General features: G+C 39.3%; 2 protein-coding genes and 1 pseudogene across 2 annotated transcripts; 2 read left to right on the top strand and 1 right to left on the bottom strand.

Annotated features, from left to right (window-relative positions):
- The first annotated feature begins 21,439 nt into the window (after positions 1-21,439).
- On the top strand, positions 21,440-22,252 carry LOC131681027 (uncharacterized). The gene has a single exon (XM_058961732.1). The coding sequence runs from the start codon at positions 21,440-21,442 to the stop codon at positions 22,250-22,252; it is 813 nt and encodes a 270-aa protein (XP_058817715.1).
- Positions 22,253-22,255: 3 nt separating this feature from the next.
- On the top strand, positions 22,256-25,105 carry LOC131681025 (uncharacterized). The gene has a single exon (XM_058961731.1). The coding sequence runs from the start codon at positions 22,256-22,258 to the stop codon at positions 25,103-25,105; it is 2,850 nt and encodes a 949-aa protein (XP_058817714.1).
- Positions 25,106-48,333: 23,228 nt separating this feature from the next.
- Positions 48,334-111,883, bottom strand: LOC131681024 (hydroxysteroid dehydrogenase-like protein 1; annotated as a pseudogene).
- Positions 111,884-144,179: the final 32,296 nt, after the last annotated feature.

Genomic DNA, 144,179 nt, shown 5'->3' with positions numbered 1-144,179 from the left:
CACATATATACAGGGGGCAGCAGGGACAGGAAGAGCAGGAGTCTAGTCCAGGGGCTTAATGAATCCACCCCTTCCGGCCCTACTGCGAGTTGCGGAGTTTTGCTAGGATATAGTGGGGTTTGGATTGGCCCCTGCTAAACCTTTAAAAAAAGCCACAACTCCGAAAGCAGCTCCGACGAAGCGAGTCTGTGCCGCTTCTGCTAAGATCTAAGATCTTAGCAATAAAAGCACTCTAGCCCAAACCAGAGTGCCAACCGGTACATCAGGATCGATGCTAGTAACATCCTGATTATGGCATACAGGCCTTGGCAAACGTCAACGGACAGGACACGGATTTCGAATTGGACGACGACCTCGGGCTGACAGGCGTGCTGTTCTACTCCCTGAGTTAGGAAGGATGACACCGACTTGAAATGGCGAGTGGGCTAACAGCACGTCTCCGTCCCAATAAAACCCTGGCAGGTCTCCGGGTACGTTCAAAACTCGTCACCATTTAGTTGGTGGTACTAGGTTCGGTTGGAGCATTCCCGATTTACGCCGATCCGAGCTCTGAGCACTACTCCCCATGAAGGATAGTGTCAACCCTTACATGAGCTCCCTGCTGCTTTGGTAGTATAGATAATCATGGGATCACGAGAGGCGACTATGTGCAACGAGTGGAGATAGCGGCCCGGAGTTTGCACCAAAAAAATGGAGCAAGAAACTTACATATACGAAGTAGACGCGGCGAATCCCTTCGCCAAAAGCGCTTCAACGAGGTCACCGCCTCGGCAAAGCCAACCAATGCAACAACAGCACGACCAGGAGAAACTGCTGCCGCAGCTTCAACACCAGGAGCAGCTTCAACAGCAACAGCAGCCGCAGCCGCAGCTCCAACAAAAGCAGCAAAAGCAGGAGGGGAACGCCTGGTTTAAAATACCAAGCATGCCGCGTAAAGCAGTAGCTAAAAAACTGGTGGACGAACTGCGTAACTTTGTTGACAAAAGGAGTAATGTGCACAAGGACATCAAGATACTGGTCCTGAAGATACAAGGAAACCTCGAATTGGCCATCAAGAAATGGAGAACCTTGGAGCAGAAAACGGAGGTAACCGGAAAGGAGCTGCTGATGGCCAAAAAGCCCTTGGAAATAAGGCAACCAGTGGTACCACCGAAAGTGAGGGAAACCTACGAGGCGAAAGACAAACATCAGGCAACGACTCTCTCTACACCGAAGAGACTAAGAGCTTCACCAGGCGATGCGAGACCAGGAGGTTCCAAGAAGCACAAGGAGACTCCCGGCGTAATGGTACGCGCAGCGAACGAAGCAACCACCAACGTGGTTAAAAACACCAAATGAGAAGTCGTCGGCAGCACCAAACGAAGGGCAAACAACAAGGATAGGTCCGAAAAGCGAAAGCTTTTCAAGGGCCGAAACAAAGGTGAAGCTCCCATAGTCAAAGCCAACGATGACTCATACGAGAAGGTACTGCGCGCAATGAGGACAAACCCGCCACTCAAGGAGCTGGGTTCAGACGTCAATAAAATCAGGCGCACCCGCACCGGAGAGATGATTCTGGAACTAAAAAAGGATCCGAAGTCAAGCAGCTCTACTTATAAGGAGCTTACCGAGAAAGCTATAGGTGAAGCGGTGAAAGTGAGAGCCCTGTGCCCGGAGGCAACCATCCAATGTAAGGACCTGGATGAGATATCTTCGGAAGAAGAGCTAAGAGAAGCTCTGGAAAAACAGTGCGAACTTGGAGAAGTGCAAATGATGATCCGAATGAGGAAGGGACCTTTCGGCACGCAAGCGGCTTCGGTTAGGCTTCCAGTCGAAGCAGCAAACAAGGCACTTAAAATTGGGAAGATCAAAGTTGTCCATGGAGCGTCTCCCAGCGACCGGAAGTGTGCTTCAAGTGTCAAGAGTTCGGCCACCTGGCGAGAAATTGCAGTGGACCTGACATGAGCAAATTATGCAGAAGGTGCGGGGAAGAAGGCCACATGGCAAATGACTGCCGGCAGGCTCCGAGATGTCTGATCTGTGCAACCGAAGAAGGTAACAACCACGTTACAGGAGGCCCACGGTGTCCGGCCTTCAAACAGGCGACTGCAACAAAATCACAGTGGAGATAACGCAAATCAACCTCAACCACTGCGACACAGCACAACACTTGCTTCGGCAATCTGTAGCGGAGTCTGAATGCGATATAGCTATCATTTCGGAGCCTTACCGTATCCCGGCCAGCGATGGAAACTGGATAGCAGATAACGCTAAATCAGCGACGATTTGGATGACGGAGAGATATCCATTTCAGGAAGTGGTCTATCGTGCAGATGAAGGTTTCGTAATCGCCAAAATCAATGGAGTCTTCTTCTGCAGCTGCTATGCACCCCCGTGATGGACGATCGATCGATTCACAGAAATGCTCGACAAGTAGACAGAGGAGCTCATCGATCGGAGAACTGTCATTATAACCGGCGACTTCAACGGTTGGGCAGTAGAATGGGGCAGCCGATTCACTAACTCTAGGAGGAGTAGTTGACTCGAGGCCTTTGCAAAGCTGAACATAGATGTTGCAAACGATGGTACAACCAGCACCTTCCGCCGCGACGGTCGACATTCAGTTATTGAGGTTACCTTCTGCAGCCCAGGGCTGGTTGGAAGTTTAAATTGGAGAGTGTGCGAGGGGTACACCCACAGCGACCACCAAGAGACCGGTACACTATCGGAAGCAGTAGACAGTCGGAAGCGCGTATGATCCAATCAAACGAGCGGAGGAGGAAAACAACGAAGTTCGACAAGGGAGTCTTCGTCAAGCGTTGAGGCGTGAGTGTAATCACATTGACTTCAGTGCAGATGAAGTGACAACGGCATTAGCAAGAGCGTGCGATGCAACCATGCCAAGAGAAGGTAAACCAAGGTACAGTCGCGCCCAGCCTTCTGATGGAATTCGGCGATTGCCGACCTACGTGCATGCTGCCGCCGAGCCCGAAAGAAGATGGAGAGAGCCCGAAACGTCGTGGAAAGAGATGCTCTAAGACCAGCGTATAAGGCGGCAAGAGCGGCACTTAACAAGGAAATCAAGCTCAGTAAGAAAGCCTGCCTAGAAGAGCTTTATCGCAACGCTAATTCAAACCCGTGGGGTGACGCCTATCGAGTTGCCATGGCGAAGATAAGAGGACCGGCAGTGCCACCGGAGAGGATGAGAGCCATCGGAGAAGCACTATTCCCGCAGCATGAACCGACAGCCTGGCCGCCCACGCCATACTGGACGCAGTATGACTACGAAGAAGAAGCTCAGGTAACCAACGAGGAGCTGATGGTGGTGGCAAAAGCCTTGAGAACCAAAAAGGCCCCGGGACCAGACGGTATCCCCAACGTGGCTGTGAAAACAGCAATGCTATCGAACCCGGATATGTTTAGGAGTGCGTTGCAAAAGTACATCGACGATGGTGACTTCCCCGACATCTGGAAGCGACAAAAGCTGGTGCTGTTGCCGCAGCCAGGCAAGCTCCCTGGAGATCCTTCAGCATACAGGCCGATATGCCAGTTAAAGACAGTCAGCAAAGTGCTTGAAAGAGTAATCCTTAACAGGCTTACAACATACACAGAGGGAGAGAATGAACTATCCAATATACAGTTCGGTTTCCGGAAAGGTAGATCCACTGTGGACGCCATACGAGCGGGCGTGGAAACTATGGAGGCTGCACAGAAGCAAAAGAGAAGAGGAAACCGCTACTGCGGAGTGGTTACACTGGACGTAAAAAATGCCTTCAACAGTGCTAGCTGGGCTGCAATCGCCGATTCGCTGCACAGACTGAAACTTCCCGAGTACCTCTGTAGGATCCTAAGAAGCTACTTGCGGAACCGGCAACTGATCTACGAAACTGAACAGCACGGAAAAACCGTAACAGCGGGCGTTCCACGGGGTTCCATTCTCAGCCCAACTCTCTGGAATGCTATGTACGACGGAGTGCTGAAGCTGATCCTCCCCAAGGGCGTGAAGATTGTCGGTTTTGCGGACGACGTGGTGCTGCTAGTGACTGGCGAATCACTAGAGGAAGTGGAAGTACTCGCAACGGAGGCGATAGACGTCTTGGAAGACTGGATGCGCGAGAAGAAGCTGACGTTAGCTCACCACAAAACTGAAATGGTTTGATAAGCAACCGAAAGGCAGTGCAGCAGTCAAGAATTTCGCTCGGAGATTGTATCATCGACTCAAAGCGGGAAGCTAAACAACTGGGAGTGATGATAGACGACCGGCTAAGCTTTAATAGCCACATCGACTATACATGCGGGAGGGCCGTAAAAGTGATTTCGGCACTATCTCGGATCATGCCCAACAATTCGGCGATCAGCAGCAGTAAAAAGCGACTACTGGCGAGTGTTTCCACATCGGTGCTCAGATATGCAGGACCTGCTTGGGTGACGGCACTGCAGACGAAGAGGAACACATCTCGGCTGAACAGCACGTTTAGGCTGATGGCCATGCGGGTGTCTAGCGCGTATCGAACTATCTCGTCAGAGGCAGCCTACGTGATAGGTGGAACGATTCCCCTTAACCTTCTACTCGAAGAAGATAGCGAGTGTTATAGGGATCGAGGCACGAGAGGAGTCCGTAAACGAGTCCGAGCTGACACCTTAATCAAGTGGCAGTATCAGTGGGATAACGCCGTTAACGGTAGATGGACTCATCGACTAATTCCACGCTTGTCGGTCTGGGTGAACAGAGTGCACGGGGAGGTGAACTTCCACATGACGTAGTTCTTGTCTGGTCACGGCTGTTTCAAAAAGTATTCGAACAGGTTCGGCCATGCGAGTTCGCCGTTCTGCATCGAGTGCGGTGATGCAGAGGAGACGCCTGAGCATGTGGTCCTCGAATGCCCGCGATTCGAGCACGAGCAAAACGAAATGAGAACCATGGTCGGTGAGGACGTTAACATGAACAATATTGTCCAAAGAATGTGCGCGGATAAAGAAAAATGGGACTCGATGAACAGAACAGTCGTTCAAATCATGTCAGCGTTGCAACGAAGCTGGCGAGAGGAGCAACGACCATCAACGTAGCAGTACACGGCTCCGAGCCATCGAAGCTCCGTTACACTCCAACTGGAATTGCCGGAACGACCATGGTGTAGACTAGGTCCACCAACGGGGACCAGTTGAGTAGTACGCGACGTAGCACCGGGTTCGGGTCGTCGGGGCGCCAGTGAACCGGACATCAGGCTTCACCGGAATCGCCGGACCGACCTCGACACCCTACCGGGTAACTCGTGAGTAGAATAGATCCACCGCCGGGGATTAGACCGAGTAGACCGCGTTGTACAGCTAGCAGTGGGTTGTTGGGGCGCCAGTGAACCGGAAGCTACGCTCCACCCGGAATTGCTGGATGGACCTCAGCACCTACTGGCTGGCCCATTGAGTACGCTAGATTCACCGCCGGAAACTAGATCGAGTAGATCGGGACGAAGCGGGGAGCTAAATGGCTCACGGAAACGAACAACCTCTCTCTCACCGGGGAATTCTCCGGATCCACTGTCGGAAACTAGACCGAGTAGTTCGCGAACAGCTAAGGGCGGGAGATGGAGGGCTCAGTGAGTTGCGGTGCTAAATTGCACCGTACAGGGAGCCAAAGGGCTCAAGAAATTGTGGTGCTAAAACAAAAGAAGAATCGGTATCGGGAGAGCTTCCTTCGCCGGGGAACTCTCCGTCGGCGTAAGCTAGATTCACCGCCGGGGACTGAGTAGACCGCGACGAGATACCACCAGTCGCGGGTCGTCGGGGTATCAGCGAACCCGGACGCCCTGTTCCACCGGAATCGCCGAACTGACCTCAACACTTGGTTGGTCGGCTCGGTTTCAAGAGAGCTTCTCTCGCCGGGGAATTCTCCGCCGGAGTAGTCTAGGTTCATCGTCGAGGACTAGACCGAGTAGTTCGCGAACAAGTCTGGTGTTCAACGAGTAAACGGCGCTGAATGGTGCGAGAAGGGAGTTGCGGTGCTAACTGGCACAAGGGAGCCGAAGGGCTCGGTGAATTAGACAGTCCAGATTGTCTTCGTAGGGAAGGAGCACTAAGTCTCGACTCACAGCCAGCTTTCCGACTGCCTTGCAGAAATTGCCAGTCTGTGTGGATGGTGGAGAATTGGTGGTGTGTCGAGGAGTGGCGTTGTAACCCTGCGGAAGAATCGAACTAGCAAGTAGTTGAATTAGAGTGTGTGCTATGCACATAAAAACCCCTCCCCGTAGTAATGCCGTAGCCAGGGAGGAATCATGCTCTGGGCAAGAGCAGTGGTTTTTTAGCGGGTCGGGTGATGGCAGCCCAAACCCGTTCCCTGAGATATTGGAGTTTTTATAAACTTTCCCTGTCTCAAGGTTTTCTTGATTTTTTTTACTGCTTTCTAAAAAACACACACAGACATTGTCTCAATTCGTCGAGCTGAGTCGATTGGTATATGAGACTCGGCCCTCCGGGCCTCAGACAGAGTTTACAAAGTTTGAGCGATTCATATATATTTCTTTTGTAAGAAATGTAAAAATTAAAGAAAAATGACGGTCCGAATTAATTTTTTCACATCTATCCACCTAAAAGGGTGATTTGCTTAAGTAGGTCCGAATTACCCCGGTTTCCCCTATATTTATTTTATACTTTTACTTTTTATACTTATTTTAACTTATATATTAAAAGGTCTGTTCCAGTACCAGGAGAAACTGGAAGTACTCCGGAGAAAATCGTTCCTGTACTCTCTTCTTCTCTTTTTTCTTCTTCTGGTACCAAACCGGAGTAAAAAGGAGCAAAGATTTTTACTCCTGTTTACTCCAGAGTGACTTCCGTGTACTGGAACAAACCTAATGTTAAACAAACAGTGAATTCTACTATGAACTTGAATTTTATTTAAAAAAATGTTAAATTATACAATATAACAATTTTAATTTTTGTTGGCGTTTTTCCTTCTTTATAACATGAGCTGTTCTTTATATGATGATTGATCTGCCAAATATATCCTTTCTCAATGATGATTTACGATTTGAGGTACAGCACATCATATTTGGATCGCTTGTCGCAATCAATTATGCAGAAAACAGTTGTGATATATCCAAAACTCCAATTTTTTCTTTGGAAATTTACCGGGCACAAAATATGTTCGTGTAAGACCACGCATTCTTGAAAAGGATCGTTGTATGTATAACATATACGTACATACACTAAGGTTTTTTTTACACGGTTTTTTTACACGGTTTTCGCAATTAGCACGGTTTTTTTTGCACGGTTTTCGCAATTAACACGGTTTTTCGCAAAAATATTCTAAGTCCTTTTAAAGGCAAAAGACTTGGACGATTTCTCAACAATTTTTTTGCACGGGTTTCGCAAAAATGTTCTAAGTCCTTTTGGAGGCAAAAAACTTAGACGATTTTTGATCAATTTTTTTTTGCGCGGATTTCGCAATTAACACGGTTTTAGCAAAAATCCTTATGAAGGCAAAAGACTTAGACGGTTTTTGACCAAGTTTTTTTTTGCACGGATTTTGAAATTTACACGGTTTCTGCTTTTCCATTTTGAATGCAAAGAATTTCGAAGATTTTTGGAAAAGTGGAAGTGATTGCTTTTGGAATAGCATTAACGAGTAGATGCCAAATGTTCATGTCTGAGACCATTTAGAAAACCAAGATGGCGACTTCCGGTCCAGTGGAAGTCTCTGAAACCCCATCAATATGGGTATTTTTGGAACGGGATTATTGAGTGGACGTCAGATATCGATGTTTAAGGCCATTTTAAAAACCAAGAAGGCGACTTCCGGTTCAGTGGAATTCTCTATAACCCAATCAGCATGCATATTTTCAGAGCGGGCCTAATAGAGCGCATGATAGAGATCAGTGTCAGAGGCCATTTGGAAAACCAAGATGGCGACTTCAGGTTGATTGGAATTCTCTAAAATCGAATCAATATGGGTATTTTTGGAATGGAATTGATGAATAGACGCTAGATATCGATGTCTGGTGCCATATTGAAATTCAAGATGGAGACTTCCGGTTCTGTGGAATTCTCCAAAGCCCAATCAATATGAGTATTTTTGGAACGGGATTGACGAGTAGGTGCCAAATATCAATGTATGAGACCATTTCGAAAATCAAGATGGCTACTTCGGTTTAGTAAAATTTTCAATTATCACAACAATGTGAGATTTTTTGTAATAGCGTTAATGAATAGATACCGGATGTCAATTCCGGAAGTAATGTTTTCATCTAAGATGGTGACTTCTATTTTAGTGCCAAGACAATGTTTTAAATATAAAGACACGCGGCGAGAAAAACAGTAAATTTGGCTGCACGGTTTTACAAATTATTTGTCTGCTAGTTTTGGCAACCAGGAATATTGTGTAAACAGCGAGTGACTTGTAGTTTTAATGAATGCTTGGCGAATTCCTTTTTTGAAATATTTCCCACAATACTCAATCATGTAACTTGGAAACGCATTGATTTACGTTACTGAGCCTGTCTACATGTTTTTCGTTGCATTAGAAAAAATGTATCGAGGATGCAGGATGCAGACATGCATTTCTTTTCATTTCAATCTCGATACTCCCCACGCATTACTTCCTAAATCCGCCATATTTGTTTACATTGCTAGTTTGGAACCGTTGTTTTGGGTTCGATTGGAACTTTTGGCATCAGTCTTCGCGCATCTCTATAAGCATCATCTCTGCTTTAGTGTACATCTCATTCATCTTAAGGGGGCGTCTGGTGTAGTGGGCAAAAAAATCGACTTCTTTTTTATCCGCTTAATTGTTAGTATTGAGCCTCTAGAATAGTCTCCCGCAATCTCGGTGACCACGCTGAACTTCTTTTGTTTTAAACAGCCATGCATTCCTCGCGCGTATTTGCTGTGACACACGCAGATTTCAATCTATCGGCAACAATTTTCTTAAGACTGACAGCGATAAAAATACAGTGTGAACAATACACTTTAAACTACTTCCACCCAAATTTTTAAGAGAAAATACCAAATGGATTGTTTTCCACGTCATTTTTTCCGTGATGCAATTTGATATGGAGTATCCTTTAATAGAATTTTTTTTCGAAACCGCGTTTTTCAAATTGGTGAACACGATAACTCAAAAACTAATCAAAGAATTGACTTGATTTTTTTATGAAAATGCACAATATGTGTAGCCTGTCGGTGAACCACAGAAAACAGAATGAAAAAATTGTTCTCTCTATTATTTTGAGGAAAGTGCACGAATTTTACAGAAAAATATGAGATTTTTCGGTTTACATGAAGCCATTTTCCTAAACTCGAACTTTGTTTTTTGGGTTCATCGAGTAACTACAAGTCTAAGCTTTACAAATTTTACTTAATTTCCTGTGTCAAACAATTTTATCAAGAGTCATCGTGTTAGCCGCGGCGCTCCTCGACGTGGAAATGGTTGGACGTCTACTCTTGGAACGCTCGTATGTGTGGCTCTGCGTGGCTGCCGACCCTATTCTGCGCGGCGTGTGACGTGAGACGACTAATCTCACCTCACTCTACGTGACTTCACCCAATTCTGAAGAGTCACTTCGGGTGACGTGAGACTCCCATTTAACCGCAATGAGGAATCTCACCTCACCCGAGTCGACTCTCAGAATCGGGTGAGAAAAGTCACGTAAAGTGAGGTGAGTTTCGTCGTCTCACGTCACACGCCGCGCAGAATAAGGCCGTGCAAATATTTTTTTCGTACAGAATAAACGTACAAATTTAAAGCTTAATATTACATAAAAGATGCATTGTTTCCTTGCCTTCAAAATCGTAAAACAAAATAACTTTCGGTTTGAGCACTTTACACCAGACGCCCCTCTTAATAATACAGCGAAGACCTGATTTTATTATTTCTCCCTGATTATGTCAGCTTTTTGATTCGACTTTGAGTCTCGCATGAAGATTCGCTCAATGAGCTCTAGCAGACGAACCAACTCAAATTCGAGTAAATCCATTCATGAGCACATTTTTCTTATCTTATAAATGAAAAATATACAAAAATAAATGTATCTTTTTGTTTTACGCTGGATATTTATACTAAATAATCAGAACCATCTTGGGTGTTACAATGACGTCAGACCTCTGGCAACTGCATATTTGTCAATCCAGTTCCAAAACACTCCATGTTGTGAGTTATACAGAATATCGCTAAGCCGATAGTCTCAATGTTGTATTTCAAAATGGCCTCAGACATTGATCTCTATCATGCGCTCATTAGGCCCGCTCGGAAAATATGCATACTGATTGGGTTATTGAAAATTCTGTTAGACCGGAAGTCGTCATCTTGGTATTCCAAATGGCCTCAGGCATCGATATTTGGTGCCTACTCGTTAACACTGTACCGAAAACAACCATATTGTTAAAGTGCGGGACAAAAGGAAACCTCAAGATCCGACGTTTCCACTTTTCCAAAAACCTAAGGAATTGGAAAAAGCAAAAACCGTGCTAGTTGCATAATCCGTGCAAAAAAAACCTGTTCAAAAATCGTCTAAGTCTTTTGCCTTCAAAAGGACTTAGAACATTTTTGATAAAACTCCGACCTCATCCCTTTTCCTAAAATCGTCTAAGTCTTTTGCATTGAATGTAACGAGGTTTTTTTGCACGATTTTCGGAATTAACGCGGTTTTTTTTGCACGGTTTTCTGAATTAACACGGTTTTTTTTACACGGATTTCGCAATTAACGCGGTTTTTTTTTTTGCACGGTTTTTTTTTACACGGTACGTATCCCCCGTGTAAAAAAAAACCTTAGTGTATATCAATAAATAGGTGTAGACAAGTTTCTTCCATAAAGTACTGCCGATTAGTGGGAGGTGAATTGCATATACACACACATGACAACAAATTTGACGTTATGTCAATTTCTCCCACTATACACAGCAGAATAAAATTCGACGTATCTAGCGCTGAAACTTCAATCCACAATGCCCCGCCGCACACAATAGATTACCACAATAGATCTAAATATTGGTCGCAGTGGTCCGTCTCCAACAAAAAAAAATGCCCCGCCGCAACGTCGAAACCAATCCCAGCTGGCCGCCAGGTTAAAGTGCTATCAATTTCACGTCTGCACACACTGTCAGGTCGAAACCATTTTTAATTGTCAGCCATCTCGGTGCGATGCATTATTCACCCTGGAGCTCAGCGGTCCGCGAAATTCCGACTAATTTAAAAATGTTTTAATGTTGTTTTAAGATCTCGGTTTCACCGCCGCACAGAGCCTGCTTTGATAAATGCTTGCACCTTTCCGGCAAAACCGAACTCGAATCCGAGGCCGAGGTTGCAACGCGCAGAGAAATATGCAAAAGCCTGCTTTGCTCACCGACTGGCGAGCAGGCCGCTGATAAGAGATTCATGAAATGCAAAATAAATCATTGGCGGGGGTCAGATGAGATGTTTGGGTCGTGCGGGGTCCTAAAATATGTGCAGCTCAGCGAGCTGTGCAAAGTGTATGAAATAATGGTTTAAAATGTGGACCCTTATCGCGACAGTATTATCAATGTTTAATTAGCGAGAGTGTTATCACTTGGCTTGCAGTTCGGGGAATGAAGGTTTCGTTCAGTCGAAAAAAAAATAAACTGACGGTGGTCAAACAAGCAGCCACCAACCTCGGACCGAGGCATTTTCGATAATCGATACTTTCGCACTCTTCCCGCGGTGATGCAGCAAAACCTACTAACACACATGTGATGTTTTTTCCCCCGTTTGGCTTGTAATCGGTTATTAAGTCATTAAACTGCCCCCTTCATGACCCTCATTTAGCGTAGAACCTACAAATTAAGGAACTGCTCTACTTGTGTAAACAGAAACTTGTGTAAACCTCACACAATCGGTTACGTGAAGAAAAAAGTTTATGGCGTCGTCATCGAAGTCCCCGGATCGTAGCGCTGATAATAGTGATGACGATAATGACGGGATGCTGCACCCTTAAAAACTCCGTCGCGGCTATAGCAGGTCGTGATTGCTCCCCTCCCCCAACCTAAACCCGCTGAAAGTGCCTCCGTCGTCGACCGGGAGAGTTGCGTCGGTTGTGGTTTTCGGTGGAATTGAATTTGAATCGCTGGTCGTTAGCTTAAGATAGTGGTTTGGAAACGGCGGAAAAATCTGTAATCAGACCAAGCACGCAAGTACTGTGATTAAGCAAACAACTGGCCCCCAAAAGCAAATATTTAAGCTTTCAGTTCAGAAAGGGGCCCCGTTTCAAGGATGATGTTTAGCTTTATGTGTTTGTTTTAATGTAAATTTAGTCGCTGTAACACTCGACAATAAATGGCTCAATCCGGGGATAGGCCGTGTAAAACATTTCATCCGAAAGTGAATCGCTCTAGGGTTAACTTTCTTTACCGATTTGACTTGTTCAGACCAACCCAGTCCAGTTGCTTAATGGCCATCAATTAGTTCACAAACTTGATAACTGAGCCTTTTTAAAAATTGAGCACTTTCGGGCTCTCAGCATGGTTGCTAATTACACATTTCCGACGACCTCTCGAACACTCTCAAATCCATCCAACCAGAGGTTGACACCGTGCACATTTTAACCAAATAAAACAAACATAGTCACGCATATGTAAAAAAGGCGTGCACCAAACAGGATTGAGAAAGTGCAAATTTATGACGCACTGCTATCTGTCATTAAATCGTAATTTCTTAATTTCAACCAAAGTAGGCCTGACCGGGTAGGATTGGGTCTGGTTGGAGGTGCATACTCTGATAAAACAAGCACTTGCATAGCATACTGAACCGAACTGAAAAGAAGCGATTGCGCTCTGTAACCAGCACCTAAAAACCAAAAAAAAACAAAAACAGAACCTGAGAACATGACCAACATGATTTATTTCGAAAATTGCTCAGGCGGTGGCTGCGGCAGCGGCGGCTGTGACGATGGCGAAAAAATTCGGACCTCTTGCCCAGGCTTCCGCAAGTCGCGAAGGGAAATTTCGGTGCGGATCAATCCACCGAATCCGGAGCGGAAAGCACAGGCTCCGGGAATTTATGCGAACATGGAAACGCTGTAATTACGCTTGCGGGGCATAAACCGTGGCCTACTCTAGCTTGTTCGGGCGTGCTTAGAGACGGGCAGCCTCCTGCCTGCGAGGATATATCGATAATAAAGACCTCATAATGTCAAATTTCGTTAAACAAAATGACGTTGAAAAATTAAATAATTGCATGATTTATTCGGAATTAATGTAGCGCGAGACGGAATAAATCTCGCCCGCAAAAACCGACCCGGGTATGATGGGTATCTTTGCGTGCTACGATGATAGGACCGAGACCGACACGGGGAGCCGAAATCCCGAAATGTGTTTTGCAGCTGGACGACCAGCACTCTGATTTGCATACTTGCTCGTCAAAAAATACCTGGAACCCGCACAATCGCACACTACCTTCCGGTTTTACACGGCGCGGGCTTTACGCTTGGCAGAACATTTTCGCAGTGAGTAAATTAAAAATTCGCCGTGATTTTTATCTTCATTGTTCACGGGGTCTCGGACTGTGGCTCTGATGGACGGGCTGAATTTTTTCGCAAAGATTGGAAGCGAAAGCGTGATAAGAGAGGGACAACATATTTTTCTGATCGTTCGAAATTTGAAAATGTTGAAAAAATATATACCATTGGGGAACAATATTCAGTGGATGGTAGATGGTTGACGTACAAAATTAATAGTTACTAGAATTACAACTATTTGATAGCTTAAAACGGAGAAGCCGTTAGGAAGAACCGGCCGAGCTTCTGAAAGTCGAGAGTGACAGATTGTACGAAGTAATCCACTGCATGAACGGCACGATCTGGGTGAAAGAAGAAATGTCTAAGGTTGTTGGATAGTTTCATATATCCTATTTACCATAAAGGATACAAACTCATCCAACCACCCATAGGCATTTTTTCTTCTAACCAATTCATCCCGCTGACGCAGTGGATTGCTTCGTAGAGCCAATTACTCCCGATTTTTAAAATCTCGTCGATTTCGGGGCAAATCTCGCACTCACTGGCTATATGCAATTGAGGAAGATACGCGTGCAGGAGACTGGGGCAAGGTGGCACAAGATCAAGTAATCTCCTGGACCTCCTGGAATATCCAGGGACTAAAGAATTGAAATTATAAAAAAATAATAGTCGCTGCCGTCAGCCACGGAAAAGACAACGAGGAAATTGACTCTCGCTTCGAAGCCATGTGCCATAAGTAGGTCAACCCTTGAGCTTAAGAATCAGAAATGTCTGCCTTCCAGCCAATGATGAAAGCAGGTCTGGTCATTTACGGTGAAATGGTTGACCAAATTTCACAGACTGAAACCCTTCTCCTAGTAGTCGAAGATTGAACATGAACACCTACCTATTTATTTGTAAATCTAGTAATAATATCAGTGCACGTGGACAGATCGTAATGAACTACTTAGAGCACCAGTGTACCCACTCACTTCAACCACGCTAAAGTACCCTATCGTCCTTTAATAATGTTTGCTTTTCAACGGATCTAGCAGAACTACTCGAATGGACAACATACCGTGACTCCCATATTAATGACCATCAATGATTATTACCATTCTTGGACAGCACCTGCGACAAAAAACCGAGAACTGAAAGGAAAATTGAAGAAATAAAACCACTACTGGAGCTAGCGTCAATCCGGCGCTAGCTTAGTCCTGTCACTAAGTTAGTGTCAGATACTGGTGAAACGAAGTCGAAAGGGTAATTCCATAACTAATACGCGTAAATGTGGTTTTATCTACTTTTCTCCTCAAAGAAGAAAACAAAATTAGTTTTCACCTAAATTGCTTTCGTTAGAGGGAAATATAGCATAGGGACCATTCATAAAATACGTAATGCAAAAATTGCCCAAAACTGACTCCCAAATATCTTTATCACCTCTCCCCTATTATGTAACAAATTCTTGAAACGAATATTTTTCTTCACTAAAAACATGTTACGATTTAAGTAAATACCACTTGGCCGTGTACGAAGAAGTATCTTGTCTATGTACCCACCAGGGAAGTAGAGATAGGTGAAGTAGTCTCCACCAGGGGCCTTAATTGCGAAGTATGGGGTTCGCTCCTTCAAGAACCCTTTACTTCGGCCAATGAAAATTATGGTTCGCAAGCAATTGCGTTCAGGAAAATTCAAGGAGTATATGAAAACAAACTTATTTTCCGTCAGCCTCATTTCGAACATTTCGCCGAATCTGCTCTTCCAAACTTTCATCTTTTGGACGGCGTTAGTCAACCTAAACTTACAGTGAATTCATCCATGAATATTTGGATCTAAAACTTATGCGTGAAGTTCAAGTACAGCCAAATGAGGTAGAGTCATCACCCTTTCCATACTACATGCCACATCATGCTGTTGTACGACCTGACAGCAGTACTACCAAACTTCGTGTAGTCTTTGACGCATCCTGTTCCACAATGTCAGGCGTGTCTCTCAATGATGCCTTAATGGTAGGACCAGTGGTTCAAGAAGACTTGCTTTCCACGGTAATCCGTTTCCGTATCCACAAGTTTGCCATCGTGGCTGACATAGCCAAAATGTATAGGATGGTCAACATCGCTTCGAATGATCATCGATTCCAAAGGATCGTCACCTACGGGACATCATCGGCACCATATCTGGCCACCAAGTGCCTCCAGCGCCTAGCAGAAAACGGAGCTGAACTACTACCGACAGCTTCGAAGATTTTGCTGAAGGATGTCTATGTTGACGATATGCTGTCTGGAGCAGATAGCGTAGAAGATGGAATCAAAATATACGGTGAAATGAATGAACTTCTGGATCCTGCGGGATTCACTCTCAGTAAATGGAGTTCGAACAACTCTGAAATATTGGCAGCCATTCCTGAAATTCTTAAGGACGATCGTACGTCCCTGGAACTGGACTCCTCGAAATCGACTATTAAAACCCTAGGCCTTTCATAGGAACCTAGCTCGGATTATTTTCGATTCTCTGTGCCTCAGTGGAACGATTCTACTGAGATCAACAAGCGCATCATTTTGTCCGATTTTGCCCGCCTTTTCGATCCTCTCGGACTGGTAGGGCCAGTAGTAGTCCAAGCCAGGATATTTCTTCAGGATCTCTGGAAACAGAAATGTTTCTTGACAGAAACACTCAGCGAGGAACTTCAGCACTGGTGGCTGGAATTTCGACGCAACTTGATTGGACTTTCCGCTCTCAAGGTACCTCGTTGGCTCGCTTTTGGAAATGATACGGTTTCAGCAGAAATTCATGGGTTTTGTGACGCGTCAGAAAAGGCTTACGGAGCATACATCTATCTTCGATGCACGACGTACGATGGTCATGTATCGGTTAGGCTAATCACCGCAAAGTCCAGAGTTGCTCCACTTGACGATGTTCAACGCACAAAAAAGAAGATGACTATTCCGCGTTTGGAGCTGTCATCTGCCCTTGTTCTAAGTCATCTATATGAAAAGGTGGTCAACAGTCTTGGCATCTCAGCTCAACCGTTCTTTTGGACAGACTCTACCATTGTCAAATGCTGGTTAGCCTCGTCGCCATCCCGATGGCAAGCGTTTGTGGCGAACAGAGTGTCGGAGATCCAACATTTGACTCGATCTGGTGTTTGGAACCACATTGCCGGATCCGAAAATCCCGCAGACGTCACACAGTGATCACCTTCCATACAAAAGTCGGACAAAACCTCAAAAGTGGCCCGAATTTGATGAAAACTTCACATTAGGGTAATTTTGTGACGCTGAATTCGTATTTGGTGTTTATTTTTTGTTTTTTATTTCCTCAAAATTTTGGCACTTAGGGTGGTTCGAAAATTCAACATTTACAAATATAAAGTGCACTATTTTCAAAAATTCATTTTCAAAAAATTAGGTGCGGTGAATTTTTTAGCAGAACACACATTTTTTCAATTGTTGATAATGATAAGACACATCTATAAATTATATTGCGAACCCTGGGTAGTCAACGGCTCCTTCAGACGTAACATGAAAAATCACCTTTTTTCATACCTCGGGGCAGAAAGGGGCAAAACAAGATATTCATTTTCGGAAAGTACACTAATTTTCAAGTATCATGAACAACAAGCGATCTTTCCGAACCGTTTCAAAAAAAAGTACAGCCACTTTGAACATTATAACTTTAAACTATTGTTCGATTTATTATTTGTTTTTCATGTCTGAGCGAGAAGAAAGACTTGTATCGACTAAATCGAATGGTTGCTATAAGTCCAGCGAATAACCTTTAACATGAAATCAGTTTGACCCCAATCGGAATCTTAACTAAAAAGATATATGCATTTGAATAACTTTTTACAAACTTCATTTAAAATGAAAGATATAATACTCCCATTGACTGCTATTGAATTTAACTCAGTTCTGACCTTTGGTTCCGGAGTTACAGGTTGGTTATTGCGGTCACATATAAATTTCCAATATAAACCGGTACATTCATAATACCTCATAGGTTAAAAATCTACTCAAATGAACATCAAACTACTTTGATTCGCTTAGCTAGATCACTGGCGGCGAATTCAAGGCTCTTGAAATATATTGTCCTCTCTCGATAATTTCGGAAGTAAGTTCCAGGTTCCTGGCATATTCCTGAACTTAAGCCGCTTCGTTGATGGTTGAACCAATTTTCACTAACCAGTTGGGTATTGCACACCCCATCTACCCTCCCCTTCCTTCCTTCTCACATCCCCCCCACCTCTCTCACCGCCACCCCTCTCAGACCAACCTCACACCCGCATTCAGAGCTGCAAATTTTCAACAGGTTATTTTGAACTTGAAGGAGAAACAAATCTCAAATCATGCCCTATTATGTTCAATTTGGAGTTGTTGGTTTACATCATTCATTCAAACAGCCGAGCTGGTCAATCATTTTCCATTTAATTTCAATTTCATTGACTCTATGAATATCCTTTTACTGGGGTATTGACTAAGTTTTTCAAACATAGCTACTCTGAACATACTTTTTAATGTTAATGTAAGCTTCAAAACGTAAAACTTGTTAACATTTGACTTAAACTGGCCTCTATAGAGCGGTTCGGTTTAGTTATGAAAATCCCGCAACCTGAAAGTGAATGAGTAAGGGAGGCTTTGAATTTGAATCATGGTTGGGTTTGATTGAACTGAAAGTTGGCATTTGAAAATGAAAATTTTCACCACTGCCCGCATTCCCTTCATCCACCTATACCAAAAAAAAAATAAGTCATCCTCCCCCTCCCACTAATCATACGCGCCCGTCCCCCACAACCCCGCATTTCAGAATGTGTTACCATAAAGCTAACAATGAACTCACGCTGACTAAGCTAATTAAATAATATATTTGTGTTTGTTTCACGTGTGTCAACATCGTCGTGTTGCTCATCAAGTTCGTGGCAGTCGTGACTTATATATACTTACCAAGGGTATTAAGAATGGGATAGATATTTACACAATGTTTTATTGAGCGGAACCAGCTATTAAATCATAGTTTGGATAAATGACAAAGGCTCAATTCCACCACTAGGTGGATTAAAACGAGTTTTTTCACTTGATCGCACACTACACTGTAGCGTAAGCATGGAGCAGCTGAATCATTTCATTCAAGGTAACCGAAGAAGATGCTTTGCATTAAATTGATCCCGTCCCATCGAAATGCTAGATGAAACGAATTCCAATTTTGGACACAGTAGCGTAGCCAGAAGTTTGGTTTGGGGGGGGGGGGGTGAAAATCATTTTTCGAAAATGCTTAAATTCAATGTAAATTTGATAAATTGTTGAAAGTTCAGAAACAAAAATAGTCTAACCTTTTATATTTTTTATAATATATCAATTGTTCATGCATTTCGTAGATTAGGGACGGCAATCTGCTCGAATCAGACACATACGGTTTACCCTTTCTTTTACCGTTTCCTTATCAGGCTATCTCAGCATCCGATCGAACAGACCGATCGGGTTTCTACCTATCTCTGATAAAACTTGCTAGAAGCGAAGCAAACGAGTCAGTCTCGAATAAAATACATATAGCATCACATCGAATATCGGTGTCGTATATTCAACGGAGCCAATAAATAGTTGTGTCGTTTCTTACTCCAAAATCAAGAGCACTGCTTCTTAATCCGAAGGACTTGATCGCGGCATCATAAATTGGTCCTTCGAACCGGATCAAGGACCGTTAAGAACAGTGTTCGCGATTTACGCGGGTCGGTGTGATTTTCGTGAGACTATTACTTGTGTTGGCCAATGCGCCAAATCTGAAATCTTCGAACGAACTCGTGGTGTGCAAAAGGTGCTAGATAATAAAAACTGGCAGTGAATAGATATGAGCAATTAAAGCCAGTTAAATAAAACCGATTGTGATATAATTAAATTGCAAATGTAAAGTGTGATTGTCATAAGCGGGATATATCGGCGTCATCGAAACGAGTGGCTACTGTTCCTTTTGTCAGCGCCCGCTATTGTTAGCCCAACGTGGCGTGGTTGAACGCGTGGTCCGAGCGTTGTAGCGTCGCAGCGTGGTGTGGCTTGGTTTCTCATTGTTCAGCGTAAAGACTGTAAGTACAAATGCATGCTTCTTCTAACCTGAATATACGGAGATATCAAAGATTAAATTCATCTGGCTTAATGGTGTTCCGCATTTCTGCGTGATAGAGTCGCTTGACGTAAGATATTTTTGGGTTGGTTGGCATATTGGCACACACGTGTGCGAGAACGAATCAAACGTATTATTTTAGTGCTGTCTTTTATCAGGATGGCGAAAAATCTCAAAAGGCTTTCTAAAAAGGAGCGTTACTGTACAGATTCTTTGAACATTATCGAGCACATGGTTGCAAACTATTCAGATGAAACAGACAGGGACAAATTGGACACTTGGATGGACAGGTTAGAATCGATATTTAGTCAGTATGAGGAAATTAGGCTTGAGATGGATTTATTAGACGATAGTGAGGTTGCGCTGAAACGCTCGGATAGTGTTAACGTGAATGATGTTACGATTGCCGGAGATCAAATTCAGATTTCTCGGGAGGAATTTGAAGTAGCCTATTTGAGATTAAAAGCTTTTCTCCAATCAGAAATGCGGAAACGCTCGTGTGCCTCCGACCAAGCAAATGTTAGCCATGCTGAGCAGGCACCCATATCCCAACCAGCTCAATTGCGAGTAAAACTGTCGGAGATTAGACTTCCTCTTTTCGATTGGTCTGTTAAGGAATGGCCAACTTTTAGAGATTCATTCAAGTCATTGATCGATTCCGCTCCTCAACTCAGCAGCATAGATAAATTTTCATATTTAATTTCGGCGCTTTCCAAGGAAGCTAAACGTGTGGTTGAGGTTATCGATGTGACGTCAGAAAATTATTATGTGGCTTGGGAGATGCTTCAAAGACGGTACGAGAACAAATATTTGATTGTTAAGTCCTACGTCGATTCCCTGTTTGCGGTAGAGCCTATGAAAAAAGAGTGTCACGAATCACTGAACCATCTTATCGACGAATATGAGAGAAATTTGATGATGCTAGAAAGGGTAGGAGAAGAAACGGAAAATTGGAGTACATTGCTAATTTTTATGTTGAGCTCACGACTCGATCCAGTTACCATGCGTCATTGGGAATCTCACCGCAAATCAACAAATGTCCCAACCTACTACGAACTGACTGATTTTTTGCGTAGTCATAGTCTTGTTCTACAATCTGTCGCGGCGTCCAAAACTCGCACGGTTGATACTCCTCGATCATTTTCCTCTTCACTTCGAAGCACATTTACTAAATTGAACTCCGCTCATCCTGCAATCTCGCCTCCTCAAAAGACCTGTCCATTCTGCAAACATTCTTTCCATTCTTCATTTAATTGTGAAGCATTTCGCAAGATGACGGCAATCCAACGATTCGAAGCTGCAAAAAAGAACGCATTATGCATAAACTGTCTTTCGCCGGCGCATCTAGTGAGAAACTGCACAAGTGGAGCCTGTCGTGTGTGCAACCAGAAACACCATACAATGCTGCATCAACGGACTAATTCGTCAAATAGCCAAATTAACCATACCCAGCCTAACAAACCCTCTTTGTCCGGAATGCAACCTTCTCCTTCGTCATCCACTCCGACCAAGCTCTCAATACCTTCGCAGTCACGCAACCTGCCACAATCTACTGAGAACCAAGTCCCCACAGTCTCCGCTCTCTCAACCAACCACTTGTCGTCACCTTCCGACATTATTCGTGGACAACTTCCTTCGACTGTGTTACTCTCGACGGCGCTCGTGAAAGTGTTTGACTCCTGCGGAAGGTTTATCTGGGCCCGTGCTCTTCTCGACTCAGGATCGCAACTAAACTCGTATCGGAGCAACTGATCCAGAAATTAGGACTCAAACGTGTACGAGAATTCGTTCCAATCAGCGGCGTTGGACTCTCGTCTACAGCATCCAAACATTCTACTATCGTTCACCTTCAGTCCCATCGCGCTGATTTCGAAGCATGCTGGAAATTCCACGTGCTTTCAAAAATTACAATGGAACTACCATCCCAAGCAGTTGACATGTCCCGACTGAACTGGCCACTTAACATCGTCTTAGCAGACCCAACTTTCCATCAACCCGGTCCTATCGATCTAATATTTGGAGTGGAAAATTTCTACGATCTGTTGCGGGAGGGACAGATCAAAAATAGTCATGAGGAACCTCTATTGCAGAGTACCGCTCTTGGGTGGGTGGTGTCAGGCCGAGTCAACGTAGTTGCTTTACCGTCGTTCACGAGCTTCGCACATATGTGTAGTACACCGTCATTAGAAGAACAATTAACACGCTTCTGGGAGATTGAAGCTTGTCATTCGAAAAGCACATTATCGTTAGAGGAGTCTGCTTGTGAAGAACATTTCGCAACCAATACTATTCGAAATTCTTCAGGTCGTTTCGTCGTCGCCTTGCCAAAGAGAAGTTCAGTGATCGCAGAGCTAGGAAACTCAAAGGCCATTGCTACTCGTCGCTTTCATTCCCTCGAACGACGCCTTACTGCAAATCCTGTACTGAAAGAAGCTTATTCTGAATTCATTCACGAGTACGCCCAGCTCGGGCATATGAAGCTGATTAATGATATTGCCGATTCTGATCGATCCTCTCCGTCCTATTATTTGCCTCACCATTGCGTCGTCCGACCAGATAGCATCACCACTAAACTCCGTGTGGTCTTCGATGCTTCGTGCTCCACAGACACAGGAGTGTCTTTAAACGACTTACTAATGGTCGGTCCACTCGTGCAGGATGACCTTCTTACCATTATCCTACGATTTCGGATGCCACAGTTTGCTATCATCTCTGACATCTAAAAGATGTATAGGCAAATTCTGGTCTGTGACAATGATCAGCCACTCCAACGAATATTATGGAGAGACTTACCATCACAACAGATTCTGAGCTACCAGCTAACAACGGTTACGTACGGTACATCATCAGCTCCTTACCTCGCAACAAAGAGTCTCCAGAGACTGGCTGAAGACAGTTCGGAAAAGTTTCCAGTAGCAGCAGAAGTCATCCGACGAGACTTTTACATGGACGATATGCTTAGTGGGGTCGAAAGCGTGGAAGAAGGCCAAGAACTCTGTAGGCAGTTGATTCATGTGATGAACTCTGCTGGATTTCAGCTCCGGAAATGGGCTTCAAATGAGCCCAAGGTTCTAGAAGGAATTCCACTCCCCCTAAGGGACGAACGAACTATTTTCGACCTCGACTCGTCGGTTTCGCCGATAAAGACACTGGGTTTGCAGTGGGATACATCGACAGATGCATTTCTTTTCGAAGCTCCGAAGCACAGTGAACAGATACCAATAACCAAACGCGTGGTTCTGTCGGATATCGCTCGGCTTTTTGACCCTCTGGGGTTAGTTGGGCCAATCGTCGTCTTAGCAAAACTGTTCATGCAAGAGCTTTGGCGAGAAGGAAAAAAATGGGATGATGCGCTTTGCGATTCTCATCAACGTTATTGGTCAGAATTTCGCGATGATCTTCACGCTCTTTCGTTAATGAAAATACCTCGATGGGTCGTGTCTACACCATCCGCTGTTTGTTTGGAGCTACATGGGTTTTGCGACGCTTCGGAGAAGGCGTACGGCGCTTGCATTTACGTCCGCGCAGTCTCTTCCAGCGGAAGCATCCACGTTAACTTGCTGACCGCCAAATCTAAGGTGGCACCGATTGGAAAAACGAAAAAAGATGGTACCGTCTGTTTGCCACGTCTGGAGCTCTCTGCAGCCCTCTTGCTAAGCCATCTCTTCGAAAAGGTTCAATCTAGCCTAAACCTTAAAGGTAGCAGTTTCTTCTGGACCGATTCAACTATAGTCCTTGCCTGGCTCTCCGCCAGTCCATCGCGCTGGAAAACTTTTGTGGCAAATCGGACCTCAGAAATCCAGCGAATCACAACCAAAGGCATCTGGGCACATGTTCCAGGTACAGAAAACCCAGCAGATGTCATTTCGAGAGGAATATCACCAACACAGCTACACGATTTCGTTCTGTGGTGGAGTGGGTCGCCATGGCTCTCGATGCCGTCTCGATTTTGGTCACCATTTCCACGCCCCTCCGCAGAAACATTCACTCCCGAACAACTAGAAGAACGAGTGATTGCCCTTCCAATTCAGGTTCAGCCTCCTAATGAGTTGTTTCTGCGTTATTCATCCTTCAACAAACTCATACGTGTTGTATCGTGGATCCAAAGATTCAGTTTTAACTCGAGGATTCAGAACCGTTACGGAAGGAAAACCGGGTTTCTTTCAGTAATTGAAATTAAACAGGCTACACACTGCCTGGTGAAACTCGCTCAGGATGAAAGATTCTCTCAGGATCTCGCGGAAGTAGCTCGAAATGGGCAAGTCAAACAGAATTCTCGATTGAAAACTCTTACTCCAATACTAACGAATGGCGTATTGCGTGTCGGTGGCCGGCTGCGCCATGCTCCCGTAAGCTACGACCAACGGCATCCGATGATCCTGCCGGACAAACATCCTTTCACTGAGCTACTAGTAGTTCACTACCACCGAAAGCTTTTACATGCTGGTCCGCAGTTGCTAATTGCCACCATTCGTGAAAGATTGTGGCCGCTGCGAATAAGAAACCTTGCCCGCCAAGCTGTTCACTCCTGCGTCAGCTGTTTTCGTTGCAAACCTAAGATCCTGCAACAGTTAATGGGTGAACTTCCACCGGAGCGCGTTACACCAGCATTCCCGTTTCTCCGCACGGGTTTGGATTACTGTGGACCTTTTTATTATCGTCAGTCTCGCCGAGCTGCCCCTGTTAAATGTTTTGTTTCCATTTTCGTATGCCTTGTAACGAAGGCGGTCCACATTGAGTGCGTTGGAGACCTATCGACCAACTCATTCCTAGCTGCTCTGAAACGGTTTGTCGCTCGCCGAGGGAAACCAGAGTTGATTGAGTGCGACAATGCAACCAACTTTAAAGGAGCTCAACGCGAACTGAACGATTTAGCCCAACTATTCGTATCTCAGCAGCACCAAGAACTGATCACTACCAACTGTACGGAAAATGGGATTACGTTCAAATTCATACCTCCTAGATCCCCAAATTTCGGCGGGCTCTGGGAAGCAGCCGTCAAGTCGCTGAAGAAACACTTGCGCAGCACGGTCGGCAATGTTGTACTGTATCAGGACGAATTTCTTACTATACTAACTCAAATTGAAAGTTGCCTGAATTCTCGTCCACTCACTCAGCTCAGTTCGGACCCTAACGATCTGGAAGTGCTTACTCCTGGGCATTTCTTGGTACATCGATCACTGGCCGCCATTCCAGAACCAAGTCTCGAAGATGTGCCTTCCAACCGCTTAGACCGATGGCAGCAAACACAGGAATACGTCCGGCGAATTTGGAAGCAGTGGCAGTCGGAATATTTGTCCGGGTGGCAGCCTCGTACTCAATGGACTCAACAACGAGACAACATTTCGGTGGGTACCATGGTACTGGTGAAGGAAGAAAACCTTCCACCACTTAAATGGAAATTCGGACGAATACTACAAGTCTTCACGGCTGATGATGGCAACATCCGGGTAGTAACCGTTAGGACGAAGGACGGTGAATTTCGTCGTGGAATCTCCAAAATCTGCGTATTGCCCATTCAGAGACCTACGGAATACCTCGATGATGAAGCCACTGATCCACACGAAGGAACCTAGAATCCTTCCAACGATCACAGTGTACTCACTGTGCAACAATGGGAGGTCGTTAGACCTCCCATTCATGTAAGTCTATGTAATTTAACGAATTTGCAAAAAGTTTATGAATTTTTCGTCCACCATAATGCTACACGATGATGATGCCTGCTCCAACCCACAACCACGAGCAAACGACAAGCTAGCTGCTTCTTCAAGAGGATCTGCAGCTGCACTCAAACGCGTCCACTGTATGTCGGTGGCTCTGCAGCAGAGGAGACAAGGACCTGATGGAAGGCAGTTCAGCTCAACACCCACCCACTGAAGAAAGTCTCACCGATTCATCTACCTCCGACCTGGCTTCCTCGATGGATGACATGACAATCACAAAAGCACAAGTACGCTCAGTCACTTGATGCCAACGATCATCGTCCGTTTTCGGACCCGTGGAGGCCGGTTGCCTCCAATCCAGTTAAGTGTTGTTCTTTTTCTAATTTACTGTTTAAAAAGCCGTCTATGTTTGTTCCAGCATGACGACCCAGACAAGGACAGCCAAGCAAGGAAGACCAGGACGATCGACTCAGTCAACACAAAACCATGGTCATTGTCGAGACGTGCAGGTTCTTTCGAAGGGACACTCGGTCATCGACGACGAAAACCATGGCGTAGATGGAACAGGAAGCAGCTCGAGGATATGTGAACAACCGTTCGAAGAAGTCTAGAAGACAGACATCATCAGTAGCAGCATATGGACAGACGAAACAGAAATGATTACGCCACAATTTTGAATTCTTATATTTTAGTTGTTTAAGAAGTATAGGTTTAGGAAGAAATCATCAAGTAGTAGATAGGAGTCATTTTGTTAAAAATCCGCCTTTTTAACGGTGGCCGGCATATGTTCATGCGGTTTACCCTTTCTTTTACCGTTTCCTTATCAGGCTATCTCAGCATCCGATCGAACAGACCGATCGGGTTTCTACCTATCTCTGATAAAACTTGCTAGAAGCGAAGCAAACGAGTCAGTCTCGAATAAAATACATATAGCATCACATCGAATATCGGTGTCGTATATTCAACGGAGCCAATAAATAGTTGTGTCGTTTCTTACTCCAAAATCAAGAGCACTGCTTCTTAATCCGAAGGACTTGATCGCGGCATCATCAATGAAATCAAAGAATGCAAATGTAAAGTGCACTTTTAAAGTGGAATAAACATTCGAAAACTTTTCTAACGGTCAAGATCGCATAATTTGGAAATCACCAACTTTGGAGGTGTAACAACCTTGAAGAAGCTCTCCAACATGAAAACGCATCTTTTGATATGATAGTTTTGGTGGAAGAAATTATGGAGAAGTAACTCTTCAAAAAAGTAAGAGATTTGGTGTCTTCAGCAAAGTTGTTGATGATGTCATTTTAAACAACTTTGTTAGAAATATTTAAGCTAAAAACTATATTTTAGAAATTTTCTTAAAGCCTGTTTTTATCTGATAAAACTTTTTGTTTTGTTGAATACAATATGAACTATATTGTTTATACACAACAGAAGAGGTTTATAAATTGCGGTAATATCAGAATAACTTGTTTTAAAGGTTTTCTTTCACACATTGCATATATACAGGGTGTTTGGTTCATGGGTAAGAATCTCTCGGGGGATGATAGACTGTCATATTTGGAGAAAAAAATTGTTCTACACATACCATCAAATCTCAACCGTTACAAAGTTATTGAACTTTTTGTGTTAAAAACTTATTTGTCTTAACATACCTCTAACTCAAAAAGTATACTTTGTATTTCAAATATTTTAGGTCCACTTGGAAGGCGAGAAAATTTCGCATTGAGTGATGCCATCACATGTTTCAGCTAATGAGTTTAAGTAGCCTTTTCAAAGTAATTTATTGAACATTAAACATTTTTAATCGATTTTTCGTTCATTTCTTGAATATCATAATAGTTAACCTCATCATTTTAATAATCCAAATTGTTAGTCTTGAAGAGCTGCATAATTCGTTCTTTGACATGATACACTTACCTTTTCTTATTTTCATGAGTTTGGGTTATTTAACTTGGATATTTTTATCTCATCTTCACTAATACCAGCTCTAATTGAAAAAGTATGGCACTTATTGTATTATTTTTCTTTTTATTCGAAAGCCAGAAAAATTTTACAGAGAAAAATGTATTAATACCTTTCAGTTAAGTGAATTTAGTATTCTTTTAAAAGTAAATTAGTTTAAAGTTAGTGCTATTATTAGCATTTTCGTTAATTTTCTTAAAATTGTAAATAATAAACATCACCATTATTATCATGAAAATAATGCATTTCAGCAAGTTCTACAGTTCTTTCTTAGATTCAATCCAATTATCTCTTTTGGTTTCGACGCAAAATCGTTTTTATCACATCGTTTCATATGCAAAAATAACGATTTCGAACCCACTACATTTGTGGCGAGCTCATGCTGTGTTAACTATTAAATAGCAGCAAAATGAAAAGAGATTTAGACAAAGTGTCAAATAAAAAGTTATAGAGAACATTAAGGGGCATCAAATGAACAAGAGTAACGATAAATTTTGTTGATCAATAATTGGAATAATTCAAAAACTCTCCAAAAAACACAAATTTTTAGATATTTCGTTAGTAAAAAATCATTTAGTACACTTAACTAAAAGATATTTGTACATACACTGATAGGACATTTTCTCAGCTTTCCAATGAAATCTTGTAAATAACGATATAAAGCATATTTTTTAGATTAGAGTCTTTTAAGCACTTGCAAGTCGGTTACAGGAAAAGTATAGTAATGAAATTACAAAAAAATGAGAAGAGATTGGAATATGACGTCCAAGGACGAATTATAAATCGTCCTAAAACCCAACTTTTGGATAATGGATATTGCTATAATCATACTTCATTATTTCGAGAAAATTAGCAAAAACCTCCTCAAAAACACTAACTTTTAACTACTTTACAGCTAAAAGGTAATTAAAACTAATTAACTTAAAGATATGAGAACATCATTCAATAGGAAATTTTCTCACCTTTCGAATGGAACTAAAACATTTAAAATACAAAGTATACTTTTAAAGTTAGAGGTATTTTAAGACAAATAAGTTTTTTACACAAAAAATTCAATAACTCTGTATCGGTTGAGATTTGAGGGTATGCGTAGAACAATTTTTTTCTCCAAATTTGACAGTCTATCACCCCTCGAGAGATTCTTAACCATGAACCAAACACCCTGTATATATATATATATATATATATATATATATATATATATATATATATATATATATATATATATATATATATATATATATATATATATATATATATATATATATATATATATATATATATATATATATATATATATATATATATATATATATATATATATATATATATATATATATATATATATATATATATATATATATATATATATATATATATTTATATATATATATATTTCGATATTCTGAATACATGAAGTATTCAAGTCTTCAACAAAATTAGTTATATTCTAGTTATATAGCATTCAACATTTTTTTTTTCATTTTGATTATAGATGCTTTAACCTTAGGCTCTTTCGGTTCTTTTTCAGGTTAGAAAATTTTCTAGCCTAATGTGTACAGGAGTGGGGAATTGAGCCCAGGTGAGCTGGGTACAAGACCATCGACTGACCAACTATGCTATACCCGCTTTATTCAACAAAGTTGTTCGAATAGCATTTTTGAAAACTTTGCTGAAGGCATTAAATCTCGAACTATATTTGTTTAAAGAGTGAATTCTTTTTAATTACTTATAGGAGGATTAACCTACAAAATTACTTTATTAGAAGAGGTGCTGCTTCGCGTTGTAATATTCTTCAAATTTTTACTTCGAGTCTGACTATGACGGTTTACGTTTACTATAACTTTTGATTTGTTTTTAACGGCTTTGTCAGCCTTTAAATAATAAGTAAAACGTATTTTAAGTTTTGCTCGACGTTTCGATGCTGTTTGGCACGTTCTTCAGGGAAAACTGAATTTAAAGTCGTTATTAGTCTAGTGTTTCTAATATTACATGTTTTTGCATTTGAGCTTGAGCTTGAGCTTGTGCGACCAACCCAGGCTGCTGTTCCGTCATCAATCTGGAATCAGTAGATAATTATCCTTGAGAGGAGCGAAACATATTTCAATGTGCAACCCCTGGTAATCCTGAAGTGTTTATTGATTAATACCGGCGCCGGCCAGGCCCGAACGTAGATCGCAGAAGCAAAGGGAAGGTATGTTTGTTCGATACTTGCTTTTGCCAAAGGCCTTATATACTACTGGGCACTTCACTATACTTACAAACAAATATCCTCACAAGATGAGAATATTTGTTTGTAAGTATAGGAAGTGCGCTATGAAGCCAAATATCTACACCAGAGAGGTGACTTCACTATCTGGACTAGATATCCACCCATCAACTCATGGACCGGGGACCAACTGCTCTACTTCCCTTCCGAAGGACGTGACCTCAGATTTTTTCACCTCAGAAAAATCTCAACGACCTCGGTTGGGATTGAGCCCAGATCAACTGCGATGGGTGGCAGTCACGTTTACCGCTCAACCTCTAATATTACATGTTTTTGTACTAACAAAATAGTTCGTTCTTTGTCTTTGAATGTCGATGAATTGATGACATTGTGTTTTTCCTATTCTTCAATTGCACTAAACATCCAAAGTTGACAGTTTGGGAATAATGTCATACGTAAAAAATGTTTTAGATCATTAATATTGTTTTTCTTTACTACTAAAACTCACAACTCCAGAATGGTAGTCAAACGGTGGGATAACAAAATTCTCACAAGTTTCCTATCTCATGCCTCCACGCGAGTCTAAGTCTATTGATGACATTTGGTCCTTAGACCGGCGACGACTGGGTGCTATCAGCCTTCTGCCGATAGTAGCAGAATGAGAGGGTGCGAACAGATCGAGCCGAGAAAACATTGCCGTAAAAATGAATAGTTGATCGGAAATTAGCCCCAATACGACTAATCTGACTAGTATCTATGATCACGGGTCAATACGTATTGAAAATTCGCCGCGTCTGTTTTATGAACTTAATTTCAAGCTCCGTTATTGCTAACAAGCCGTGCATCAGATTAACAATCCTTTATATTTCCCTTCAGTGTTCGTTTTTATCGCTCGTATACTTGTATTCCACAAACAATCCGATATGGAAAATAAGAAATACTGATTTATTACATCTCGCGCTATTTTTGTCTGTATAATGTGTTATCACTCGGTAGTTTTCAAGCCAATAAATATATCGTAGAGAAGAAGTAGCGAATTTTGTCCAAATACTGTTGCAATAAATAGTGATCCGGCCCATTACGCAGATAATATTAGCTTTTCTAGGCAATACTCCCACGGTCGGCCGTGTGGAGTTCAAATTGCTTTTGTTTAGGGAACATAGTATACTCTCGGTAGCCGGCTGCCCAGAGTTTTAAAAGAACCAAAAACTAAACAAGATCTTCTCTTTTTCGAGCGATCGTGCACTCGAAGAACAACTAAACAACTACCTAATAAAATATGCTTTATAGGTCGCATTGCTTGCTTGGAGTGAATCCTAGACCTGATACCCTTCCAAACTACCAACTCCGCGACACCTATGGAAGAGTCTGATGAATCGTCGTCCTTCCGTTAAGTAGGTGGAGCATTAACACTTCCTGTCTACCTTATCCTTTATCCTTCCCCGTGAACGATGAAGATGGGGGCAGCCGGCAGTGATGGCTATCGTGCTGTTGAGGTTTTAATATGGGTCGGATTGGTATGAATTCCTTACTTACCATTTCCTAAGCAACTCTTATTAGATAATCAGCAGTCAAACATGATGAAGTCAGCGTGCAATCCGCCAAAATCATCGTCACAACGCAACGCAACTACTAAAACTCACAACCCTAGAAAGAGTCCTTGTACACAAAATGTTATTACACCATTAAATTCACCACCAAAATACACACCTAGAAACTAACTTGAAATATATTGATTTTTTTTATTTCCTATTCTGCTTAGAGGCTACTTTTATTATTTATAATACAATTTATAATACAATTTATAATACAACAAAAATCAAATGCTCATAAAAACCGATCCTGACGTGCTAGAGACAAACGGAAAATTTTTTCATGATTTTCCTTATATTTTCCAAAATAATACTATCGTTGTTAATCACATTCAGCTTTTGTCTCAACTACGCATTCTCTAAAAAACATTTTTAGCAAATATTGAAATATGTGCAATTTTTCTGTGAGCAAGTTTATATTTACATACAATCAACCTAATCAAGCGATTCCGCCTCTGTTGTGCGGGTCGATGGCGAGGGACGGTGACAATCGGAGCGAATACGAAGACGAGAGCCAGCGATTTTTTTTCTTTCTCCCCTTTTTCTCTCTCTTTTGTTCTCCCTCTCTGGTATTATTGCAGGTTCACTCAGCGGATGAGGATGGATGTGTATGAGTGTGAATTCAAATTGGAAATGAGAAACTTGTGCAAGTGTGCAGTGAAAAAGAAGGACAACGGTATAAAGCTGGGTAGTGGTGGTTATCACAAACCATACTTCAGCGGCGGAATCGAGCGAAGAAAGAGCAAGCAGGGCTCTGGCAAGTATGAATCGGATGAAATGCAAACGAACAAGGTAGGAATATATTCACATTACAAATATTTCCTTGATATCAACGAAGGTAAAAGGGTCGAATCGGGGAACCAGTCAGTTGTTTATTTTCGAAATAAATATTAGTCTAGGGGGGTTCGAACTTTTGAAATACCAAATGTATAAGTGGGCTAAATCAGCATTTTGCTGAAAATTTTCGGCGCGTTTATCATAAAATCTAGAAATACGATTTATTCCATAGATTCGGCTACGGAAACATCGTAATATACCTCGATCAGTGTTGTTTCCGTCAAAAATCGTAGTTAAAGCTATATAGACGTTCTTTTCATTCATTCACGCGATCCATTTTAAAATTTCACAAATTGTTTATTCTTGATATTATATCGCGATCATTTTGCACTATACATAGTTTTTGTCCATATTACGCGCGATCGTACCGATTGTCGATTAAGGATATCAGATTAGCTCGCAGCTTTAGCAATACTCCCACGGCCGGCTGTTTGGAGTTCAAATTGCTGTAGTTAAGGGAAAAAAGTAAATCACTCTCGATGGCCGGCTATCCAGAGTTTAAACACAAGAAAAACATAACTAAATATCTTTTTGCTCTGAGTATTCGTATACTCGGAGACTAACCATCCCACCACATAAAAACTTTCATTTCGTGGTCGCATTGCCTGCTTGTGGCGAATCCTAGACCTATACCTGTCCCTCAATCCAACTCCGTAATACCTATGGAAGCGTCGCTGAGTCGGTGGCCTTCCTTAAGTAGATATTACATCAACATTTCCTACCCTATCCTAAGTATCGGTGAAGATGGTCGTGGCCGGCAATAACGATTCTCATGCTATTGGTTCACTGAACTCAAAAGAGATAATGCTCATTCCCGATCATTTATCTCACAAGCAAGATGAGTAAAATTACCGATAGGCAACATGATAATCGTTAGTATGCAATCTACGTATAGCACCGTGCTTCGCAACGCAACGCAACGCAACATACAATCAACCTAATCAAGCTTCGCTTCACATTCGAAGGATTGTATCGAAATCATATTTCGGAACATCTTTTAAAAAAGCTGATGATTATTAACAACTATGGGACCTCGGCTAAGAGATCAGTTACAAGATTCCCATAATTTTCCAAGATAGACCCCAATAGGTTCACAATGAAGTAATCAGACAATATACTTCCAAAATTATTATTCTACAATATTTATTTAAATTAGTCGGCATGAATTAATTTGTTTTTTTTTTTCAATCCAATTTATTTTGGGTTGGAGGGGGGTCTTTAACTCGGTTTGCTTCGGTTTGCATTTTTAATTTAATTTTTTAATATATTATCAAGCTAAAGGTTTCGTTTTCCTTATAAATAGAGTTGCTTTTGAAATATCTGAAGAAATTCAACTTTAGAAAACGGAAAAATTTATTTTGATAAACACAGTTTAATATAATCGACAAAAACTAAATGTTTAAATTTTTCTATTTCCTAGAAAGTATGAGATATATTATTCTGCTTTTAAGAAAACTGATTTTGAAAAACTACCAACAACCAACCGATTGCCGGAACGCAATGTGGCAGAAGATTTAGGAGGTGATCAGTACAGCAGTCACGTAAGTATTGGATAACACAAGAGGAAATCATTGGAACAATTAATTACATGTGGAGTGCCAACGAATAACAGATGAGCAGAATCAGACTAGGAGCTTATTACTCGCAGTGGTTACGTGTCGGAACAGTGTACTGAGCTGAAAGCAGCTGAAAAAGAGATCATGAGGAAGAAAAGTGCCCGGCACCGATAACAATCAACGACCGGAGCGGTCACCTGTTACCCGGTTATATAGGAATGAATGGAGCACTTTGAACGACAAAGGTACATAAACAGAATAATGCTTGAGAATTATGTATTATAGCACGTTAGAGGGAGTGTAATACGATATTTGGAAGCAGAACAAAAAGCGCGAAGTATGATCGATCATCGTGATAATAGATGAAAAAATGCACGTTGGATGACTTAAGACTGTGATAATTATCGAGACATACCGCCGCTCAATATTGCTTATACGCTACTCTTCCGTGTTCTATTTAGCAGACATTGACACCCATTGACAGAATATTTTGTCAGCGAGAAGACGAGCGATTCTCCATTACCTATTTGTCGTTATGTTATCGATGTTTACTTCTTTATTGGTGTTGCTGGTCTTTGCTTTGGAGGCACTGGGTACAATCGTTGTTTCCGCTCAGTTGGTGTTGGCAGTAGATTTTGAGATTAAATGCATCAGTTATTTGATGGCCTTTTGATTGAGTTTTAGCAGCATATGTCGAAGGTTGTTTGTTGGTGTTGATTGTAGAAGGTTTATTTTTCTTCTCGGCTTCGGCTATCCGTAATGTGTCATGCGGCAACAAAACTGGCAAGTAGGGATCCAGCGTTATTTGCTTATAATTAATGTTAATGTTGGCTAAAATGTCAGTTTGGAAGAAATAGCTTTGGTCAGCCACATACCACTCACACAAACACCGTTGTAAACACCAGTGAAAATGTTACTCAAAGTATCTCTCGTAACTGGCGCCATTTTTTTTCTTCATATTCCAACATGATTTTTTATGTGGCCTGGTTTGGTGCTAGATCGGCTGAACGTACTTCGATTTAAACGTCATCGATGCAAACAGGGATCTCGATTTTATTGTTGTCATGTTCGATTTAGTGTTACATGTTGTTCTGTGCCATGAAGTTTTCTGCCTAGTCCAAATTTCTCAACATTACCAGTATACGATTACGGACGCGGTGTGGCTGTATGTATGCTTAAGATTAAGCTCCAGTAACTATTTCACCTCGCTTTTAGTAACTGTGCAGATTGTTCAATATTGTTTATCTCCGTGGTTTGTTTAAAATTTTCTGCGAATATTTTTGGGAAAAATCACATTTGGAAAACATAGATTTTTTTCAAAATTTCAAATTGGACTTTCACTTTGGGCTCGACGATTTGGTTTGAGCGCTAAGTTTTATTTGCCTACGCGGAGCTTGACAACAATAACTAAAACTGTCTATCGATAAAAGGAGAGAATCTGATTATGAATATTTATCGATTTTAGAAAAAGATAAATGAAGGAAACATAGGGGTAATAGCAAGTTGCCAGTAACCGAACTAGAACATTGAATGGTGTGCCACAGGCCCGAAGGCGCCGCCATCGATTACAACTTCACAAACGGGGATTAAGACGCAATAGTTCGCTATCGTTTGCTTGCTTTAAATTCACGACCATCACAACCCTGAATTTGTTCGAGTGGACCTTTATTATTTCAGGCACAGTCGAGAAGCTGTCAATCAGGTTCTTTGAAATCTTCAACGAACTAAAATAATTTGATTTATTTTCATGCCACAACAGACCACAAAGAAAACTGGTGAAAGGATAACATTTGAATCGGAAAGTATTAGAAGCCGATTCTTATTCGACCTCCAATTTTTCAATCCGGATTCAATGGAAACCGTCATCGGACGGGTCTAGCGCCCACGCAGACGGGAATGAATCAATACATGTGTTTAGATAGATAAAACACCGCACTTTTGTTGAATACAGTTTCTAACGTTGCTCCGATCCAGCCAATATGGACGGATATCATTTAATCCTCACACAGCGCGAACTATTCATAGTAAAGTATGCACAAAGAGTTTCTTTTGGCACACAGTACAGAACAGAAGAAACACGCGAAAATCTAAGAGCTACGGTACGAATAATAATTTTGTTCTGTTGTCTATAAACGTCAAATCTGGTGTAGAAAAAGACAAGCGAATAATGCGTTTGTCTAGAAACGGTAAGAATTTCTGTTGAGGAATCTATAGTAGGACCAAAAGATTTTTCGAAAATAAAAGTAGGAAAGACCAATGAATTCAATCTGTGACTACATCGTCGAACTCCGCTTCAAGGTATATAGGAACAAAGCTCTTCCTAAGCAACCGCATCTGCAAATTTCAATTTAGGTACTCCAACGATTTATGGCGACTAACAATTAGTAACACACTCATGTGCCGGAAAAAGACTACTGTAGATATATTTTAAAAAGATTGACGACTCGTGACGTGTCCCACGAGACCAGCTACTGGAAAGTCGTAATTGTTCATTTGGACGGGTCTGAAACATCTTAATTCCTCCGAGACGATGATCAGACTATTCTCCTATTCCTTGTTCCCATGTTTGAGAAACGAAACCCAAACCGAATCAGGTGACCCGAGTAACGAAATAAACATTTTTGTTTTATGATTTCAGTTCGACAACCGTACGGTAATCGGATTCGAGCCAACGACGCGAGATAGGTACTAGTACTAGTTTAACCATGTTCAACTATTACCCGCTCGGGGTCGTTGAGAATATTTATTTCACAATCATTCCGCAAAGAAATAAGCGTTAGGTACCTAGTACAGGCCTCCCGAATGTATCGGCGGTTTCCAAACCAAGCAGCAGCAGCAGCAGCGTTCAGAAGCGCCTTCGCCGATGTCAAATCTCCTGGCTGGCTGGTTGGCCCCATCGCTGATCCCACAGAGTGCGAAGTGCCCGTAAACGTTTAAATATACCCATACGGGACGATTTTGCACACTTTTCCCAACACAAAGGGTCATTTCAATTGACTTGCATCGACGACTGGCGGGTAAACAAACAACATTGACTACGGTCATTCCGGACGAACATCGGAGAGCATGCCATGCATGGGTCAAATGTGCGTGTGGCGGCGGTTTGTTTATTTTTCCTCCTAGCTCTGAAGCGTTGAAGAATCAAACCGCTTAACAGATTGTAAATTTATGGTACAAGAGAATATAACCTATTCCAAGTCGTTATAGCGAGGATTCAAAGCGGGGTTGATGGTTTTCACGAATGACAGGTGAATTACCTGACTGACAAATGCGCCCAATCGTGGGAAGCAAGCTGAGTTGATGCGCACCGTGAGGAATTACGTTAGCTCAAGCTCGGTGCCGATTGCTTTCATCAATTCTGATTAGCAACGAAGTTTTATGGTTTCTTCATTGCACTTTCACACTGTGCGTCGTATTTTTGTTTTTCACAGTTTTCTCAGCTAGTTCCAAGCGTTGTTCTTCCCGTACGATTGTAATAATTCGCCGCATCGCAAAAGCTTTCCCATCCTTAACAGTTCGCATTATTGTAAAACCGATCCCGTTGGATTTTGCGATGCGCTCAGATGATGCGAAAATCGAGCGACCGATGTCCACCGTTTCCGAAGGGTCAAACAAACGGAGTGTGATGATTTATTGCTATCCAATTTCCCCCTGAGGCGCAGGACAGCGCAGCAGCACATCACCGAAACGGATCGGACATCTTCATACAGTGGTGCAGTGTTTTGTTTTTCGTCTGAGATGCGTCTCTGCCCAGAAGAGGGCTAATTTTGGCGACCCACGAAGATCACGATCGCAGGAGGCTACCAATTTCGGTGGTTGCAGTGCAACTCCAAGTCCAAGGTGAGAATATACGAGCTGAGAAGTGTTATCGAAGATGCTCTCATAAATCCATATTTTATCGAGGCTTACTATGGTTCCTTTCCGTTCGAGATGAGGGGTCGCCGTCGTTGAATAAGTAAGAGGATGGGAAATTTCCGATGTCTTTTTAGGCAGTTTTGATGAATGGTACAAAAATGTCGATTTTTATTGTAATTGAGAATCCTGCATTGTAAGTCCATTCCTACACACGACAAATCGCGACATCGTAAAACTAGTATATTGCAGTTTTATTTTTATTTTTGTCCTATTTATTTTCACTAGAAATTGCTTGTTAAATTTGTGCTGTCAACTAATTGTTTTGACGTATTCATGTGAGTTTTTAAATACATATTCAATGAGAACTGCTGACCTGCAACCACCTTCTTGTATACCGGACGTTTGGAGCATCCTGGTCATGTGGTTATTCGCGTCCGCATTTGCGCAGAACATGCACTCTGATTGCAGTCTCTTGTAATGTGTCTCTTCAAAGCCGCCGAGAGGGGGGTGGGACGGGGTGTTTCCCTCCGGGCCCGGAGTTCTGAAGGGGGCCGGATTTTTAACCGAAACTGAAATTTTGATAAATGCTTTTTCGACAAAAATTTATTTGAGAATGCAATTTAAAATTCAATATTTTGTGTATGATGTAACTAGAATAGCTAAAATTCTGAACTACTGCATCATCGGGTTGCAGGTCCTAATCGATAATGAGAGCCCCTCTCGGTGTTGGCCAATATATTTAAAAAGCATTTTCACCACCATTTGGATTCAGATTTACCTTACCCCACAGGACCTTCACTTCAATGGATCAACGGATTATATGCTCCTCACAAAGATTCCCGAAAGATACTGAAGTGGGATTTCACGCCCCGTGTTTGTTTACTTTGGAGCAGAGTAAAACTCGCTCGGGTCATCCCTCACAGCGAGAGTGGCTGGTGCTTTTGGATTTTTTTGTTGATATTCGAAGAAGCGAAGTACTACAGTAGATGTATTATTTGAAAGTGACAAAAATATAAATACAAGCTAATATACATTGCTTTCTTATCGCGCTATGATTTTTCTAACGACACCCACTGAAGACGAAAATCAAAAATTTTTTCTAGAACCGAGTTTAAATTTTCTCTTTTTAGAATGTTTGTTTTTCGATTACCCTTTCATTTGTTAAAATCATTTGCTTGAAGAAAAATCTACAACTTTTGATTTGAGTGATTAATTGGTTGTACGAAATCTCGAAAATAACACTAGTTTACAAAATAAAATTAAAAATCTGAACTTCAATATTCGAACACCATTTCTCATGTAAAATTGCGTGCTGAATCCGAAAATGAGGTCCAATAATTTACAGTAGAACAGTTTTCGAGTTACAGTGAAAAAAATGAATTTTACCTTTAAAATTAAAAGTACGTTCAGTAAAATCCAAATATTATTATGTTGTATTAAAGGTAATTGAATGCACTTTCGATCGTTAGAACATTTTGTTTTAGCGCGACTACTGGTTTTGACGTCATTTACGAATCTATTGAACTTTTTCTTAATTTTTCGTCGTTTTTTGAACAAAAATGAGCGTGTGGTCAATATTTTCGGCAAGATAAAGCAATCCAAAAATTATGTTTTATGGAAAATTAACACCTGGTCATAACCAATGCAAATAAGCACTTGTTAGTTTAAATGCGATGAAAATAGCGAAGGTTGTGAAATTTTTTGTAAAATGGCAATTTTTGTGTTTCACTTGTTCCGTCTCGATTTCAATTTTTTCTTGGGCTTGTTTAATAATATATGAGGGACTCTCTGTCAGAATTCTATTAAACAAGTAAATGGAAGAATTTTGAAAGAATTTAATGTGGGGTAATATTGGTCAGCAAAAGCCGGAAATTGATAATTGACGCCATTTTGAAAACCATGATGGCAATTTCCGGTTACCACAAAACCGTGAAAAGCATCATCAATATGGGTGTCATTCGAAAGGGAGTGGTCAATAGAAGACAGAAATTGATTTTTAACGCCATTTTCAAAACCAAGATGGCGGTTATCACAGTGCAGTACAAACCATCACCAATAATGGCGTAATTGTAAAGCGCTAGCGGTCAGCAAAAGCCGGAAATTGGTTATTGACGCCAATTCAAAAACCAAAATGGCGGGTTCCTGTTCCAAAGAAACAGTGAAACCGTCATCAATATGGGTGTCATTTGAAAGGGGATGGTCAGCAGGAGATGGAAACTGATAATTAACGCCATTTTGAAAACCAAGATGGCGATTTTCGGTTACCACAAAATAGTGAGCAGCATCATCAATATGGGTGTCATTAGAAAGGAGATGGTCACTTGAAAACCAAGATGGCGGTTTCCGGTTACCACAAAACCATGAAAAGCATCATCAATATGGGTGTCATTTGAAAGGGGGGATCAATAGAAGACAGAAATTGATTTTTTTCGCCATTTTCAAAGCAAAGGTAGCCATAAAGCAGTGAAAAACACCGTCAATAATGGTGTCATTGTAAAGCGGGTGGTCAGCAAAAGCCGAAAATTGGTTGTTTACGCCATTTCGAAAACCAAGATGGTGGCTTCTTGTTCCAAGGAAACAATGAAAACCATTGTCAGTATGGGTGGCATTTGAAATGGGGTGATCAGTAGAAGACAGAAATTGATGATTGACGCCACTTTGAAAACCAAGGCTTCCGGTTTCCACAAAACAGTGAAGACTATCGGATATTGATTGACACCATTTTGGAAAGCAAGATGGCGGTACAACAAAATAGTAAAAATCATCATCGGTATGAGTTTTATTTAGAAATAAACGGTCACCCAAGTAGCAATTTTTTTTTGGCCCGTGAAGTGATTCGATTGACACAAAAATTTGGGTTTTTATGTATTGGCGCTAGATTTGGTTCAAATCCGTGAAGATCGATTACATGTGCCTTGATCACTGCGCTTGGAATGACCCATGCATAGAATACATGGGAATTGAGAGGGACTATCAAGCCACCTGATTGAAACGATTTGGACAGGAAGAGTGGAGTAGCCAGATTCTTGTTGCCAACATTTCGTGAATATTGCGCGGGATTTTCTCCCCACCTATTGAGACTACTTTTTATAATAATGGCTTGCATTGTGATTGGCTTATATGGTCTTGTTATTAGAAGCAAAATCTTCCGTAGTACATGTAAGCGAAGTCACTTCTAATTTGCGGACGCAACAGAGAGTAATGCTTGAACATTGCTCAGTGCTATGGAGAGTACTCCTGTTACAAAGGTGGTAGTACCACCGCCACCACTACATCTACTAAACATCCACTTTCAAATGACACCCATACTTAGTATGGTTTTCACTGTTTTGTAGTAACCGAAAGCCACCATATAGGTTTTCGAAAATGGCGTCAAAAATCACTTTATGACTATCCTTTTCATGATACCCATAATGATAATAGTTTTCGCTGTTTTGCAGTAACAGGAAACCGCAAACTTGGTGTTGAAAACTGCATAAATACTTAATTTCGGACTTCTTCTCACCAATCCTTTTCAAATGACATGATCTTGGTTTTCAAAATGGCGTCAATCATCAATTTCAGGCTTTTGCTGACCATCCTCTTTCAAATAACACCCATATTGATGGTGGTTTTCACTGTTTTGTGGTAACCGGAATCCGCCATCTTGGTTTTTAAAATGGCGTCAAATGTCCATCCGTCTGGAACCGGTGCAAGAATGGCCATAGCTTGAGGGATCTGTAGAACCGTATGATTGGAAGAACTTTGCATTTCGTATGAAGCTTTGAACCCAAATCCCTGGAATGATAGAAAAATATATACATTTTCTTAGGTTCTCTCGGAACAGTTCTCCGGTGGCCTAGATTGGTCGAATTCATGTCTATTGTGAAGGATCAATGGGAAATAGTAATATGTAGCACATTTCAAAATATAATTACTCAAATTTATGGGATGTTTCTTCAAAACTCGTTCGTCATCCTACTGGGATGCCGGATATACCCCACGGGAATTCGGATCACTTCCGGAACCGGTCTACGGATTAGAACGCTACTTAATACATAGAAACTGGACTAAATTACAGATCTTTTAAAGCCGGTTCCATCCAATTCGGTCAAAAATTGATGAAATTAGAGCAACATTAAAACAAAATTTTCAGAAAATTTTTAACCTGGTACTGTAAAGGTTAAACATGATCTGGCTCTTGTGGATGTGAATTAGTTCACAAAGTCAAATCATATTTTTATGGGAGCTGTTACACGCAACTCAGATTATTATTTGTGGATCCTATCAATAATCGTGAACTAGTTCATGATTCTTGATACATTTGTCACGATTCAATATCCGTGCTCTTGAAATAGTTCACAAAATCAGAAAATGTTGTTCATGGTATTCATGAACGAGTTCATGATTCGTAGTATTTTAGTTAAAACTGTTCATTCGTGCTCGTAAAATAGTTCAAAAATCGGAAAGTATTGTTCATGTCTAAGAGACCTGATTCACGATTTCTAGCCAAATAGTCATATTTTATCATTCGTGCTTGTGGAAGAATTCACAAAATCATGAAATTTTATTCGTTAAAACGTGAACTTGTTCATTCTTTCAGACCTGTCCATGAGTGTCCGTGAAATAAGCATAAGCATAAACATAAGCATAAGAGATCGTCCGTAGTTGCTACTCCGTCATTGACCAGAACCAAATTAGGTTGCAAATTGTTCATTGAAACAATATGCTTGGGAATAACATGATGAGCCACATTGTACAATCTATTCTGATCCCTGCATGCTGATCAATACCGACGCCGGCCACGTCCGATCCGTCCAGATCTTCTGGGAAGGGAAGGAATGTTAGTCCGATACATGTTGCTACTGGAGACCGAGGAATCCTCTGCATCTCCACATGTATCACGGGAATGGGAGTAAGTGTGCCAATATCGTTATCATGTAATAATTGCTCTGGGCAGCCGGCTGCCGAGAATTTGGAAAATTTATCATTTGTTGTATTAATACGATTAGCAAAATAAGCAACTTGAACTCCGGATAGCCGGCTATAAGGAGCACTGCTTATATTTCTCAATAATATTCAATCACGCGACGAATTTTTTGCGTGATTTCTATCGTGTCGGTGCTGATTTTAACCGGCGATCGTTTGAATAAAAAGAGGAATCTTATACAAAAGGTTCATCAGACTCTTTCATAGGTGTCGCGAAGTTGGTGTTCTAGGATTCGCTCCATGCAAGCGGTGCGACCTGTACATAGTTTATTAGGTAGTAGTTTAGTAAGTTTTCGAGAACACGATCGCTCGAAAAAGAAGATCTTGTTTAGTTTTTGGGTCTTTTTAAACTCTGGGTAGCCGGCTACCGAGAGTATCCTATGTTTTCTAGACAAAAGCAATTTCAACTCCACACAGCCGATCGTGGGAGTATTGCCTAGAAAAGCTTATCTTATCTGGCCGGATCGCTATTTATTGCGACATTATTTTGACTAATTTCGCTATCCCTTCTCCACGATATATTTTTTGGGTTACAAACTACCGAGTGATAACACGTTATACAGACAAAGAGTTATGATAGCTCGAGATGTTATAAATCAACGAAAGCATTTCCTATTTCTAATATCGGATTGTTTGTGAAATACACGTATACGAACGATTATATCGATCATTAAAGGGAAATACAGAGGATCGTTAACCTGATGCACGGGCTTGTTACCAATAACGGAACTTGAAATTAGATTCATTAAAACAGACGTGGCGAATTTTCAGTACGTATTGACCCGCGATCATCGATACTAGTCAAATTAAAGTCTTATTGGAGCTGATTTCCCAACAACTATTCATTTTTACGGTATTGTCTTCTCCGCTAGATCTGTTCGCACTCTCTCATTCTGCTACTTTTGGTAGAAGGCTGATAGCACCCAGTCGTCGCCGGTCCAAATGCCATCAATAGACTTAGACTCGCGTGGAGGCATGAGATAGAATTGAATGCTAACCAATAAACATGACAGCAAAACACTTATTCTTCGTGCTGACATAACTGAAGGTAATTGCTTACCGGTCCCCGATCCCTCTCGCGAATTGTCAATACTCAAACCTTATACATGATTGAAGTCATCATTCCACTCAAATAAGGCCATGCACTGATAGAATATATTCGTAAATCGCTATGCATTAGTTTCGTACAGATAATTTTAATAAAATATACGAATTTTTTGTACATATAATGAATCGTTCGTAGTTCTATTGAAACACATTTATTTTTTGTTTCGAGTTTTTCGTGAAAACCACGAAACGACTTTCGTTGGCTTATTACGAAACAGATTCGTTCGGCAAACGAATTGTTCGCTGCTATATACGAATATCTTTATAATATTTACGAGCACCATTCGTCGAACCGTCAACGTCAACAGAGCTTCAATATGGAGCCATTGTTGCTATACGTCATATAATTGTTGATGATCACGACAATCTCTGTCTGACTATTTAGTAGCCGTATCCGTGTCCGCCGGTTTCAGGAAGATTTTCTAAACCTCTTCCGCTTCTAGTTGATCCAGAATCTGGAGCAGTACGGATTCAGTTGAGCCATCGCAAACTGTTCGATGGTTTTGTATGAATAATTTTGAGTTTTTCTCTACCGGAGCTATGTCAAAAGAATATGCTATTAAATACGAAAACTTCTCTTAGATGAACGAAATGACTTCGTGCGACCAACGGGATTGTTCGTAATATACATAGACGTTTATTAAAATAAACAAAACATTTCGTTTCATTTACGAAAATTAATGTTGTTTTCAACGACAACATTCGTGCAATGTACACTAAATAAGTAAAATTCACGAAAACTTTCGTTCATCAAGCGACCATTTCTTCATATCACAATAAAATCGATTTTGCCAGAGCTGTTTTTTTAACTAAAAAAATCGGTGTTGTCAAACATTGATCCCAAAAGATCGAATGAAAAAATTAGAAGACAATAAATTCGAAAACTTTTCTAACATGAACGAAATGAATTCGTGCAACCAACGAAATCGTTCATAATATACACACACATTTATTGAAATAAACGAATGATTACATTTCATTCACGAAAAATAATGTCGTTATCAACGATAACATTCGTGCAATGTAAACTAAATAAGTAAAATTTACGAAAACTTTCGTTCATCAAGCGGGCATTTCTTCGTACCACAATAAAATCGATTGGGCCACATCGATTTTTTTAAATAAAAAAAATCTATGTTGTCCAGTGGTGCAAATTTTCATTTTCAAATGCAAACTTTCAGTTCAATCAAACCCAACCATGATTCAAATTCAAAGCCTCCCTCAATCATTCACTTTCAATTTGGCGGGATTTTCATAACTGAATCGTACGTCTTCATTTCAAATTGATGCTTTTTCATTCACCACCCAAAGCTGTCATCTGCTCTGTAGAGGCCAGTTTAGGTTAAATGTCAACATGTTTTGCGTTTTCAAGCTTACATGGACAGTAAGAACTATGTTCAGAGTAGTTTTGTTGGACAAACCTAGTCAATACCCCAGTAAAGAGATATTCACAGGGTCAATGAAATTGAAAATGAATGGAAAATGATTGAGCAGGTCGCCTGTATGAATGAATAATGGAAACGAACAACTGCAAGTTGAACATAGTAGGGCATGATTTGAGATTTTTTCCTCCTTCAAGTTCAAAACAAACTGTTGAAAATTTGCAGCTCTGATGTTGTCAAACATCGATCCCAAAAGATCGACTGAAAACAATAAGAGGATAATAAATACGAACACTTTTCTAAGATAAACGAAATTAATTCGTGCGACCAACTAAATCGTTCGTAATATACACACACGTTTATTAAAATAAACAAAACATTTCGTTTCATTCACGAAAAATAATATAGTTATCAACGATAACATTTGTGCAGTATACATTAAACGTGTAAAATTTACGAAAACTTTCGTTCATCAAGCGGCCATTCTTGTTCATGAAATGAACGAAACCTACTATTTAGAATGCACGAAAATACTTCGTTGCAGAAAACGACGAATGAATTCGTGTATTGTATGATCGATTTAATTATATTTACGAATTTATATTATCAGTGTGTGTTTTCCCTAAGCACATTGAATGCTCTTTGGATCAGTTCCCCCGTTGGTAAAACAAAACCTAAATAAACATAGAAATTAGTTTGCTCAGTCCAAAGAAAAGTTTGCCGACCGGCAGATACGTGTTCCCTTACAGTGCCATCACATCAACGAACACTCAAAATTTACATGCGACAAAATATCTGCAATCCCGAATATTAAAGAATCAAAACCTCTACTAATTCGCAATAAAATAAGAAAGTAAAAAAAAAAACAGTTGAATATCCAAGGCGGCTCATTTCCAAAGATAGCACCGCCTATGAAACACACAATAAAACAAGGGACGCGGACGAAATTAGCTGAGCACCGACCGGCTGGTTTGCCACCTATTTTTCGGGCGAAGAATTTTTGGGGCGACACCTGGTAGTCGCTAGTCGCTGGTGAAGCGCCAATTTTTTGAATATGCTAATTTTTCTTATTGTCGTATTTTTTTCACTTTTCGGATTGATTTTTTTCTCTGAAAAACCATTTTTTCACTATTTTTAGAATTTACACTGTGTTTCTAGATGTTTTCTGTGCACTTTTATTATCCTTGCATCGGGAATCGACGGCCCGTATCGCGAGGAAAAAATATTTTTTCATTTGCCGGAATTCGATTTTCGCAAACTGTCACCACTCGCGTCAGTCAAAAATATGCCGAAAATGCTTTTATAAGCCACTTCACTTTGTATAATCGTTAAATTGCACCGATAACCGGAAGGCAGTAAACTGCGCCGAAAATGATGAAAATTAACCGACTCGAAGGGATCTCTACAAGAGTCAACCGCTCGCGACGAAGATACACACTCGAATCCTGTCCATGAGTGTCCGTGAAATAGTTCACAAAATCATAAAATATTGTGCATGTATTCGTAAACTGGTTCATAATTCCTAGTACTAGATATACGATCTATCTTGAGTGCTAGTGATGTTTAGAAGCTATCCTTAAACATTTTTAACTTCATGCGAATCTAAATTACTTCACAAATTTCAAAATACATTAGAAAACTACCAGGACTTCGAACATCGTTAATCATGTGATAAGGTTCAATGTGATGCCCGGACAGAAAACGAAAACTGCATCACACACCAAAAATACGCTATAAAGCTACAAATCGTATTCGTGCTGTAGTTCACAAAACAAGATACCGCCCATCAGCCATACTTTTATGGTCCAGTTCCTGCTATCGCGTTACTTCGGGTAAAAAATCGGATAGCAAAAAAATTACCATCTCACAACAAGACGATAACGGTAACGAGCACGATAACGTGAATAGAAATTACGGAAATCGTGACTAAGATCCTGAAAGCATGAACATAAATCACACTCCTGTGCCGGAAAAATCCAATAGTAAACTCATGAATAAAATATCACAGTATCGTGATAAGAAATTACGAAAATCGCACAAAGCTTCTAAAATGTTGAACATCCATGTCGATTTATTTAGTTGATATACTTACCCCCAAATTATGTACAAAATTTTGTACATAATTTTGTACATAATTCAAATCATAACAAAAACTAAACATGTCCAGGGAACAACCACTGTAACTCAACCAAACATTGGAATGTAACGCCATGTATATTTTGGGGGGAACTAGTTATTTTTTTTTTTTTTTCAAAACGCAAATAGTGTCATGAATACGAGGTATATTATCCATAATTTCAGGAACCTGGTCACGATTTTCGTAAATCGTTTAGTTCACGGTATCATTATTTTTTGTTCATGAATTTATAAACAGATTTTTTTCGCGTATTCAGAACGGATTAGGAGATTTTTAAAATCTCGAAGAAAGGATCCGAACCACAGAAGTATTTGCATTTAGGTGCATTTCTTCTACCAGAATAAACGCACAACATCATTTCAAATTTGACACATTTTCTAATAATGCCACTTCCGTTTACATGAGAATATTCTTCATTTTGACAAAAAATCTGCTCTCTCATTGACAGTCCTGTTGGGTTTAAATGTAATATTTTCTTCATCAATGAAGATTCAAAATTAAACAGCTACAAACGTTTTCTCTCCTAAAACTGGATCGAACCCAAAATAAAACAAAGAAAACCGTTGCCTGTCCCTGCTGCTCCATTTTAATTGACCGAGTTTTCCTTTCATCGAGCACTTCGTCACACACAGGGAACCGAAAATCAAACCCACCTCCTTCCTCCTTATACCCAAATTTGATCAGATGGTTTCGCGGTTTTTCGTTTGTTGTTTTTTTTTGATTCGCGAAACAGAAGCCGTTACTCGGTATTCTCAATCACATTCCCGCGCGATATCAATTCAGAACAGGCCGGAACAATGATCCATAAATTGTTCGGCACGATAAACTTATTAACGAAGCCAGAATACCGTACAGATTTCGGCGAAAGCTGGCATCACTGACAAAAGAGCCAAAAAACTCGCAAAGAAAAAAAAGCACAAACCACGAACAGGAAAAACCGATAACCAATCGCGTTGCGTCCTTTCGGCGAGGGCATTCTTCACCTTGGACGGCCAACTTGGATCGCGATCCCGAACACCTCTGACCGACCGCGTGCTGCGCGAGAGTGCCCAACCGCCTACTTTTTCGCGCACCAGTGCAAGTGTGTACGTGTGTGTGTGTGCGGTTGTGTTAAGGGCCCTTTTAAAAAGCACTTTGTCACGAAATAGGAGGGAGGCAGGGTGGTGCACCGGCATTTCGCCGATTTTTATAATTTATATATTTTTACGGTTTGGCCGGTTTGCGTCCTCTTGCTGGTGCCATTGTGTTGCTTGTCCCTTCGCAGTAGGTTACTGGTTGTTTTTTTTTCTGCATTCGTTTTTGGTTCGAAGGATGGAACTTTTGCGAGCAGGATAAGCGGGGGAAACGATCGGCGGTCGACCAATAAGTGGAATTCTTTTTATTCAACTCGTTTTGCACTGTTTTTTTTCTCGATCTGCTGGTCAGTTGAAACTTGAATCGTGATGAATTCCATTTGTTGCATCGATTTTCTTTTGATTACATTTTTTTGGCAGAAGTTAGTGATATTAATAAGTAAATAAAATATTTAAATAGATCTTTCATTTATACACACACTCTGAGAGGATAAAATTGCTAAAGTTAATGAACCTTATTAGCTGTACCTTTAATGATACTGCCTATGATTCGCACGGTTGCCTTCAAAGGAAGCAGTGGATACCAACAGACCTGCAATATTATAGATCACTAAATTTGCTTGCTTGTTCGTAGAAAAGAACCAAATACAACCTGTATACAGTGGAACCAATGTCCGCAGGTGTGCCACGTTTTCCCAATCAAAAACACTCCATGCCGGGCAACCTGTTCGGCACTCAGAATCACAATATACCAGGGCATCTTGTCGTAGAATGTTCGACTGAGATTCGTTCGGACCATGCCGGGTGTCACGAGCTGACATTCGACACCCGTTCCGCGTAGTTCATCCTGCAGCGCCACACTCAGGCTCTTCAAATAGGACTTTGTCGCTCCGTAGGCGGCCATATACGGAACCGGAACGTCTCCGGAAGTGGATGCTATATTTATCACGATTCCCCTCCGGCGTGCCTTCATCCCGGGGAGGACCATTCGCATCAGCATCGTAGCGGACATCATGTTGATGTGGATCAAATCGAGCAGATCCGTTTCCGAAATTCGATCGAAGCTGACCAGTGGCGGTAGGAAACCAACGTTGTTTACTGTTCACGGAAAAAGTTAGTGGAATCGCAACAAAAACAAATCACTTCACCAACCTAGCAGTCCAATATCAAACTCTGCCAGCTGCTGCCGCAAACGATCGTAGTCTCCGGACCATTGGCGAAATCCACGGCAATCCATTTAGTCTCAACGTCATACTTTTTCTCCAGCTCGTGGGCTACTTTGATCAATTTGGACTCGGTTCGTGAAATCAGTAATATTTTTAACCCTTTCTCAGCCAATTTTTCCGCGTAGCACTTGCCAATTCCATCCGTCGCACCGGTGATCACTGAAGGCAGATCAGTTGCAAATTAGGTCGGAAGGAGAGTCCAACTACCTTCTACCTTACATACCTGCCCACGGTCCATACCGTATCGGAAGTTTCTCCCGCCACAACAAACACCGAATTGATCCCCAAACAATTCCGCACAGAGGCTCTAGAAAATAGTGATAAAGCCACAGGACGGTAGCGTACACACCGGCCAAGCAAAGCAAATCCTTCACGATGGAGATCATCTTCGGAACTGTTTCGACCTGACCCAGCGACGACGCTAGATTCAGAAAATAATAGTTCCAACACGCTTCAAGCTACCGAAGCTCGTATAAAATAGCTCCGCGGTGGGGAAGCAAAAACTTCCCCGACAGTCTAGTCTAATACACGATAAAAACGTTATAACTCATTTGATGAGTAGCAGTTTAATCTGTAATTGTTACGCCGCACGCAGAAGTACACAAACAAGTGCCTAACATTTCCGTAGGTTCGCGTAGAAACATCGAAGAAAGCAATTATGTAAATAGAAGAGGAAAACTACCGTGAATCAGCGTACTTGGGTGTATTGGTTACGATGCTGCGCCAACACACGTGGGACCGAAGTCCGAACGTGACCTGCGAATTTACGCGCGGTAATAGCTCCATACGCTGGCTGCCTCATTACGCCTGACCTAGCGTAATACAATTAACGGAATTCGTATAGAATGGGAGGTAATTACTGTTCTGTTGAGTGCGGTTTCGGAAAGTGGCGGGGATTTTTTGCTGTATCTTCTATGGTCGGAGATGGTTTGAAACGGAGCTGTCATGGGTGCATATAATGCCCAATGATTGTAATAATAAAGATCGGCAACAATTAGCTTTTCGTGCTAAAACCATAGATACAGTAACTTACTACGACAGTAACCTAAATGAAATGAATTTGGTTTAGTTCTACAATTTAACACCGAGTTATGGATGGGAAAGTGAATACCCCCGCTTGACTTTATTTATTTAAATCTTCATTGAACTGAAATCAGTGCTCAAATTATTTTTTTCATCTTACGTGATGTAGCATAATATAATATTTCCAGAGGCTAATCCAGACTACCAACTCACGAAGAAATACTCAAAATTTCGCTGGGCACTACGTACTAAATCTTTTGAAGTAGTAGGAGAAAGATAACTGAAGCGGAAAGGAGCTAATCTTGAAAAGAGAAATATAAAGTTCTGTAGATGCTTGTCTGAGTCAGTTCCCATTGTCTTGAAATTTTATGACTAGACACATCATTCAAATGAATTAAAATATCCAAAGTAATTAGTGTGTCAATGCCTAGGAAGTTTCTTTCAATATAACATTAGAAAACGTGTAACTCTTCTACTGTGTATCCCAGTAAAGCTCAGCAGCAAGAGCCGCCTCGAACTGGGTCTCAGGGCCAGCTTACTACTGGGTAATCGGAAGGGTTTCGCGGACAAATGTGCAGGGTACTATCCCCTAACCGAATGCAGGCTATGGAATTATTAATTTGAACAATTGAAATGAAGGAGACTTGATAATTTATTAAAAGAAACTAATTTTGTATTAAAAATGGCAGCCCTAAGTTTGCGCCGCTAAAACAACAAAAATGATCCATAAAAAATTGAAAACTATCTATAACAAAAGTTGTTCATGTTCCCTAAAACAAAACTGAAAATCCCTAAAACAGTGTGAATGATCCATAAAAAAGGGTGATTTGATTCATAGATTATGTAAAATTGAACCATAAAATGGTCGCAAAAGAGCAATAAAATAGTAATAAAAGAGCAATTAAAATCAACCAATTCCCCGTAAAAATATTGTAAATGTCCCATAAAATGATAAAATACGTTCAATAATATCGACAAAAATGTTCCACGGTATTACAAAAATGGAGCAATAAAATGTTAGAAAAAGTTTCATAAATTTGATAAAAATGTTTGCTAAATAATTTTTCTTGGTCAATAGAAGATGTAAAAATGAACATTAGAAATACTATGTATTGATTCATATATCGAACGTTAAATTATGGTTCATGGATATTTACAAAACGATTTATAAGAAAAGAAAATGTAAAACGATCCATTAATATGTGCTTATGCACCAGAAAAATTAAACTTAATGAATTCATGCGAAATTTTACATTTTGTAACATTTTATGGAACATTTCCAAAATTTTTATAAGGCATTTGTTGATTTTAATTGCTCTTTTAACACTATTTTAGTGCTCTTTTCGGACTATGCTATGGTTCAATTTTACATAATCTATGGATCAAATCGCCCTTTTTGATCCAAATCAATCACACTGTTTTAGGGATTTTCGGTGTTGTTTTATGGAACATGGACAACTTTTTTATGGATCGTTTTACAATTTTTTATGGATTATTTTAAATATTTTATATGCAATCCCCTTACGGAACCGTCTATGGTGGTCAATCAGTGGCGGATCCAGGGGGAGGGTCCTGGGGGTCCGGACCCCCTCCGAAATTATTTTATTTGTTGAGAGGATTTTAAATGGGTTTAAATTTTATATTAGTTTCAAACTCAAAATAATTCCAAAAAAATTTTACCAGCAAAACTGATACTCATTAAATAAGATTATTACGCATTACGAATTGTACAATTTTCATTTTAAAATCGAAAATTCGGACCCCTCCCGAAATTTTTTTCTGGATCCGCCCCTGTGGTCAATGTAGCCAACGAAAGTTTGGTTGGCCGTCGGTGACCTATAACTGCAAAATTAAGTTGTTTGAGAGACATTTTAGCGAATTTTTTTTACCTTTTTTGCTTTCATCGGTTTGAATTGCAATTGGCTGTTATTCTGAACTTAGATACTTCCGCCGGGGCTTCCGGAACCGATGATGGTTGCCAATGTGACCAAAGAGACTTTGAATGGCTGTTAGTGACCTAATACTACAAATCGAAGCAGTTGTGGTCACATTTTGGAAAAATTTCGACATTTTCTGCGTGATCGTACTCATCCCCCTGTAATTCCGGAACCGGAAGTCGCATTCATTAGAAATTCAATAACAGCCTATAGAAACGTTGCACCTTTCATTTGAGACTAAGTTTGTCAAAATCGGTTCAGCCATCTCTGAGAAAAATGAGTGACATTTTTGGTCACATACACACACAGACGCACATACACGCACATACATACTCAGTCACCCCTCTGCCCGGAGTATGCGACTGTGCAGGATACACCGGAACACGTGGTCTTCGAATGCCCTAGGTTCGAAGAAGCTCGTAGAGGTATACCTGGTATGACAGTGGACAATATCGTCGAACAGATGTGCCACGACGAACATACCTGGGACGCTGTCACCAGAGTGGTTACGAGCATACCCTCCGAGCTGCAGAGGAAGTGGCGAAGGGACCAACAAGAAGCCACAAATCGGGTTTCGAGAGAAATTCCGCCGCCGGGAAACTCGTAGTACGTGACGTAGCACCGAGTTTGGGTCGTCGGGGTGCCTGTGACTGGACGTCCAGCTTCACCGGAATCGCCGGACCGATTTCGACACCCTACTGGGTAGCTCGTGAGTAGACTAGATCCACCACCGGGGATTAGATCGAGTAGATCGGGACGACGCGGAGAGCTAAATGGCTCACAAAAACGAACGTCGGTTTCAGGAGAACAAGCTAGATCCATAGTTGGGTCTAGACCGAATAGGTCGCGAACAAGTGAGGGCGGGAGTTGAATGGCTCATCGGGAAAGTAGAGCGAAATGGAACGAGAGGGAGTCAAAGGGTTCAAGAAATTGTGGTGCTAATACAAAAGAAGAATCGGTATCGGGAGAGCTTCCTTCACTGGAGAACTCTCCGTCGGCGTAAGCTAGATTCACCGCCGGGGACTAGACTGAGTAGACCGCGAAGAGACACCACCAGTCGCGAGTCGTCGGGGCACGCCCTGCTCCACCGGAATCGCCGAACTGACCTCGACACCTGGCTGGTTGGCTCGGCCTCGGGAGAATTTCTCTCGCCGAGGAACTCTCCGTCTGAGTAGGCTAAGCCAACCGTCGGGGACTACACTGAATAGGTCGCGAACAAGTCGGGAGCTAAACGAGTAAATGGCACTGAATGGTACGAGAAAGGAGTTGCTGTGCTAACTGGCACAAGGGAGCCGAGTCGTGGTGCTGAATGGCATAAAGGAGTCCAAGGGCTCGGTGAATTAGACAATCTTGCCGCAAAGACAAAGTTTGCCGCCCAGATTGTCTTCGTAGGGGAGGAGCACTAAGTCTCGACTTATAGCCAGCTTTCCGACTGCCATGCAGAAATTGCCAGTCTGTGTGGATGGTGGAGAACTGGTGCACAGTGGCTCAAAACAGCGTTTAGAGGTACTTAATTCATTGGAGTCAAAACTGTCCATATTAGCGATTTCACATATTCTACAATGTTTGTGTGTGTAAAAAGCGCCATCTTTTGGTAATATTATTATTTTTTTTTAAATTATCATAGTAGGCTACAGAAAATTTAACTTTTGAACCAAAAGAGATAGCGCTTGGCTGTCTTCGACAAAGTTGTAGAGGAGAGTATTTTTATAAATTTTGCAGAAGACATGTTGTCTCTGTCACTCCTAGTAATCGAGTTATGAGAAGTTCTCTATGGTGAACTCCTTCATTTCCTTTTTTTTACTTATAACTTTTTTATTTCTGATTTTTCGCATTAACAATGTTCTAAGAGATTTTTTATCATCATAAAACACACAACTTTTCCAAAGAGACCAGATAGCTGTGAATGCTGTGTAAAGACTTATAGCTGATTTTGAATTAATTTTGGCCTGTTTTTGAACCCGTGTAACTTCACTATCGGCAAAAATTGTAATTATACTATCAATTATTCTAATAGGACTAGGTTTCATCTACAAAACGAAGGTAAAATTGTTTGTCCATAAGCACCCGTTCAAAAGTTATACACTTTTGAAAACTTTTTGTCTGGCCCTCCTGAAGTCGCGTGAATGGCTCACTGAACGAGTAGGCGCTGGTGTTCAAAGACGCTGGTGTTTTGTTCGCTTTTAATGTGGGTGAACATGCAGGTTATCAAAGTCACCCCGGAAAACGAAAATGGACTTCAACTTGAAATCATTTTTGGAAAATTAGCTCTAAGCGGACAATTTTAGGTAAAACAATCCAATCTTATCCTCCATACATCAGTACATGGTTTAAAAATATTAAACTTGAAAAAAATGTGTTGCGTCTAACAATATGCAATGATTAATGCGAAAAGTGATCAATGGCACTCCGGTTTACGGTACTAAGATTACTACCTTAAAAACTGTATGAACTGTAATTTTCTAATGAGAAGTTCGAAAGTTCAAGCATTTTATGTATTTTTTCTAATATTTTTTCATAATGCCAATGGCAAAAATTGTCCAAGCTATGCGAAATTTGGCATCTGAGCTAACTTTAACACTTGCCACAATATGAAAGAGGCCAGGCATTGTAATTCTCTCTCACTCACGCGAGAAGTAGCTTATCCGATGTCCAACTTTTCCGATATAAAATGAGTCGCAAAGTTCTCCGTCTCCACAAATAGCGTGAGAATGATTTTCCGGATAAAATTTATTTGACTTTTTCCTTCTCATCGGAGAAGGTGATAAAATTTTAATTTCGTGGAAATCAATTAAAACCTCAAAAAATACACTTAATTACAAAGAAAAGCGGCAAAGAAGTTTGAAATTTTCCGTGTTTTGGAATAACGACAGCAAAGCAGCGAACGCAAAAAGGATACAGTGATAAACTCATTCACTCATTTTCCGGCTGTTTTATTTATCGGGAGAAATAACACGTTGTATTTATCCGGAGAAGTTGTGTGAGTGCCAATAGCTTTTCGGGCAAGTTTTTATTGTCGCAGTAGCAAACTATCCGGGCGCATTTACTCATATGAGCGATAAATGCAATGCCTGGAAAGAGGGCTTTGAGAATCCCAAAAAATGCAATACCGTCTACTGCAAAAACACTAACTTCGAAAGCTTTACTTTCAAAAAGTTACAATATACTCCTAACTGAAAAATATTGCAGTGAAAACCCGTTTTTAGCAGCCCCAAATTTTGTGAGCTTTTCGAAGGGATTTCGTCAGCTAGTTAGGGTTATGAGGCTATGTCTACGGAACATTGTTGAATATTTTAACAGCTTCGGTTTATTCAAGGAAATAAATAAATATGTTTTATCAGTGCACCCATTTTGTCAACCAAAGATACACCAAATGGGCTGATAAAAACGGGTCTTCTGTGTAGTTGTTAATTTGCTAGAAAATATTACCAGTTGGACAAACAATAAACGTACGCGAAAAAAAAGTAATGTAGAATCCTTTTTGCGAAAGAGACTTCAAAAACGGACTGCAGAAAAATTCATTTTAAATTTACACAGAAATCAAAAGAAATAGAAATACGATGTTGAATAACGAATTATAGGGTAATAAGACAAATTTGGACCCCTCCTTATTTTGAACGCTTTTCATACATTGGCCTCCTTTACTGCAAATTCCTCAAAATTCGTTTAGTTTGATGAAGCTAATTACTTTCTTTGATTGGTTTTTAAGTCTCAGTATTATTAGTTCATCTTTAAATTCTCCAAATTAATCAAAATACATAGTTGAGAAAATGTCATTGAAAATGATTCATAATTCCATGATTGCCAAGAGAAATCGGAAGAAATGATGCATTTTTAAATTGGATTTCACAGTACAATTCAATTATTTTTCAATGACTGGATTGCACGTTTTATGTATTTAAAAAGGTTCGTTTGGAATTTTTTACTATGAAGTATAAAATGTGTGTGCAAAATATGTCGTAGAAATAATGGTGCTAAATTATATTGGACACAGCTTATAGATTATATTTCTTAGTAATAGTATTTTTTATTATTTTAGAAAAACCTAAATGTAAAATTATCAACTAGCGATAGGTCAAATACAGATTATATTCGGATTTCTTTTACAATCATTGACAAGTCTATGAAAATTAGAGCAATTAAATGTTCTTAATTTTTCTCTATTGTAGGATAATAAGTAAAATTTGAATGTTCCGACAGAGAAGTTTTCCTAATAATGACATTGTTAATTCGTTAAGAAAATAAATTTAGTTGCGTCCTTCTCAAATGGTCAAAATTATAGTTTTAATTAAAACTTTTTAATGCTGACTGCAGACTTTATCAATTATTTTTTTAAGTTCGGTTGCGGTAATACCGTGAGGTAAAAGCTCCTTTCCCGCACCGCATCCGCGGGAAAAAGTTTCTTCCCGCACCGCAGATCTTGCGTGTTTTTGTTTTGTTAATATTTATTAGTTAAAAGTCGGTTGTGCAAAAGTAATAGCGCGCTACTTGAATATTGATACCGAATCTAAAAAATCTTCTGCATGTATTAAAGCTCACCTTTCCAATGCTTTTAACCAAAGAATGTTATTATTATTTCATTATTATAACCCCTTAACCATAGTTCAGTTTGTGTAGCTTAGTCGAAAAAACTGAAAAAACCAATCAATATACTACCTGTGCATGAGACGACGTAGAGCCAGTGGCAGAGGCGACGAAACACTTTACGCCTGAGTGGGTAGAAAGCATAGGGTGAGGGGTTCATTAGTAATGATTTTTTCCCTTTTCGCAATGCACACGCTTACATTACATTCACATTAAGTCACGTTCGTTTATGCAAATAGAATTGTGGTACATCGATGTTTTCAAATGTGTGTAGTGCGAGATACATGCGTTGCACATCTAAATTGTTTGAAATGGTTCAAAATTTCGAGTGGGTGATTACCCACTCAGTTATTTTCGAGTGGGTAGTACTACCCATACTACCCACGCTTTCCGCCGGCCCTGGCCAGTGGTAGTCAAATAAACATTTTTATGGTAGCTTTTCAAGTGGCCCCATAAGCTTGCAGTGTTTGCTGACATTGCGTTGCGTTGCGTTGCGTAAGCACGGTATATTTCGTAGATTGCAGACTGATGACTTTTATTTCCAGCCAGACTACTCGAGGAGCGTTGTTTGGTAATAACAATTGATCCAGACAAAGCGAGAATTTCGCCTGAGAACCACCATCGCGGGCCACGACCGTCTTGGGATATGAGAAAGGAAGTGTTGATGTGGTACTTACGTAACGGAAGGCCCCGACTCAGTGACACTCCCATAAGTACCACGGATTGGGTAGTGGGTAGTCAGGATTCGCCTCAAGTATGCGATCCCAAGTAACAATCCAAATGTTATATTTAAGTTTTATGGTAGTTTTATCAAGGAATTACATAGCGAATCTGATTTTAACATTGCTTATGAAAATATATGCTTGATGGGGTTTAAAAGTACTTCAAGAACTCTTGAAGAAATATCCATAAAACTACATATTTAGTAAGAGTAATTAGTCTTATGAGCAGTTTTAAGAGACTCTTGAGCCTCTTCTTAAGACATCGCTTTCCAATCTCCTTAAAACCAAAAGATAGCTTTATGATATTCTTATTGAAGCATAATGTATCTTAAGAATGCTACCATGAAACCTTCTTGAAGCTTTAAACGAAGTGAAAATACTCTTGCATAAGAGCGTTCTATAATAAACAAACAAACTGTAACGACTGACGGGGTATGTGACGTATCCCAATGGAGAAGCCGTGACATATGCCTCAATCATATATAAACAGCCAACTCGATGATTACAAATTATTCATTTAACTTTGCAAATCTGTGATGCTGTACATATAGCGAGATGTCGTTAGTTGTTCATATAGTTCTATTTAACATGCGTTGTTGAAATAAATCAACAATTTTTAGATGGAATTGTAACTACCATAATAATTAATCATAGGCATTTTTATTACAACATTGACATTTTCAATGTTAAATAGACTGGATTTATGGCGATCTTCCATCTAACATTTCTGTCTTGAAAAATTCCTATTAGTCTTATTCAAGTCCAACAGCTCTTCTTAAAGTGTATCATAAAAATGAATTTATCACGATCTTGAAAAAATACTATTACTCTTGAGCAAGAATAATTAGTTTTAATAAGATCTTATGGCGGTTTCAATTTAATCCAATGACAAGTAGAAGCGTCGTGGATATTTTTAGCGCTTCGAAATGGTAGCCATTAGCATAAGAATTAAAATAATAACTTTTTTTCATATACTGAACTGATTCTCACTGATCGAAATGCATTTCTGAGCTAGAAAACTGTTTATGCACGTTTAATCCAAAATATGACAATTATGAAAATTTACACATACTATTGAATTTTCGAAACGATTTAAAATTTCCTATAAAAATCAATGTTTTAAAGATTGTTTTACGGCGCGTTGAATTTTTCGCACTTTTATATTGCATATTATTGGAAAACTGGCAATCGCATGCAAATTTTCCCAATTATGAGCTTAAAAAGCTGGTCACTTATATTATCGATTTTTATTTGTATCCATTTTGGTAAAGGAATGTCATATGATGGATATATTTTTCCCCCAAGCTGATTCTTTTCGTCTATACACCAAGCTCTCTATCTAACAAAGCATTTTCGTAGCGCACTAGGAGTGTTCTTGAAGTAAATCAAAAAACTATCAAGACTTATGGTAATCTTATATTAGTTTTAAGCAGCTCCTGAACACCACTATAAGAATGTATTGATAAAAGTTTAAAGTTTTAAGAAAACTTTGGAAAATACTCTTGAGAACCATCTTAAGAATGGGCCTTTTTCGTCTTAAGAGGGGTTTATGGTTGTCTTGAAGCAGTGTTGTAGAGTAATTGATTTTAAGTTCGGTTTTGTGAAGCTAATTTTGAAGATATCTTCAAGGGTACCATAAAACCAAATTTGTTACTTGGGGATGCGACCGAGAACATATTTGAGTTTACTGACTGTAGGATACGTAAATGTTCAAGATGTTAGGGTGGTTAACCTCTGGGTAACCGTTTAGCGAGAGTTTGTTTCATTGAAAACAACTTGAACTCCGGACAGCCGGCTGTCGGGAGTGTTGTCGATAATATAAAATGTACCATAAACAATTAGTTTTAAGGGATGCGTCAGTCTGTATAAATCTCAGGGTATTGGAAAATTGGTATTGTGAACCATTCATAAATTATGTCACGCAAAGATTGCCTAATACTAGCAAACTCTCTCTCTCTCTCTCTCTCTCTCTCTCTCTCTCTCTCTCTCTCTCTCTCTCTCTCTCTCTCTCTCTCTCTCTCTCTCTCTCTCTCATATAACCACTTCTTTATCTCCTTGGTCTAATACGAACCGAATGATTTCAGTTTTTCCCTTTTTTGTAAGAGCACATTACTGCCGCTACATGCAAAAGTGTCCAAATTTTATGGAATTTCTTATATATATATATATATATATATATATATATATATATATATATATATATATATATATATATATATATATATATATATATATATATATATATATATATATATATATATATATATACAGGGTGTTTGGTTCATGATTAAGAATCTCTCGGGTGGTGATAGACTGCCATATTTGGAGAAAAAAATTGTTCTACACATACCATCAAATCTCAACCGTTACAGAGTTATTAAACTTTTTGTGTAAAAAACTTATTTGTCTTAAAATACCTCTAACTTTAAAAGTATAGTTTGTATTTTAAATGTTTTAGTTCCATTCGAAAGGCGAGAAAATTTCGCATTGAGTGATGCCCTCACATGTTTCAGCTAATGAGTTTAAGTAGCCTTTTCAAAGTAATTTATTGAAAATTAAACAATTTTAAACGATTTTTTGTTCATTTATTGAAAATCCTAATAGTTAACCTCATCATTTTAATAATTCAGATTGTTAGTCTTGATGAGCTGCTTAATTCGTTCGACATGATACACTTACCTTTTCTTATTTTCACGATTTTTGGTTATTCAGCTTGGATATTTTTATCTCATTTTCACTAGTACCACCTCTAATTGAAAAATTATGGCACTTATTGTACTTTTTTTCTTTTTATTCTAAAACCAGGAAAATTCTACAGTGAAAAATGTATTAATACCTTTCAGTTAAGTGAATTTAGTATTCTTTTAAATGTAAATTAGTTTAAAGTTAGTGCTATTATTAGCATTTTCATTAATTTTCTTTAAATAGTAAATAATAAACATCACCATTATTATCACGAAAATAATGCATCTCAGCAAGTTCTACAGTTCTTTCTTTGACTCCATTCAATTATCTCTTTTGGTTTCGACGCAAAATCGTTTTTATCACATCGTTTCATATGCAAAAATAACGATTTCGAACCCACTACATTTGTGGCGAGGTCACGCTGTGTTAACTATTAAATAGCAGCAAAATGAAAAGAGATATAGACAAAGTGTCAAATAAAAAGTTATAGAGAACATTAAGGGGCATCAAATGAATAATAGTAACGATAAATTTTGTTGATTAATAATTAGAATAATTAAAAAACTCTCCAAAAAACACAAATTTTGAGTTATTTCGTTAGTAAGAAATCATTTAGTACACTTAACAAAAAGATATTTGTACATACACTGATAGGAAATTTTCTCAGCTTTCCAATTAAATCTTGTAAATAACGATATAAAGCATATTTTTTAGATTAGAGTCTTTTAAGCACTTGCAAGTCGGTTACAGGAAAAGTATAGTAATGAAATTACAAAGAAATGAGAAGAGGTAGAAATATGACGTCCAAGAACAAATTATGAATTGTCCTAAAACCCAACTTTTGGATAATGGATATTGCTATAATCATACTTCATTATTTCGAGAAAATTAGCAAAAACCTCCTCAAAAACACAAACTTTTAACTACTTTACAGCTAAAAGGTAATTAAAACTAATTACTTAAAAGATATGAGAACACCATTGAATAGGAAATTTTCTCACCTTTCGAATGGAACTGAAATATTTAAAATACAAAGTATACTTTTAAAGTTAGAGGTATTTTAAGACAAATAAGTTTTTTACACAAAAAGTTCAATAACTCTGTAACGGTTGAGATTTGATGGTATGTGTAGAACAATTTTTTTCTCCAAATATGGCTATCTATCACCCCCCGAGAGATTCTTAACCATGAACCAAACACCCTGTATATATATATATATATATATATATATATATATATATATATATATATATATATATATATATATATATATATATATATATATATATATATATATATATATATATATATATATATATATATATATATATATATATATATATATATATATATATATACATGGCATAATCGTGCGTAAAACGGCCGAATGCGTCAAAGCACATGACGTGCTCCCCATCCCATTTATGTCACAATTTGTCATAGCTCTTTCCCCCAATAGCGCGGAAAAAATTATAAATGGTCCTTTATAGGTACTGTAAAGACCCGTTTTTATCAGCCCCTCGACGATTTTTAAGCTGATAAAACAGGGACATTGATAAAATCGGGACATATATTTTTCTGTCTTTTTAATAAACCGACGCTCTTAAAATACTCTTCTTTGTTCCTTAGTTATAGCCTTGAAACCTTTTCTGGTTATTTACTTTAAGTTCCGCTTAAGGGGGTCTGTCAGTGCAAAATTTAAAAAAAAATTAATATTTTATTTTTGCATTTTTCGGATCTCTAAGATAAGAAATATATGCCCAAAAAAGGATTTACTTGAATTCAACTTGGATAAGCTTGCAGTGTTTGCTGACGTTAGTACAACAGTTCTACAGCTTTTTCGTCTACCCGAGGAGGAGTCTTTAATAAAAAAAATCATATTTCACTGACCCGACTGTTTTCTGTTGGTTTTAGGGTCTAAACGAAGAAATAATAACAGCCGGCAACGAGAACAAAAACATGCTGAAACACAAATACGCCAAAATACGTAGTATTAGTTACAATTAATGCAGTTCATGACCCGCGGCACAAAGAGGCAAACAGGAAGGAGGTAGTTAGGTAGAGGAAACCAGGCGAAGGATACCTGATAAGAATCTGAGTTGACATATGTCCTCTTACCGTTAGCTGTAATTGATTCTGAATGCAAATGTTTTTCAGTCTAGTATGTTTGAAAAGGTGTCTTTAAAATAGTCACCCCCGGATTCTAGTAGATCCTCACAATTCAAACTCGAATCGAAGACGACCCCGTCACATTCAACCCGATTAGCTGGTGCATATACTCTGTAAGGGAAGCCACTTTTGCACGGGCCTATTGCCCAGTGCGGAATGGTACTAGATACAACAATAGAGAATGTACTATTATGGTGGTACTTAACTTGTAAATGTAACGGAATCTAGGCGGCCTACAACAAAAAGAAACACTGCTTTGCTGACCGAGATCCGAAGCCTCGAAGAGGTGGAGAACACACACGATAATCTTGAAAGTGGATTACTCTATTCATTATTGCGTTACATTACACGGACTGGGATGATCGACTTATCGGTCTGAGAGACACCAAACGAATGACTGCCTTTGCGAGTGCAGTGGAAGTTTTAGGATATTAGTATCTTTAATTGTAGTTAATGGAATCACACTTTTCTTGTACTAATCAGTCGTAAAAATGTTTATCACTCCTGTATAAAAATTCGAAGCATGTATGGCTTCCATAAAGAACGTAAAAACTGATTTTATCAATTGAAAGCTACGTTGAAAATCGTTCGATTTATTTACAGTCATCACTTTGGTTATGAAGCATGTTTTATTTAAGTTTTTCAATTATGAATAAACAATGTTAAAACATGCTAGAAACTTCATTAAGTATGATTATGAATCAAAACTAGATCTTCTCTGTCGAGAGCTAACACAATTCCGATATAAATAATGTTTCAAATTCATTTCCAAAAACAGGACGCGAGGTTTACCTTTTCGTTATTTTCAATGCACTTCACTTAATTGAGGGGGATTTGATGAAGATTTGGTTTTTAACAATAACCACTTTTCTCGAAGAAAAAGATTAAAACGAGAAATGTTGTAAAATTAAATTCGAATGACCTGCAGTGCATTGTGGCTGATGCACAGTTTGTTGTCTTAATTTCTCCGCTCTTTAATTATTCAAATCACCCGTATTGTCGGTTCACGGTATTTCATCCGCCGGTGACTCCGATCAATCCATCATCCTCATTGTCATAAATTTTACAAGCTTTGTTTTTTGTTTCCTCCACTTGCACTCGGAACACTGAGAACAAATTACCCCCAAATTGGCCCTCAAAAACCGGAGCTCGTTAATCATACTCCCATGAAATGCATGCTGGTAAATTTCTAGAGCACTTCCACTCCAACTCCCCTCACATTTGTTGTCCAGCGGGAACTTCGAAATCAAACAAAATTTATGAATTTTCGAGCGATAACACTTCTCACATCGTAAGTTCACACTAGCTTTTCGCGGCTCCTCGAGGCTACTCAGCTGCCGTGAGGTCTTCATTTCCTTGCGCTGCTGCCTGCGTTAATTTGGTTCGGTATAGGTCCTAGCAAGCCAGAAAGCCGAAAAGCAAGGGTCCACCGAATGAATGTACAAAATTGCACGGTAATAAATCATTGCATTCGGTTCGGTTCCCTCCACACATGCACGCATGCAAACTTTTGATTTTTTTCCGACATTCCGCAACAGGTTCAATCAGCGGAAACCTGATCCTTTTTGCGAGGACGCGAGATCAATCAGATGGCGCGGTCTTCTGGTTTGAATTATTTTACACGGCTGTCCTTCACGCGGACAATATCCGAAACGGTGCGCGTAATACGATCATTGCGAATCGAATCCGATCTCAGTAGCCTGAGCAAATATGTATTTATCTTCGCGACCGGGCGACTTGATGCGATTACCGAAGGGTGGTATGCACTGGGCAACCTTGTATCTGCGAACACGCCACCGACTGGGCGAAGCTTATCGGAAGGGTACGACTCCCGCTGTGACTGATTCGTTTGGGTTTGTGATAAATGACTTTCGGAACTGGAACCCAACATGGGAGAGCCTATTGAGGTGAACGAGTGACCATTTTTGTAGCCAGGAACGATCGATGTCGATTTAATCTGAACAGAAGAACAGAAACTGGCACGAAACGCTCGGTTAGGGACACACGGACGGTGCTGCACGGGAAGCAGAGGCAACCGATGGGTAATGAATTTATTAACTCATCAATAACTTGTAAAACATGGTTGATGAGTGCGTTGTATTCTGCGTTGATTGAAAATCAATTATCGCGTGTGGTTTCCGTCTTTGGAGGTTCAATAAATCTCTTCTGTGCTTTTGAAATGACACGACGATTTTTGGTTGTGCTTTGTAGGTAGTTCGCGTGATTTCACGGAACGGATATTAATATGAGACAGCTCGGATTGTTGACGAGTACGAAACTATTAATGTTTGTGGTTGTGTGCTGCTCAAGGTCTTTTACTGTCTCCCTGCATGTAGAAGCCAGCAATAAAATTAAGCTTATTGGCTGATAGCCGCTGGCCAAATTGGCACAGCTTCAGTTTCTGATGCTTCACTATCCACTTATCAACTTACCTCCTTTTGGTCATACTCACGGCCGTAATCGATTCAGAAGAATTTCGTGCAATCGTGATTCGCATGATCATTATCTCCGGGAGTCAGGTCCCGAAAGTACCCCATTTCATTTGCGGTAAATTTATGCAACTGACCCCCTAATTGAGCAATCGAATTCAAATTAACACTCGCAATATTCCCATTCGCCGTTGCAGTTGAATAAACAAAATATAATCTGCTCGGGCAGCGCCAAAATACAATTCTCGTACCGCGAACACCCAAATTATACCACTCCGACATCGATACCACTTATTACAATTCGATACGGAAGAATCCCCTCTTTTTTTCGGCTGACGATTGGTCAGCCCCTGTGGAAACTGTAACCCGAAATGGCAACGAAGGTGCGAATAATGGATACTCCTCAATTAAGCAACTGAACTGGATGCAAATAAGTTCGGTGGAAAAAGACAAAACATTCCGCATTGTCTCGAATCGAAAAAAAAGATGCGCGGTTCGAAGATAATTGCGACTAAAAACAGCGCATTCGAGAGCACATGAACAGATCGAAGTAGACTGTTCAACCGAAGTGTAATCTGCCCTCCGCGATCCACAATTTCAGACCCCGCGCGCGCATTGCAGCCGCATCGCCGTTGCGAAATGTTTTTTATTATTTACGTGGCTATCTCAGAAGAGCCTGCTGCGTTTTTTCTGCTCTGCTTCCTTTCGCAACTCATAGTCCTACTCTGGTTTGACTCTAAGTAGTTCTCGGAGGTGATAATTACATCGTTTCCAAGTGTCAATAAAATAAATCTTTCATAGAAAATAGTTTGCGGTTCTGTTTGAGTGCGGACTGCTGTGGGGTGGCTTTGGTATTGGCCGATGTAAACACGATTAAAGGCTCCGATGCTAATTTGTTTTGAATTCTGCGGCCGAGTTTTACACCGAGTAATGAGACTTTGTGGCTTAATAACTTAACGGTAACGATCTGGATCATATCGGTGGTGGTTATGGTCTAATGAAGACGCTCAGAGCATGTCGTGTCATTATTGTATTTTAAAGATAACTGTACTGATTTGTGAAAAGCAATTTTTTTTTCGATGTGAGTTGTTCGATACTAAAAAATTTAAAAAGCGCTGGAAGCACCGAAAAATTCGCAAAAGCGAGCGCTAAAAAAAAATGAGGATGCTTTGGAATCAGAATAAATTGGCTCATTTATCACGTTCACCACTTTTTTTATTCATTTCGTTTATTTGATAGGCACAAATACGTTAGCTTGGCGGTGCCAAGTTCTTTTGTTTTTACATTTTCGATATCTTAAAACTAGGAGGTTACAATGTTGAAATATTTTTTTTACAAAAGAAAAGAAAGTTTACATCTATCTTAAAACTAGAAATAAGATTCAATATACAAGAGAGGGCCAAAAGATTTTTTTTATGAAAAATTTTAAAACAAGTTATTCAGTTTGATATACAAGAGGGAGAGTAATAGCATTTTACGAAAAAAATTACAGTTATCTTAAAACTAACAATTTAGTTTAGTACACAAAAGGGGGAACAAATATTTATGAGAAATTTCACAGATATCTTAAAACTAGGGATACAATTCTATTTACAAGATGGAGGACAAGAATTTCAATAAAGAGTAAAAATTACAGCTATCTTAAAACTGGGAATACGGAATACAAATTTGATTTTTTTAACGAAGACTTATGCTTGGTCAAGATATTCAAGGGGTGGCTTATTTCCACATCAGTGTAGCAGCAGTTGTATCAAGGACAGGGGAGAGAAGGCGTATCCAAGACAGGGGAGAGAAGTCGTATGGTGACAGGGAAAGAAGAGCACAACTTGCAATTTCGCTCAAACGGGAGATCAGCGAAACAAACTTGCGCCTCAGTCTAGTAAGTCGTCGAGTACCGGATTGGCGGATGGTATTCTTCGGACCCGCGGAGAATCCTTCAAAAGTCATCGGACCTCGAGTCGCTCTCGCTTCAGTTTCCTTCTATGCAGGCGTAGTGGTAAGGGCGACGGCGGTTACATAGTGGCACTGTGGAGCTGATCGGTTCCACAAGGCAGGAGGAAACTTCAAAAAACGAGAAATAAAAGAGAGGGGCTAAATTGGGATATTTATCGTTTTTATGAAAGTATAAATGAGGGACATATAGAGGAAATCACGATTTGCCAACATATCTCGGACTGGGACATTGGGTGGTCTACCTCGGGCCCGAAGGGAATCCTTTAACTGAGACCTGGCGTCCAAATACACGGCGCACACCCAGACAACGTGCTCGATGTCGTGATAGCCCTCGTCACAAGCGCACATACTACTTTCCGCAAGCCCAATACGCCGCAAATGCGCATCTAAGGTGTAGTGATTGGACATAAGTCGGGACATTACACGAATAAAATCCCGACCCACATCTATCCCACTGAACCAAGGCTTCGTTGATACCTTTGGGATAATCGAATGTAGCCATCGTCCAAGTTCACCATTGCTCAACGAGGTTTGCCAACTGTTGAGTGTCCTCTGACGACAAATACTAAAAAATTCGTTGAAGCAGATTGGTCCTTCGTATATGTCACCATTTAATGCGCCCACCTTTGCTAATGATTCGGCCTTTTCATTGCCCGGGATAGAGCAATGAGAGGGGACCCAAACAAAGGTAATCTGATAAGATTTTTCAGATAACGTACACAAGGACTCCTGTATCTTCCCCAGAAAATACGGGAGTTGCTTTTTAGACTTCACCGCACGAAGAGCCTCGATAGAGCTGAGGCTGTCCGAAATGATGAAGTACACACCAAAAAATTCTGAATTTTATCGTTGACGTAAATCCAAACTTAAATTTTGCATGGAAGATGTACTTTCCATGCGCAGTGCCATAAAATTACACTCCTAAACATTTTAAACAAACGCCATGTGTGAAGTAAAATTACGTGACTCGCAAAATTCAACGACATGTAAAATCTAAATCAAACGTAAAACTATGTCATTTTTGATGCTCGTATATGTCATGGTCAGGAGACGTAAATTTACACGATTTTTTCTAGGTGTGTAGTGATCTGTGGGCAGAGTGTCGATGATCCCAAGGGTGTACTGAATTGCAGCTAACTCTGCGACGTAAGCTGAAGCGGGATCATCGAGCTTACGCTCACCACTTAACGTATGCGGAATGAAATTTGGACAACGCTTCCAGCATTAAAACAAAAACGCAACCCTGCGCAAGGCCCCGTACTAAACGTCTTACTCTAGGCACACTTATTTTAAACATCCAGTGTTAATTTCGACCCGCTAGGAGAAACCATGTGAACAAAATGACAGCGAACGGCCAATCTGGCACCTAGCTGTTATGCCAAAAAAAAGTTTTGGCGCATTGGAGGATTATGGCATATCTTTTGTACAAAAGGCTGATAACCCTCCAAATGTACCGCAATTGCGTCCAAATGAGGATTTCTGTGATAATTTGATGCAGAGTGTATATACCAGTAATTTTTGACCTAAAACTAACAAACACGATAATCAAAATTAAGTAAGAGATTAAGAATATGCCAACATCAATTTTTACGACTCCTTTGCAAAAAGTTTCTGCTAACTCACATAAAACTTCTCGAATGGACTCAATTTTTATACCACATTAAGTTAATAAGCTGACAAATGTTTTCATATAGAGCGAACATTTAATAAAGGCTTTTCTACAAAAATACTGCCTTTTGAATTTTGTCCAAATTTTATTCCGCATATGTTAATTCGGAGATATGTGCGTTGTCATGTCATCAAATCACGGGAGCTGAAAAACATAGGGTTTACAGTTAGGGTAACCATATGTCCTGGTTTTCAATTGACTATCCTGGTGTTCTGGGAAGTCGAAGAAAACGCTAGATTTGTCCTGGTTTTTCTCCTCTAAGCCTAAACCATATGTTTTTCTTAAGTCTTCGCTTCATTCACTCTGGTCCAGGTCGCAGTAACGGTCGACCACAACTGCAACGTAAATTCACTCTCAAAGCAGAGTACGAGGGGCAAAGCATAATACACTCGAGTCTCTCAATTGTGATATGCGGTATCTCTTTTGAATCTCTCAACAGTGCATCGTTATTTTTCCTGTTAACTACCCTTTCTTATATGCAAATTGAGAAGAGAAACTATGAGACATTCATATGAACGTGACATATGAATGAGCTGTGGTCCGCCGGCAGTTATCCGTGAAGATTTCGAACCTGCCAAAATTTAAAAATAGCGTTGTCAGAATTCAGCAATAATTCTGCCAGCTCTTGGTTTGAAATTCGCCATGTTTACGTTTAAGACGTCAAAACCACAAAGAAACAAATAGATTTATTTTTAAATATTGTGCGATATTTGAATTTATAGTTGGTAACTAATCGTATTCTTATTATAACATCGATATGGAAGGGGAAGCTACTTGGGATCGTTGATATTTCTGCTTTACATTAAGGACGTGTATCTAGCGCGTAGAATATCTGAAAATATTTGGTCTCATACGCTCAATTGAGGAACTGCAGATTTCTTCAACAACGGCTCGAAGCCTTCGCTGGTTGTGGTTTAGCAAGAACCGGATGTGTTTTTTAATCCGAAAAAGTGCACGGACATTGAAATTACACGAAAGACATTCTGGCAGAGCTCTGCCCGTCAGACACCCAGAATGTTTATTGCAACTGGCGAAAACCTAGGGAGTATTTCGCCATGAACATCCGATAGAGGTAACGGAAGAGGAGGGGGGTCCCCTTTTAACTGTCCTGGGTTTTTACTCGCCTGATATGGTCACTCTAGTGTACAGCAAAGATTATAGACACCCGAAGGAAGAATGTATCCTACTGATAACGCATACATCTTTTCCCCACGAATAAACAATAATTTTATAACCAATACTATTTACAAGCAGAGGCGTAAAGTGGTTCATTGGTGCCCTTGGCGGAGTTTTAGTTTCGTGCTCCTCCTTTTCATCTATTTTCCTTCAGGCTCCATCCGCACTGAGTGCCAATCACCGACGCCAGAGAGCTAACTCCACCATCTGGACCCTAATTATCAGCCCATCAACTAGGGTTGCCACCCCTCCAGGTTTGACCAGGAGACTCCCATTTTCGGGGACGATCTCCGGGCCACCGGGTTTTACATCAACTTCTCCGGGTTTGGTGGGAAGAAACATAATTTCGTTGTTTTTGCAGGTAATTGATTCAGATTTTTTTTGTCCAACTAACCCTTCGTTTCAAGGTACCGAAGATGAGTTCACCAAATATTGCTGATTTTCGCAAAACAATGAAAAAGAAAAACAAATCCAAATTTACTACAAAATAAGGAAAGTAATGCTACAATTTAAATTTTGCATCCTCCTAAGGGACCATCCATAAATGACGTAGCATTTTTTGAGTAAGTTTTAACATTCCCCTCCCTCATCGTAGCATTCCGTCACAAACCTCTAAATACCCCCCCCCCCCCCCCCTGGATGATCCCTAAGTCGCTCAAAATTGTGTAAAAAAGTTATTTTGCTGTAATTTGACCAACTCACTTCACTCTTAGTGGTGCTTATCCGGAGCTGCCCCAAGTTATGGATTTGTTCTAATCCAACTGGCTAGGTCAACATCAAACAAATTCTGCCGATTTTGTTGCTACGCCTGCAGCGATCCTTAACTATTGGCTAGGATGGCGAATTTTGCTCCTTTGGACCTCTGGTACTGGATAACCGACACCACCGCTTCCCATGTGATGCCGCTGCCCTGGCCTGCCCTGGTCCGCTTTTCATAATAGTCGTGGGGGAGAGCAATGCTCGTTCGACTTATCTTCCACAGCGAGAGTAGTTGATGGTTTTGTAATCTTGTTACTTAGCCGGGGAAGTGAAATACTATACCATAGTAAACCGACAAATTGTTCTCAAACGGGAAAAATGTATAGCTAACCAAGAGGCTAAATATTTTGATGTTTCTTTGAAGAATGAGTGAAGCCAACATAAGCTAACTTCCTGGCTCGGCTTGTTGCCAAAAATGACAGCGAGTGCGCTTTAAGCAACGTTCACATTGCTACGAATCGATGTTGTTGAACCGACTTGAAACTCATTTTGCTGTGTTTAACTGGTGCTTAGGTGGCAATCCATCCTGCATCCATCAAAGCGACCATCAAAGAGTTTGGATACGCTTGATGTTCGACAGATACAGCGTTTCGTATTTCTTTTCATATATCAAAAATTTCAATATCCAGCATGCAAAACTCACGATAAAACAGCTATTGCAGTTCCGGTATAACAAATTAGATGAAATATGCATTTGATGACCGACCAAATATTTCTGCAGACATTCTAGAAACATTCCTTATTTGAACTAGCATCTGCGTTAAGCATGGTATCTCTACAAAGCATCCCAAGTTTTGAAATAAACACTCTTCGTTTTTTATGAAAGTACCGCCATTGCCATAACTAATTTGTCTGCAGTCCTTTCATTCAGAATCTATTAAAATAAACTATTAAAAGAACTGTTAAAAATCTGATCAATCGGCTCATCGGTTGCAGAGATATCGTGCACACCACTAACGCTACTCTAAGGAAATGCTTCATTACAACGGCCGGCAAATTAATCAATTTTTGCATGAAAATATGAACATTGTTTAACAGTGTCTTGAATAAGGCTTAGACTGTATACCTAAAAAATCACGAAAAAATATCAGCGAGCTTAAAAATATATAGTCAATTGATCTACAAATCAGTTGAAAAAGCACAATCTGCAGTCACTACTCACTCCAAATGTTTGCCGGTCAAGATATTTCCTACAGAATTTCTTTCACGGAACATAAACCTTTTGGAATAAATTAAAAAACTTTTTCCCGGGATTCCCGAATTTCGGGAATGAGAAAACACAATTTCCCGGGAATCGGGAATCCCGGGAAATCCAAAAATCCCGGGATTCCCGGGAAATAAATTCCCGGGATGGAATCTCTAGTGGCAAACTCGTTTGGATTTAATGGGGAAAAGCGATTCAAGAAAGCAAAATATATTGTTAATAATTAATTATTTTAAATCCTACATTAAAACTATATTGCAAGGGGTTTCCAACAGCATTGATTACATGTCACTCCCGAAAAAAATTACCTAGATTACTTCATGGTTATAAAGATTACTTCTTCGAAAAACAGATTACTAATTAATAACTCGATTACTATAAAATTCCTCGATTACTCTGAATTATTTGGAAACAAAGCGAGTTCTTGTTGGAATTACTTCAGATTATTCAATTATTTTAAGCGGAAACTGTTCATGCTTGGCAAATTTATTGCTATTTTATTACATACACCTTCAATACATTCTAGCTCTGCTGGATTATTCTCACTACAAGAAACCCAAACCATGTGAACCGACCAAAAATTCAAAACGACTATTCGGATAAATAGTAAGCTGTTGTTTGCTTGTTTTTTATCATTTCACACAATCTTTAACAATTTTTATAAAATTAAAAAAGGCAAGCGACATGCGTCTTCCTCTTAGCCCCCTTTTGTACAATTTGCTTGTAAACGACATCTATGAATATCTTGTAAATATTAACACGCTAATGCCACTTGCAGATGATGGAGTGGTCTACGTAATAGGATCCAAGGCCATCGATCTGCAAGATACTAGATAGTTTGTCTGCTTCAACTTGCAACCGGGTTCAAGGTTTCAATGAACAAAACAAAGCTAGCCGTATTTTCAAGGAAGCGCGATTCAGCATAAGTACAGCTCCTTTTAATAGGTCAAACTATCGCTCAAGTCACCGCAGTAAAATATCTTGTCATTTGGTTCGACTCGAAAACCACATTAGAAATCTGAATTAGAAGTGGCAACATAGGATCAATTTTCCAAGTTTTTTTTCAATTCAATAATCAGAATATAGTGGGGTGCTCAGACTCATCAAAACTCGACGAGTCTCCTGGCTTCGACACATTCAATCAAAATTCACCGCTTTCCACAAACTGCTTCAGTTTATGTCTCAGAATCAGTCGTAATTTGGGATATCCTTGGAATCGTTCACACCCTGCCTGTAGACCATTATTTCTTCGTTGCGGATAGTTAAAGATCGTGAAAAGCACTCCTAGAATTTTTTGGGGAAAGCACGGAAGCTCCTGATTTTTTTCTTCTGAGAAATCATACCAGATTAGTACATTAGTTTGGGTCAGGCCCGTAGCCAGGATTTTGTTTCGGGAGGGGCTTAAAAAATTTGCATAAAGCTTTTAATTCTGACAATTTGATATAGACACCAGAAACTAAATTAAATTTTGAAAAGCTCTTAATGAAATCAATTCCAAATCTAAGACAATCCTAAAAATATGTTCATTGTCACAAGAAAGGTTATAGTACTTACTCTCGTTACAACAAAGTATATTCTAGAGTTTACAGTATTTATGCGCTAACCGAATATGACAATGCTTGACGGTGCTGGAAAACACTAGGTGTTCCAAGCTACACCTTTAAAAGGCGTAGAAGATGCTAAACCGAAATGAGTAGAAAAATATCCATAAAATGTTCGACCGAAGAGAATGTCGAAATTCGCGCAAAATCTTCTGATTTAGCAAGCGATTTGTAGATGCGCAGAGACGGTTCAACTTCTATTTTCTTTGTCTTGCGTTCTGCGAGTATTACCAGTTCTAAGGCATCATGCTAACACATTTTTTTGATATATTCTATTTAAATGAAACTATTTTCAAGACTAGCCTTGGTCTGCTAGATTAAAGCCCCAGTCAGGAAGGATTTTTGGTGATCAATAGGATCAAAATATAAATTTAAATGATTAAATCAACTGATATTATTAATTTATTAAAGAAAATTGTCTACAAATCGAATGAAAACACTGATTACTAGTATCTTCTAATTTTCCTTCAAGTCGCCAGTCGCCGTGCATGTTTCGTTCACCGTGCAGTTTGAAAATCACGAAATTTAAAGAACTAGCTCCCTGAATCAATCGGAGAGATCCAGATCCCAAATCCTCTCGTTTCATCGTTTTATTGAAACATTCCAACTAAAGTTGAATCAAAATTTTAAATACACGGTAAGTTGATCATATAACGTGCACTGGTGCCAAACAAATGTCCTCAACTACTTATTCTCGTTTTGTTGCTAATAGTTTTATATTATTTCTAAATTGTGACGTATTTAGATAGGTGTTTTTACGGTGACTATGAGGGCGGTTTTCATTTTGATAAAAAAAAACAGGGTTTGAAGTCACGTCAAATCCACCTAAACGCACGGTAACTGCTGACTTGACGGTACGTTAAATTTGTTAAATGTATTACCAAAAGAACTAGAAGGTCTATCTTCTGACGTCGCAAAAAGCAGAAGCACCACGGACAACCTTGCGGGGAAGATACAGAAGAGAATGCATCTCTACCGATTGCCAACGCATCCACGGCAAACCAACCCAAAAAACAATTTTCAATACCAATACCTGAACCACAAACGGTTGCCAAATTTGTGGCAGCTGTTCAGTCCATATTGACAACTGCCAAAGCAGCATCCAGCACCCCTGAAACAACTATAAGTAACATCGGTGATGAAGATAATAAAAATGTCGACGGATTTACATTGGTCACCCGTAAGTGCAAGAAGCAGGAAAGAGCATCTGGTTGCGAGCACCAAGGCACTTTTAACGATGATGACCTTGATGTGGAGGACAGGAGAGAATTAAACGGTCCCCATCACGCAGTAGGCGAGCCGCGAAAGAAGGTCTCCGCTCGCAATAAAAAGTTGCGCGCACGAGATCCAACGGACAAACAATAATATTTGTAATTTTTATTTTTTACATATTGTAAACACATAAAAGATCCACCGCTATGAGCCGTGTCAAATAAACGAAATAAAAAAAAAGCAGAAGCAAAAAAAATCGCTACGCTATAGCAGGCTATAGGCACCAGTGAATCAAGCTAGCTATTGTTCTATATCAGTGCACATACAAATTGTATCGTTGCCCCCGGCTGCGGAGTGAAATGAGTTTGCCAAATGAAGCAAAAGTGCCCGTGCTACGGGATAACACGAACAGTTCAGGAAGTGGAACAATTAGTGTGAAAATGGAGCTTAATCTCGCTGAAGTTACCTATATTCAGCTACATCACGTAAAAAACTGTGTTTTGATGACGTTTAGAAGATTAACACAGGCCGAAAACTTCATTGCAAAGAACAACATGCAACACGAGGTCTAATTTAATAACACCAGAATCAAGATCCCCGTGCATATGGAAAACGACATGGTGGACGTGCGTATCCATGATTTGGCCCCGCGCACGAAGGAAGATTTCATCAATCGAATCATGTCGCAAATGGAGAAGTAGAATCTATTACGAATGACAACTAGAGAAATTTTTTCACCGGCATTCCCAACGGCGTTCGTATTGTGAGAATGCGAGGGACTAAACCAATACCTTCTTACATGACTATTGAATGCAAATCACCGAAGGATGGCGTGACCTATAAGCAAACAACGCTAATCACATATCCCGGGCAGACCCCAACATGCCAATTCTGTAACTATACAGCCTATTACGGAAAAACATGCGCCGAAGCAACTAGTCAAAACTCATCTACTACAGCCAACTCTAACACGCAGCCACCGATACCTTCAGATAAACCTAAAACAACGATCCAATTACCCAATAATGCAGGTACAACGACCACGACAACCGCTCCCAAACCAACAACTAGCATCGCCAATAAAGAAGCAAATACCGATGAAGACGGATATACAACAGCGACCCATAAGAAAAAGAAACAAATAAGAACCTCTGATCGTGAACAGCAAGAAAGTAGTACCGATGACGACATGGACGGGAACGATAAGGCGAGAGAAGGCAGACTGAATGGCCCCCAAGCGGCCTCACCGCCAAGCAAAAAGATCTCAACACGCAGCAACAAACTCCGTCAACAAGATCTGGCAGACCGACATTCTTAGATTTTTTTTATTTTTACTTATTGTAAAAAAAATTAAAAGACCCACGGCTCAGTTGTGCTAACGCATTGAGCCGTTTCAAATAAAACTTTAGATTGAAAAAAAGAACTAGATATTATAAATATGAACAAGCTCAATAATTTCAGCATCTCTTTATTCCGACACATGGACATCGCACTTACTTCACCTCTGCCGAAGAGTAACGTAGGTGTAAGGCCAACTTTCTATGATGATTTCTGTTGTTCTGTAGTTGATTGCCCAGAAAATATAGAACAGCTGCTCTTGGGTCGATTTCAATTTATTTATTATTTTTTCTCTCTTTTTCTTCGTGATCTCTGCTCATCTCTCTCATTTTATTCCATAACGAACACAAATAAAACGAAAACACGAAATCGAAACATTAATCCCAACTTATTGAATGTAGACTCAACTAGTTACAACATTTTAGTCGCTCTCCGTGATAGGCTACTGATGTTTGTTCACTGTATCGTCACGTCGTTTTTAGAATTACATGGACATTAATTGGAAACCATCGAAAGAGACAGAAATGCTGCTGCTTACAACATTAAGTTTATTATGATTGATTTACTAATATGTGGTTTAGCATCAATTGACATCTGTTGAAAAGTAAGGATAAAATCACAACAGATAGTCCTACCGCTACTATGTACGTTTCTGTATGTCAACAACACTAGTAATATACGACGGTATACAATTCGTGGGTTGATGAACACCTCAGAAAAACCGCTGTTTTACCACTTTTTGGCTTGTTTATTTTTTGGCATTTTTCTTGCTTATTGTTCGATTGTTTAAAATATCACTACTTTGCGGACTAATAATGTTTAAATACGGAACGCATTCTCCGCATAAAATGAAATTGAGTGTCAACAGAAATACTATTGCATTAAAATTACGCGAAAACAAAAATTGTCTTCTGCCATCAACTAACGGAAATGTTTTAGTCTAGCAAGTTTGAGTGAGATGCCTGATGTTTCTACTAAGCGGACAGTGCACTAACCTATAACAGAAATTCAATTTGCTTATGCTTTAACTAACTTTATTCTGGCTAATATATAACATAATATCTGAGTTTTGTTAGACACAACCACTAGCGATAAACAGATCTCGTGCGAACAACTAGCGATTGCGTGTGGAGAACTATTTACTAGGCTGGGAAATATTTTTCCTAACCAACAGTGTCGCGGTGGTTGTTCATTTCTATCTCGTACACTTCCTTATCATCATAGTGGTTACTGCCATGTCCATGTTCGCGAATTTCTGACGGGTCACGAGTGTCGACTTCCTCAATGATGGTGCCGACCGTTGATTTTGAGATACTAGACGCAGTTTTTGCCGTCAATATTATCCGAACTGCAGCCAAAATTTGGCAAATGTTTGTTTTTCAGGAAATGGTTTCGGAGACTATGTATATGCAAAGATATAATGTGTAAAATAATACTATCGCATTCAGTTTTTACGTGCAGGGTCAGGTTGGAGGAAATATGTCTGTTCACCTAGATTTTCACCACAAAACACCATTTAATATATAGGGAATTACTTCCTAGATGTGTCCTTTATAATGAATACCTTCTTTTCCCAAATGTGACAGGAATCTTTTAATAGCCACGGTGCAAGTAAGTGGTATCAGATCTTGTAGCCGAGCATTGATTTTCTCATTGTCCATATATACGAGGATCAACCAGTTGTTATGCGAAATGACTGGTTTCGCCTAGGCTAATTTGTTAAATGGCAATAGCACTGAACGCCTGACATGGTTCAACTCGTTAAAGGCGATGTTCATAAGCATAACCTCCATATTCACCTTCATCAAATATTTCACATCATGAATGTTGCTCCAGCCAAATACGGAGGCTATTGACTTCAGGTCTTTTCGCATAAGATCGATCTTATGCGAAAAGACCGGAAGTCAATAGCCTCCGTACTTGGCTGGAGCACTACTTCTTGCTTCTGCGACTCAATCATTCAACAGATCCCCACTGCAAGAATTAAAGTAACAGTTTCTTTTGTTCTTCCGACGAGTCACACAATACGAAGGGAACTGTTTTATCACACTCAGCATACTGAGTAGATATCCTGACCGCTGTCTTCGGTGGTTCGAAATAGCAATCTTCCTCACAATTCTCGCATTAATTTGTTGAAACCAAACAAGATACAATTTTTTTAAGAGTCACCGAAAAACATGTTGTTTCTTAAATTTATTTTTGAAAATTTTCGGGGGGGGCTTTAGCCCCCTAGCCCCCCCCCCCCTCTGGCTACGTGCCTGGTTTGGGTCCCTTCTAATTGCTACATTCTGGGTAATGAGAAGGCGCAAACTCTAGCTAAGATGAGTGCATTAGAAAGTGATTTTTACAAAAGATCAGTCCACTTCACATGTGATTTTGTCGTCACTGGACACTCGAAATAAGGCAAATCTCGTAAAGAGCAGTAAAGACTTAGGGAGGTGGTAACATTCTATTCATGGGGATAGATATGGGTTGTAATTTAATTCGAGTGAAGCCCATGCCAAATCATTATACGTTGGCAGGCCCGATGAGAGGGGGAGGTAGCCAGGGCAATTGCCCTGGGGCCCGGGTCGTATTTGGGGGCCAGCGATTTTACCTGGTAGATGGGCGAACACGTCCGAGATTCATAGAAGATAGATTAAAATAGCAATAGTAATTTCTTTGTAATCTGTAAAAATGCGAATATTTTTAAAATGATATATGATGAAAGCGTCAAAAATGAAAACTTTATTTGATAGTTGATATTTATTAAAACAAACGTTCTTAAGGGAGTTGTCTACCTTGTGTACAAGTTTAAAAAATGAGTTTTTTGTTTGAATCGACGGAATACACTACAAAATATTGAGGAGCTAATTTAAAGTATTTTCGAAGAAAGCAATAGAGCGTCAAACAGAAATGCGAGCTAACAGGCAAACGCATCCGTCCTCTTCTACGTTCACTTTTTTGCTGGTGGTGCCGGTTGTTGGCATGGAGATACTGGGCGTGATTGTTGTTTAGTGAATATTTGTTCCTGTCAGATCCGTACATATTGGTTTTGTAGCTAAAGATGGCTAATGTTTACAATTTACAATTTCAACTTATTAGACATAGCGTGCTGTCTATGTTCCAGACCATCAATCAAGCAGGAGTGTTTGTTTCGCGAAACGAAATATATCCGCTTTTCGTTAAAAAAATTAAAAAAAATCTAATTCCCTCCGGGGGTTGGAAGAATTATTCCTGCTATTGTAGCATCTGCAGATGGTTCAGCATCCTTCCCGGGGTGCAGAATGCTCTGTTTAAATTGTGTTGCGTCGGTACCCAGGTAACCATAAGCACTAATTTAAAACTCTAGATAAGCTATAAGTTAGCATTTCCATTGCTAACTAGCCGTATACAAGTATTTTTAATGCATCACTGCACCTAAAATGTAAAGCATTAAATCTAGCACTATATCGACATACAGAACATAGACATCGTGCTAAAAAGCTTTTGAAGATAAATGCTATGAAGCTTTTATAGAAAACTTTAAGTGCTAATATAGAATCTTCTTATAGTGCTTTGAGACACCGAACAATAACAAATATACGTATGCGTTCCAATAGTCACCTAACCTCGTATGCCTCCATATAATAAATGATGATGCAATAAACTTAAAATCAAATTCTGCACGATTTTTCGAAAAAATACAATCGCAAATATAATCCACAATAGACGTTTGCGTAATATAAACCAAACATCTAGGTAGAAATTGGAATAAACCAAGTATACATGCAAATTTTCCCATCCCAGTTCTGTAGGCACTAAATCGGCATGTCAAACAAAAGAGGAGAGGAAGGGTGGGTACGTTATCGAAAGTTATTTTTTTCTTTTTCTGCGTCGATAAAGAAGTAAAAAGTTATTTTAAAAAACACGGCTCTATGTTACCATTGCTGACAGCCATTAAGATGCTTCTGAACTTGCTCTATTCTGGCACACTATTTCGCCTTTTCCGACACTAAGTGTGTTTTAATGATCTCTATAGAACTATAAAGCCGTAAAGCATATGTTTTGTATGCAAATATAGAACATATCTGAAGCCATTAAGTAATACTTCGTGGTTTCTTGGGTATGTTAATTACTCCTAACCTTACCACTTCCCCCATCCTTCATGAAATCATGAAAAGACGATTAATGGCAAGGCACAAATCTTCGATCAATATGGGGAACGTGCCATTTGAGCTAGATGCTACTGATTCATGATTCCTGAGTACTCGCAATAAGATGATGTCGAAATTCTCCTGTCTGGCACGCTATTCATGGATGTAGCAATATGAGTCAACCGGAGACTAATTGAAACCACTGACTCACGAGTTTCCTATGGCTGAAGAGGTACTAACTCATACTAAACTAGAGGGCTTAGGTTTAAAAGAGCCCGGCAATAATACAAGCCTTGGGGCCCGACGCGGCTCTCGACGGCCCTGTACGTTGGATGTCCATTCCCAGCATATTGGGCTTGTAGAGAACGATATTTGAGCTTGTGGCGAAGGATTATCATGACATCGAACATGTTGTCTGGTCATGAGATGAGTATTGTCGCGCTAGATCTCAGATAAATTATTTTCTTTGGGTTCTGGATGTGTTGGCGATAAATGTCCAAACACAAACTATTTCTTCTCTTTTCTCTATCATTCTCTGATCTCTACTACAAGACCAGCAGAAAATCTATCGCTGCACTATTGTAAACCGAATACAAATAACGGACTGGAAGTCGGGTCTTCAAAAAAGACCAGCCACTTGCCATAATGGTGCAAGTTTGTGTTCGTCTTGTTTCTGTCATCGTTGTCCGCCTTCTTTTTGCTGTCCCTAATATGCTCTCTACTAATAAATCCCCCGAATGTCGCTCTTGTGAATGACCCCGTTGTGAATGTGTTTCCAAAGAATATTTTGCGCGCCTACGAAGAGCTGAAAAGTGTTTTCCTAGTTTTAATTGTTAAGGGGTCTGGTGTAGAGGGCAACAATAATCGACTTCTGTTTTATCCGCTTAATTGTTAGTATTGAGCTTCTAGAAAGGTCTCCCGCAATCTCTATGGCCACGCTGAACTTATTTTTGGGATTTTCGATTGATTGACACCGGTGTAGTGGATTGCACTGGTTTTGCACTTTCTAGCAGAAGTGTCAATGGAACATACTCAGTTTTCTGCACTTCTGCTAGAAAGTGCAAAAACGGTGCAGTTTCAGTGCACTCCACTACACCGGTGTCAATCAATCGAAAACTCCATTTGTTTTAAACCGCCATGCATTCCACGTGCGTATTTTCTATAAAACACGCAGATTTCAATCTATCGGCAACAATTTTCGAAAAACTGGCAGCGGTAAAAATACAGTGTAAAGAATACACTCTAAACTACTTCTACCCAAATTTTTAAGAGAGAATACCCAATGGGTCATATATCATTTTTAGAGGATATCAAATGATTTTGAAAGATATTGATATTAGCTAATACGCGAATTATCAGATATTTAAGCAAATCAATACTTTTTATCAAGGGCAAGCTAATGGGTATAATTTTTAACACCCGCAAATAATGATTGATCTCGGGAAATGGTTTGACATGATGTACTGGTTATTTAGCACATGACTTGTGAAAAACAGAAATTTTAATAAGTCGTTCATAATCAAGGAACTTTTTTTTTTAATTTTGTATCATTCTGGGTATAACGGACACAATAGGGTAGGGAAAGATGGGCATATTTCTTGGGTGAAACACAGCAAAATGCCTTTAAATTGTACACCCTCGGGCTATTTTTTAATATCGAAACGTTGTGATATACCGACAGAAAACTAAATTTATTAGTTGCGAAGCTTTTCACTCTTCGCTTGTCCTATATTCATCTTTATCAACACCACATGTCCATCTTACCCATGCCAGGTGCCCATCTTACCCATAGCACTTTTGAAATGACGATTTTGTTCTTCATTTTCACAACCATTTTCTCTTTTAGTTTGAAATTTAATTAGTATCAGTTACTGTGTTGATGAGATATGATCTCAAATCACGCTTGGCGTACAATTTGCGAGCACTGCATCAATCGATGAGTCGCATTTGCCATTTAACCATAAGGTGGCCGTGTTAGGCACAGTTCCCCTAAACCGCAAGTAAAATGTAATGAGAAATTCATATGTGAAATAACCAAAAAATATAAAAAAATGAGAGCAAAAATGTGAAAATCGACGTAGAATGAGTATTGTAGTAATAAATTACTTTATGATTAACTGATTACATAGTATTCATGGTTGATTACGCGAATTATTTTAAAAATACAGACAATTACCCTGCTTATTATTGATTAACAAAGTAATCGACGGATTACCGAATTATTTCGAAAAAGCGAAGTAATTCTTGATTAAGTGTCACTATTTTGGCTCGTTGGAAACCCCTTGCTATATTGTACAGGTCATGTGAACAGACCTTAAGCATTTGAAACGTAGCTAGCGCTACTGGCGTTTGCTGGCACCTTCAGGCAACATACAGCATTCACAGGGCTGTAGCTAACGCCATGGAATAGTGGTGCATACTAATACAGTTAAGCTCCGCCGGAAAATCATCCGGAATGCTGGCTGGTTCTAATTCGTATTACGGCTCCCGTGACACAACCGATTCTAGTTAGAATCGGTTGTGTCACTGGAGCCGGAATACGAATTAGAACCAGCCAGCATTCCGGCTCATACCCGGCTGAACTTTACTGGGAAGCTTGGCAAAACCATAATACTCTACAGTGATTCTGAGACAATTTTGATAATTTTCTAACCAACTCAGTGCTAAAATCCATGACGACTTACAGAAAAAATGAAAGACAGGTAAGCTTAACAGGTAATAAAGTGCTCTGAAATGTCGAGCAATCACTTTGATTCCAATTTCTGTCTGGTTCCACACAAAGTCCATTACCCACCTCCCCACCCCCCCAAGGTCAGTGAAAATCTCCGGGTCAAAGCCTCTCCAGAGGTCGCAACCCTACAATCAACACATGGACCGAAACCAACTGCCATACACAGAAAAAAATATTTTGTAATTTTAAGCTTATTTTCATGCACATATTTTGAGCATGAATATAAATGTAAAATAAAGTTCTCCCACAAATCCATACGATTTGTTGTGCTTTCTTCAATGAATTTTATTATAATTTTACACGTGGATTGAAAATTACAGTTTTTTTAAACGGAAAACCAATGTACTTCAATGTATTTTTATTCGGATATTGCTGTAAAATGAATGACATGTAATATTACACGAATGAAAGTGTAAAATTGTATGTTTTTTATGCTCCACTTTAGTGCATTAATTTTAACGTAATTTTAAATAAAATTTTTGATTCAATCTTTGTATGTTTACATTCGTGTTGATTTACATGTCGTTTAAATTTCATTATTTTTTGGTGTGTACTTCCCTTCCGAAGGAAGACATGAGCACAGATTTTTCACCTTAGAAAATCGCAATGACCTAGGCTGGGGTTGAACCCAGACTGGCGCCCCTTGGTTTTTACTTTGCTAGTTTTCAGTTCGACTTTCGAATAATAATTTAGTGTGTACCTTGAAATGGCACATTTTCTTTTAAATTCGTTTATTTGACAAGGCATGATGCGTCAGCTCAACGGCGCCGTGTGTCATATTTATTTATTAGTCTTTTATAAATTTACAACAAATAAGTAAGCAAAACATATTTTGTGTTTCCATCGAATTCTTCGTAAGCAAATTGTCATTGCATACGGAGATACTCATAGCATCTGAGAGCCGTTTTTGGTGTTATTTGATAACGATAACGATAACATGTCACTGATGATTGCTTAGACTTGTTTCATCGGTTTGCAGATTGGGGTCGTGAAACCATCTTTCTTATTTCCAGTTATTTCGTTGTCGGTGAACCGTACCACAAAATGTGATTTGAATAAACTTAATTACATGTATTTGCGAATTAACATGTTCTACAATGTTTATGTGTGTAAAAAGCGCCATTGTTAGAAATATTCCTTTTTTAAGTAATTGATCATAGTAGGCTGTAGAAAATCTAGCTTTTAAACAGAAAGACGCATGACGGTCTCCGAGAAAGTTGTAGAGAACACCAGTTCCATAAATTTTTCTTTTCTGTTCGTTTTTTTTTTGTCACTTACAGTGACAGAATGGCAAACTCCTTACATTCAAATTTTTACGTCTGACATTTTTGTTTTAGATTTCTCGCCTTTACAACGTTTGAAGACCAAATCTCTGTGGCTGGCTAGCCAAGAGTTGTAGCTGATTTTGTATTTATTTTCATCCGTTGTTAAGGTGAAGATATGTGGAAGCCAGCAACGCACGCTTGCTGCTAGGCACCGACGCGCTTGTTTACATTGAGAAAAAATGGAATTCGAAGTGAAAATTCAAACGCACAAATAGGAGTTTTCGGACATTTTCCTTCGGATATCTGCACATTGGCAGAAAATTTGAAGTTTAGCTAGTAAACGATTAAAGTTTCGCGGGTGTTTTTTCAGTGGTGTGTGTTTAAAGTGCATATGAAAAAGTGCTCTGAAAATGAAAAGAAGAAAAATAAAAGCCTTTTCGAAAAAAACCCCAAGTGAAGAGGGTTGATATTTTCGCACAAAATAAGAGCTATAGCTGGACTTCCGTCAAAAACTCGGGTTGATTGTGTAGGAAAATGTTATAGCTTCCTCAAGTAGCAGTTTCATGGTACACCGGCAAGGTTAGTGTATTGAAAAACATATTTTTATATTTGCTCATATCAGATACATGGTTAGGCAGGGGAGAGGGGTGTGTGCGGCGTACAAGCTATGTTGTGGCTCGCATGTATAATGTCCTTAAACTCGTATAATTTTTCGATGGGCAAAACTATAATAATGTCATTTTTTTCTGAAAGAACTGGTCATCTCTTTCGGAGAATCGAAAGTAAGAAGTCGTTTTTTTTTATTTTGATTATAGAGGTTTTAACCTTAAGGTTCGCCTCTTCAGGTTAGAAAAATCTCTTATGAAAAATTTCTAACCTTATGTGTGGGGTCGGGATTCGAACCCAGGTGCGCTGCGTACAAGACAATCGATTTACCAACTACGCTACGCCCACCCCCAAGAAGTCGTTTATTTATTTTCATAAGTAGTGTCTTTTACCTCTAATCAGTGCCATTTTTTGTGCTAATCTAGATTTATCATCTACCTGGCACCAAGATGCTGCTAGTTACTGATGAGGAGATCCGAAACGCTAGAAATGATCAATTATTACTATTATTATAGTGAAATTAAACGGAAGACATCTATTTTAACAGGATTAATAATTGCTAAAAAAGAAATAATAACTAAGTAATTAATTTACATTTCTTTTCCATCGGTCCCTCTCTGCACTGGGTTCCTTTCATCGCCATACGAGGAAGCCATTTTACGACCTGAACCCTAGATAACGGGTGCTCAAAAAAAAATTCAAAATGATTTCAATAGCTTTCTGTAATTAAAGTAAAAAGCGTAAATTTGTTTCTCTCCAAGAGAATTGCTCTCTGCACTCCCTAGTAATGGGTGGCATGTTTCTTTTCACTCGGGTGCTGTCAGTTCAATCGAAGATGGCGACGAAACAGCAAGCACTCCGCGGGCGTGTTGTACGGTTTTACGAAAGGATTTCAAAGTCGTGGTTCAAGCCGAGCGGTCTGGCCATCATTCAACAAGTGTATCACGAAGAGTGTCTTGAGAAAATTCTTCTGCCGTTCTTAAAGTAGCATCATGCGGTGGGCGTCTTCCCATTACGCCAAGAAGACGCCGGAGTATCTTGAGCAGAAAAAGATACCGTACGTGCCGAAAGAAGGGAACCCGACCAACTTGCCCCAGTGCTCCCTCAGTGCCCTAGTGTACAAAAATAATTGGTGGACCAAGGATACGAAGCAGTGGACCACCAGCATTTGGAATTGTATCCGGAAGACGGACGTCAGTGCACAGTGGTCGGAAACCCCAAAAACGTGAACTTAATTCACTAAAGACAAAACCATCGAAAATATTCACAGGGTGTCTTTGGACGAATTGTTCGTATGAATATTTTTCACAACCTGATTAAAATTAAAATTAGGCATGGTTTGCTTTGATCGAACTAAAAAAACAACTTTTTATACTGACGAGGTAGAAAGTTGGTGTCTTCGACAAAGTTTTAGAGATGCTCGTAATGAAGAATTTTGTTGAACAACTTGAACTAGTAGGACTAAAGGTTATCGATTTATAAAGCGGTTTTTTATGGCAAACTCCTTCAATTTAGTTTTTTTAATATACCTTTTTCTACTGTGACTTTAGATGTAAATGATGTTCCATATAAATGTGGAGGCATTAAAACAACATAATATCATTGAAGACTGTATGTAAAAATGCTCATTCGTTTCAAAGTCATATAAAATAATAAAAAGTTATATTAAAAAAACTAAATTTAAGAGGGTTGCCATAGAAAACGCTTCAAAAATCGATAACCTTTATTTATACAAGTTCAAATTGTTCAACAAAATTCTGCAAATTGTCGAAGACACCAACTTTCTACTCGACGGCCTACTGACAAGGCACTGTGTCGCTGATCTTCCGTTTGCCCGAAAGTGGCAAGTTTTTCTCTTCTTCCCTGTCACCATATACGCCTTCTCTCCCCCGTCCTTGATGCAACTGCTGCTACACCGATGTTGGAAATAAGCCCTCCCTCTGAATATCTTGACAAAGCATAAGTCTTCTTTAAAAATCAAATTTGTATTCTGAATTCCTAATTTTAGAATAGCTGTAATTTTTCTTCATTATTAAAACTATTGTCCTCCATCTTGTAAATAGAATTGTATCCCTAGTTTTAAGATATCTGTGAAATTTCTCATAAAGACTTATTCCCCCTTTTGTGTACCAAACTATATTGGTAGTTTTAAGATAACTGTAAAATATTTCATAAAAAGAACTATTACTCCCCCTCTTGTACATCAAATTGAATCCTTTGTTTTAAAACTTATCATAAAATAAAAATCTTTTGCCCCCTCTCTTGTATTTCGAATCTTATTTCTAGTCTTAAGGGAGCTGTAAAATTTTTCCTCTTTAAAAAAAAAATTCAACATTGTAACCTCCTAGTTTTAAGATATCTAATATGTAAAAAAAAAGAATTTGACACCGCCAAGCTAACGCATTTGTGTCTATCAAATAAACGAAATGAAAAATCGAGCCAATATATTCATTGTTGGTGAGCTTTGTAATAACGTCCTAATAATCGTAAGTGAATGTAAACAAAGATATGCTCCGATTTGCAGATACGTTGTTTTCAAAATTTGTGAGAGATATCTATTCCGATGGTTCTTCGTATGGGAACCAAAATTCCAACCACCACCAGAGCATCATCCACCTCAAAATCAGAAACCTGGGCCCACCTGGACGGCAACCAAAGTGACAACCCTGCAAAACTGCAACTTTTAGCAAAATCCATATAATTTCCGGACCCAATTCGGCCTGTCTGAGAGAACCCAACAGCGAGCCTACAGTGGACTGTTTGTTCTGCGATGTATGCTGCCGCCTGCTTGCCTGCACGAGCAGTTGAAGTTGGTCCAATTAGGCGACCGAAAGTACCCTCTTTTGGGCCCAATTATGACCAGTAAAATTTTACGACACCTCGTTTGCGGAACTTCGCATCTCGCGTATTGTCTAATAAAAATTTACCCATAAATCATAGCCGTCTTTAATGGCGGCTCTGCTTCTCAGCCCAGAAACCCCCGACGGGGCCCAGTGAAGCCCGAAAGGGTAGAAAACCGGGGCGGGTGCCCTTAAAACTCTCGACGGGAGCGAAAAAATTGCAACAACACCAACGACAACGAAAAAACGATGAAAAGTTTATAATTTTCGCTGTTATTTCAAGCATTCTTACGTCATAAAATGGACGAGATGAAAATTATTGCTGGCTTGATGAATGCATTTGGAACGGGTGTATCGAGGAGGGTGGCGCGACAGTCGGACAGAGAGCAGGCCATGGGATGTGGAATTGGCGTGCATGATTGAGAGGTAATAAAATTTTATCGATTTTCTGTCATTCCGAAAATCGAAATAAGCAGCGGTCTGTTTTTTTATCGGTTACTGTTTTGTTTCACTTTTTCACCGTGGTTTGATTTCGCTTATTCTGCAAGAAGGGAGGGAAGCGGTTCCTGACCAGCCCAATTTTATTGGCCGATCCGTCTACCCGACGCTGCTCATAAACATATGAGCAGCTCGTTGAAAAACGGACCCGAAATGCACAAATGAACATATTTTTTTTTATTTTGACGAAAATTACAGTGATAAAAACGACGGTGGGCTTGGATCATGTTCGGAGATTTTTTCCCAAGCAGCGTGAATGACATAAAACAAAAATTAAGGAGTTACTGATTTGCGGTAATGAGATACAGATTTCATTACTGTTTTTTAATCCGCTTGGGGATTTTTTTTAAAAAACGGTCAATTTAAATGGTATTCCGAAGTAGGTTAGCCGTAGTACACTCCGGAATCGCTCCAATCAGAAAAAGAACAAATGTTGATCGATTTTTAAACAGCATATAACGTTGTAATGCCCGGAAATTAACAAGATCCTTACGAACACGGTTTCTCCTCGACCGTTTAAGTTAATCGATTCGCCAAAAAAAACCCAATTCGGCAGGAAGAAAATTACCCCTAGACGAGCACTCGCCGGAAAGTATCTCGAAATTATGATTTTTATGTCCAATTACCCCATTATCAGGGACGAACGGGATCGACTTTTTTTTTGTTCGTCCAAGATCGACGGCGGTCAAATTATTCAGCGCCAGGCCGCCATCGCCGCGCCGGTCTGGGACTGTAAATTGGCGGTTAAAAACGTTATCAACACGCAATTTCGAGGTCTTTTAAAATCGCTTTCATTTACCCGTAACAGGCACCGAGGTATCCTTCCCAAAAGCGGCCTTTTGTGTTTATGTTTGTCGTAATCAGGTGATTTTAATGTCAATTTAATAACTTAATACAATCTGAGTCGAGTACTTTGGCGATGAAGCTGCAGTATTTAACCAGATACCTAAAAGGGTCTAAATTAACACGTATTTTGATTTCCGATGACAGTAACAACTGTTCAAAAGAGGAAAAAGCTATTGTTAATGGTTTCGTCTCTCACGAGTCACTTGTTTCAAGTGAAAACCAATTAATGACCCAGCAGCGTTGAATTATTCCGGAGTCCGGATTAGTGGTCGATTACATGATCGGTAACATCGTAAACTACTTATTGGAGTGATTAACACCATCGTATCATCTAAAACCCAAAAATGCCATGAACTCAGATTTTAGTCAAAACGACTTATAGCGTACCTCACTCTATGAAGGTTCTATTTAAGGGAACTGATCAAATTTTCTTGCAATATCAATAAATTTTGGTGGAACAAAGAATCCTGCGATTCGTATGCAGCTTTGAAAATCGCTTGCAAAGAATTTCTGATACGTAAAGAGGGAATACTCAAGAGTACACCGGAAAATTTTGTAAATTTGCGAGTTTGCAAAGAAAATTTGGCAGTCTACGTCATTCCAAAAAGTCAAGCTATTGTAGAAGCTTCGTTGATGGTTTGTTTTAGTAAAACATCAATGAGTAGGATTTGAAATTTGATATTTTTTATTGTTTGTATTTATTTTCTCGTGTACTTGAGCGGTTCCTTATTCATAAAAAAAATGTTCGATTCGTTACAATGAATTTTTGTTTAAAATTTTGAACACCACAAAATTTTTTGCTCCACATGTTTTTTATGCAAGAAAAAAGTTTTTTTTGGGAGATCGATCTACTCAAGTTCACCACAGTACATTTTACTTCAATAATCTTTTTAGTTTTTGGATTTCAGTTGAGCGGTTCGGCTTGGAGAGAGTTCACCGCAAATCTCTGCCAAAAAACACGCTTCAGGTGATGGGCCAAAACTTCGACAACCTTGAATTTTTTTTAATTCAACTTGTTTTTTCTATCTTCGATAGTGCTACCAACGAACTGTCTTTCGCTTTTTCAAATTAAATTTGCATAAAATACTTTTAAAAAATCGCAAACTTAGCTCACTTTTTCGCCACAACTTTGTATATAACCCCTTAATTTTAAGGAGGAAGTTAATTAATAGGTTTGCTGCAGTTTTTAACTGTTTCAAGCAATATTTAAAACACATATTTAAATTGCAACAGCAAACACTAACGTTGGGGGACCCGGGGCTATTAAGACCGTGGGGTAATTCAGACCCCCTCAATTTCTTAGAAAATCGTAAGACTTCCTGACTGTCGTACATATTCGTGGAACCGCTATTCTAAAACATTAATTTTACCTGCTGAATCTAATTATTTGGTCAGACTGTTTCATTTTTTTGCCATCCTCAAAACAAAAATCACTATAATGGTAAAACTACAATTAAAGCAACAAATAAAAGTGAAAAAATGACAGATAAGTATTTTAGAAAGCTTGAGGCTCTTATTCTTTGGAATGATTTTTGGTTTGGGTGAAATCACAGATATTTTCAAGACGTTCACCACTTTTGTGCGAAATGAGCGTACGGGGCTATTCGGATCCTCCATTCCATCAAACACCGTTCGGCGGCTTGTGGCTACGCAGGCGATTGCACACGTCACAGTAGAGAAAATACACAATGCGCCAATCAACAGCTGTGACTAACCAGATTAAGTTTTTGTAACCCTTATTTTACTTCTTAAGGGACCACTTCAATGGAAACAATGTGTTGATATCGAAAATACTCTAGCAACACTGTTGATTAGTTTGATTGCTTTCACAAGACATGCCAAGTAAACATCTAGCGTTTCATTTGAAAAAGTCGTTTTTCGCAAGTATTTCCAACATAATCAGCAAAAAATTAGGTGTGCAAAAATAATATTATGCTTTATAATTTTAGTACTGTGTACCTGGCACTAGTCAAAGCACCATTTGGGTCATTTATTATTATAGTGCCATTAGTTTTATATTAGCTTTTTCGGATTTTTACAAAGCAAAGTAATGGGTATACTAAAGCGAAACAGATAGTTCGACCAGTACACGCAAAGAGACAGTAGAACTTTGCCCTTCTGGACGATACAATCTTTATTTTATAACTGCTATGAAATTTGGAATCCGCGTATATTGGCTCGATTGGCACGCTCCCCATGTTATTCGAAGAGTTGAACCTAGCCATGTCCTCTCGTAAATATAGGTGAGAGAAAAAGGTAGGGGAATGGAAAAAGCAGTGTTGCTGAACTCGCAAAAATAACTCTTATATTTCTCATTCGCGTGTTCTCATTGCGCCCAACACTCGTATCCGAGTGTTCTCCATACATGCTTTTCTTTCGTTCGCTCCCCAGCCGGGTAGAATTTCTGCGAGTTACAGTCGGCCAAAAGCCACCCAAATTGCACATATTGAAACCCACTCTTTCGTTCAGACCCACCCACTGGCGCTCACTCCTACTGCTGCTACCACTCGTCCATGCTCTCACTCGCCTAAGCTCCCACTCGCCCATGCTCCCACTCGTCCGTACTCCCACTCGTAGCCACTCGCGCTCTTTAACCCACTCGTATCCACACGCACTCTTGCAGTCGCCAGCGGTCTCGCTCCGTCTCGCATTTCGTTCTTCGTTGGTAGACCAAGAATGCTGCAAATGAATTTATTCGGATATTTTATACGCACAATACGTCTGGCTTTCGTCACCGGTACAGCACGTCAGGGAACGTCAAAATTAGTTATCTGCAGTTAAATGGAGGTATTACACACAACATCACAGCACGGAATGCTTTGACGTACGGAAAGAGTGAACGAGAGACGCACTCAACTTAACTTGATGCAACGATGACGTGGCGTTGACGGACATTTACGTTGATGGAAGCTTATGTATCGTCTGGATTGAGGTTGATATGACACTGGTATAGCGGAAAAGGAAATGGCGCGGGAAATTCTCGATTCATCGGTTCACTTGTTGTACAATGCAGTCATCAACGCATCCGAATGAAATGCAGTCGCATTAAAACGCAAAAATACCTATATTGAAGTTTCAGATTTTTTGTGGAATAATGAAATGACCGGAACATCCTGTTTTTATTGTCAAATACCGTGAAGGCACATAATTCCGTGCAGTTTAGAATTCCGCGCACTCTGAGCTATTTGTCAAATTGCAGAAGCAGGTTTGTTAAAATAACTGAACATGGCATACACATATGCTGCTTATGTTTATCCATACCGACTGAGAAAAAAATATTTTTTTCTGGTGGCTCATATACCTGCAAAATAATTAAATAGAACGCTCGTCCTTGTGACCGCCATGTTTGCATATTTCCTAAGCGATTGCGTTAAGACCATAATGTAGACAGTATAACTAATTTGAATCGAAACGGTTGATTTTCATTATCAAACTTGTAAACATCAATATAAAAAGAGTGTGTTGAATTACAAATCATAAGGCCAAAATGGCCAGCACATTTATAAATAGGTATTATCTAGGGTATTATCGCTGAAATTACAGTGCGCGGAAAAAGGTGCACTAAATTTAGGCGAACCCAGTTCCGTTCATAAAAATTGTAGTCTCAGCCAACAAGAAAAACATATAATACACTCTAGAAAACGTCAAAAACCATTGCTTATGGTCCGGCAAGGACATTTGGTCGGTGTTCAGTCAGACCGGACTAGGTCGCAAAACTTCAAAAAATGAGATAATGAAAATACTGGATAAAGAATTTCTTCAGCTACATTCAACTTTTGCCAGATTTGAAATATGTAACCATAAACAAGAATCATGGCAAAAAATAATTATAACGTAGAGGATGCTGCAATTCAAAATTTAAACTCGTTTTTCTCGAAATCAATATTTTGCCACATAGTCCAGTCTGGCTTAACACCGACCATTTCATCTAAAGAGCTGCGAAAACTCCGGGAAGGTAATGGATAAAAGGTTTCTTTCAGCGACATTCAAACATATCTGGAAGAGTATCAAACCTGTCTTCAAACATTGAGCCGGAGTTATGAAAGATTCGAACTAAACCAGGGAGATAAAAGAGTACATGTACCTGACCCATACTCTTTTATGTTTTTGGTTTAGTACGAATCTTCCAAAACTTCTGCTTCCAACGGTTACTGGAAGAAATTTGATTACAGAACCTGCTGAACCGGTAACATCGCAAAATCCTTTGATAAAACTTGTCACAAACCAGCAAACGTAAATTCCAATACAATATGAAAGGATAAATATCGTTTGTTGCGACTAGTCTATCAGCAATAGTTCGATGAGGTTACAAGGAAGAAAAAAATGTTGAAATAAATTTACAAAGAAAAAAGAGAAGTGAGATTGAATAAAAAGCTACAGAACAGATAAAAACGAGCAAGTAAAAAAACTTTTGACGAAGAACAGAAAGAAAGGGAACTGCAGTGTAAAAACCAATCCAATCTAAAACTAACGATGTAAATGTAGTGAATTAATCCACAATTCGAACACATAGCAAAAAGAAATAATTCAAACGATAGATTCTTTACCGTAGTTCAATGGAAATTATATTCACCGCAGTTACCTAAGTCAGCGCAATATATGATGCGCGGAATTTGGTGCAACAACACATCGTTCATTTTTGTAATTTTGTGTAATTCTGTTTAAATTCTCCTGTTATTATAATTTTCCATAGAAACATAATAAAATTTCTAGCCAGTGGGACTTATTGCATAACTCTAACAATTTGGAGTGATTTTTCATAACGAATTCAGCTTTACTCATGCCTTAGGTGCGCGGAATTATGTGCCTTCACGTTATGGCACTGAAAGAATATATGCATAAATCGCTAAGAATTTGTTTTGTGCAGATAATTTTCGTAAAATATCGAATTGAATAGTTGCTACAAGAGTGAAACTAAATTTCATAAAAAATTGAAGATTTTAGTGGTGAGCTGTTTGAAATAAAATTCATTTTGCCAGATCGATCCCTTTAATAAAAACCTGTTTTAATCCACCTAGAGGTGCAATTGTGCCTTTCTCATTTCTCCAAACTATGATATAATAGCTGGTTCGTACAATATAACATTATGGAAATGTCTTTCATTCTTATTACACTTGGTAAGTATATATAAAAGCACGTTTTTGCATTCATCGCGGTATCGGTTTGAATCGGAGTTTTCTATGTGATCGCACTCCACAACCCGTAACTCCGGAGCCGGAAGTCGGATGGAGATGGAATTTAATATCAGTTTCCGGGGACGCAACACCTTTCATTTGAGACTAAGTTGATCAAATCGGTCTAGCCATTTTCGAGAAACCAATATAACCGTTATTCTGAATTTGGATACTTCAGGATCCGTCGATGGTGGCCAGTGTGGCCAAAGAGACTTTGAATGACTGTTGGTGACCTAGATCTACAAATTCAACAGTTGTGTTTATATTTTGGAAAAAAATTCACATTTTTGCATTCATCGTAGAATTCGTTAGAATCGGGATTTGCTGCGTGATCGTACGTATCACCCTGTAATTCAGGAACCAGAACTCGGATCCACACAAAATTCAACAGCAGCTGATGAACATTTCATTTAAAATTAAGTTTGTCAAAATCGGTTCAGAAAATTCCGAGAAACCGATGTGGACAAATCAACAAATTTTGTTTTGTAACCATACTCTTCAACTCGTAATCCGGAACAAGATGTCGGTTGAAAATGAAATTCAATAGCAACCTATGGGAATATTATACCTTTCATTTCAATCTTAGTTTGTAAAAATCGGTTCAGCCATCTCCGAGAAACCGATGTGGACATTTTGTTAACAAATCCGCACATACACACATACATACATACATACATACATACATACACACATACATACACACAGATATTTTGCGATCTCGGCGAATTGAGTCGAATGTTATATGAGACTCGGCCCTCCGGGCCTCGGTTAGAAAGTCGGTTTTTGGAGCAATTGCATAACCTTTATATATAAGAAAGGCAAAAGAATAATATTTAATTAGCTTAATCAGCATGAGTTCAATGTTATCTTCATGTGATTTTAATTTGGAAAGGTTGCTGGAATGGGTTTGAACAGTGGAGGATGCGTCAGAAATCCTTCATCTTATTTCGGTATACGGGGTGGATGAAGGAAATGCGGGCGTGAGGGTGGTCCAAGAGGAGGGGAGTGATGAAGGAGGGAGGTTTAAGGGCAAGGCGGGGGGGGGGGGGGGGCGGCGACGCAATACTCAACTGCATATTTTGCCTTCCATTTGAGACTTGGTTTGAGAAAATCGGTTCAGTCATTACCGAAGAACCGATGTGACTTTAATTGTGGAATGTGCCCGGAATTCCGGACTACCGGAATCGTCGATAGTGGACAATATATTCAAAGAATGTTTGATTGGCAATCAGTGATCTAGATCTACGATTAGAAGTAATTTGGTGACCATTTCAATAGTTTTTAGCCTCTGAGGTATTACGATTGTACCGATTTATATGGGAAATTCCAGTGTATCCTTACTAACACCCCTGTAACTACGAAAGCAAGAGTCAGAACCGAATGAAATTCAGCAGCAGTCAATGGCATTACTGTATCTTTCATTTGAAATCAAGTTTGTAAAAATCGGTAGAGAATTCGTTGGGGAATGGGTGTGATATTAGCTTAGGAACTTGGCGGGTTCCCCGGGGGCGTCATGAACCGTCATAGGTGGCCAATGTGGTCAAAGCTGCTTTAATTGATCATTAGTGATCCAGACCCGCAAACTACAGTAATGTTACATCAATTTTAATATGTTTTACATCATTTGAACATCATGGTGGTACCAGTTTATATGGGAATTTGCTGTGTGACCGCACTCTTCAACCCGTAACTCCGGAACCGGAAGTCGGATCAACTAAAAATTCAATAGCAGCTTATGGGAGCGTTATACCTTTCAGATGAAGTTTACGAAAATCGGTTCAGCCATCTCTGAGAAAATTGTGTGAGTTTAAATGACACACACACACATACATACACACACAGACATTTGCCGATCTCGACGAACTGAATCGAATGGTGTATGACACTCGGCCCTCCGGGCCTCGGTTGAAAAGTCGATTTTTACAGTGATTGCATAGCCTTTCTTTATATGAGAAAGGCAAAAAGGGGTATACAAATATCCATCTTAAAAGATAGAATAAAAAGAAATTATTTATAATTGAACACGATAACTTTTCTAAGATGGACGAAAATAAATTCGTGCAAACAACGAAATTGTTAGTAATACACACAAACCTTTTTTTAAATAACACCATTACGTTTCATTCACGAAAAATAATTTCGATATCGTACAATGTACACTTAATATGCAAAATACAAAAAAATTAAAATTTGTGAATGAAATGACCGAAATCTACTATTTACAATGAACGAAAATACTTCGTTACAGAAAATGACGAATGAACTCGTGCATTGCACGCTCATTTTTTCCATTTACGAATTTATATTCTCAGTGCATAATTTCTGAATTAGTTGATTTTTTTATCACTCCAAATTTCAAAATGGCGGTTCGCGTCGACCCCTGCACGACATCATCTTTGAACTTCAAATCCGCGGCCTGTTTCATTTCACAAGATTTATAAAATCTTTATGACTTATACTGCCTATGATCGCAAGTCAGTCCCATAAAGATAGGACATCCCATAGAAAACGGGACAAATATGCAATCATGGGTAGTATACATCTATGACCATTCCTGGTACATTTTGCATTAATATGAATCGGATCAAGACCTGTGCTTGATATTCGGATTAAATACATGGTTTCGAGATAAACGCATTTAATGCGGTTCACTATAAAAATTCAAATACATTAACAAACATTGGCTTCTAGAGAATATGTATGTAGGACATCGACTACCGTCATAAAGTGACTTTGTTGAAAATTTCGTACCAATTCCAACATACGCTATCTGTCTTCCAAATTACGACGGACTCAGAGCAAATCTATCAGCTGTAAGAAAAGTACAGCGTGCGTTATATACTCTAAAGCATTCGTTCACAGTCCTAAATTGATACAGCTAGCAGACTATGTTAAAAGAAATCTCCAGTGAATGATTTTGCGCACTTTCCACTAAGCTGAACGCTGCACTTTAAAAGTGTGAGTAATAAAGCTGCTACTGAAAACTGCGAGCTGCCAAAACACATGTATTTGAAGTTATAGAGATGGTACTCTCATAGACAGGCCAGCCGAACTAACCAGTCTTCGAGATAAATTGATTAGTAGAATGTTAAGTGCGTAATACGGTTCGAATCGAGTTTTTGTGCCACAAGCAATACTAGCATTGAAATAGTAATTTTTACTTGCTCGTCAACTTCTCACGCTGGCTTTTCCCAGATAACGAATTAACTAGGGTCCGGATTTGTTTTGTCGACTGGTATTTTCCCGAATGGGTTGTTTTGCCGAATTAAGTATAAAAAAAGTTATTTTCAGTGGTAATTAAATAGTATAAAGGATGATTCAATATTTAAATTTGACGAAAAGCATGGATGTGGGATGATAAATTATCGAATTAATAGTCAAATTGTAAAGAATAGTTAAGGTAATTGATAAAATCAAACTTTAAATGAAAATAGTTTCTCTTTGAGCGTCTTGGTGGAATTCCGAAAATGAAAATGTTGAAGATGCTGAATTTAAATGAAAATCAAAATGACTAAAGAAACGAAATATCTCTGAACTAATTCCTACTATCGTGATTCACTTGCTTCTCTTATTCATACACATAATCTTGGATTTATATCATTTCTACAAATATATAGAAAAAGTTTTACAAATTTGTACTAATTGAGATTTGAACATGACTGAACAACATTGTTTTCGGTAATACTGATTCTTCTTGACGAAAACAACAGTTTTTATGAGAATGCATAATATGTGTAGTCAGTCGATGAACTAAGGGAAAATGGAATACAAAAATCTTCTTCGTTATTTTTAAGAAAAGTGAACGACTTTTATTTTTCGGTTTAACTTATGCCATTTTCCGAAATTCCAACTGTTCTATATTTTTTTTTTTTTGGTTCATTGAGTAACTACAAGTCTATGTTTTAATTTCTTTATTGAATTTCCTATTTCAGACAATTGTATCAAGAGTTATCATGTCCGCCGCGGCACTCCTCGACATGGAAAGGGTTCAACGTCTTCTCTCCGAAAGCTCGTATGTGTGGCTTTGCCTAACTGAAAATTTTTCATTCATGATGAATGTATACATAAACCTTAACGAGAGGTCCATTGTCACCTTGCCATCAAAATCGTATAACAAAATTACTTTTAGTTTGAGCACTTTATAGTAGACGCCCCTTAAAAGACAAGTTTTATTTAAGACACCGCACTTATAATTTGATTACATATTTTTAAAAAAATATGAAAAACAATATATTTAATTTGTTCTTTAAATACGACCGGCATAAACTTGTATAGACAGATAACGTATGTATGCAATGACAATTTAATGCGAACGCGCGCACTGTTTGTTTAGTTAGTTTTTGCTTGCGCCGTTTTAGGATTTCATCAGAATGTCTATTTTTGAAAACATCACAAGATACAGAAAAGTCAAAATGGTCATAAACACTATTAAAAACATTACACATCGCCCTAATGGGTTCGTTCTGACCGTACTCTGTGCGCTGAAATTCCAGTCTTAAGAAGTTATGCGATCTGAGATTTCTAGGGAGCACATAGATATTTATTTGTGAGAGAATATCTGGAGCATCTATTTGACCAGTTAATATCTTCCCAACAAACACTGCTCTAAATGTGTTCCGCCTTTTCGCTAGGATTTCCATATCTAGCAGACGACAGCGATCGATGTACGGTGGTAGCTCTACTGGGTTACGCCATGGGAGAGTTCCAAGAGCAAAACGGAGGAATCTTGCCTGCACTGCTTCTATTCGGTTGATCCAAATGTTCGTATAAGGACACCAAATGGGTGCTGAAGCTTTCAGGACGGATCGAACTAGTGAAAAATAGAGTGCCCGTAAACAATATGGATCAGTGAATTCTTTGGCGATTCTTATAATGAAGCCGAGGTTTCTATTTGCCTGTGCTATAACATGAGAGTAATGATTTCTGAATGTCAGTTGTGAGTCCAGGAGTACTCCGAGGTCTCTGATAACTGTCATTCTCTCTAGCGATTCCCCTGAGATGGTGTAGCTCCAGAGTATTGGATTTTTTCTGCGAGTAAAAGATATTATGGAACATTTGGCCACGCTGAGAGCCAGCAAGTTGCGACTACACCAGTTACAAAAAGCATCTAAGTGTCGCTGCAGTGCCACGCAATCTTCTATTGATCGCACAATGAGAAATAGTTTGAGATCATCAGCGTATATAAGTTTACACCCTGGAGGTATAACATAGCAAACGTCATTGAAGAACAACGAAAAAAGCAACGGTCCTAGATTGCTCCCTTGAGGCACTCCCGACAAGTTAATGCAGCTGTATGACTCGCTATTTCCTAATTTTACAGATAGAGAACGATTTACGAGATATGATTTAAGCCACCCTGTGAAATTTGACGAAGCGCCCAGCCGCTTTATCTTTGCCAGTAGAAGAGAGTGATCTACACGATCGAATGCAGCCTTGAGATCCGTGTATACAGTATCAACCTGAGATCCAACTTCAATATTTTTAATACAGAGCGAAGTGAATTGGGCTAGATTAGTAGTTGTCGATCTGCCTGAAAAAAGCCATGTTGATCCTTCGATATGTATGCTTTGGTCTCACGAAACAGCACGTTTCCTACTAAAATCTCAAATAACTTTGATCCAGCGCAGAGTGAGGTTATGCCACGATAGTTCGCAATATTTTGCTTATCACCTTTTTTAAAAACGGGAAACATAACTGATTTTTTCCAACACACGAATTCTGACCACATTGCAACAAAATGCACATAGTGCACGCTAACTTTTACAAAATCACAAATGTTTATTTTCATAAAACTTTCAGATCGGAAATTCCGATTCAAGGGTCCTTTTGCTGGATTCTGCTGAATCGAAAAACTGCCTTTGGGTGTCACAAAGGGGTCAAGGTGAGTTGAGTGTGATCTATTTGGTAGATAAACTGCCCAGAAAACTGCAGCATCAGGAAAGGCCGAGGTGTTTCAATCTGTACTCTAGTTATCTGGACAGGATATCTTTGCTAAGAATGAATTTATTAATTTTATACTCATTCTAAAATATTTTTTAGACTTTGGTTTAGGTATTGAAGTGAATTGAAGGTGATCAGCGCCGTATGCTCGGTGAAAAAAAATCTTTATATGCAGTAAGTCAATACACTCAGGTTTTTTTACGCGGGGGATACAGGCCGTGTGAATGAAAACCGCGTAATTTTCAAAATCCGCGTAAATAAAGACCACTTAAATTTAAGAATCCGCGTTAAAGGGAACCTAGTTGACGGATACCGCGTAAATTTCAAAATCCGCGTAAAAAAAACCGCGTAAAAAAACTTGAGTGTATTCACAGTTTATTAGGAAGTGGTCTGTTAAGGAATTAATGTTTCATTGGTAAACATAATTTCGTTGTAAAAAAACTAAATAAAAATGGAGTTCAGAATTGCCCCGTAGGGAGGTCCTATTTACAGAGTTTACGAGACGGAAAATCGTAAAATTTTGCAAATCGTCATTTCTGCCATGGAGTTGTGCAAATGAAGTTTTATGACACCAAAATGCTAGCTCTGGTTTCAAACTACAATTAGGACCTTTGACCGATCAATTTTTCACATCTATTCACCTAAAAGCGCGATTTGCTCAGGTATGTCCGAATAGCCACGGGTTCCCCTATATGTTGAGAGATTTCTGTTTGCTTACGATTTTTTTTTCACCTGTAACGTTTCAGATGTTTAGGCCATTTTGAAATATTGATAGTTTTATGCAGCATACTCACAAATATTAATCTTTCAACAATTTGAACAGGTCGCCACATTACTTACAATACTTTGGTAATTCGAAGCACAAGTTTTGATTGTTTATAAAAAATCTGCAGAAATTGGAAAATAGGACTGAATATCTTCGAAGATTCTCAAAATACATAACGATTATTATTGAAAACAATATATAGCAGACAGTTCTTTATGAAAATCGTTTTCGCAATATGCAAATTTATTATATATTTATTTGACTACACCATAAAAAATATCCTAAAAATGCTTTTTTATTTCAATTCACGTTTCTTTATTTTACCTGGAGTGCTTGATACTTTGTGCATCTTCTTCGCAATAAGTTTTATAGGAGAATAATAATCTTTAGAAAAGCTTTTTGATAACTTTTTAAGAATAAAATCATACACCCCATATTCGAAATTTTGTGTCAGACGAGTGTCTCAGAAAATAGGTAGTGTCATCTCTTAATCAAATTGCAACCAAAAAAGTCAAACAAACACCATACTGATAAGTTTTCCGACCACTTGCATCTAAAATTTGTCTATACTTGAAACCGTGGAACTTTGAATATCCATGTGGAAAACGCAAGTATAAGGAAATTAAAAAAGCTCCGAAAATTCGCTTTAAAAAGTTGAATAACAACGCATAAAAAGAGAGTTTAGTTGAATATCCACTGCACAAAATGCAACATGCATATCAGTGTGGGAAATCCACGATCACTCTGCTTCACGATGTTGTTTACAACAACTTCTCGCTCAAGCAATCTAGCTTGGGTGTATTCCTAGATATTGAGGGTGCTTTTGACAATGTGTCCTTCCAGTCTATTCTGGAAGCGACGCGCGGTCATGGGATACCTGCATGTATCTCAGGTTGGATAAACGCAATGCTTAGTAACCGCATACTTTGCTCGTCACTGCGACAGGCTGAGATACGGAAGTTGAGTATTTGCGGTTGTCCTCAGGGCGGCGTTCTGGCACCTTTGTTATGGAACTTGGTAGCCGACGGCTTGTTGAAGAAACTCAATGGGCTTGGATTTCCAACCTACGTGTTTGCTGACGATTACCAAATACTAATTACTGGATTTTGCATCGGAACAATCTTTGACTTAATGCAACAGGCATTAAGAGCTGTCGAACAGTGGTGTCGACAAGTTAAACTATCAGTTAACCCAAGCAAAACTTCAATGGTTCTTTTCACGAAGAAGCGAATAACAACCGGTGTTCGTCCCTTGCAGCTCTTTGATTCTGAGCTACTGTGTGCAGATCAAGTCAAATACGTTGGAGTCATATTGGATTCCAAACTGAATTGGTCTTCTCACATTGAGTTCAGAGTCAAGAAAGCGTGCATGGCCTTCGGGCAGTGCAGACGAACTTTTGGAAAGACCTGGGGTCTCAAACCTAAATACATCTATTGGATTTACACGACAATTGTTCGTCCAATACTGTCATACGGATGCCTTGTGTGGTGGCAGAAGGGAGAGGTGGTCCAGTCAAAGCTAAACCATCTGCAAAGAATGGCGCTCATGGCGTTGACTGGTGCTTTCACGACGACTCCGACTGCTGCTCTTGAGGCACTTCAAACCATTACACATACACCTCAAACAAGAAGCACTATCATGTGCACACAGACTGCAGGTTACTGGGCTTTGGAACAGTAATCATGTTGATCTTGCTACCAGTCATACACGATTGTGGTCACAAATGGTTACATGGGGTGAAGATATTCTTACTCCCAGCGATATTACACTCACTTGTAGTTTTCCTTACAGGACATTCCATGTGAAGTTTCCCTCTCGAGAGGAGTGGTTGTCTGGCTTTATGGAAAGACAACAACAAACGCAAGTAGTCTGTTACACTGACGGTTCTCTGATGGAGGGACGTGCCGGTGCTGGTGTCTACTGTCGTGAAATGAGATTGGAACAATCTCACTCACTAGGTAGATACTGTACTGTATTCCAAGCAGAAATCTTTGCGATTATATGCGGGGTACAATCGGCCCTTCAACTGAGTTTGTCCGGCAGAGTTATAAACTTCTGCTCCAATAGTCAGGCTGCAATCAAGGCCCTTAGCTCAGACAAATCCCGGTCCAAGCTAGTGATCGCGTGCCGAACCCAAATCGAAGAACTAAGCATTGTCAACACTATCTACCTTGTCTGGGTGCCCGGACATTGCGGTATTACTGGAAATGGGCTGACGAATTGGCCAGGGCAGGTTCAGCGATTGACTTCGTTGGTCCTGAGCCCGCGCTGCCTATTTCGACAAGTTGGATACGGGAAAAAATACGGTCCTGGGCTTCGTCCGAGCACCGCAATTATTGGAGAAATCTACAAACGTGTCGCCAAACAAAGGCGTTTCTAGAACAACCATGCCCAGTGGTTTCGAAAAATCTCTTACATTTTTCGAAGCTCCACTGCGGCATGCTGACCAGGGCTTTAAACGGCCACTACAAACTCAATTATCACATGGCAACTATTCAGCGCGCTGAGTCTTTTTCATGTGATCTTTGTGAATCCGACTACGGAACCTCATATCATCTGATATGCAACTGTCCAGCGGTAGCGCAATTGCGATTTCGAGTCTTCAGCCGTCCTTATATAGACGAAACCATGTTTGGTCGACTGAAACTCAGAGACATACTAAAGTTTCTTATCCAATGTGGTAAAGAGCTTTAGGCTTATTCGCAGGCAAGTTGAACTACTTGTGAGTTTAACTTACCTGTTGTTTATTTTTGTTTTGTGCTGTTATTTTTCCCACCCTTCCAATTCTACTTCCTCACACGTCCTTGTCCTTTCCTTCCGCTCAGGAAATGATGAAAACACACGGTAAGGCACAAATCCCCGACTATGTACGCCAATATATTCTGATTCCTGAACCAAAAAAGTCAAACAAACACCATACTGATAAGTTTTCCGACCACTTGCATCTAAAATTTGTCTATACTTGAAACCGTGGAACTTCGAATATCCATGTGGAAAACGCAAGTATAAGGAAATTAAAAAAGCTCCGAAAATTCGCTTAAAAAAGTTGAATAACAACGCATAAAAAGAAACTTCAGTATATTAGCAAATAGATAATTTTTTGTGTAATGCAACGATCATTCAAAGTTTACCTTTAGCGTTCAAAGATAATTGTGAAAGAATATATTACGTATTATAACATCATCGTTATACAAAGTGTTTGGTTCATGATTAAGAATCTCTCAAGGGGTGATTTACTGTCATATTTGGAGAAAAAAATCGTTCTACACATACCATCAAATCTCTCTAAGAGTTATTGAACTTTTTGTGTAAAAACTTGTTTATCTTAAAACACCTCTAACTCAAAAAGTGTACCTCGTATTTTAAATCTTTTAGTTCCATTGGAAAGGTGGGAAAATTTTCTATTGAATGGTGTTCTCATATCTTTCAGCTAATTAGTTTTAATTACCTTTTAGATGTAAAGTAGTTAAAAGTTAGTGTTTTTGATGAGGTTTTTGTTAATTTTCTCTGTTCTCTAATTTTCTGAATTATGAATATAGCAATATCTTTTATCCAAAAGTTGGGTTTGAGGACGATTCATAATTTGTTCTTCAACATAATATTACTATCTCTTCTCGTTTCCTTGTAATTTCACTTCTAAACTTTTCCTGTCATTGACTTGCAAGTTCTTAAAAGACTCTTATGTAAAAATATGCTTTTTATCGCTATTACCAGGGCTTCATTAGAAAGCTGAAAAAAATTCCATTCGATGTATGTACAGATATTTTTTAATTAAGTGTACTAAATGACTCTTCACTAGTAAAATAACTTTTTTGGAGAGTTTTGTACTTATTCTAATTATTAATCAACTAAATTTATCGCTACTATTGTTCATTTGGTGCCCCTCAATATTCTCTACAACTTGTTATTTGACACTTTATCCCAATCGTTTTTCATTTCGCTGCAATTTAATAGTGACACAGCATGACGTCATCACAAATGTAATGGGTTCGAAATCGTTGTTTTTGCATATGAAACGAGAAGATAAGAATGATTTTGTTTCGAAACTAAAGGTGATAATTGAATGGAGTCAAAGGAAGAATTGTAGAACTTGCTGAGATGCATTAATTCAATGATAATAATGGTGAAGTTTATTATTTACTATTTTAAGAAAATAACGAAAATGCTAATAACAACATTATCTTTAAACTAATTAACTTATAAAAGAATACTAAATTCACTTAACTGAAAGCTTTTAATACATTTTTCTCTGCAAAATTTTCCTGGCTTTCGAATAAAAATAAGAAAAGGTACAATAAGTGCCATACTTTTTCAATAAGAGCTAGTATTAGTGAATATGAGATAAAAATATCCAAGTTCAATAACCCAAACACATGATAACAAGACAAGATACGTGTATCATGTCAAAGAACAAACTATACAACTCTTCAAGACTAACAATTTGAATTATTAAAATGGTGATGTTACCTATTAAGATTATCGCAAAGTGAACGAAAAATCGATCAAAATTGTTAAATTTTAAATAAATTACTGTGAAAAGATTACTTAACCTCATTAGCTGAAACATTTGAGGACATTTTTCAGTGGAAAATTTTCTCACCTATCCAATGGATCTAAAAGATTTGAAATACAAAGTATATTTTTTAAGTTAGAGCTATTTTAAGACAACTAAGTTTTTAACACAAAAATATCAATAACTTAGTAAAGGTTTAGATTTCATGGTATGTGTAGAACGATTTTTTTATCCAAATATGACAGTCAATCATCCCTCGAGAGATTCTTAACCATTAGCCAAACACCTGCATATTTATGCCTGCATAAATTTCATATTAATAATCGAATGATATCACCAGAACATATAATCTTGATATAAGTTTGCTTGCCTTGCTGATTGGGATATCATAAAGGTAACACAATGAGTAATAAATATCAACATGAGATACAAGTTTGATAGCCTTATGTTATGACATTCTGATTGGGTGAAAATGGCAGAGTTATCCTAATTCATTTTTTACTTATCTTCACTTATTTAATGAAGCCAATCAAGATTTCAGCGCCCCGGCCAAGCGCACGCTACGGGCTTGCATAATGGTACCCAGTTTATATTTGAAATTTACCGCTTGCATAACCTTTCTATATGAGAAAGGCAAATTTTTTGACCAAGCATATAATATCTTTATGTAAGCCGGGTTACATTATACAATTCAATTGATTTGTCCTGTTATGTTATCCAATAGAAGATGGTAGCTAACAAACACGAATAAACGTAATTCTAATCTATACAAATGAAAAATACAAACTAAATCTTGTATTGTATAAAGTATAACTGCTAGATTCAATATCATGATTTACCAAAATTGTATGGTGTTTGAGAATATATTTTATCAACATTTTATTTAAAACAATAAGTGTTAAGAATCAAAAAAAATCGTTTAAACTAAGAATTTCCAAAAATAGAATGTTGTCCCAAAAAGTTTTCCGGGAATCAAAAACTTCATGTTGATTTAAAATGATTTCTAAATGCATTGAAGATCGGGATCTGATTTCAAAGCAAATATACAAGTTTTGCGAAAATTTTCTTGATGCCTTGGTAGTGAAAAATATGTCTTGAAAAACAAAAAAAAAATAAAAAGGAATATTTTTCTTGGGATTTCGAACACTTTCAATTATTGAATTTTCTAAACGAAGTGAACCGCGGAACAGAATAAAATTAAAAATTACTAGGGGCTCAGGGTTTCTGCTAAACCGTTACGAAGAATCATGGTCATATAGCAACTTTGGATTTAAATCACTTTGCTTTATTTTAAAATAGTTTCAACGTGGGTATTAAGGTACCCCAAATTTCGGATACTTTCCATTCTTTTCGGTTTCAATAAATTTTAATTTGGATTCGTGTGAGGACCCTTCGGACCCTATATCTGACTACATTCTTGCCTAGTTATTCGAGCACTTGTGTTCAAAAACTAGTTAAATTAGTATTGGTACATACTACTCATTTTATGGTATGTAATTAAACTATATATATTCCGACTTCGAAGCATTGGACATTCAAATCAAGAATACGTTTGCAAATCCTCCGATGATGATAATTTCTCAGCTTTGTTACCAATGACAAAATGATCGAGCATACTATTGATTAAACACTATCTATAAAAACCGAAGTCCAATCTTCATATTACATCGCGCTTCCTAATGCAGCGAAACGTTCCACCACTAAATGACCAATGTTGAATTCTCACACAACGGGTCATAACCTCCTGCAGGCACAGGGACCACCCAAGTCGAAAACCAACTGCGCCTCCCGATGACGACGACGAAGACGATGACGAGAAGCATGTTTCCATGTTGAGAGAGCATAACCCGAAAAGCTAAACAGACAAACAAAATTAAAAAAAACGCTGCTGAAAACGAAAGCATCCTCCCCTCATTTTACCTCCTCTCCAGCAGCCAAGGAAACATCGCGTACACCGAGTCAAGGAGTACTTGACCAAAACTACGATTGTTGGGTCTCCTCCTGAAGCGAAGAAGCTGCAGCGGTCCGCAGTGGTAACTACAACCATCCCAAAACCCGAACCGACTTTGTGGCTAACTGTCACTTGAGCTGTGTTTTCGGTTTTTTTTTCAGCGGTTCCCGTGTCCAAAACTCCAATGTAAAGAGGTGGGTGTGGTAGACCCATTGACAACGTGCGATAATCGACCACTTGAGAGCTGTTGATGAGTAACGGATTTGCGGGTGCCTGGGACCATCTTCTACCGGCTGGCTTTTTGAGTTAATATTGTGACACTTTAAGTGGATAAACTTCGTCGGTGGGAAAATTTTATGAGATGAATGAAACGCTGTCTAGTGCTGATCGTTTGTTTGCTTTTTTTCGGGAAAACCTAGCCCCGATATCACACCAAACAGAGTTTAATTTTCTGGAGAGAAACAAAACTTGCTTGTAATTTGTCTCAAAACCGTTCCGACAGCATGTGATGACTGGTTTCCATGTAGCTGCTAACGAGAAGACATTACCGTTGGTCCCATTACTGCAATTATCGGAACTGATCGCCCGTCGTCTGCTCTCTTCAACTGCACACAAAGCGCACGATAAAGAAATCGACCAATAATTGCTATTATTATCTCTTAATCAACCGGACCGCTACAACCCGTTGCAGGGCGAACTTACTCTTATTCTGTCATCTTCGATAGCTCCAAAAGCCGCGGAGATTTCCCATGGCAAAAGTATGATGGAAACAGTTCGTCGCTTGTTCTCATTGATGTTAAAATGTGTTGTTCTAATGGTTTTGTTTTCATCAGGTTTGCCAGTGTTGAACAAGGAAAATTTGGCGGTACTTATATTTTACTCTCAATGGATCAATGGATTTGAAAAATATTATCTGACTTCCCAAGATTTAATTTGTCCTTTTTAGTGCCTTTGGTTATCCGTGTATATCAACTTCTATCATTTGACAATCTGGTCGAATAAGAGGTTCCATATATTGTCTGGACACTGCACAAAAATATGAGTTCTGCCAGTTAAATCAATTATAATGGTAACCCAGGGTTGCACAATCGCAAAAGATCACAACACCACAGCTTATTCCTAATCCACAGAAACAAAGCAACCCTTTACAGACAAACTCGAGAGTCATTAACCTTGCCAGGCCACAAGTGGTGAGATTGATGGGCATCAACAACCGCTGGAAAATGGGTTAAACTTTGAACTAGATCGCTTGATCTTAGCAGGCGGCTGCCTGCTGGTTGCGTCATCAGCAACCCGTCCAGCTGCGCTTTTGATCGAACGCATGCGCCTGTGATTTCGCGATTCATTTGCGCCTGCTTCACCGAAGACGCATGTCCGTTGGTTTTGAGATTTCAGGCAAATAGTGTATCACATAAAGGTGATCTTTGTTTCGGAAGGTACGAGGAGGTATGTTTGAGAAAGCCGCACTGACTCTGATCCTATTAGCTTAATCTCGATGCTCGAGCAGTCGTCTGGTGGGCTTTAAGTTTGTTGCGCTCTTAGTGTTTGCGATGATGCTTGCCCCGAAGGTCAGGACGGTCGATCTGCACTTCAAAGGATCTCAGATCGATGAGGTGCTCTGATTGAATCGACTGCTTGTGTAGATCGAATAGAAACGTGTGCTAATTTTGCTGTCTGTCTCAAGAGTAGAATTGGTATTCATTTGGAAATCCAAAAATCAAGAGCTTCAGAAATTGTAGGATTTAAGAAATTTTGGAATCCATGCTTCAGAAACTAAATGGAAACCACTCAGTCGAAACAAAATTCAAGAATTTGTGAATTCATAACGAACCAAATGGGTCTGGGTCACTTCGCAGAAAGCCATTTCGCCGAAGGTCATTTCGCCGATTTAAATTTTAATTGACTGATATTTTACCAAAAACAATTTCAATGGTTATAAATAAAAGGTAAATTCAATCTTTTGACCCAAAAAAAACAATATGATTTGATCAAATATTGATTCAATACGCAAATTTTGAACAATGAACAAGGCATATAGTAAAAATATACATACTTGGCATAACAATTTCAAAGAACTACTACGCTAGTTGGATTCTGCTGTTGTTAAAACCGCATATCAATCGGCCTTTAAAAATTAAAGACAATGATCAAACATGTTTTCAATGCCATGCTACACTAGAGTGACAGGAAAAAAATGACCCCTATCGGCCCACCCCTGAGTCGATTTCTAGTCCCACCAGGAGTACTTGTTCCAAATTTGAAGCAAATCGGACAAGTCTAGCTACCGGACCAACGTGCCTGAAGTTTGCATGAAATTTTTCAACAATTTACATGGAGAAAAGCCACTAGCTCACATTTTCGCCGCTAGGTGGCACTGTTCACATTGTATTATCACTGTAAGTGAAAATAAGAAAGATAATTTAATTGTCTACAACTTTGTCGAAGACTGCTAGTGAATCCGGCTTTGTTAAAAGAAGTTATTAAACTTTTAGCGAAGTGATGTCTGAGTCAGTTTTCCATAGGGCCTATCAGTGCATGGTTGTGCATCAGTACTCGATTCCCACGAACTAATCATTTTTGTGAAATAACCGTTAGATTTAGCTCAATAGTATGTTCAGAAGAATTTTAGTAAATAAAAGGAGTCATGTTTTGGTTAGAAAATTTTAGTTCCACATTGTACCGCATAGAGGGCGCCAACACTAACTTTTCAACGGAGAGAGATAGAAATTAGATGTCTTCCACAAAGTTGTAGAACAGGCATTTTGCAATAATTCTCCCGAACATCTCGATATTCTATCTCACTTCTACGAAAAGTTAGTGTTGGCGCCCTCTATGCGGTCACAGTTGGAACTAAAATTTTCCAACCAAAACATAATTCGTATTATGTGGTATAATTCTTCTGAACATACTATTGAGCTAAACCTAACTGTTATTTCACAAAAATGTATAGTTCGTGGGAATCGAGTACTGATACACAACCTTGCACTGCTAGGCCCCATGGAAAACTTACTCAGACATCACTTCGTTAAAAATTTAATAACTTCTTTTAACAAAGCCGGATTGACTAGCAGTCTTCGACAAAGTTGTAGACAATTAAATTATCTTTCTTATTTTCACTCACAGTGATAATACAATGCATACAGTGCCACCCAGCGGCAAAAATGCGAGTTAGTGGGTTTTCTCCATGTAAATTGTCGAAAAATCTTATACAAACTTCAGGCACGTTGGTCCGGTAGCTATACTTGTCCGATTTGCTTCAAATTTAGAGCAAGAGCTCCTGGTGGGACTAGGAATCGAATCAGGGGTGGGCCGATTGAGTTTTCAAAAATTCATTATTTTTCTGGGCAGTCTATGCTACACTAATACCATCTTCCTTGGTTAGTTTTTGACAACTATCGATCGTCCCAAATAAAAAATCGAATTTGTTAGTAGTGGCGTGATGTAGTGGTCCAACCAGTTCGCTGGTAACTGTATACCAAACAACATAAATAGTAATTAAAAAAAATCTCAAAAAAAGAACAAAAAATTAATAGAAGTAATTTGAAATTTGAGAATTTGTAGATTCAATATATTATATTGAGATAATATTTTGCACAATCTTTTTAATGAATATACAATTTAAATTGTATTTGAGATAGCATTGATGTAATCCATTAATTCATGCTAGTTGAGTACAATTTTCTTAAATTTTTGGTTCTTCAGTTCAACGTGCTTTTTTATTATACCACCGCCTCCAGCCAGAAAAGTAACAGCGCGACCTGCTGCAGCTTTTTGTTCCAACTGCATCTCCTTTATAATTCGAATACTGCTAACATGTCGTCCTCCTACCAATGCGGTCCAGCGGTTATGCCAAGATTCAACATTATTCGTTGTCCTCGGAAGTCCATTTTTTGTGTTTTTATAAATGGACCACAATTGGGGTGGAAAAAGTGGTGGGTTTCGTTTTCCAGATCTTCTTTGTTTTTTGCGGCCTAGAACGTATGTTTCTTCTACATACTTTATTAGCGGAGCCATATCTGTCGGAGCTGTCTGCTGGATGAGAGAAAAGGCTCTAGAAATTGCTTCTGATGGTAAAAAAGACAAAGCACGCAACTTTTTAAACAAAAGTGCTGCATTTCTGTTTGTCGAAATCACTGGAACCAGACCAAGCTTGTGGAAAAATCATCCAATTTGCGAAGAATCAGAATATTCGTGATGAAAAGCATTGATCATGCCCTTCTCGAAGTCTGTCAGGATCATTTCTGGAGCTAATTCAATGTCTATCTCAGATGCAACTGCTGTTAGCTTTTCGAGAACTTTTTTTGTAAAGTTCCTCCGTCTTATTGGTCATCAACACGTAAACTGCTGGAATGGTATGCGTGTGTACTGGTGCAATACTTAAATGAATTGAGAATAGTTGTCTATAATCCCCGGGGACAGTATCAAACGTTGCATCTGCGATCCAGTATCGAGCTTGGTGCAGTCTTTTTATGTCTTCGGTTGATGCGAATAATATGGCATGGCCCTCTTCGATACTGACTCTTCCTCTGAAAAATTGATCTCCGTCGACGGTCCGCTGATACTCTTCAGGTATTATCAAATCTCCCGAGTTCTCGTCATCAGCACTTCGAGACACTTTTGACCGCGCTCGTTGCACAAGCTTCCTCTGAGCGTTCGAAGAAACCTGCAGTTGGAGCTTGTTTGATACCCCAATTGCGGCAGTTCTAGCAATTCTCACTGGTGGACCACTATCGCTTGCCGCATGGCGCTTTATTGACATCCGCAGTCTAATCGCCTCCACTTCTATTGGATCAGGTGCATGAAAATGATCTGATCCGGTTGTCATGACAACATGTGCCGTTCCACGTTTCTTCGTTACAACTCTTGCCGTGCAGCTACTGCGTTCTTCATTTCGTCTGTTTCGGTTCCGACAATCCCAATAGAAAGTATCGTCCGTCTAAGTAACGAAACATTTTTAACACTTTTGGACATTTAAAAAGTCGTATTTAACTTACGTGCTTATTTAAACAGTACAAAAAGCCTTTCCAGTAAAGAATATCGCCTCCTCTGGAACTTTTCAAAATTTCCGGTGAGGCTTCCATTGTGAAGAATGTTATACGATCTATTTCGTTTTGAACGTGAGAAGAAAATAATTTTCTTCTAGTGAACTTTTCATGGCTTGCTAGGAATATTATAGAAACGATAGCCGAAATACAAATGTGGTAACTATGGTATCACTAAGTGTTATGTTGTATGTTGTTTATGTTATTTTATTCACAATTTGATAAAATGTTGTAACGAGGTGGCTGCTGACCCGCAAAGCATTGATTCACTCGTCGCCCGGTTTGCTCAAACTTAGTGGTTTCAATTAGTTCAGCACACGAATAAAAGCGATGTGGCGTAGGCGTAATGAATTACCTAGTTTGCAAAAAGTTAAAAATATTCTTGTTTGGAATATTTACGACAGCTTTTTCGTTGCATATTTGCCGCTGTAATGGAATAAATAAATAGCAGCGACGCCTAATGTGGCTACGCCACATCGCTTCAAGTCAAGTGCTGTCCGACATCGCTCCGCTCCGTCGGACTTAAATTTAAAAAAAAACCCTATGTTTGAGTAATCCGGGCAAACGAGTGGATCACAGGTTTGCTTGCGAGTGGCCGCCGCTTCCGACGGCGGGTCGGCGGCCACCTCGTCCTGCGGATCCTCAGCGGTTTTGCGCCGCTTCGGATCCTTGTCCTCGGTTATGCGGCTGGGCCGCATCACACTGGCTTCGCCGCATGCGACATGCACATGCAAGGGCAGTGTAATAACCGAAAAATGGAAAAGCCAAACTGACTTTTTTATTTTAATTTTCTTTAATTATCTATGCTTTTTATAAATGTGATTTAATTTTAAAATATTAATCAAGGGCAATATACTTCGGGATTGATTTTCTGGTGAAAGGTACATTCTGAAGAATTATTTCCGGATATTGAAATTGTTAGCAGAATAGTTTTGTGTGGTAATTATAATTTCTAGGGAAATTTCTTTGACATTATATTTTCTAGAGAATGTTTTGGCAAAAAGTTTTACAACCACGTTGGATTGTAGTAAACATCGTAAATAGAACTTTATATTTAATTTCGGGAATGATTATTCAATTGAATAAATTTGCTACAATAGCAGTAATATAATCCTGAATTGCTTAGGTATTAAAATAGTTAAATTTGCGGAGTCGTTCATTCTTCTGAGCGTGTGACATACCCTTAATATTATTTAACCATTGAAATTACTTTTGATACGGCATGGTTAATTCGATGAAATGACCCATTCGGCGAAATGACTTTCGGCAAAATGACCTTCGGCGAAATGACCCGCCCCCGAACCAAATAAATACAAATGACAGGGTTGTGTATAATGCAAGGTTAGTCCACACAGTTAAAGCACTTCAACGCATTAAAACAGCTATAACTTTAGGTTTTGGCAATTTTTTTCTCATAAAACCGGTAAAGCCAATAGCTGAGACAATTGCTCTTCATCGGAGTACTAACAGTAATTAGCATTACGTTTGGAGGTATTGTAATTAGTCTAAATAGATTGCGCAGTGCTGCCAGCGACAGTTTCTGTTAGCGGTGAAAATATTATTTTGATATATCTTCGTAACAATAGCTGCGATATGTAAAGGAGTAACCCCCCGCCACACACCGCTGTTAAAATATAGAATGCATTTTTATCAAGTAAAAAAATTGGCTTGGATTAGGTTGGCGGTTTTCAGAGTAATCGCAAAACCTTTCTATCTGAGAGGCAAAAAATTAGTATTATGATGCTACAGGTATATGGGTAATTCCCATGTGACCCCACTAACCAACCTGTAACTCCGGAGCCGCAAGTCCGATCGGGATGATATTCAATAGCAACTAATTGAAGCATTGCATCAATCATTTCAATTTTTTTTTTATTTCAATTATAGAGGTTTTAACCTTAAGGTCATTCGCCTCTTCGGGTTAGAAAAATCTCTTAGGAAAAATTTCTAACCCTATGTGCGGGGTCGGGACTCGAACCCAGGTGCGCTGCATACAAGGCAATCGATTTATCAATACGCTACGCCCATTTCAAATTAGGAAGATGATGGAAATAGGTCAAGAATTGTCTGAGGAATAGATGTCGAATTAACTCTGAGCATTGGCAAGTTCTGCGGGGCATCAATCGTCCTAGCTGTACAATTTGATCAAAGCGATTACGAGGCTACAAATCTCAATAACTTAACATTAATTTTAATAAGTTTTGCGGCATCTAGATTTCATGGTGGTACCAGTTCACATGGCGATTTACTGTATGACCGCACTTCTAAACCAGTAACTCCGAAACCGGATGTCGGATCAGAACTAAATTCAATAGCAACATGTGCCTTTCATTTGAGCAAATCGGTTTGGTCCTATCCGAGTAACCGATGTGCGATTGTTGGTCACATTCACACACATACGCACACACAATTTTGCCGAACTCGACGAAGTGAGTCGAATGGTATAAGAATTTTGTTCCTCTGTTAAACAGTCGATTTCCAAAGTGATACTTCTATGCCTGATTATGTTCAATATAACCCTTCTATAGGATAAAGGCAAAAAGGTTTATATGAGAAATTCATGTATTATCGGATTCTTATACTCATAACTCCAGAACCAATACTCCGTTCAAATGAAATTCGATAGTAATGAATGTTAATAGTATACCCTCCATTGAAGACTAAGATTGTGAGAATGGGGTCAGCAGTATATGAGAAACAGATGTGAATCTAATTTCGAGACTTGGCCATTTCTTTTAATCTTCCGGAATCCTCAACGGTTCGCAATGTGGTCAAAGAGACTTTGAATTGCAATTAGTGATCTGAACCAAACATTGCAAGAGCTCATTTTAATTAGTTTTGCATCATTTAGTTAGAATGACTATACCGGTTTGTAAAGGAATATCACATGTGACCGCAACTCAACTCATAACACAGTAACCAAGACTGCAATTGAATGTAATAGCAGTCAAAAGGGATGCTGTAGCTTTCATTTGAGACTAAATTTGAGAAAATCGATTCGAAGAAGCAGGTGTGAATTCAATTCAGGAACTACGCCATTTTTCCGAAACTTCCGGTTCCGCCGAAGGTATCCAAAGTGGTCAATTTGGGTTTGCTTAAGCATCAGTGAGCTGAAATTATAAATCCAAGCAATTCAGAACAAATTTTATGAAGTTTTGCATCTTTTAGATTACATTTTGACAGGTCTGTAGCGGTGTCTTCTGGCGCCCTTGGCGAAGTCCTAGTTCTGCGCCCTTTTGTTGTTTATCTTGTCTTTCTTTTTCAGTTCGACATTCAAACAATAATTGATGTAAATGGAAATGGCACAATAACCCTCTACTTCATTCATGCTTGACTGTCGTTCAGTTCATGTGAATTCTAGTCAACAATCTTTAACTGTACTAGGTGTTTGAAGCCGACGGAGGGAGCATCTATTCAGAAGACTGTATAGCATTTGCACCACGAAAAAGACTCTATGCAAAATTTTAGTTCAGTCGGATTTAATTATTCTGACAAAAGTTGCCTCTCTGGCACTTAATTTAGCGATTTCAAGGATTTCATTAATTAAAAGCTACATTTTCAAACTCTAGTCCCATTGAATTCAGAAAATTTTCATGTACTACAAAGGCATCAAATTTTGCATTGGGACTTTTTTCGAGGTGCCAATACTTTTGAGGTGTGTCAGGTTGGAAAATTCAATACTGAATGGACAATTGGTTCGTGGATTGTTGATTGTTGCGCTCGCGGGCTCCTCTATTTCCACGTAGCTCAAAGCACTCCTCATCTTCCCGAATGACCAGCCCGACTGGCATCATGCTCGCTATCACGCAGGATGCATCGTGTGATACCGTGCGGTAGGCAGATATCACTCTGAAGCACATCACGCGGTAGGTGCTCTCCAGTCTCTGTAGGTAACTGGTTACCCTCAGTGCTCTTGACCATGACGGGCCGCCGTACCTGAGGATAGATACGGCAACGCCTTCCAGTACGTCTACTGGCGCACACCTTTGAGCTGTTGGACATCATCCTCGATAGAGCCGCAACAGCAGTCGACGCTCTCTTGCATGTATAGTCTGATTGTATACTATTCCCCCGAAAATCATTCCCCAGAAAGCCATTCCCCAGAATTCCACTCCCCAGAATATCATCCCCCAGAATATACTATTCCCCAGAAAGTCATTTCCCAGAATGTACCATTCCCCAGAATTCCATACCCCAGAATGCACCATCTCCCAGAAAGTCATTCCCCAGAAAAGTTTAACTTTTTTTATTGATTTGATCTTTTCAAACGTACTACAGTCGTGATTCGCTGGTTGGACATTTTTTAACTGGACCTCCGCTGGTTGGACCATTGTCCAACTAAAGAGCGTCTTAACGTCAAAATCTCGTGTCAAATTTACTTTGACAATCAATCTGACAATGTTTATAGACGTGAACAGATGCATTTACACTGCCAACATCTCTTTTGGAGAGTTTTTGACACTTCTAAGTCGGTCCCCACACTATCAGGGTGGGTTGCTGGCGAGTTACGGCGGGTTGCCTAGAACAATGTTTGAATAGCCTACCGCTCGCCAGCATGTATTTTAACACGCCTAGCCGCCATTTCGTTTCGTCTAACTAGCGAATCAAATTCGTTAGTTGGACTAGGCTGTGGCCCAACCAGCGAATCACGACTGTACTCGTTCCCACTTCCATCGAACGACATTCTTCGACTCGGTCACATTTGAAATGATTTGCATTGTGTTGAAACCGGAAGTTAGGATAACATTGTTTATTCCGAATTTAAATAAAGAATAGCTGACTTTCCCGAAAAACCATTCCACAGAACTAAAATACCGAAGTGTTTTCCCCAGAAAGAACTATTCTCCAGAAAACCATATCCAGAATGAACCAATGCTCATAAGTTCATTCCACAGTTATAACCATTTCCCAGACATTTTTTTTGAAGTGGGAAATTATTTTAATGAAAATCAAAACATTTTTTCAGTATGTTGGCCATATTGCTCCTCTCGAAAAGTGCACTGGTGGCAGCATTAGACTATAGCAATATTTTTACTTTTCTTTTAATAATATAAACATACATATAGGACAAATCGCAAAATACAGTACAGGTGTGTTTTTCAGTGCCATTTAACAACAACCATAGAAAGCGGTAGCCCCCTTACTAGGATCCAAAAGAATGAAACAGTGTTATGTAAGTAAGGTTATTTGGCGAAACCAAAACTTTCTACATTACCTAAGTCAAGGTACTGATGCATGATGCACGATGTTAAGCTGGTACGGATAAGCCGTCGAAAGCGGCGGCTCCTCGCAAAAATGTCGTTGCACCAATTCGGCCAAAACACTAGCTACACCTTTTATGAACGGTTCCAACCACTCATTTACAAATTAGTCAACCCTCAGGCCCAGGAGCAATTGGTATATCCCCCGTATACTTGTGCATATGTCAGTGGCGCCATAATCGGAAATGCGACAGTCCCAACTAGTAATATATTAAATTCAAAGTGATCAGTAACATTGACGAATAATTGTTGTCGAGTATTATGTCTGTAACTCTGTGGTATAAGTACCATTTGGCGTAAGGTATGAAAATAGTTTCAAATGTATTTAGTGCAACCTGTTTGAGTAAACCGAGCAATCGGGTGGATCGTACATTTGTGTACGAAACATTCCCAATACAAAAGAAAGATAAATGCTCTAAAAACCCACGAACCCATTTGTCAAAATATGCATTCATTTTAATATGGATTCAACCAAAGCTTCAAAAAAGGAATCAACATATATGTTTGAATAAACCGGGCAGACGAAAAGATCACAAGTTTGCGTGCAAGAGTTACTTGGCGTACAAATTCAAAGAACTGCTCATGTTTGAAAGAAGGAACCAAGTCCTATGTTCGAGTAAACCGGTTATACGAGAGGATAACAGGATTGCTTGCGAGAGGCCGCCGCTTTCGACGGCACATCTTCAGCAGCTTAACACCGCATAAGTTCCTTTAATTAGGTATGCGTAAACCTTTGGCATAACCACAAATAATGACCCAGCAAACCACTAAGCACTAAAGTAAGCAGCATATTGACTATATAAGAGCTGTCCAATGTTTATAAGCTTTATATGGGCTTCACAAACGTTTATAAGCTGTATATCAGCTTTGCAAATGTTTATAAGTTGTATACAAGCTTTGCGAATGTTTATAAGCATTACGAACATTAAGCATTAAAATAGACCGTATATGGGTATATGAAGCTATACTTTAGAGCCTAAAAACCATGTAGTTGTAAGCCGTAAGCGGTAGTCAGCAATGCCGTTATAACGCCGTTAATGGTTGACATTTCTATTAATCAAAAACAATGAAGTCCAAATCAAAACAAATATGAGATGGCGCACTTTGTAAGCACAAAAAAAGCTTATCGGCTTAGGAGTCATAAACAAATTAAAGGGAATCAAATCTTTGAGCCATAAAATGATAGGAAACTGCGATGAATAAATTTTAGTTTTGTGTAGGAAAGGAGGTAATTTGAAAAAAAACCTGTTTTAATCCACCTAGAGGTGCAATTGTGCCTTTCTCATTTCTCCAAACTATGATTTAATAGCTGGTTCGTACAATATAACTTTATGGAAATGTCTTTCATTCTTATTACACTTGGTAAGTATATATAAGAGCACCTTTTTGCATTCATCGCGGTATCGGTTTGAATCGGAGTTTTCTATGTGATCGACCTCCACAACCCGTAACTCCGGTGCTGGAAGTCGGATGGAGATGGAATTTAATATCAGTTTCTGGGGACGCAACACCTTTCATTTGAGACTAAGTTGAGCAAATCTAGCCATTTTCGAGAAACCAATATAACCGTTATTCTGACTTTGGATGCTTCCGGATCCGTCGATGGTGGCCAGTGTGGCCAAAGAGACTTTGAATGACTGTTGGGGACCTAGATCTACAAATTCAACAGTTGTGTTTACATTTTGGAAAAAAATCACCTTTTTACATTCATCGCAGAATTCGTTAGAATCGGGATTTGCTGCGTGATCGTACGTATCACCCTGTAATTCAGGAACCAGAACTCGGATCCACACAAAATTCAACAGCAGTTGATGGACCTTTCATTTAAAATTAAGTTTGTCAAAATCGGTTCAGAAAATTCCGAGAAACCGATTTGGAAAAATCAACAAATTTTGTTTTGTAACCATACTCTTCAACTCGTAATTCGGAACAAGATGTCGGTTGAAAATGAAATTCAATAGCAACCTATGGGAATATTATACCTTTCATTTGAATCTTAGTTTGTAAAAATCGGTTCAGCCATCTCCGAGTAACCGATGTGGACATTTTGTTAACAAATCCGCACATACACACATACATACACACATACACATACACACATACATACATACACACATACATACACACAGATATTTTGCGATCTCGGCGAACTGAGTCGAATGTTATATGAGACTCGGCCCTCCGGGCCTCGGTTAGAAAGTCGGTTTTTGGAGCAATTGCATAACCTTTCTATATAAGAAAGGCAAAAGAATAATATTTAATTAGCTTAATAAGCATGAGTTCAATGTTATCTTCATGTGATTATAATTTGCAAAGGTTGGTGGAATGCGTTTGAAAGTGGAGGGAATGGGGGTTTAGTAGAGTGGGTGTGGAGGATGCGTCAGAAATCCTTCATCTTATTTCAGTATACGGGGTGGATGAAGGAAATCTGGGCGTGAGGGTGATCCAAGAAGAGGGGAGTGATGAAGGAGGGAGGTGTAAGGGCAAGGTGGGGAGGGGGGGGGGGAAGGGGCGGCTACGCAATACTCAACTGCATATTTTGCCTTCCATTTGAGACTTGGTTTGAGAAAATCGGTTCAGTCATCACCGATGAACCGATGTGACTTTAATTGTGGAATATGCCCGGAATTCCGGACTTCCGGAATCGTCGATAGTGGACAATATATTCAAAGAATGTTTGATTGGCAATCAGTGATCTAGATCTACGATTAGAAGTAATTTGGTGACCATTTCAATAGTTTTTAGCCTCTGAGGTATTACGATTGTACCGATTTATATGGGAAATTCCAGTGTATCCTTACTAACACCCCTGTAACTCCGGAAGCAAGAGTCAGAACCGAATGAAATTCAGCAGCAGTCAATGGCATTACTGTATCTTTCATTTGAAATTAAGTTCGTAAAAATCGGTAGAGAATTCGTTGTGGAATGGGTGTGATATTAGCTTAGGAACTTGGCGGGTTCCCCGAGGGCGTCATGAACCGTCATAGGTGGCCAATGTGGTCAAAGCTGCTTTGATTGATCATTAGTGATCCAGACCCGCAAACTAGAGTAATGTTACATCAATTTTAATATGTTTTACATCATTTGAACATTATGGTGGTACCAGTTTATATGGGAATTTGCTGTGTGACCGCACTCTTCAACCCGTAACTCCGGAACCGGAAGTCGGATCAACTAAAAATTCAATAGCAGCTTATGGGAGCGTTATACCTTTCAGATGAAACTAAGTTTGCGAAAATCGGTTCAGCCATCTCTGAGAAAATTGTGTGAGTTTAAATGACACACACACACATACATACATACACACACACAGACATTTGCCGATCTCGACGAACTGAATCGAATGGTGTATGATACTCGGCCCTCCGGGCCTCGGTTAAAAAGTCGATTTTTACAGTGATTGCATAGCCTTTCTTTATATGAGAAAGGCAAAAAACGGGCAAAACCATGCTTTTGTTCGTCAGTGAGTAAAATCAGCTTCTAATCAAAATCGTTCGATTTAATATCATTCATATAACCAAATGCCCAAATGAATCAAACAGCAAGCGCACTGGAACAACTTTATCCCATAGCTTCTAGAAGCTTATGTTCGAGCCTGGATCAAACGCTGTATTGAAAAAATGTTAAACACATGTGGCTGATAGATCATGAAAGATAGAAAGAAAGAAAAACAACTTCTCCTCCATTTTTATTTTGTTTTTTTTTCTCAACCAGTACACAAATTGTTTTGACATTCCTCCATAGGCGCGGTAGAAAAGTGGGAGTAGGCTGTATATCAGCCGAATATTTCGCCAAAAATGGCTTTTGAACAGCACTCATGTACAATATGATGCCTATAAGCTCAGTTCAGGCATGAAATACTGACTACATACGGGGAACGTGCCATTTTAGCCAATATATTCTGATTCCTGAAGCTCAGTCACCCTTGTTCTATGCGCGGCTATAGAACCGATAACTTTTCTGGGGAATGGGGCATTCTGGATAATGGTTTTCTAGGGATTGGTACATTCTGGGAAATGCCTTTCTGGGGAATGGTACACTCTGGGGAAGGGAATTCTGGGGAATGGCTTTCTGGGAAATGGCTTTCGGGGGAATGGTATACAACCGTATAGTCTACGTGGCTGCCGAAGGTCAGCTTGTCGTCTATAATGACTCCGAGAGACTTCAGACTTCGCTGTGAAGTGATTGCGACTTCTCCCACATGGATAACTGCATGCTGTGCCGACTTGCGGTTGTTAACGATAACCACCTCCGTCTTATGCTGAGCGAGCTTCAGGCCTCTCACGCTCATCCATTCCTCCACCGTGTTGATCGCGTGTTCTACAGTTAGTTCTACCTCAGGGATTGACTCCCCGTAGACCTCCAAGGTTACGTCGTCGGCAAAGCCGACTATCTTGACGCCAGGAGGGAACTTCAGTCTCAGAACCCCGTCATACATGAGGTTCCATAGCACCGGGCCTAGGATCGAGCCCTGCGGGACTCCGGCGGTAATCGGAACCCTTTTCTGACCGGCATCGGTATCGTATAGCAGTACGCGGTTTTGGAAGTAACTTTCCAGGATCCGGTACAGACCCACCGGTAGGCTAAGCCGGTATAACGAGAGCGCGATGGCATCCCAGCTTGCGCTGTTGAATGCGTTCTTCACGTCAAGTGTCACTAACGCACAGTAGCGAATACCTCGCCTTTTTCGTTGGATCGCTATCTCGGCAGTATTTATCACTGAGTTGAGAGCGTCCACTGTGGACTTACCCTTCCGAAAGCCAAACTGGTTGCTTGACAGACCGTCCGTACCTTCCGCGTACGGGGTTAGCCTGTTGAGGATGATCCTCTCAAGCAGTTTGCCAGTCGTGTCGATCAGACAGACTGGTCTGTACGCCGATGGGTCGCCTGGCGGCTTCCCGGGCTTCGGCAACAGCACCAATTTCTGCCTTTTCCATCTATCGGGGAAACGGCACTCGTCAAGGCATCTCTGCATAGCTAGCCTGAACATGTTCGGGTTCGCTATGATCGCTGCCTTGAGAGCGTTGTTTGGAACTCCATCCGGCCCTGGAGCTTTGTTCATTGCTAGGGATTTAGCCACTGCGAGTAGTTCTTCATTCGTCACTGGAGCCACCATTTCGGCCGTGCCCGCACTGTCTCGTAGTGCAGGTGGCCAGGGGCTTGTGGCTCGAGACGTGAAGAGTACTTCGATAATCGTTGCCAACCGGTCCGGAGACCGTTTTGGGGGTGAGGAGCCCCCTTTGGTCTTGGCCATCACAATCCGGTAGGCGTCACCCCACGGATTCGCGTTGGCACTCTCACACAGGTTGTCGAAACACGCTCTCTTACTGCTTTTAATAGCCTTGTTAAGGGGGATTTTCGCAGCTCGAAACACTTCACGGCGGTTCTCTCTTGCATCCTCGGTGCGAGCTCTTTGCATCCTACGTCTAGCTCTGAGACAGGCTGACCGTAGAGCTGCAATCTCGGCACTCCACCAGTATACCGGGCATCTATCGTTTTTTGGCAGTGTTTTTCTCGGCATAGTGGCGTCGCACGCGCGTGATAGAACAGCTACCAGCGCATCCCCGCTTAGACTGTCGGTGTTGGCCTCCAGTCCCAGGGCCGCGGTGAAAGCTTCGCTGTCGAAGTGATTGGACTTCCACCCGCGTACCTGACAGGGATCTCCCGCCCTCGGATGCTGCACACCATAGTTGATCTTAAAGCGGATTGCTAAATGATCGCTATGGGTGTAGCCTTCGTCTACCCTCCATTCCATGCCTGGAGCCAGACTCGGGCTGGCAAAGGTCAAATCAATCCACGCCTCCACTCCGTTTCTACGGAATGTACTAGCGGAGCCATTATTAGCTAGTACAGTTTCGAGTTTTGCAAGCGCCTCCATTAGCGCTTGGCCGCTGCTATTTGTACAGCGGCTGCCCCACTCCACTGCCCAAGCGTTGAAGTCTCCCGCTATGACTACCGGTTTCCGGCCCACTAGGTCCGACGAGAGCCTGTCGATCATCTGGTAGAACTGTTCTATGGGCCACCTAGGTGGAGCGTAGCAGCTGCAATAGAACACACCATTGATCTTGGTAATCTCGGCGGAGGAGTGTATTACCTCTTGAACCGGGAACCATCCCGTTATACAGATTTCCACCATTCCAGGCCCTTCCGACACCCAATTGCCGTTGCCGGCAGGGATATTGTACGGGTCTGATAGAAGGGCGACATCTATCCTCGACTCCGAGAACGACTGCCACAGCAGCTATTGGGCTGCTGCACAATGGTTAAGATTTAGCTGTGTGACGTTCACGGCTTCTTCTTATTTGCCTCACCGAAGGGACACGAAGGTCCGTCCATAGCATGTTTATGGGCTTGCTTCTTAGCGGTGCAGATAAGGCACTTGTACGCCTTAGTGCAACCCCGATCCTTATGCCCCTCCTCGCCGCAGCGACGACATAGTTTGCTCCTGTCTATGTTCTTACACTCGTAGGCTTTGTGGCCGGACTCAAGGCACCGATAGCACCTATCCACTGAAGGCGGCTGGGGTATGCTAATAGGGCATACCGACCAGCCGATCTTCAGCTTCCCTTTCTCGGTTACCTTTTTGGCATCCGCCTTCAGTAGTCTGAGGTAGGCTACTTGGGTGCCAGAGGGTCCATCTCTAAATCGCACAGAGGCCCGCTCGATTGTGACGTCGCATTGTTCCTTAACGGCTGTGACGACATCTTCTGCGGTCGTGAACTCGTCCAGATGCTTGCACTGGAGAGTCATTTCCGCCCCTAGCGACCTGACTTGGCGCCTTCACCAAGGACGTCTTGGGCCAAGGCCTTGTATACCGCACTAGATTGTGCGCCTCGCTTCAGCACCAGAAGCATTTCTCCCGTGTTGGTGCGTCTCACGCTACGCACATCTTGCTCAAGGGCCGAAAGGCTTTCGGCCGCCTTCATCGACTTTAGGACGTCGGCGTATTTGTCCTTGTCGGTTTTTAACCACAAGGCCTCGCCTCTGTCCTTGGCCTTCTTCGCAGGCCGCGGTACCTCCGGTGTAGGTGCCGGCTTCTTCCTGGTGACCAACGTTCAGGGTTTAACGCCCCCCTGCCCCGGTCGCGCCGGGTTGCTGGTACCAACGCTCTGCTCAGCAAGGTCACTCTCGCCCTCGCTTACCTCGGCCAGACGGCGTTTGGCCGTGACGGTTACACGCCGTATGGTGTTGGTTTTTGCACCCTCGCCTGGTGACTTCCTAGGGCGCTTCGCGTTCGACGTAGTCTTGCGCTTGCCCCTGCCCTTCGAGGTGAACTCAGCCGCCGCTTCGAGCGACTTGGCTGCTCCATAGAAGGGGAAGGGGAAGGCCCCTGTCTAGGTACCTATGTCGGACTTCTCTCTTCCCTCCCTCTTGGAGTCACTGTCTGGGTTTCTCGGTCGGACTTCTCCCGACATTTCACCTTTTTTTTTTTCTTGGCGTAAGCCTGCTGTTCCTGTCTTGCGACACGAACAGCCTTCCGGAGCACCAGCAGGCTCAGTTTCTTGCTGATATTTTGCTTCTCGTTAGTGAAGTCGATTATAGTATCGAACTGCTCCACCACTTTACGCATCGCGCATAGTGGCCCGTCCAGCGCGTTGGTAGGGCTATTTTCTACAACTGCTGGGGAGTCACTGGTGCTATCGGATACAGCACTCGTCGCTCCACTACTCTCCTCCCTGGGGGGAGACCTCGCCAAACCACCTTTAGCAAAGGGGTTCGGCACCTCCGTTTTTTGGTTTTTGTTATTTTTGACGTCGCTCATTGATCCCACGAGTCGCGCGAGAAAGAAAGGTCCGCCACGCCAGAGCTCCGCAGTAACGTGGTAAGGGACGCTTACTGTGGGGGTTACCCAGGTAGCCCACAGGTTCCGTTAACGATCGAGCATCTTTTTCACCCCCTCGATCACTCATCCCTCGGCACGGGTCGCTTCACGCCTTGGACTTGGGGTTATGACCTTTTTTTGCTTTACGTGGTGACCGCGGCCCAGATCAGTACATGCCAATCTACCTTCGCGATGCCCTGAAAGCACTTAGTTCGGCAGATTCGAGATCGAAATTAGTAATCGCACGTCGAAATCAAATCGAAGAACTTAGCCTTTCAAATGCTATCTATGGGTACCCGGTCATTCCGGTATTACTGGAAACGAATAGGTGGACGAATTGGCTAGAGCTTGCGCTGTGACTGACCTCGTTGGTTCAGAACCAGTTCTCCCACTGTCGATAAGTTGGATAAAGCACAAGATTCGCTCTTGGGCAGCATCAGAACATGCCAACCAATGGCGTAGCTTGCAAGCTTCCGTTCAAACAAAGATTTTTCTGCCGGATGTGAGTCCGAAAATGTCTTAGAATTTGTTGCATTTTTTCAAGCACAACTGCAGTATTCTAGTCAGGGTACTGACTGGACATTGCAAACTCAATTACCAAATGGCTACTATTCACCGCGCTGAGTATTATTCATGTGATCTTTGTGAATCCGATTACGGAACATCATATAATTTGATATGCAACTGCCCTGTAGTAATGCAATTACGTATCCGGATTTTTGGTTCTCCATACATAGATGAACCTATGTACAGAGAGCTGAAACTGAAGGATATGTTATTGTTTCTAACCCAGTGTGGTAAAGAGCTATAGTTTTAGCCGTATTCGAATGACAATATCTCTTCGGGGGTGTTGTCGTTCTGTTATCTCAATATCCTCTCGGGGGTGTTGATATATCCGCTCACTGCTTAAATAAAAATTCTAAATCCCTCCGGGGGTTGGAGGTTTTGGAGGCACCTGCAGATCGTTCAGCATCCCTCCGCGGGGTGCAGAATGCTCTGTTTTAATTGTTCTGTGTCGTTAAAGACGACTCTTGGCAAGGCACAAATCTCCCATCAACGTGGGGAGCGTGCCGTTTGAGCCAGACGCTACTGATTCCTGATAACGCAAAACTTTGTACGCGATTATCTCGGAATGGAGTTTCTTGAAAAGGACCGTTACGGTGAACGTGTTATATCCAAAACTACTCAACCGTTTTCCATAAATTGTATTTTAATTTGTTCGTATTTACATTCTCGTTTACTTGAATGGTTTATTTTTCATCCAAAAATTTTCGATCCTTTGTAATGAATTTTTGTTTAAAATTTTGAACATCTAAAACATCAGTTTTATTGTCAACACAGTTTTTTAGGCCAAAAAATATTTTTTGGGGATAGGAACCGTTTAAGTACACTAAAATATATTTTTCTTCAATAATCTTGTTGCTTTTTACATTTCTTATTAAAGAAATGTATAGAATTCGCTCAAACTTTCAAGATTTTTTCCGAGGCCCGGAGGGCCGAGTCTTATATACCAATCGACTCAGCTCGACGATTTGGGACAATGCCTGTGTGTGTGTGTGTGTGTGTCTGTGTGTGTGTGTATGTAACGGACAAATTCTCATTCGTGTTTCTCAGCAATGGCTGAACCGATCTTATCCAAACCAATTTTAAATGAAAGAACTAAAAAACAGTATGAACGCTATTAATTTGTTTTTGATTCTGATGTTTACTTTCCAAGATATGAATGTTTGAATGCGTAAAAATGGCGTTTTTTGCAGTTTTTTTAAATTATCTGCCAAAATTAATAATATAGATTAACAATTTATATGTTTTTATGTAGCTTAAACGAATACCTTTCCAACAAGCTATAGATTGTTGAAATCGGACTATTATCAAAAGAGATATTAAACATTAAATGCGGACGAAAGATTTTTATCATTTTCCATTGCCAGAAATATGACCAAAAACATGTTATCTATTATTAACGCCAAAACGGCTTATTTTAGGTCAATAGTATCTTCGGAGAATATAATGGAGGCAATATGCTCTTTCTTTTGGTATTGTGCTTTTACTGATTAATCACCCTATGAGTGAGATATTTTCACAAATTTTCTTGGAAGTGATTATATCGAAATGATGCCTTCAGCAAATTTGTAGCTCTTACTTTTGCGAATAACTTTACTGAAGACTTCAAATATCTATTTTGAATACTTTAAAAGTTATGGCTTGTTGTTTGTGGATTACTCTTTGTCGCCTATTTATTGTTCAATATAGTAATAATCCATTGAAATAAGCCAAACATTATTTCGATAAAACTAATTTTGTATTTCATTTTTCTATCTACAACCGCTAGAAATAATCACCGAACACTTCCAAGTTGTCTGGAAGGAACTTGATAACTTATCATTGCAAAAATGCTCATTTGTGCGATCCTTCTGACTGCAATTTTTCCAACTTATAACCATCGGATTGATTTGAAACATATCGGAAAATGAAAAGCAAAATAAATAACTCCAAGCAACGGCGTAGCACAGTGGTCGGAAACGTCAAAAACGTGAACTAAATTCACTAGAGGCCAAACCATCGAATATATTCACAGGGTGTCTTTGGAGGAATTGTTCGTATAAATATTCCCCACAATCTGATAACAATGGAAATTAGGCATGGCTTACTATGATCGAACTAAAAAAATTAACTTTTTATACTGACGAGATAGAAAGTTGGTGTCTTCGACAAAGTTTTAGAAATGCTCATAGTGAAGAATTTTGTTGAAGAACTTGAGCTTGTAGGAGTAAAGGTTATCGATTTATAAGACGTTTTCTATGACAACCCCCTTAAATCTAGTTTTTTTAATATAACTTTTTTCATTATGACTTTTCGTGCAAACTATGTATAACACAAATATGTAGGTATCAAAACTACATAATATTGTCGAAGACTGTATGTAAAAATACTCATTTGTTTCAAAGTTATTGAAGATTTTTATATTTTTTTACACCAACTTCAACTACGTATAAGAAAGAAAGGTGCAAACCAAAATGCAGGAACAGGCACTTTTTTAACTCTCTAAACTATGCACAATAAAGCTAAGAAGGTTTGGTGCGTGGCACTCTAGAACCCTATGAATAGGGTAAGCTTACTTTATCATGTTTTTTGACTTTTTCCATACAAAAAACAGCAAAAAAAATTTTTTTTTTGATTTTTACCGTAAAATTTAATAAATAATGGTATGACATTCTTTTGTAAGCATTAAATTCATTATGACATGTCTATTTGAGTATATATTAGGTTGGAATCTCCAATGATATTAAAAACTTTATATTTTTGCTCCTACGTTTATAAAATCTGAAATATTCAGGTATAAGTGAAAATAATACTTGTAATTGAACATTAAACCAAGAATTTCAAAAATTGGGGCAAAAAAACTAAAAAAAATTTTTTTTGCTGATTTTTGTATGGAAAAAGTCAAAAAACATGATAAAGTAAGCTTACCCTATTCATAGGGTTCTAGAGTGCCACGCACCAAACCTTCTTAGCTTTATTGTGCATAGCTTAAAGAAGTAAAAAAGTGCCTGTTCGTGTATTTTGGTTTGCACCTTTCTTTCTTATACGTAGTTGAAGTTGGTGTAAAAAAATGTAAAAATCTTCAATAACTTTGAAACAAATGAATATTTTTACATACAGTCTTCTCCAATACTATGTAGTTTTGTTACTTACACATTTGTCTAGAACATAGTTTGCACGAAAAGTCACAATGAAAAAAGTTATATTAAGAAAACTAGATATAAGGGGGTTGTCATAGAAAACGCCTTATAAATCGATAACCTTTACTCCTACAAGCTCAAGTTCTTCAACAAAATTCTTCACTATGAGCATTCCTAAAACTTTGTTGAAGACACCAACTTTCTATCTCATCAGTATAAAAAGTTATTTTTTTTAGTTCGATCATAGTAAGCCATGCCTAATTTCAATTGTTTTCAGATTGTGGGGAATATTCATATGAACAATTCCTCCAAAGACACCCTGTGAATATATTAGATGGTTTGGCCTCTAGTGAATAAAGTTCACGTTTTTGGCGTTTCCGACCACTGTGCGTAGCCAAGAGAAGGTTTTGGGGTTTAACACCATACAACCCCCCCCCCCCCCCCCACCACACCCAAAAAAATATTTAATTTTTGTTGAAAATTTATTGATGCAAACTGATTTAATTCAATATTACAATAACAATTATCTGATCCGTAGTTTGATAACCTGTTGTTGTAAACATCATGAGGACTTTTGATAAATTGTCGGAATGGGGTCCTCCTGATATGTAACTGATCTATTGGTCTTGATTTCACAGTTGTCTAATAGCATCAATATCAAATTCCTGCCTGAAAACATTCCAATAGAAAATTCCAGAGTTCTGTAATCAATCATAATCCTCAGATTTCTTTTCAAATTGAGCTCGTTTTTGTAGAGATGTACTGTAATAAGGGTCTTTATTTAATAGGAAGCGAAGTTAAAATTGATTTAAGGTTCAAGTTACCGTTTTTAAGCATGTGTTAGAATTGAACGCTTGGTAGTGTGCGTAGGAAAATTTGTGTTCAGCTTTGCCACCGGATTATCCATATAAACCTTTTTAAAACTCTAAAAGAAGAATATCAGTCGATTTATCAGATCATCACGATTCAATTCATGCAAAATACCTGTTGGAAAAACCATCGGCTTAGCTGGATGGTGCTTTTGAAAAAGTGGCTGTGGTTTTTTCATTGCGCAGTTGTGTTGCGTACCCCCGCTCGGTGTGGTAGTGTGACAAAAAATCACAGCCACTTTTTCAAAAGCACCATCCAGCTAAGCCGATGGTTTTTCCAGCAGGTATTTTGCATGAATTGAATCCTGATGATCTAATAAATCGACTGATATTCTTCTTTTAGAGTTTTGAAAAGGTTTAAATGGATAATCTGGTGGCAAAGCTGAACACAAATTTTCTTACGCATACTACCAAGCCTTGAGGTAACTTGAGCCTTAATGTCTATGAAACATAGAACTGCTCACCAAAAAAATGCATAACTTTCAACATTTGCTAAAAATGTTTTTGTCTTTCTCATTCACTCTAAAATTCGTCAATCTAATCCCGACCCGGAGGGCCGTGTCATATGCCAATCGACGAGATCGGAAAATGTCTGTGTGTGTATGTGTGTATGTGGAAAAAAATGTGACTTCTGTTTCTCAGAGATGGCTGGACCGATTTGTGCAAAGTTAGTCTCAAATGAAAGGTACAACCTTCCCATCGCCTGCTATTGATTTTTTTTTATTGATTGGACTTCCGGTTCCGAGGTTACGAGTTGAAGAGTGCAATCACGCAGCATATTCCCATATAAACTGAAATGAAAAATTTTCAAAATCAAATTTGTATTTTTGATGCCAAATGACTTTAAAATGCATGAAACATTGAGATGTTTGACAAAAATTGACTTTTTTAGACTTTGGTACATTTTTGCCTTTCTCATATAGAAAGGTTATGTAATCACTCTAAAAATCGTCAATCATACCGGCCCGGAGCGAGTATGCAGTGAGGGGTTGCTACTTTAAAATTAAAACTAGTTTAAAATTTCTTAACAAGTTGAAAATTTTCGGCAGGACCTGGACCACCCGGATCTTTCTCCATGATCCGCCGCTGGTTTCAAGCGATGTTTCAGTATCACATAGTATCTCAAGATCGTGGCTGTCGATCCGTTGTATGTATGTGCAAATCGTACTGAACATGTAATATTCATTTCCACCATTGTATTGCACATAACCAGCCATGGAATCATAGTCTGGACAAATAAGAAAAGCACAATTGCACCACTAGGTGGATTAAAACAGGTTTTTGTTTTGGGAATGCGTCGAGTTGAGACGGAAACGTAATATGATTAATAACGGCGATAACACTTTCCGAATGTAGAGAGAAATATATGAAAACTGACGATTTCCATTCGACTCTAGCAGGTTCTTATCGATTTTGATGAGCATTTGATTTTTGTTGTATGACCAATTATATGTATAGGTCATTTTGAAACCGCCAATTTCGGAGGTTTAGTATCTTCAATGAGTTTTACAAACGTTAAACAGCGCATCATTTGATAAAATAATTTTGACGGTATATCGTCCAAGAAGTATTTATGGTGAATTTTCTCAGGTTGATATTCATGTCTACAATAAAGTCTCAACAAATTCGCTAAAGACACGAACTCTGTTGCTATTTTCTGAAAAAATATTTCTGCATAATTTTAAAACTTCAAAAATTACGGTTTCGGAATTATGCCGTTTGGACAGTATGATCGATTTTCACCAAACCCCCACCAAACCGATTTTCTGGCTACGCCGCTGACTTCAAGTAAGTAGAGACAAAGTCGTTCTACACTCGTTCACAAGAAACTTCTTCGAATGCTGAATATCTATTATAATACATTGAAACCAGGATTTTATCAGCCAAATATGAACATATGTTTGATGGGCTCTAGCAATTTCGTTTTTTTTGGCTCAGTACAATATATAACCCCTTTAGGAAAATTCAGTTTTTCCACCACAATTTAGATATTTTATTAACAGGGCATTAGCAATAATTCGTTGGTATGTCTATTTTATGGGCCATTTTTTCGCTTTCCCATTGATTTGGTTTGAGATTTCTAGGACTGATGTTGTCCCATGCTGATTTGAGCGATTCTCTGAGTCCTGCCACTGTCCCATGTATTATGTGTTATCAAAAACATCGCGAAGCATCAAGTTCTAAATGTTCTCAAACGATATAATATCCGAAGAGAGTGATAAGAGTTATAAGAAATGTCCCATCACACTGTTAGGTGGATTAAAATCGTTTTTGATTTCAGTTGAGCTGTTCATCTGAGGGAGCGTTCACCGCAAGCCGATGCGAAAAAAAATCGCTTCGGGGGCGGGGCCATAACTCCGACAAGTTTCAATATTTTTTAATGCAACTTGTTTTTATTTTCTTCGATAGTACTACCAACATATTGCTTTTCGCGTTTTCAAAAAAACTTCGCATAAAACCCTTAAACAAATCACGAAATTAGCGTACTTTTCCCCCGCAACTTTGCATATAATCCCTTACGAGATTCAATACTTTCCAAGTATTTAAAATGGTGTTTTTTGTGATGAAAAAGAGAGTTAACTGACCCCTTCTCTTATATCAGACCATGCAGTACGAATCACAATGCGGTAGTGCACATATCAAGCACAAATTCATACGTACCAGTTCTGTGAACGGGCGGCACGTTACGAATAGCTGCTGAGAAAAGTTCATCTACGGAAATAAATTCAACCACAGTCTCCAATACCATTTCCTGAGCCACAAAAAAATTCCAAATTTGTGGCTACTGTTCAGGCAATAATGATAACTACATTAACTGCATAAAGTACCTCAAAATCAACAGCCAGCATTATCAGTGAGGAAACAACTATCAACACTCACACCTCGACAAGAATCTAAAATCATTTTCGTTTTTACTTCGTACTACAAAAAGATAGACTGATTATACTCAAATTTGCATAAGTCGAGATCGAGGCTACACCGGTGTAATGCATTGTCAAAAACGAAAACGAAGTAGGAAAAACATTTGAGCGCTAACAACAAAGCACGTGATGTGTGCGACAACGAGAGAGAAAGAAAAATGACCCCAAGATAAAATTGGCGATGGAACAAATATTTCCCTGCCGCGAAAAAAGTTCTCATAGCGCAAAGATGAGTCGCGCGTACTGGATTTACCAGAGTCTTACTAAACTAATAGGGTGGATGTACCAATAGTCGCATACTTAAGGAAAACATATGTATTCAAAACCGCTTGTACCACTATAGGAACACATGTACCAATAGTGGTGCAATCGCTAATTTCGGTTCCTATTGTTGCAAATCCCATTAATTTCTTATGGGACTTGCAACTATAGGTACACTAAATCAACTATAGGTGCAAGGGAGCTCAACATTCAAAGAAAATCATTTTTTTCAATAGTTATTTGAGCAAATTTCAAGGATAACAGTTTTATTGTCGCATAATTTCAGTGCGATGATTCGATCAAAAAATATTTGTTGATGGTAGGTACCTTAGTTAGGCCAAATACAAATATGTTAATACGGAATGCTCTGACGATTTTTCGAGGACACGTTTTATAACCCAGGTACACCGATAAAGGTACACTGTCAGAGTGACAGTGTACTTTGATGAAATAGTGCCAAAACTGGCTGCACTGATAGAATTGTTGTTAATTTTCTGACAACTGCAAATATTTTCGTTCGGCGCTGATGAAAATCAGCAATATTCGAGATTGGACGTGATTCCGGAATTTTAATCGAATTTTATCGGTTGTACGATTATTGATCCTACTAAAACTATATAAATTAATTTATTTAATCTTTTTCTACAAATTTGTACCGTGAGTTAAAAAATGGGTTATTGAAATGAGCTGGTGTGAACAGTCCGAATTTCTGGTAAGGAACATCATCCGAATGAGCTACGGTCTAACGCAGATGGCACTAGGAATATTATTATATATTGCCAATTAATTTTTTTATCGAAAATATCAAGTTGTCATGACAAAGCAGATGAATTGGGTAGCATAATTAGATTGTTCGATGAGCCAAAAAATAGCTATCGTTTTGTATGGGACCTTGGCGTATTTAATTTGTATTTGGTTAGGCGTTAGGGCATTGCAAAAAAAACTTTTTTTTTGAATTCTCGAAGGCCCCCCCTCTCATATTGTGACAAATGTCAAAGTAAGCTCAGATGCCAAATTTCACATCATTTGGACAATTTTAGACCCCCGACCACTTCGCTTGAAATTTTTTAAAAATTGGTGCTATGGGAAAATATGGAGGAAAAATACATTAAATGCTATAACTTTTGAAGTAGCAATCAGAAAATTACAATTTATACCTCTTTTGGAAGGAAATAATCTTAGTATTTGAATGGAGGTATTTTTGTTTTTAGAAAAATACGGGAAAGTGGGGTACTGAGTCATTTTGGCCCCAAAATCCCCTATTTTTAATGATTTTTCTGCTCCGTGATGCAAATTATGCATATTTTGTAGTTTTTCTAGTGTGAAAAAATCTCAAAAATCGATCGGAGCCTTTTTGGCCTTTGTCCGAATACGAGAAGTTGGGGTTATATGGCATTTTGTCATTCATATTAAACTTCGTCATTTTCTCGTGAATATATCTCTATTATTCTTCACTCAATTTTCATAAACTATACCTTGTTGAACGTGTAAAATCCTTAGAATTATAACAAAAATAGATTCGTTACCAGTAAAATTCAGGAACATCAAATTATCTGACATATAGTGTCGATTTCACATTTTTATCATAAAATCGCACATATTAACTTCATTTAACAACAAAATACTTATTTAATGTACTACTTTTAGTGTAAAATATGCTTAGGGATCACATGAGAAAAGTTTCATTCCTGGAAAAATAGGGGAAGTTGAGGTATTAGGACAAATAATGAAAAAAATGAGATTTGTGAAGTAAGTATCAAAAAGTTTGATGTTTCTGAATTTTACCTTTAACGTTTTTATATTTTTTTTATTCCTCAGAATTTTACACGTTCAACAAGTTACATTTTGTGAAAATTGACTGAAGAATAATAGAGTTATATGCATGAGTAAATGATAAAATTTAATATGAATGACAAAAAGCCTTATAACCCCAACTTCTCGTGTTCTGACTAAGGTCAAAAGGGCTCCGATCGATTTCTGAGGTTTTTTCACATTAGAAAAACTACAAAATATGTATAATTTGCATCACGGAGCAGAAAAATCATTAAAAATATGGAATGTTGGGTCCATAATGACCCAGTACTCCACTTTCCCGTATTTTTCTAGAAACAAAGATACCTGCATTCAAATACTAAGATTATTTCCTTTCAAAAGAGGTATAAATTGTAATTTTCTGATTGCTACTTCAAAAGTTATGGCATTTAATGTATTTGTCCTCCATATTTTCCAATAGTACCAATTTCAAAAAAATTCAAGCGAAGTGGGCGGGGGTCTAAAATTGTCCAAATGATGTGAAATTTGGCATCTGACCTTACTTTGACATTTGTCACAATATGAGAGGGGGGGCCTTTGAGAATTCCAAAAAAATTTTTTTTTGCAATGTCCTATTAGGCGTATAACCCACTACTGCAACTATTGGTACACCTCAACTATAGGAGCACCCATCCTAATCGTTTTTCATTTCTACATAAAAGACTCACCGTTCCGCCAAGCTAATGCATTGAACTATGTTAAATAAACTAATTATATATTAAAAGATAAACATGCATTTAACGCAAGTTCCTGACTGGCTCGGTTCTTATATGCACCTATTGCTTGTGGTACAGTAATGCTGCTAAATTATACGCGAGCAAGAATTTCAAATGAATAATTTTTGACATTTTTATTCAATCTTTTATGCCTATTCCGTACGTCTATCGACACCGCATCACTGAAAATGTACCTAAGAACACTTCTTCTTCGACAAATTATCTTTTTTGTTCTGCTCACTTATTACAGCGAAATGAAAATCACAAGTACAAACCCGCTTCTAATCGATCCTAATTGTAGCATTTTTATTACCGCTCAGCACGCATATCACCACGAGGTGAACACATCGGGTTGCCTATCAATTTACATCTGTCGGCTTTACGTGCTGCAAACCCGCCATTCTGGTGACGCATTAAATTACACCCCATTCCAACCGCTGCCTCGGTGGAAGTAGCGAACTCACGAACCAACTCAAGAACCTCAATTCCCGGAGCAAAAAAAACAAACACGCATCGTTCCAATTTCCAAACGAAGATTCTTTCGAACGGGATGATATTTGCACGGAAAGAAAATTTCGAAATATCTTCTCATCCAACCAACAAACAAATTTCAATGACCAAAAAAAACAGTTTCCACCGTGCACTCGATCACGAGTTTTTGATTAGCAGTCGCAACCGGCATTCGATTGACCTTTGTGCGCCCTCAGTAGCCCTTGACGATCGGAAAAACCGATTTCGAAAAGTTGCAAACTTGCCAAATCAATACGCAACGCTGGTAATGAGTACCGTCCAGGCCTGCTTCGTGACATCGCCTACTTCGACCGGCGATGTCGTGTCATGGCTTGTGGGACTATCGAAAAGTTTCCCCGCTATCTGATAACAGGGAATTAAGTCGCGCTTTAATTCCATGTTTTGTAACTTCCCCTCGGAGTGGCCTGGCCCAACCCAGCATTGTGTCCGGAATTTGCATACGCGGGTTTTAACTTTTTTTCTTTTGAGAATGATCGCGCAATCGATGCAAAATTGGTCTATCTTTCGTGAGGATTACAATTTTAAATCTATTGCGATCGATCAAATAGTCGGTTTCGCGAAAATGAATCATCACTCATTAATCAAGATCATAGTTTTTTTTTTGGGTAAATTCCACCACCCGATCTGCAATTCATCCTAACACCACTAGGGGAATTTAATCAGTTGCGTTTTTTCTCCTTCTTTTCCCTCTCGAAGATCGTTTGCAATAATTGAATGGAATCGGATCTGGAGGCGCTTCGTTGCGAGTAGTTCGAATGGCCGGTCGAATCGTTCGATAATGACTTCTTTATAATTGCGAATATTTGATTGCAGCTGCCGAAAAGGATGAAACCTGATGGATCGAAATGCAAAACGGCCACAACCCCGTAAGTACGGTCCGGCGTTGATGCGAAGTTGTTTGTTTTGGCAAGTTTTTTTTTATTCTCTGTCTCTCTCTCGCGTACTGCTGACGATTCCCCCCATAGATTAGGTATCGATGACTACTGCGATCGATGCGGTTGATTAAGTCGTCACGGCGCGGCGGCGGTTTGCTCACTTCTGATGGACGAACCGAGTGCGGGTACTTATTAAAGTATCAACATTAATCACATAATTTGCGGTTGAATTAAATTTATTCGAATTTAATGCATTCTGATGATCGGTTTCCGCAGTTGTACAAACAGTGCCTTCTTCTCGACATTAATTATGAGTACTTGGTTTGTCCGATTCGTTGGAAATAATACATTGTCATCGAGTTCGTCGTTTTTGCATTGTTGCAGTTTGGCTCTTTCGTTCCCACCATAGGGAAATAATTGTGAAGAACAGAGCCCATCAAGTAGAAATTTTTTCTTTCTAAGGATAGATTAGGTCAAGATTTTTCAATCAAAGCAACCTTAATTTGATTAAGACGAAACTACACAACTGACGACAGATAAGAATTATATTTAATGTTTTTTTTTTTTCATAAACGAAACTTTCGGCAAATCCACCGTCAGTTCTTAAAGTAATGACTTAATCAAGTACCGGCCGACCGGTTATCTTCGGCCTAATGTCTTTTTCGCGTGATCCACCTAAACGAGCTCCCATTCCGGCAGGAGCCGTTGGGCCACTTTGGATTCGCGCAATTTTTATCACATTAATGGTGCCAAAATGAACGCTTGATGCAACCGCAGACTTTGTAGCTGCGAGTCTGACATTTTTTTTTCTTTCTTAAGGATATGTTATTAAGTCATCAAGGAAAGAAATATGATTGAAATTTCGAAAAGTTACGGAACATCAGCTGCGCTCGGTGCGACTAAAAAAAATTAAGCACACTTTACTCATCGTGAGTATGAACAATGATGCGGACATATTAATCAAGTTCAGGGCTGTCAAATGATGAAAATGAGACACAGATCGAGTAGTGCTGATTGCCATTTCCACCTGAAAATATCATATATCATATCAAATTATATTGCTTTTTAAAAATATTTGTTCTAAAATCTGTAAATTTTTTGAAACACATCCGACTAACCAGGACTAATCGAGATTATAAAATGATCATTTGAAACAGCAATGTATAGGGTTCCCTGCATGATGTTCAATACCGCCGTCAACCACGTCCTGATAACGATCTGCTGAGGAAAGAAGGATAGTCGATCACCGACAGAGACCGAAGAATCCACTGCATCTCACTATGTATCACGGGATGAGAACATTTGTTAATAAAATTGTCAATTTTGTAATCATGCATTGATTGCTCTAGGCAGCCCACTGCTGAGACAATTTTAAGATTACAGACCCGTGCGCGGAAAAGTCTCAAGGGGGGGTGTTGATTTTTTAACGTTTATTTTAAAAGAAACTTACAGAAACCCACAAACTTTGAAGACTTTTTCAGACGCCTGGACCTAGTCTTGTGAACCAAACTACTCTAGTCAACAAATTGGGTAAATGTTTGTTATCGAGAAAAAGTCATCAAAAGACACCGCTGAATAGTGGTCGGAAACCCCAAAAACGCGAACTTAATTCACTAGAGGCCAAACCATCGAATATATTCACAGGGTATCTTTGGACGAATTGTTCGTAAGAATATTCCCCACAAACTGATAAAAATTAAAATTAGACATGGCTCGATCAAATTAAAAAAAAAAACTTTTTATGCTGACGAGGTAGAAAGTTGGTGTCTTCGACAAAGTTTTAGAAATGCTCGTAATGAAGAAATTTGTTGAACTAATTGAACTTGTAGGATTTAATGTAATCGATCTGTAAAGCGTTTTCTGTGGCACTAACCTCAAATTTAGTTTTTTTCAATATAACTTTTTCCACTGTGACTTTTCGTGCAAACCGTGCTCTAGACAAATATGGAGGCATTAAAACCACATAATATTGTTGACGACTGTAAGTAAAACTACCCAAGTAAAAACATTAAAAAATGAGCTTGGAACCTTCTTACCTTTATTATGCATATTCCGGACATTGAAAATAGTGCCTGCTCGTCCATTTTGGTTTGCACCTTTCTCTCTTATACGCAGTTGAAGTTGGTGTAAAAAAATTATAATTCTTCAATAACTCTAAAACGAATGAGTATTTTTAGAAGAGTTGTGCGCGGCGCCGCCGATTTCAGGTAAAATTTTTATATGCAGTTTTCAACAATATTTTTACATGCAGTCTTCAACAATATTATGTGGTGTCAATACCTCAACATTTGTCTGGAACATCGTTTGCACGAAAAGTCACAGCAATAAAAGCTAGATAAAATAGCTAAATTTAAGGGGTTTGCCTTAGAAAACGCTTTAAAAATCGATAACATTGGGTCCTACAAGCTCAAGTTGTTCAACAGAATTCTTCATTATGAGCATTCCTAAAACTTTGCCGAAGACACCAACTTTCTACCTCGTCATTAAAAAAAGTTAATTATTCTATTTCAATCATAGTAAGCCATGCCTCAATTTAATTTTTATCAGGTTGTGGGGAATATTCTTACGAACAATTCCTCCAAAGATAATTATGAATATTTTCAATAATTTGGCCTCCAGTGACGTTTTTGGCTTTTCCGACCACTGTGCGTTGAATGCTGGCTCGTGGTGGATTCGGATTGGTTTGTAGTAGTTAAGCCAACCGACTAAACTTAAACCCCTTGTATCTCGTAATCCTCATCCATCCGGGGCAACCGCTAAGTACTGCTTTAGTAAGGATTGTGTTCTTGCTTATTTTGTTTTGTGTGAATCGTCATGTTTTTATCCATAGCTACTTTTCCATACTTGCTGTCAAACTTTCGCGATATATCTCACCAGCTTAGGTCTGCTGCAAATATCGCACCCTGTTGAGACATGAACCGGTCCGGGGGTGTCGAACATAAGGATTAACATCTGTTTACAACCACCTTCGCTGGGTTTCTTATCCTTCTTGGTGCTAGTCGTTTCCTTTTATCTGCTCGCTGGTGCTGAGAACTTCTTGGCGGCAGTATTTCACCCTATACCGATGCCAATTTTTGCGATCCATTTCGCTGCCACTCTAACGGAATAATTATCGGCGGTAAAAAATTTCTAGACAACAATATCTCGATTTTTTCCAACTTCGTGTTTTTCCTCCTTAACTGCCATTGCTAGCCCTCTGACCGACATCTGCTGTCTACTCACTACTTTTGCTAATATCGAAGTTTGTCGATTAGACTGGTTCATTTTTTGACATTTAGCTCCACCAGGCTTTACTGATTCCTTTTATGACCCTTAGTAATTGTGCAAATTTTGGCACCGATCGGTTGTGTCTACGGACCCTCCAAAAATTTCAAAGTTTATTTGGAAATTAGTATGGAAAATCGGTTAAAATTGAAAATAAATTCTTAAAAAATCACCTCATCAATCAATTCATGAGAAAACTATATATTTCTAAAGGTATTCTTCTACTGAACACATTCGTGGAACATTGTAAGTTTGTGAAAATTCGCTGAGAAAAGTTATTAACTAAAGAAGCAGCATGGCTTCAAAACAAGTGGATTTTATTATTAAATTAAACTTTGAAATTTTTGGAGGGTCCGTAGACACAACCGATCGGTACCAAAATTTGCACAATTACTAAGGGCTATAAAAGGAATCCGTAGAGCATTATCTACTCAGACCAAACAATACGTATTGTGTATCCCTGCATATTAAAACCTCCGCTATCAGTTTCTAGCCAAACTGAACAAGCAAAATTAATATACTTTGTGTAGTGGCACTACCCGGGGGAACTTGGCCATATACCAATTGCTCCATTACCAATGCGGTGTGATATATGAACCGGAATATTATTTGATGATATCTAAAAAGCATACAATCCTATAAAAACCATTGCCCAACATTATTGATTTTCAACTACCATAACTTGAATTTTGAATAACAACTCATTTCCTAAAATTGAAAAATATGCGATTTTTACACATTGACAGATCATCTTCATTTGCATTGCAAATATCCAATGCCATTTATTTTCAGCTGCCGTTACTAAATGCCTATTAATTTTTTTGTCCGGTTTCTCGAAATAGCACGGTTTTTTTTGCACGGTTTTTTTTCACGGGATGATCAAATCATTAAACTTGTATATCGAAATAGGAATTTTATACATAAAAATCGTATTATTTTGCAAAACCGTGCAAAAAAGTCGTGCAAAAAAAAACCGTGCAAAAACAGAATCCGGTGTACTACCAAAGCGTGAGAGGGCTAAAGACCAAAATAGAGCACGTGTACTTGGCTGCTGTTGACGGCGACTATGGTATTTAGGTTCTAACAGAAACGCGTGATGATCGATATATTGATGCAGCTTTTCGGGAATGGTTGGGCGATTTACCGTGCGGATTGAACGATAACAACGCAGCGGAGGAGTTTTAATTACCATGGTCGTCTCCTAAGACCACTCGTGGCTTCTGGGCACTATTGAACGGGCCTCTTTCATGGAACGGGTTAAAATAGATGTAAAGTAGCATGGTTCTCCATGTCGCTCGAAGACTTTTCTAAATTTTAATCAAGTAGGCCAACAATTGCGTTTGTATGTGGAAAATCACCAAAATGTGCGAAAAAATACATGGTTATAGAACTCATCACCAGGTGACATTATACACTAAATATTTTTAGGGGAAATTTGGCCACTGCGACCACTATTCAGGTTTGTGACTGCCCCAGTTGCCCGAATCCAACGTAGTTGGAAGCGAGTTGTTTTGTTTGCCCACATGTGTCTTTCCAACCGGGTAGTACATTATTAATTGGGATCCAAGTTGGTCAAGTATGCCATACCTCGCGAGGCATCATAAAATTCCTTCCGAAAAATCGCTGCACAATGGCACAGAATATGTTCCGGGCTCGTAGTTACAGAGTCGACAAATGTCAGCTTGACTTTTGCTAATTTTTTCAGGTAATACCTAGCAGGACAATGTCCCGTAAATAAACCTGTGATTATACGTAAATCTTTTCGGTTTAGATCCATTAGGATTTTGGCTCTATGAATTTCTTAGCTTGTCCAGCGCCTTCTACGTTACGCCAGTCGTTTAGTAGTTGTTCTGTTGCCCAAGCCGAAAGTTCTAGTTTGATCACACAGGTAGATATACAGTAGGATTCCGTTTTTGGCAACAATTAAAAAAAAATTCAGTTGCCAAAACCGGAACCGTGCCAAAAATGGAACCTTATTTTTAAAGTTTGGATTTTCAATTTACGACTTCAAAAATGTTTCAAGGATTTTTAATCACATGTGAAATGAAAAAATATGCAAATTCAATTTTATTCGTGATTTTATCAAATTCAGACGTCGTACAGTGGGGCAAGCTTTCTACGCTTAAAACCTCTACCGCCCTGGGTATATATCCTGGAGGATTAGTGTCTTTAGCAAAGCATCCTAGATGGAAATGATCATTATTTTGACAACATTGGTTTTAATCTAGATAAGTAGAAACTGATCAAGATCAGTTCTATCTTTTGATAGAGGTGTTCTATCAAAAAACTTTCTTCGGCAAAGTTGTTTGTTTCTAACACATGTACTGAAGAAATTTATACTTTATAACCTATGTAGATGGCGCTACATGACATTTAAAAAAAATCTCGAGAAAATGAATTTTAACATTTGTTTATGAAAAATATATCTTGAAATAAATGTTTTATTCCTAAATCTTCGAAAATATACAATAATAAAAATGCTTAAAAGAGTGATAAATGTTATCGTGACATTTTAAGGTTGTTTTCATCAAAAATATTAAAAAAAATATGTTCCACAAAATTTGTAATAACCAACGAAGCGGCAGATGGCGGCAGCTGGAATTTTGTTTGTGACTAGTAAAAACCTTTAACTTTATAACTACGAAGAGAAAAAAGTGGGGCAAGTTTGGCCTTTTCCAGACAAATGAAATGAGGAAAAAAATATAATTCAGGTTAAATAGTTCCTACTTCGCAAGAGATTTTTCGAGTAAACTAAAATATATGCAAATATTTTCTTGTTTTCGAATTCAAATATAATATTTCGAACCGAGAATAAATTTATCAAGTAATTTATAAAGTAATCTTATTTAAATCACTGCTGTGTCTAGTCCTTCTTAATGCTCATTTTCATCCAAGATACTTTTCCGAAGACACAAATTCTTCAGGATACATACCCAGGGCGCTAGAGGATTTGAGCGTCGAAAGTAGCATTCGGCCCACTGTACCGTCCTGTAGAATTCTCACAATCTTCGAGCACTTCTCGAATGCAATTCCCCTCATTACGAATATGTAAAATAGCATTTAATTCGAATCGCTTTTCTTCGGCCTGAATGGTAGTGCTGATTTCGCTCCTGGGGCTGTTATGTCTTCTTTCTGAAAATTATTAAACAATTTTGTTTAAAAAACACAGCTCTTTTAAAAAATAATAAATTTATTGCTTCTCCATAACTAACCCATCGTTGATCTTTCAAATGGAATTGATAGAATGAAAATCGAACTGCAATGCTTGAAGATATTTAGGTTTGAAGAAAACCATTTTTGTTGTAAAAATCACTTGCAACTTGTCCATATTATAGGGGAAAGTCGTCGGTTGTCGGCACCCCTAAGTAGCTTTTGACAGAAACCAGATATGGACATTCTGATAAATATTATTTGTTATACATGGTGTTTGGTTCATGGTTAAGAATCTCTCGGGGTGTGATAGACAGCCATATTTGGAGAAAAAAATTGTTCTACACATACCATCAAATCTCAACCGTTACAGAGTTATTGAACTTTTTGTGTAAAAAACTTATTTGTCTAAAAATACCTCTAACTTTAAACGTATACTTTGTATTTTAAATGTTTCAGTTCCATTCGAAAGGTGAGAAAATTTCCTATTGAATGGTGTTCTCATATCTTTTAAGTAATTAGCTTTAATTACCTCTTAGCTGTAAAGTAGTTAAAAGTTAGTGTTTTTGAGGAGGTTTTTGCTAATTTTCTCGAAATAATGAAGTATGATTATAGCAATATCTATTATCCAAAAGTTGGGTTTCAGGACGATTCATAATTTGTTCTTGGACGTCATATTTCTATCTCTTCTCATTTCTTTGTAATTTAATTACTATACTTTTCCTGTAATCGACTTGCAAGTGCTTAAAAGACTCTAATCTAAAAAATATGCTTTATATCGTTATTTACAAGATTTCATTGGAAAGCTGAGAAAATGTCCTATCAGTGTATGAACAAATATCTTTTAGTTAAGTGTACTGAATGATTTTTTACTAACGAAATAACTCAAAATTTGTGTTTTTTGGAGTTTTTTAATTATTTCAACAAAATTTATCGTTACTATTGTTCATTTGAAGCCCCTTAATGTTCTCTATAACTTTTTATTAGACACTTTGTCTACATCTCTTTTCATTTTGCTGCTATTTAATAGTTTACACAGCATGAGCTCGCCACAAATGTAGTGGGTTCGAAATCGTTATTTTTGCATATGAAACGATGTGATAAAAACGATTTTGCGTCGAAACCAAAAGAGATAATTGAATGGAGTCAAAGAAAGAACTGTAGAGCTTG

The sequence above is a fragment of the Topomyia yanbarensis genome, chromosome 2, assembly GCF_030247195.1.
Source record: "Topomyia yanbarensis strain Yona2022 chromosome 2, ASM3024719v1, whole genome shotgun sequence".
Classification (NCBI taxonomy): Eukaryota; Metazoa; Arthropoda; class Insecta; order Diptera; family Culicidae; genus Topomyia; species Topomyia yanbarensis.
Note: the sequence above shows the minus strand (reverse complement) of the source record. Positions and strands in the feature narration are given on the sequence as shown.

What these genes read in the sequence shown, in the direction of transcription:
- LOC131681027 (XM_058961732.1), top strand. Translation starts at nt 21,440, where the DNA reads ATGGAACTACCATCCCAAGCAGTTGACATGTCCCGACTGAACTGGCCA.
- LOC131681025 (XM_058961731.1), top strand. Translation starts at nt 22,256, where the DNA reads ATGTATAGGCAAATTCTGGTCTGTGACAATGATCAGCCACTCCAACGA.